The sequence below is a fragment of the Hevea brasiliensis genome, chromosome 1, assembly GCF_030052815.1.
Source record: "Hevea brasiliensis isolate MT/VB/25A 57/8 chromosome 1, ASM3005281v1, whole genome shotgun sequence".
Taxonomy (NCBI): Eukaryota; Viridiplantae; Streptophyta; class Magnoliopsida; order Malpighiales; family Euphorbiaceae; genus Hevea; species Hevea brasiliensis.
The window spans coordinates 76,803,354-76,947,532 of NC_079493.1; the positions used below are offsets into that span (position 1 = coordinate 76,803,354).

Below are 144,179 nucleotides of genomic sequence, written 5' to 3' on the forward strand. Positions count from 1 at the left end.
TTTGAATCACTCCATTTAGAGTTTTGTAGAATAGGGCTGGCCATATTTGGTGTTACCCAAAATTTTGGGCATTTTTTGGATACTGGTAGTTTTGGTGTGCTAATTGTAAGTTACTTTTTGGATAGGTTATGGTCAAAATTTGGGTTTATTTTCTTCATGAAAGTTGTAGGGCTATGTCTCAGCTTTCCATCGGTATAAGACTCGGGTCATTTGGACCTTCCTAGACCAAGTTATGGTCATTTAAGTGACCACTATTCATTTGGTCATTTTTGTACAGGGTAATATGCCCAAATCCAGATTTGGCCTAATTTTTCACTATCCTAATGTCATTTTCAGGGCATGATTCCTGAATAAAAAATGGTCGATTTTGTGTCTAGTTTCATTCTCAATTAACCTCACACCAATTGGGTAAGTAAATTTTCAGTTTTGGTCCCTAAAAGGGACCTAGGTCAAGCTGTCAGCATACTGACCCTAACCAATCCGAATTGAAACTTGGTTCTAGCAATTCACACACACCACAAATGGTCCTAATTGACCATTTCTCAACTCAATTAAGGTCAATTGCATCAATTGACCAATTCTTAACTTTTTCTCCAATTTTTCAAAATGCTAAAAACCCTAATTACATATTTGTGTAATTTAATGCAATCAAAGTGTATATCTAATGTCTATACACCTAATTTACCTTAAACAATCATTTAATTGTACCAATTTCATACACTTCAAACCCTACCTAAGGCTGGCTGAAATTCTTCTTTGATCCCCCATAAAAATTTTCTTTTGTTTTTAAGTGAAAATCTAAGTTAATTGAGTCATAAACACAACAAATAAACTTTAATTTCCAAGTAAAAGTGCTTACCTCCACTAAAATTTTCAATTCTTCCCTTCCTTCAATTTCTCCCTTTCTTTCCTTCTTCAATCACTTTCTCAAGTGAGGTTAACAAGGTTTAATGGAATAATTTAGGGCAAAGTAAAGTTAAATAAGGATTTTAAAGCTTGAACTCAAGCTTTCATGGAGGTGAAGCTATTGAGAAGAAGGAGGAGAGGGGCGGCCGAATTCCTTGAAGAAGAAAGGAAATGATTTTCATTTTAATTGTTTTATGTAATTATGTTTTATTTGAATAAGAATTGACTTGGTCAATTATGTAGGGAAAAATCAAAATGTCATTTATGATGTCACAATAGTAATGTAAGCATGATGTAAATAAAGTTTTCTTTTCTTTTTTAATTATTTTTCCTTATTTCTTTAATTTAATTTTCGATTCTGAAATTTTCTTTTCTCCGATTTTATTGAATAATTAGGTCAGGAGTTAACTCTGGGGGTGAATTGACCAAATCGCTCCTCACCGGTTCAATCTGGTTTGCAAGTTATTCGGTATTTCTTCCCTATCCCTGACCTAATTATTTGACCCGCTTAACAATTTTTTTTCTGTGATATTCTCTTTTTCACTGTGTTCACAATAGTCCTAAGGACTACGGCATCACATTTTTCGGTTCAGAATTCAAGTTACGATGGCCTTCGCGATCACTTCCCGGGAAGGCCACCCATCATTGTGACTCCTGACTCATTTAACTTTTTATGTTCTGTTTTTCTTATTTATACTTAACTATCTAGCAATTACTAATCATTTGTATTCAAGGCTTATCTAGGTGTCTTAGATGTGATTCTAATCTCCTTAATTGTCCAGACCAACACCGGTTATCGGAACAGTAAAATGTACCAGGCTATGCAAATAGGAGTGTTATAAAATCAATCATAATGGCAAATATAGTGGCTCTGATATCAATTAAAGGCATGAAAGCATGGATTTGAGGGCATTAGAACATTGAATTTTAAAATTTTCTCTAAGGTTACATGTAACATGCAAGTGTGTTATGGTCCTATATAACTTCTAATGCCCTATTGCATGCCAAAACACACTTTTGGCATACATTAAAAGTTTATTTGCCATTTAAGATTGTAAATTAACAAATTAATTCATTAAACCCTAATTAAAAGAGGAATTTTGATTTCCAATCTCAAAGGCGCAGAATCAATCAATTTTACTCCCTTAGGGTGCTCCTAGGGCTCTAAGAGTTACCTCTCTAGCTTGTCCACTAAGAGCTTCACCAAGTCTCACCAAAAATTGCCCAAACCCTCTCTTTTGAAAATTACCAACCACTAATGCTTAGGGTTTATTCTTTGGTGAAGGTAATTGGATGTGGGTGCACTAGAAACCCTTTTTTGTAAAATTAATTCAAAGAAAATCAACAATTTCCTTTTGAATTGATGAAAAGAAATTTGAGAAGGGAGAAGAACCCAATCTTGCCGTCCAAATGGGAGAGGAGGAAGAAGATGGCTTTTTCTTCTTCTTTCCTTATTTATATGCATAAGACAAAATTGACTTAAAGAAGTGCCACATGTCATCATAGGATTCAATCTTGCTTTCTTTGACTTAATCCTATCAAGCCAAGTGTCAAGTTTTAATCAAATCACAAAAAGGTGGTCTTCCATCATGGGAAGACAAATGGCATACTCACATAGGTGCTACTTGTCACAATCTTATGGTGCCATGTGTCACCATGTGAAAAGACCATTTTACCCTTTATTTGTAATTTTGAGTTCTCAACCCAAAATTATAATTTCTCTCTTAAATTAATTTATATGAAATATTAATTAATTAATTAATTAATCTCCATTAATTAATTTCTTCAGTCTATTTATATTTAAACTCTTTAAATATAAATATAATTTATATTATACATCCAACAACCTAGATTTGGTTTCAAGTCATGCTAGAGATTTTGCAATCTTATTGCAAACCAAATCTATTTAATTAATCAATTAATCTCTTTGATTAATTAATTAAATCATAATATACTTGGTGAATTACTTATATAAATGTGTGACTTACTAGGCTCATTACTAATTGACAATGAGAAATGATATTAACTCTTAATATCATTAAAACTATTTCTTACCGTAAATAATTTCTCTAAATTATTTTAGGTATCTCATAGACCATGGTTGACACCTAGCATAGCATGCCATGGCCACTTAATCAGTAATAAGGAATACCTTAAATAAACCTTTTAATCATATGCTACCATGCACTAAAATCTCTCCGTTACAAAATCCCAATTCTAGCTGGAGTCATGGTTAATGTCAGACTCCATATGCTATGAATATTATGTTCTCTTTTAATTCTAATTCTTGATTAATCAGACTTTCTTATCAGAAACTATTTTCTGACTGAGTCTATCTGTCCTGGCCAGGAACTTGAATCATCAAGAATAATTAAACGAATATAGGATTTTATCCCTTTTTACTTAGGGTAACGGATCCCATTTTGATCAACACTTATCTCCATATATAATTAGTAAGAGCCAACACATGCCCATATACTCACACATAGTATGAGTATGAAAGTAGTATTAAACTCAAATCACCTATATATAAGATAACTGTGTTATCTCAGGTCTAAAGATTATATGCACTGATATGATATATATAATATATGACAAGAGTAAACTCCACGTGTTTGTCATAAGTGTCACTGGTTCGACCTACTTATCATATATAAGTGCCTATCACATTTGTTATGTGGCATGAGACTCACTACTCCAACTTATTTATATCTCATATTAATGCTTTGGAAACAAACATGATTCCAATCTTTCTAGATAAGTTATGTCCTTTTTGTGAAGTATCCTCGATTGTGAATCAATTTATAATACTTTATGCTAGAAATACTGTCACTCATATTCTTAACAACTTAAGAATAGAATTTCTAACAAAATATTAATGGACCTTTTCAATTACACATAAATAGATTATGTAAACAGAAAAGTGTAATTGCCTTTTATTAATGAAATATATACAAGATACATACAAAATGATATGCTCTAGGGTATACTACTAATAATTATAGCATTAGAGGAACAGGCGAAGTCTTTTGGAGAGATAACAACTCGATTACGAAAAGCATTCGAGGATGCCCAGGCCAGCTAACCTGATTAAGTTTGCTGAGGAGATAAAAATGAAGGAGAATGAAGCCTTGGAGAGGGAAACAGGTGCCTATGTGCAGGCGCATGGCTATCTCCTAGCCAAGCTCATCAAGCACTATCCTGAAGAGTACTTTACCTAGCTGAAGAAGCTTGCTCTAAGTGTTGAGGCTGAGAGCGAGAATGAACCAGAGGGAGAGGACATAAATAATGTAACTGATGAGCGGTTGGGGAGGACCTGCCCGCGGACTGATGTAATCAAATGTTTCATGAAATAAAGGATTTCTTTAAGATCAGTCTTTCTCACTTATTAAGATTAGATAACCACATGATTGGCATTAGATTATACGTTCAATTATATGCAATGACTTTTAGAGATCGAACTAACAACATAGAAATTAGAAACCAAGCGTGATATTGAACTTGAATCGGTAATGAAATTAAAAGTAACAAAGTATAAAAATTGAACTTTATTGCAATCGAATGGTTTGAGGACCAGACTAGAATAGACAAGCAATTGAGATTGGGCTGTTTGTAGACAAATTGGATCTAAACCCGGATCAAACTTCAATTAAAACTAAAACAAGAATGAGTTTGGAGATCGAATAATCAGCACTTGGATAAAAAATGAGGCACAAAAATTTCAAAAAAAAATTCAAAAAACTCGAAAAAAATTTTAGAGTCCAAATATATTTTTATTTTTTCCATGTGGTCTTTAAATTAATTTTTATAAATCAATGAAATTTATTAGTTTAAGAAAATCGAAACCGATTTTTAAAATCCAGAAAATTTTAAATAAATTCTCATAATTTTAATACAATAAAATATTAATATATATGTATAAAACAATTATTTTTAAAAATTAGGGGTGTTACAGAATTGATTTCTAAATTTATTCATTTTTCACCATTAGCCTTCAAATACCATGAATAAGACTCTTCCAAGCCCATTTTGTCATTAGCTAAGTCCTCATCAAAATCTCACTTTCATATGCCTTAAAATTCTGAATATGTGCTTTGCTTATTTTTGTACTCAATTCACCCCTTTATGCTTCCTAAGCTCTTTTATGTTCTTTTAAACACCTAATAACATAAAAACAAATATTAACAAGCTAATTAGACTAGAAACAAATTCAAAAGACTAAGTATGCAATGATAAAGATATAATATTTTAAACAACTATCAACCAATACAGCTAAATTAAAACCATGAAAATCTCGAAAACCCACTCCACCGCTACACTTTGGTTCATACATTTTCCTCCAAGCACACTAATGAATCTTCCTCTCTTCATTCTGCTGACCCCACCAGAATCTCGCCATTTGGCTTTCAATATACTTATAAAGCTCAATAGGAAGCAAGAAACAACTCACTGTGTGAATAGGAATTGACTGAATAACTGCCTTGAAAAGGACCTTTTTGCCAGCTATTGAAAGGAATTTCTCTTTCCAACTTTTCAGTTTTTTCCCCACCCTGTTGGGTAGAGTATTAAAAATATGTTGCTTCTTCCTACCAACAATAGCTAGGAGACCTAAATATTTGCTATGCCGATCAATCCTACGGACAAAAGCTGAGAACGTAACCTTTCCTGAAGGTCAACATGAACATTCTTGCTAAAAGAAATCCCTGATTTTCCAAGTTAATTTTCTGGCCTAACATCGCCTTATGACTCAGAATCCAGCAAGTGTTTGTATCCAGTTATAGATTTTCTACAAAATATTATGCTGTCATTTGCAAAGAACAGGTGAGAAATAAGAGGGGCTTCCCTACAAATCTTAATACCATTAATCCTCTTGTTCAACTCCACATGCCTAATAAGCCTTGAAAAAACTTCAACTGAAAATAAAAAAAAAAGATATAGGGACAAAGGGTCACCTTGCTTGAGACCTCATTGGAGACAAAAAGTCTCTTAAGGTTCCCCTATCAACAAAGAATAGGATACAAAAGTAATATAGCACATGATCAAATTAACCCAACACACATCAAAGCCCATCCTTACCATAATTCTCTCCAGAAGACTTTATTCCACCATATCACAAGCTTTAGACATATCTAATTTGAGGGCAAACGGACCATATTTACTCCTCTTTTTTTTTTTTCCTCTTTTTGTGATTTCTTGACTACTTGTGTTTTCAGCTGTATAAAATCCAAATCCTGTTGTTAGATCGGTTCATATTTAGCACATTATGATTCTTCAACTCATTTTTCTCTCAATGACTTCATTTGAAATAAATAATTTACAAAATTTAATTAAATTCTCATACAATCATACTTATTTCTATTTTTAATAAAAATTTTATATTTTTAAAATAAAATTTCTGTAAGTTAAAAAAATTGAATTCTTTCATTTCAAAACTAAAATTAACAAATTAAAATTAATTAAATTATTATGAAAATTTAATTTTCAAACAAGGAAAATAATTAGTGAGTTAGGCTCCGTTTGTTTCAAAGAAAATGACTTATGTATGAAAAATATTTTCAAAAAATATATTTTCTATGAAAATTTTTTTTCATTGTTTGGTTACAATGTTAAATTAATAATATTTATTTATTTCATATATGTATAAGTGTGTTCATAGATTTTCAAAGTTTAGAAAATGAAAAATGACTTCCCTTTTAAAAAAATAGAAATCATTTTCCTTAAAAATGACTTAATTTTTCTTTGACTAAGAAAATATTTTCTGTTGATCAATTTTTTTGAGTGCTACCCAGCCCCAAAAAATATGAAAATAGTAAAACCAATCCTTGTCCCATTTGTTATCTCTATACTTCATTAAAATTCAACCACATTAAAATGAAGATCTTAACATAGTATATAAAAATTAACACGTGATATCACCATATTGTAATTTTTTAAAATTATTTTTTTGAAAATTTCGTTAATTATTATAAATTCAAATATTGCTTTAATTTATGTAAAAATAAATTTTTTAATTACTCTCAAATGATTATTAATTCCAATAGCTATAATATGTGCAATATGTATTATCATCTATTAATACAATTAAATGAAAATCTAAAATAATTTGATATTATAATAGAAAAATACATTTAATAATATAATATAATATAATATAAATATTAAGCACTTGAAAAAGCACGTGTATTTTTAACTAGTATTATATTATAGATAAAAAAGCGAGGCAAGTGACAATAAAAGTTTATTTTATAATTTAGTTTCACGATAAAAATTATAATTTAGTAATTATTGATAAAATAGTAATTTTATTAAAATTTACTTTTAATAACAGTAATTAAATTAAATTATTATAAATATTAAAATTATATGTACTAAATTTTTATAAATATAGAAATATAATGGGCTAAATTATTATAATTTTTAACTTTATTAGTGATCATTTTTAATAGAAAAAATATTTTATTAATAAAAATATCTTAAGGTTTAACTTGTTTTTCATTAAAAAAAAAAAAAAGGTAAGAGGCTTATTTTGGCCCTATGATTTAATAGTTATATAAGTTTTTAAAATATTTTGAATTTAAATAAGCTCTTTAAATTTTAAAAAAAATTAAATAAGTACTTCAAATTTTAAAATAGTTTAAATATACCTTTTTACTATTTTGGGATAAATAAGCCCTTTAACTTTTAAAAATAGATAAAAAAAACTTAATTATAATTTGTTTTTAATACAAATACAGTCAACTTTAAATTTTAAAAAAGATTAAATAAGCATTTTAATTTTTAAAATAGTTCAAATAAGCCCTTTTTACAATTTTGAGACAAATAAGCTCTTTAACTTTTAAAAATAGATAAAAAAATTAAAATTTAATTTATCTTTAACATAAATCCAGTCAAGGCTATGCACAAAGATATTTTATTGTGCAAATCCTCATCAACAATCTTGCATATCTGATTTGTAATATTTCGGTGAATATCTGTTGCGTCATTGAGCAGATTGATAAGTTGTTCTTCGTGAAGATTCTTGAGCTGTTAGATTAAAAAAAACCTACTAATCTGCTACATGATGTAACAAATATCTACTGAGATATTGAAGATTAAATACCCAAAATTACTAATGAGAATTCTGTGCACTAGAAGGTTTTCGTGCAGAGTCTTGTTTGGATTTATATTAGAGATAAATTATAATTCAATCTATTTTATCTAATTTTAAAATTTAAAGCATTTGTCCTCAAGGGCTTATATGATCTATTTTAAAAATTTTGAAAGACTTATTTAATTTTTTTAAAAGTCGAAAGACTTTAATTGGGCCATGGAATACTTTAAAGACTTATTTGACTATTTAGCATAACTTAAAGGGACTAAACAGGCCTTTTGTCAAAAATTGAATTCTGATTTTTATCTAGAAGTGAAAGGTCTATTTTGGCCCTGAAAATATGGATCAATAGTCATATAACTCTTTAAAGTGTTTTGGCATTTAAACAAGCCCTTCAAAATTTAAAAAAAATATTAAATAAATCTCTTTACTATTTTGAGGATAAACAAACTCTTTAACTTTTAAAAATAGATAAAAAAATTAAAATATAATTTATTTTTAATATAAATCAAACCAAGTTAATGCACAAAAATCTTCTAGTACATAGAGTCCTCATCAAAAATTCTGCATATTTTATTTGTAATATTTTGGCAAGTATCTACTGTATTCTGGAGTAAATTGATAAGTTGTTCTTTGTAAAATGATTAAAAAAATTTCTTTATGGATTCATCATTTTTGTCATAGCTTTTATAGATAAATTTTTTGAATCATTCATAAAAAAAAACTTACTAATCTACTCCATGATGTAACAGATATCTGCTTGGATGTTGAAAATTAAATACATAAAATTAATGAAAAGAATCCGTGTACTAAAAAATTTTCGTACACAGCCTTAATTGGATTTATATTAGAGAAATTATATGTTAATTTTTTTAATCTATTTTTAAAATTTAAAAGGCTTATTTATTTTAAATGACTTATTTAATCTATTTTTAAATATTTAAAATATTTATTTGATATTTTTTTTAAAACTTTAAGTACTTAATTGGAGTCTAAAATATTTTAAGGATTTATGTAATCATTTGGTATAATTTAAAAGGTATAAATCGACTTTTTGCTAATATAGAAATATGACATTGTTTAGTTAGGAAACTTGGTTAGGAACTTGAAAATGGAAGTATAAAAATCAAGCATATTTTGTCACCGTATTATCATCTTTTTAGGAGCTCATTTCCCTTCTATGGAGGAAGTAAGCATAAATTATATTACTCTTATTTTTTTTTTTCTATCATAAAGTAAACACACTCCTATTTTAATTTTTTTTAAATATTATACTTTCATTTGAAGTAAGAATATCTATATAATTTTTATTGTTACTTTTTACTGATACACTTTTTACTTTATGGGAATTTAATATATCAAGTGTAAGCCTATGTTGTAAATTAGAACGAGTAGAGAGAGTAAAAACGTCTTTGACATCACTCCAAAGTCCAGGCTTAATTCAAGTTAGCAACTTACGCGAAATAAAAAAGAGACATGTCATATGAGAGCACATTTCCATTCAAATTAAAAAAAAAAAAAGAAAATGCAAAATAGAATAAATATTTCTTCCTTTCTTTTTTGAAAAAGTGAATATATCTGTGAAGCAAGGAAAAACCTGCTCCCCCTCTATTTTCTACCAAATCTTTCTTCTCTCTCCATTTTCTCGCTAACCTAATAATACTCTCTGTCTTTCACCGCCTGCTATAATGGTGCCCTACTTAGCTGCTTAGCTGCTTCCTTTGAGGTTTGCTTTTCTTTTCCTTTTTTTTTTTTTTAAAATATTTTACATGTTTTGAATCTTTGAAAGAAAAACCTCCATTTTCTCTTTTACATCTATGCAATTTCTAATTCTCAGTTGTCAGCTCTTAGCATCATTTAGCGTTTGAGATCGATCTGAACCTCTAAGTTGTTCACTGAGAATTTGATTTTTCTTTTTAGAATTTGTCAAAGTGAATGTACTTCTTTTTCTTTTTCTTTTTGTGATTTCTGGGACGTGTCGTGTTTCGTCTGTGTAAAATCCAAATTCTGTTGTTAGATCGGTTCAGATTTAGCACATTCTGTTGCTTTTAGTGTTAGTGATTTGGTTTATTGCTAAGAAAATTGGAGGAGAAGATAAGGCATTTGGTTATTGTCTCTTTCTCAATCTCTAACATTTTCTTAGCCTGACCTTTTTCTGCACGAGTATACTCAAATTAAGTGTCATAGATATCTTTTGTTAAGTAATTTTGGAGGTTTCCTGAGTTTTTGATGTTGATTACTTTGCTTTTTGTTAACAGCTGCCACTAAGAGTTTTGAATGATTTGAAGCGCAAAGGCTGGGATTTGCTTTCATAGGATTTTGAAGATCAGATTGGGATCAAGAATTTGGTGAATTGATTCAATTGCTGCCATTTTAGTTTGGGATTATAAAATTGATAAATATCTACTGTTGAAGTCTTCTGTGGATTTGGGTACTTGAAAGCTCTTTTATATCTTTGCCAAGTTGTCAATGGTGACTAAATATTGAACAGCACTTGGGTCAATTTCTACAATTATGGTCCCCTCTATTATGCTAATCTAATAAGTTGCCAAGTGGGGTCTTGTGATAATGCTTGGTAGGGGACTTTCTTTGTGAAAACGGAAAACTCAGCTTTTTTGCTTTACTTTATATAATAGCATCTGTGGGAACTCAATCCTCAGAATCTGGGAAAATGTCACAGAAGTCCCAGGCCCTGCCTTCCTTTGAATTGATCAAGTCATTGCCTGTTGATTTTAGGTTCACTGGTTCTCTGACATCTGATCGGTTGGAAAAATCAGATGATGTGAATGCAGAGAATAGTGATGCAGTCTGTTCAAGTATTCCTGAAAATGATAGTTTAGGCAATGGGATGGTTGATGGAGTCCTAGATATCATTGGGAATGACGTCAATGAGGATTCACCATACAGTGGGAATATCATCACAGTTGGAGGTAGGCCCTCTTCTGGTAACGGGGACTTGGATACTGTCACTTCAGTTTTACCTTCACCTTCACCTTCAATCTCCAGATCTCATACAGAACACAGGTGGGGTGATACCGCCTCCTACACTGGAAAAAAGGTATTATGTATGATCAAAATTAGTTCTTCATTTGATCATGGCTAGTCTCTGTGGTTGCACATCTATAGGCATGTTGTATTTTGGTGAAGCGAGGAGTATTTAAGTTATGCTATTGACATTCAATTTATTGATCTGGTTACTTACTTGTTTAAGTTTACTATTTCAGAAACTCCAGTCTTGGTTTCAACTTCCAAATGGCGACTGGGAGATAGGAAAAATTATATCAACTTCAGGGACTGAATCTGTTATTTCGCTGCCTGATGGGAAAGTAAGTGTACTTTTTTGAGTAGTTTGAAGACATTTTTATTTTGCATTTGGTTATTTAATTAATTTTTTTTTTTCAATTATAGGTTTTAAAGGTGAAATCTGAAAGTCTAGTACCTGCAAATCCTGATATCCTTGATGGTGTAGATGATCTCATGCAACTTAGCTACTTAAATGAGCCATCAGTGTTGTACAATCTTCAGTATAGATACAATCAAGACATGATTTATGTAAGTATTCACATTACTATAATGCTCTTCCAAATCAGCTACTAAAATATGAATTTTCGATAATGCCTTTTGTGTTGTAATGTGTACAATCTAGACAAAAGCAGGGCCTGTGTTGGTTGCCATCAATCCTTTCAAGGAAGTTCCTTTATATGGCAATGATTATATTCAAGCATATAAGAATAAATCTATTGAGAGCCCTCATGTGTATGCCATTACAGACACAGCCATCAGGGAAATGATACGAGGTGCTTTGGTTTTTCATTACTTTGTGAGAGTATCTTTTGATGTTTTATGACCTTTGAAAAGGTGGTATATGTATAGGATTCTTATTTGGGTTCCTGTTTTCTCTCCAGATGAAGTAAACCAATCTATCATTATAAGGTTAGTAGATTCAAGCCTTTCTTCTGTGATTTTGTTATCCTTGTTATGTTTTTGTTGAATGTATACTCAAGTGAACCTTAATTGCTATATCTTTAGGCATGGTGCTAATTTTTTTGTTTCAACGGTGTTTTTGGGTTGGCCTAATAACCAAAAGGAAAGACAAACTGCTTCGCATTTTTTCAATTATATCTAAGCTTTTAGTTTTGGCTATTTTATCCTAACTAGTTGGAGCATGCAAGGTCTAACTAATGTATTTTTTAAAGCTTTAATTTGTATTAAAAATAAAAATATGTTTTTTTTTTAAAATTTTTTAAATTACGTACCACTCTTATTAATGAAAACTTATACCTCTAAATTATAAAATATTAAGACTTATTTGAAAATTACAATCTTTTCATTTTATTTTGTAGTTTTCTATATCCTTATGGCTTACTATGCTTATTATTTGTTATTTACAATATGGAATTTATTAATAGATGCCATCACAAATATAATAAGTTAACACATCTAATTAAGAAATTTAAGTATAATACTATATCAACCATTTAAATATATATGATTTCTTAATTATATTTGGGCAGTACAATCTATATAAGATTTACATGTTCATTATTTGAAGTATTAGTTTTTGGCCTAATCATAAAATGATCCAAATGTTTTTGGCACAATTGACTAGATTTTCAAAATTCATGAAAATCTTATCTGAATATTTTAAAATTGCAAAAGATTGTTGCAATTTGATCCTTTTTTTTTTCAATCGATTCTTTCACTTCATTTTCTGGTTGATCCAACTTTACTACTACCATCAATTATTTCCAAATTTCATTTTGAGGTGCATCAAAAATCTTAGCTCTTTGATCAAATTGGATAGTTTTAGTCACGTGCTTTCCCTCGTCACTACTAACAAATCTCATCACTATTTGATGCCCAATGTGTATCAAAATAAAATTGTAGACGAGTTGGTGATTGTGGTAAAGTTGGATTTTCAATGGCAGCTATAGAGAAGTGGCAAAATGGAGTTTAGGATTTGGTTGATGAAAATTGATAAAATTTTAACAACTTTTAGAAATTTGACTAGTTTTGCAAAGATCTAATTGTTTTGATTAAATTGTCAAAATGCAAAAAATGCTAGGATTATTTTTATAATTAGGCCTTTTTCTTGGAGAAATATTATTCCTCTTTGCCAATGAATGTTAATTCATTGCATTTTAAGAATTGTAATCATGAAAGAGGGCAAAAATAAGGACATTTAAAGTAAATAACCGAATATACAATGGGCTTAATTGTCACACTAGTGTCAACAAACTTTTTTCTATTTAATTAAGGGATATAGAAAATCCATTGACAAGGAAAATATGAGAAAATCAATCAAATCATCCACTATAAATTTAATAGCACCCTATACAATATCTAAAGTGAAGGAATTCTTTGTTGGAGAGAGAGAAAACAAATAACACACACATGCATTTATATCATCAAATGGAATTGAAAAATGGGAAATCTTTCCTGATCTCTTGCTTTTGCTACCTAGGACTAAAAATAAGAAATTCGGTGCTCATTAAGAGAGAATACTTGATCTTGAGTTCTTAAGGAACTAATACTTTTGATTGAAAATGCAATTTGTTTTCCCCATTTACTTCATGTCTTTAAATATCACAACAACAACCTTCAAAAAAAAAAAAAAAAAAAACTACTTGAATAATGCTACCTAACAGCAAGGAACCAACTCTCCATTTTCAACTACACATGGCAAGTGACATAAACTCAAAAACTAAAATCATAACTTCCATTCCATACTAATCCCTCGTGGATTGGTAATATGCTATTGCTGTAGCTAGTAGCTAGTTCTCTCTCTCTCTCTCTCTCTCTCTCACACACACACACACACACACACACACACACACACACACACACACATTCTATTGGTATTCTATTGAGCTTATACTCAATGTATTCATACAATTAAAGAGTGACTCAGTGCATTCACACTTGTGGACTCTGAGGAGGGTTGATGTATGGAGCCTTACCTTTGTTTTGCTAAGAGGTTGTTTCATTTGCTTGAATCTGTGACCTCCAGGGCACAAGTGGAGTATCTTTACTATTACACTGACTCCACCCTCTATATTCATACAATTATAACAAAATAAATTAAATATACAATTTGAGTAGCCTTTGAAAAGTCTCAAACATTCTACCATTCAACATTATCAAGCTATTGCTATTATGTCTTAGGTTTTGAATGGGTGAATGACAAAATAAGGGAAGGGAGAATAGAAGTTTAAGAGTTGGACGTAGTTGTCTTTTAGGTATTTTATGAAGAATTTTATCTGAATTTGAAAAGTTAGTTTCAATTGTATCCATTGGTCAATATTGAAATAATTTACTTTTACTAAATAAAATAATTTTTTTAAATAGTTCTCTCTTCCTCTCCCTTCTCCCTATTCTCTCTTATCACATAGAATCCTAATTTAGAAGCAAAAACCTAATCTCTCTCTCTCTCTCTCTCTCTCTCTCTCTCTCTTTTTGTGACATGAATTGATGTTGGTAAAGCAATGCAACCTTACAACAAAAACATGCTAGGAATATGTCAGTAGAAACCCTAATTCAGTGGTTTCTATCTCTCGGAAGAAGAAAGAGAGAGAGAGAGAGAGAGAATAGAGAGAAGAGAATTTAGGGAAGAAGAAGATCAATATCTGTATTAGATTTAGAATGAGAACCTGCAAGCATGAGTCAGCTATTTATCCACAGCTGTAGACTTCTCTACGGTTCTATAACTGACTCTAACAACCTTCTCTACGGCTCTATAACCGACTCTAACAGCATTAACAACTACACAACAGCATAACTACCCAACTTCTTTTCCCTCCTAAGCGTTCTCTTTCCTTCTATTCCTAAACTTCCTTCCCTTATATGTTACAATTTCCCCCCCTTGAGGACCTTCTTGTCCCCAAGAAGGTTGAAAAGTAGGAAATTGAGTCTGCAGAAAGGAGGAGTCCCCCCAATTTGCATCTTCTTCGGTGAAGCGTGATCATTTAATAAGGCCTCGAAGCGCTCGAATACTGTTCCTCAGGACTATTCTTGTCTGCAGCAACTTTTCTGGAACCACTTCTACTGTCTGTTCATCTTTCAAGGCAGGAAGATCCAGGATTGGTGTCATATTAGTGCCTACTTTCCTCTTTAATAGTGAAACATGAAACACTGGATGCACAGAAGAAGAAGGCGGCAATATAAGTCTGTATGGCACAGTACCAACCTTTGCTGCAAGTTGAAATGGCCCATAAAACCTAGCCGAGAGTTTGAGGGACTTCCTAATTGCAAGAGAATTCTGCCAACTTCAAGTAAACCCAATCTCCCACTTGAAATTCCTTCTCAGTTCTCTTCTTATCAGCTAGCTGCTTAATTCTATTCTATGCCAGCACCAAATCGTCTCTCTACTACTCAGTCATCTGCTGCCTCTGCTGTAAAAGATCAGCGACTGCCTGAACAGTAGTAGAATCAGGCAAGGGGCAATAAACCTCAGGTGGCTTATACACATATAAAGCCTCAAAGGGACTCATCTTCAAGCTGCTGTGATTGCTACTGTTGTACTTCCATTCAGCTAAAGCTAACCATTTATACCAAGCTGCTGGCTGATGATGTGTCATGCATCTCAAGTAACATTCCAAGCACTGATTTAATCTCTCAGTCTAGCCATCAGACTGAGGATCATATGCAGTGGAAAATTTGAAAGAAGTCCCCATCAATTTAAAGAATCCCTTCCAAAAAAGACTTGTAAAAACTTTATCCTTGTCAGAAACAATTGAAAGAGGCATATCATGCAATCTAAAAATATTATCTAAGAATACTTTTGCCACTGATGTAGCTGTATAAGGATGAGAAAGGGCCAAGAAATGGCCATACTTTGTAAATCTACACAGAACCACCAATATGACCTCCTTCCCTTCAGATTTAGGCAGCTGTTCAATGAAATCCATTGAAATATGTTGCCAAGCTTGGTTGGGAATGGCCAATGGCTGCAATAACCCAGCAGGCAAAGAATGATCAATCTTACATCTAGTGCACACATCACACTGCTTCACCCACTTAATTCCATCATAAGAGTCCTCGCTAGTAGAAATGCCTTTTAATTCTAGTGTATGTTGGCTGGATACCAGAATGTCCTCCACTAGGTGAGTCATGATTGACAGCCAACAATTGTTGCCTCAAATTAGTAGCAGGTCCCACATAAATTCTACCTTTGTAATACAAAACCCATGCTTAAATTCATACCCTTGATGAGCCTCAGTATCAATTGCTAACTGAGCAATTAAATCATGTAATTGAGATTCACCTACATAAGTATCAGTCAACTTTGTCATCCAAGTAGGTGTAATGGCTGTAACAATAGCACAAGAAGTCCCTTCCACCTCCATTGGTCTCCTGGAAAAAGCATCAGCCACTTCATTTTCCACTCCCCTCCTATATAAAATCTTATACTTCAGCCCCAAGAGCTTAGAAATGCCCCTCTGCTGCAAGTTGGCGTGCAGCCTCTGCTCCAACAAATATTTGATACTCTCATGATCTGTTTTTATATAAAACAGACCCGGCTCTAAATAGTGTCTCCACTTTGTAAATCCAAATGTGACAGCCAGCAGTTCCTTTTCATAACTGACAATCTCTTACTGCTAGGTCCAAATGCCTTAGAAATAAAAGCAATTGGATGGCCTTCTTGTTGCAAAACTGCACCCATCTGTTAGGTAGAAACCCTAACAAAAGTTATTTCAGAGTTGAAATTAAAAGAACAGAAAATCAGAAGAGAGAGAGAGAGAGAGAGAGAGAGAGAGAGAGAAGAGAATTGTGAGGAAGAAGATAATATTTCATTGAGAATTAGAATGAATCTTCACAATATCTAACAGCCCTATTTATTGCCACTTTCCCTCCAAAAACAACTGCCTAACTCTTGCTACAATTTCTCCAACAACCTCTAACAGAAAGCTACAACAATTTCAACTACCATCACAACTAATTAATCAATTCACTTATTCTTATACTTCCTTCTTCTGTACGTGACAATACCCCCATTTCGAGAACATTCTTGTCGCCAAGAATGTATGAAAGTGGGAAATTGGGCTTGGATGAATGACTGATCCTCCCAAGTAGCATCCTCTAATGGAAGATTAAACCATTTGACCAGTCCTTGAATTACAGCCTGACCATTCCTTGTAATGGTTCTGGTTTGCAAAATCTTCTCACGGGCCACTATTATTTCATTCTCCAACATTTCGGGTAATTGTAATTGTGGCACAACATTGTCTCCAAGTTTTCTCTTGAGAAGCGAGACATGGAAGACAGGGTGAATAGCAGCACTAGGAGGAAGCTGTAACTTGTATGCTACGTTGCCAATCTTTTGCAGAATTTGAAATGGTCCATAATACCTAGCAGCTAGCTTTAAATTCCTTCTTAAGGCAACAGATGTTTGTCTATAAGGTTGAAGCTTTAGATATACCATATCCCCTACCTCAAATTCTTTCTCAACTCTACCCTTATCAGCTTGCTGTTTCATCCTGTTCCTAGCTTGCTCCAAATTACTCTTGAGAACATCATTCAACTGCTGCCTCTCCTGAAAAAATTGGTCAACAGCCTGAACTGGTGATGCAAAAGAAGGAATAGCAGGTAATGATGGAGGGTAATAGCCATATAAGGCTTCAAATGGAGTCATTTTTATAGCAGAATGGTATGAGGAATTGTACCACCACTCTGCAAGTGACAACCACTGAAACCAGGCTTTGGGATGCTGATGAGTCATGCATCTCAAGTAGGTTTCCAAACACTGATTCAAACGTTCTGTTTGGCCATCACTTTGAGGGTGGTAAGCACTACTATAAGAAAGAGTAGTGCCCAGCTGCTTGAAAAATTCTTTCCAAAACACACTTGTAAATACTTTATCTCGATCTGAAACAATTGTGACAGGGGCACCATGAAGCTTATAAATGTGTTCTATAAAGACCCTTGCTACAGAAGATGCAGTAAAGGGATGAGCCAATCCAATGAAATGGCCATATTTTGTATACCTATCAACCACCACTAGGACAGTATCCTTACCTCCAGACTTAGGAAGCTGCTCAATAAAATCCATAGTGATGTGCTGCCATGCTTGAGAAGGTATTGGTAAAGGCTGTAATAACCCAGGGGTAGCGGAAGTCATTCCCTTACATTTAGCACATTCTGCACATTGTTGCACCCATTGCAAGACTTCAGTATACATGCCAGGCCAATAAAAATGTCTCTGCAGCCTACTATAAGAATTGTGAATGCCGGAGTGCCCTCCCATAGCACTGTCATGATACAATGCTATTAATTGCTTCCTCAAATTACCATGACAACCCACATACAATCTATTGTTGTAATACAACAGCCCTTGCTTCAAATGAAACTTCAAATGAGCCTTGCTATCCAAAGAAAGTTGAGTAATTAAATCCGCAGCCTTAGAATCATTAACATAGCTATTAAGGACATTAGCCATCCAAGTAGGAATGATTTCAGAATGAGCAACAGATAATTGAGTCACAGCAGAATGTGGCCTTCTAGATAAAGCATCAGCCACTCTATTCTCTACCCCTCTTTTATACAAAATTTTATAATCTAAACCCAAGAGTTTAGAAATACCTTTCTGTTGTAGGTTAGTGTGAAGTCTTTGCTCTAAAAGGTGCTTGATACTTTCATGATCAGTTTTAATGAAGAAGGGACCTTGCTCAAGGTAATGCCTCCATTTAGTGATAGCAAAAGTGATTGCCAGCAACTCTTTGTCGTATACAGAAAGGCTTTGATTCCTAACCCCAAAAGCCTTAGAAATATAGGCAATAGGGTGTCCATTTTGCTGTAATACAGCTCCCATACCATAGCTGCTAGCATCAGTTTCAATGATAAATGGCTGAGTAAAATTTGGTAATGCCAGAACAGGAGCAGAAGACATAGCTACTTTTAATGAGTCAAATGCTTGTCTAGTAACTTCAGTCCATTGAAAGTTGTCCCTCTTTAATAAATCTGTAAGAGGCTTACTAATCACCCCATAATTTCTAACAAACTTCCTGTAATACCCTGTCAATCCCAAGAAACTCCTCAATTCCTTGACAGAAGTTGGATAAGGCCAAGCTACCATAGCCTCAATTTTGTCTGGATCTGTAGATACTCCTTTTTCTGAAATAATATGCCCTAAATAATCAACAGAATTCTGACCAAAAGAGCACTTAGACATTTTAGCAAAAAGCTGCTGCTCTTCCAACACCTTAAAAACAGACTAAAACCCATAGCTTTGAGACTCAAACCCTGAAGAAAGAAAATAGCTTTTGGGACTCAAACCCATAGCTTTGTGAAGGAGGAGGAGGACAAGAAAGAAAGAAAGCCTAGAAATTTTTGCGGACTCTAATACCATGTTGTGTTTTTAGAAAGAAAGAAAAAAGGGAGAGAAAGGGAGAGAATTGGACTGAACTTGAAAGAATTATATTTTCATTTAATTGTATTTGGCATAATACATAAGAGTCCATATTTATAATGGAAAATACAAGATATATGGCATTCCTTAAATCAATCGTTAATATAAGCACTAATTAAGCTAATCAATCACATGATTTTCTGGCAAGCATATCCCATAAATTAAAGTAAAATCTCTTTAATTTCAACAGTCTGGTCATTTAATTTTCTATAATCAATACAAAATCTCCAAGTAAAATCCTTCTTAACTAATAGGACAGGAGAGGAGTATGGACTAGAACTAGGCTGTATCACTCCATTAGCTAGCATCTCAGTGACCAATTTTTCAATTTCAGCCTTTTGAAAGTGGGGATATCTATAGGGTTCTGACATTAATAATTGGGGTATTATCTTGGAGGGGTATCGAATGGATCTAGGTTCTAAATGGAGGCAAAGACTTAGGTTCTTCAAATAAGTCCTTATATTTATCTAGTAGCAATTTCATTACCTGATTCCTCAACAACAAAAGAATGAGCTGCAGGTGCAACAGAATGACCCACAAGCTGCTTCTGATGTTCTGGAACTTCAATACAAAACAATGGACTCTGAAAATCCTTCCCCTGCACATGCAATAACTCCTGTACATCCTCACAAGGCAGCAACTGAAAATTCTCACTATGTTCCAGCATACCACACAAAGTAACCTGCTTCCCATCCTGCATAAAAGGCACCTTAGAAGCCTCAAAATCAAATAAAATTAGATTAAATGTCTTCATCCAATCTACTCCAAGAATTATGTCAAAACTCCCCAAATCCAATACTTGCAAATAAAAAAAAAAAATTATTCTTTCCCCCACCTTCCATGGAAACTTAAAACAAGTACTAGATGAAATTAATTTCCTACCATCAGCTACTGAAATAGGAACAGCAGCAGTACTTACCAAAGGCAACTTCAATTCCTTATCAACTCTAGTATCTATAAAACTCTGAGTGCTGCACCATCAACTAGGATCAATAACTTCCTATTTTTATGCTGCCCAATCACCTTATTTGTCTCCACACCCTGACTGCCCTCAATAGCATGCGCAGAAAGTGTTACTTCCTCCATACTATTCAACACATCTTCCCCTTTCTCCTGTCCAACAGCTGTACACTCCACTTCCTCACATTCAACAGGATGCTCAACCCAACAATCCCCTTCTTGATCATCTACAGATAATGCCATCACAGTCTTCTGTTTACACACATACCCAGGAAAATTGGTTTCAAACAGAGTTGAATGGCAAAAAGAGATCCGTATACTTGACCTTAACTAGTTTGAGATTAAGACTTAGTTATTGACTTCTTCTTGTTGTGTAATCACCATCTGAGTACATTTATTCATCATTATCTCGATTTCTTGACCATAAATTTTTTTGGTTATCTTGAAAACTGGGGGTAAATTGTACAAATGGTCACGAAACTAGCCCCTGAATTTTATTATGGTCACAAAATATCAATTTATTGCAATTTTATCGCTAAACTTTAATTTGTGTTCTAATAAAGCAATATTGACAGAATTCCAGTTGTAAGAGCAATGGAGAGCTGATGTGGTATTTACATATTATTTTAATGTAAAATTCTTGTATTGGGAGCTGCTAAACTAATTTCCAGTGTTTCTCTCTCTTATTGAACCAAAATATGAAAAAAGTGGGAAATTCTAGGGTTTGAAAAAGGCAGAGTTTTTGGGTGGAACCTGGGTTCTGTTGCTGCAAGGAGAGAGCGGAAAATCATCTCCAGCCAACCATCACACCTCCCCTTATTGTTGGCGATGCCATTTTCTTTACCCTTGGTTGAAAAACGATTGCCAACAAAAGATATTTTGATGCAGTGTGAAAATTAAAGATAACACACATCCACACAAGAGTGAAAATTAGAGAGGAAAATCTCTTTAGAATTATATTAATCTAATCTCCAAAACTGAAATTACATAGATGAGGCTATTTATAGAGTTTTAAGTCTCCTAAACTAACTAGGAACATGTACTAACTATCGAGGAAATTTAGATAAACTAAAATACAATAAGAAGATATAAATAAAATAGGAATTAACCTAATCCTAGATAGTATAGGAAAGCATAATTAAATCCTAAATAGAGTTGGAGAGTGACTAAATTAATTCTAATCAATTTCCATAGCTGCTGGGAGTCTTTCCATGAAGTCCCAAGTAAAATAGGACAGCTTAAGATTAAAAAAAATTAAAAAAAACCCAAAAAACGTGGCTGCTCTTGCTGGGACTGAAAACTGAAGGAACGGAAGCGTGAAAAACACAAGATTATACCATTGACTTCAAAAATTTTCACCTAGGGTCATATGCACCATGCAAGATTTATTTTTATCTATTTGATTTCAATGATAAACAACATATTAAAACTCTTTTAATATGTTTTTGGATCTGCATTTGCCATTGAAGATTTTAAAATTAATCAGATTAATTTTAGAACCCTAAATTAAATCAAGAACGATTACACTAACCTCTTGATGCACTGCAGCGTGTCTGCGCCTTTGAGATTCGTCTTCAGGACACCAAATGTTGTCCCTCTAGCTTGTCCACACCAAGAACACCTATGACAGCCCTTGAACAGCCTCTAAAGCTTTTTCTATTAATTAGAAATTCAAGTTCTGCCTTTTAAGAGATTAGAGATGTAAACAGGACATTAGAAACAATTTCTAGTGTTCTTAATTCAAGAGATTGATGGCTAATCTCTTTGAATTGATGAGAAATGAAGAGAAATAGCTGGAGAGGCTCAAAGTGGCGTGACAAATGAGAGGAGAGGCTGCTGGTTATTTTTTCTTTTCATAACCACACTTAAATAGCTAGGTTAACACATTAAACCCTAGGCACATGTCACCTTTTGATTAGCTCTAGGTTTAAGTGACCCAATCACATTGTGCCAAGTGTCAAACCTATACTTAATCTTGATTTTAATCATCTTACATGATTAAAAAAAAAAACATTTGGCAAGCTTATGTGTAATCCCATGTGTCACCATCTCATGGTGCCACGTGTCACACTGTGAAATGACCAAAATGCCCTTGTGTCTTAATTTTGAGTTCTTAATCCAAAATAATTATTTTCTTCTTCTAATTAATTTATATCAAATATAAATTAATTAATTAATCTCTATTAATTAATTTCTCATCAATTAAATTCATATTTAAACACTTTAAATATAAATTTAATTTATACTACACATCCAATAATCTAGATTTGGTTTCAAGTCATACTAGGGACTTTGCAATTTAATTGCAAACCAAACCTATTTAATTAATCAATTAAACTCTTTAATTAATTAATGAAATCATATTTAAATAGGTGATAACTTGTGTATGTGTGTGACTTACTAGGCTCATCACTAATTGGCAATGAGACATGATATCAACTCTTAATATCATCAGAACTCTTTCTTACCATAAATGATTTCTCTAAATCATTTTATGAACCTCATAGACCATGGTTAACACCTAGCATAGCATGCCATGGCCACCCAATTAGTAATAAGATTTACCTTAAATGAACTTATAATCATATGTTACCATGCACTAGAATCTCTCTGTTACAAAATCCCAACTCAAGCTGGAGTCATGGTTTATGTCCAACTCCATTTGCTATGAATATTATGTTCTCTTTTAATTCCAGTTCTTGATTAAAAAGATTTTTTTTCTCATCAGAAACTCTTTTCTAAATAAATCTATCTGTCCTGGTCAGGAACTTGAAACATCAAGAACAATTAAATGAACATAGGATTTTATCTCTATTTACTTAGAGGAACAGATTCCATCTTGATCAACACCTATCTCCATATATAACTAGTAGGAGCCAACACATGCCCATATACCCATACATAGTACAAGTATGAAAGCAGTATCAAACTCAAACTACCTATATACAAGATAACTGTGCTATCTCAGGTCTAAAGATTATATGCACTGATATGATTTATGACAAAACATTGACAAGAGTAAACTCCATGTGCTTGTCATAAGTGTCACTGGTTCGGCCTACTTATCATTTATAAGTGCCTATCATGTTTGTTATATGGCATGAGACTCACCATTCCATCTTATTTATATCTCATATAAATAACCTGGGAACAAACATGAATACAATATTTCTGGATAAGTCATGTCCTTATTATGAAGTATCCTCGATTGTGAACCTATTTATGATACTTTGTGCTAGAAATATTGTCACTCATATTCTTAACAACTTAAGAATAATATTTCTAACAAAATATCAATGGACCTTTTCTATTACACATAAATATATTATGTAAACGGAAAAGTGGAAATGCCTTTTATTAATAAAATTATGTACAAGATACATACTAAATGATATGCTCTAGGGCATACTACTAACAAAAACACATCTCCACAAGCTGCCATAGAGGGAAACATGAGTTTATGACTCTGTTGTGCCCTGTGGAACATACGCTGGGTGTGTTTGGACTGCTGGAACACACCAGGGGTGTGTTCTTTGCTGTTTGGCCCCATGTCCTACTCCCCACTTGGAAAAAACTCATCCTCGAGTTGCAATAGTTTGCAACAAACACAAACAAGACCATAACAACTGCCACACCATTCTCCCGCATTTGGAATAAATCCTCCCTTGAATTTTGAAGTGGAATACAATGAAAATCTTCATTGGAGAAGCACACCTCTTTGCCGTCTTTGATGAGGTAGTCCATGAAGAATTGTGCAAGATTGAGCTAATCAATTTTACCTTCATTTTTGTCTCCGTAAAACACCTGGACAAACAAAATCAATAAAAAAAATAAAGGGTAGAGAGTTAGAAAATTCTTTAATCTCCATCATCTTCAAGACTTGACTTTCTACAATTTCTAATACTATCTCCCATGGATTATTTTTCCTCTACTTTTATTGAATCCTCCGTGATATGATTATTTTCATTCCTTAGCGCACATTCTTCAAGCTCTTCATCTTCGATAATAGCAAAGGGAAATTCAATAAAAGCTTCTAGTTTCGATCCTTCAACATTACTCTCCTTAACTTCGAGTTGAGTTTTGAATTCAAGTTGCTCTTGCGTTTCTTCCCTTTCCACTAATAGATGTTTGGGTTGGGTGTCTTTGCACTCATCTATAAATCTAGATTGGGCTTGAGTTATGGTTGGAAAAACCTTCCCATCATATCCATACGCATCTCTTTTTCAATAGTTTCTATTCTTTTGATGCCTGTGGTACCTGATCGGTTCCAAGTTGTCCTCCTCCTCCTCTGAATCTTCTTTGTAAACATATTGTTGGCGTACAAGAAATGATTGATATGCACATCTTCTTCTTTATCTTTCGTTGTGTAGATGTCTATAGAACATGTTTGGTTCATAGTCATCTTCCTCCTCTGAGTCTTCCTTGTAGATATATAGCCCATGTGCAGAAAAATATTTGTTGATAGGGTCACCGCGAGCTAACTTTACCCTTGGCCTTCTATCATCATATTGGTCCCTGTTTGTATTGATTATCAAAGCATCAAGACGATTTACAATTTTTTTGAAGCGTCTCTCAATACACTCGAATATAAGATCCATCCATTGCTTCGAACTTCGCTCCCATTGTTGCAACTTTTCGTCCTTATGGTAAAGGGCTCTAGTTCCTCGATTACCATCCTGGAATCACTATAATCACCACCTCGATCAAGATAAGCCATCTCGATTGGGGCAATTTCTTCTCTTTGATACCACCTGACGTAGTGTGAAGCTTAAAGATAACACACACCCACGCAAGATTGAGGAAAATCTCTTTAGCATTATTAATCTAATCTTCAAAACTGAAATTACATAGAATAATGGAGCTATTTATAGAGTTATTAATTTTCCTAAGCTAACTAGGAATATATGCCTACTATATGGGAAATTTAGATAAACTAAAATACAATAGGGAGATATAAATAAAATATGAATTAACCTAATCCTAGATAGAACAGGAAAACATAATTAAATCCTTAATAGAGTTGGAGAGTTACTAAAGTAATTCTAATCGATTTCCATAGCTGGTGGGAGTCTTTCCATGAAGTCCTAACTCCCAAGTAAAATAGGACTGCTTGAGATTAAAAAAAATAACCAAAAAACGTGGCTGCTCTTGCTGGAACAGAAAACACATCTCCACAAGCTGCCACAGAGGGAAACATGAATTTCTTTCTGACTCTGTTGTGCCCTGTGGAACACACCCTGGGTGTGTTCTGGACTGCTGGAACACACCAGGGGTGTGTTCTTTGCTGTTTGGCCCCACTTCATATCCTTACTTGAAAATTGTGAGAAGGGATTGAGACACAAAGAACCAAAGCTCACGGTTCATTCTTTGTCAATCTCATCATTGATAGTGCTCATTTTGTTGATAGGTTTTCACTAGACTTTCTCCTCTTTATTAGGAGATTTTTTTTTCTTGGAGTTTCGAGCTTGTTTTTCTTTGTCATAACATCTTGTATGACTTTTGTAATACATGGTTATGGACTTGTGCTCTCTTATGCTCTATTTAGTTTTTCTTATGTCTTTTTGGATTTGGATGTATTAAGTTGTACGTTTTAGATTGTTTTTAGTGTATTATTGTATGCTTCTGCTACAATCTGCCACCTTTTGGTGTTTGTAATGAATTTATTACCAAGTGAAAAATAAAAAAGTTATGATGTATATACATGATATATGGTATAATAACATGTTGGAACAAAGAATCACATCTTTTTTTAGATATACTAAGAAACTCAGTTCTTTGGTGACAATTTCATACAATACAAGTTTATCCTTTTTAATTGATTTTCACTTACGATGTTAAGTTTTCCTCACAGTGGTGAAAGTGGGGCAGGAAAAACAGAGACGGCAAAGATAGCAATGCAATATTTGGCTGCCCTCGGTGGTGGTAGTGGGATAGAATATGAAATATTGAAAACTAATCCGATTTTAGAAGCCTTTGGGAATGCAAAGACATTGAGGAATGACAACTCAAGTCGCTTTGTAAGCTCTTCTTCTTTGTTGAAAATCACTAAGTCTTAAGGATCATCTATTTATCACAAGGGTTGAAAATTCTGATATCATCCAGAAATCAGAATGTAGGTTTTGAAGTTTTGCCATTCTCATATTGAATTTTGATTGAACATGTCACAGGGTAAACTAATTGAAATCCATTTCAGTGAAACTGGAAAAATATCTGGTGCCAAAATTCAAACTTGTAAGATAACTTGAATTCCTGAGATGGCATTTTTACCTACTTTTTTATTCAATTTTTGAAACTTACCTTTGGTTTGAACTATGTTTTGCTCCTGTTTGGTACACAGTTTTACTTGAAAAGGTAACTGTCCATTCCTGTTGTGTTTGATCACTGATATCTTGTCATTTTCTATTTTGAGTTTCTTATTTCGTCTTATGATATAAACAGTCTAGAGTGGTCCAATGCATGGAGGGAGAAAGGTCGTATCACATATTTTATCAGCTTTGTGCTGGGGCTCCACGTACACTTAAAGGTATCTATTGCCATGTATCTTGAACAACCTTTTTGAATTTTGCTGCATATTTTGAGAATGGATTTAGTTGATATCCTTACATAGGCTTTGGTGTAATAATGCTAATTCCATTAATAATTATTATAATGATGATAAGTTTCTGGGCTTTCTTAAAAATTACGACTTTTGGTTGTTTCTGTCCCTTGTGATATTACCTTATACAAAACTTACATGATAATTTTAGTCGCTCATTACCATGACGTTTCAAGTTCCATATCTTCATGGGTGTGCTATTGCTGCTTGCCTGGGCTCAATGGGATTGTATGATATGTATAGTTTGCTTTTTGAGGTTGGTTGATAGTTTAAATTTTGGATTATTTGTTGGTATGCCACCTAAATAGAAGTATAATAGCAATAGCAAGCATTTTGGAGTAGCTAATGGAAGACAGAGGTTAAATTGGAACTTCTTTCTCTTGTGATATTTTTATTATGGGGAAAAGTACACAAAACTACCTTGAATTTCATGCTTTCACCTCAGTTTTTTTTTTCTTTTTTTTTTTAAATACACTTTAATACCTTGTGTTTTTTGGTATTAGTACTTTAGGACCAAAACCACTAACATCATTAAATTATGATGATGTGGCACATACATGGGATATAACCCTAATCAAAAAAATTTTCTCGATGATGTGGCATCTAATTAGGTATCGAGGGACCCACAATTCAGTAAAATTTTAAATTTAATAAAATTGAAATGAATTTCTAATTTTTTACTCAATATGAAAATAAAAAAATAAAAAAAAGAAAAACTTGAAAAAAGATAAATTGAAAAATTAAGTTTTCCCCCTAAATTTATTTTTCATTTTAACTAAAAATTTAAAATCTAAACCTACTTCCTTTTCTGAATAAAAATTTTAATTGTATATTTTAATCTATTTTGAGTCCCATTATGCTTAGTTGGATGCCACTTCAATGGGAAGATATTTTTTTTTTTTTATTGCTATTCCACCCATGTTGATGCCATGCGATCACAAGCTAACAATGTTAATGGTTTTCTTTCTAAAACATTAATGCCGAAAAACACAAGGTTTTGATGTGCACAAGACTTGAAATGTCAAGGTAGTTTTTGGTACTTATCCCTTTACTACATCATAATTCATTTGCTTGGTAAGCTGATGAGTAGCTATTAAAAATTTAGTAACTTAGTCACTTAAATGTGTGTTTATCTGCTGTTTGAAGAGGACGCTTTTGTATTACATCTAAAAGGTTAAAATAAGACCAAATGCATCCAAATGTGTACTATTGCTATAATGCACAGTTGAGCTCCTTTTTTTTTTTTTCTACATTGTTCAATCAAAATCATAAGTTTTAACTTTATGCCTAACTTAAATTTCCTATTTAAAAATAGATGAGCATTTGTTAAAAATACAGAGTCAACTAAGTACATATGGCCTTAAAATAATTTTGGGGGTTCTTATTTCTCTTTAATCCAATGTACTAGCAGAGACCAAAAGTAATATATGTGTATCCCATGAATAGTAGAGGGAGAATAGAAATTTCTTTTCTAGTTTTACATGTGTGTGCATGTATGTGTTATGTGATTTTAGCAATTGTGATCCATTTGTAAATCATCATCCTTGATCAGTTGTCTGAAATGTATCTATGAATGTGTTGGAATTGATTTTATATCTTCTGTAGGGACTGTGGAACATAGAACATAGTCTTAATATGCAAATGATATTATAAATAAATCTTCCACTTATAATACAAGTATAAAAGTGTCATATAATTTTTTTTGCACTAGTTTTTTCCTTGAATATTTTGTGGAAATTGCTGTTTCACATGTCACTTTTCTTGTCCAATATCTGCTCATTCTTTTATGAAACACAGAAAAGATAAATTTGAAGAGTGTAAGTGAGTATAAATATTTGGGGCAGAGTAATTGCTACTCAATTAATGGGGTTGATGATGCTGAGCGCTTTCATGTTGTTACGGTACAATATTCTCTTCTCATTTTCATGCTTCTGTTATTAATTTGTTTTTCATTACCTCTATATTGAGAAATGAGAATGGGAGTTTTGTTATGCATGTTAACTTCATTATGCCTGTGACCAATTTTCAGGAAGCTTTGGATATTGTTCATGTCAGCAAGGAAGACCAAGAGAGTGTGTTTGCAATGCTTGCAGCTGTATTATGGTTGGGAAACATCTCATTTACTGTTGTTGATAATGAAAATCATGTTGAACCTTTGACTGATGAAGGTAAGATACAAGTTATATGTGAATCATGATGTGAATATTGGACATTTTCATGTTTTGAAATTTTCATTTTCTTGCTATCTGATATTGTTGTGCCTACGTCGTAAATTTTGCAAAAAATAATTTTTTTATTAGAGAATTTGAGTAAAAAAAGACAGCTGCAAAATTTGTGACTAGAGTTGGGAGATATTAGTGAATAGCCCACAGCAATACATCCACAAGAAATGTGTTAGGGTTAAGGAAACCCTAACAGAGAAGAATAGAGAATAGAGAACAATGTAGGTAGAAAGAGAATTAGAATAGAAGAAGAGTACAGAGTGAGGAATTGTATTTCTTGTAAATTCTGGAATGAATCCAAGAAAGGTATAGCTGAGGTATTTATACAATAACTATCACGTAACTGCCTCAGCTAGCTAACTACAGAACAGTTAGCTCTCTGACAAACTCATCTACATTTCCCTCCAACTCCTAACATCCCAATCTTCTAGAATATCTAATCATATTCTATTCTTATATTTCTTCCTATAATACGTAACAAAATGTTGAAACCATCCAGCAAAATAGTTCATGTATCTATTGATGTGGCATGTAAAGCCATTTTTGTCTTGCTCCAATCCATTATGGAACTTTTGGTCATTGGAAAGGTGCAAAGGTAGTTTATGTAATTTATTTTTCTTCATTTTTTTTTTGTTTGGTTTCAAGCTCTCAATTGAACAAAAATAAAGTCCAAGAACTAAAAGTTAAAATGAATAATCCATTAGAAGCCCTTGAACTTTAAACTTTAATGAAGAACTCTGTTAAGCAGTGGCAAAGCTAGGTTATCTATTTATTTATTTACTTATTTTTTTAGGGAGGGGGATTAAATTTCATCATATATATATATAACCAAAAAAAAAAAGAAAAGTAAAGGTTTTTATTAGCGTGATAATATTTTCTGATTAATTTATCTTATAAGGACATTGTCAAAATTCAATTCAATTCTATATTGTTTAGTGCTAGAGCTGGCATCAAATACTTGATCCTAATGATTCTCATTAGAAAAACTATGCTAGTTTCTTCACATAAAATTGTTGTAGCATCTGTTATTTATATAAATTTTATTCTCACTCTTCCCTCTGAATAAAAGAACAAGTTGAACATTGGTTTATAATCATGTCAAATTGTTCCTCCTTCTTTGTAAGTAAGATTTTTTTACCCCTTCTTATTCTATGGGAAAGGGGAGGGTGGTGGTGAATGGAAGGATGTATGTTGGGTGCATGATCAATGATTGTGCTGAAATCTGTGTTTTCATGTTTCAGGTCTAACCACTGTTGCCAACTTGATTGGATGTGATGTTGGGGAGCTTAAGTTAGCTTTATCAACTCGCAAAATGAAAGCTGGCAATGATAATATCATCCAAAAGCTAACTTTATCACAGGTAAGAAAGCATTTGAGAATACATTGCCTTTTCCTTTCTTTGCGCTGTCCAACCCTAAATACATATGGCCTTGTGATATGATTGGTGTAGATGCAACTGTCAAAGGGAGCATGAAGTTAAACATTGGCCGTTACTATTTCACAGTACTGTTACATGATAAAATCTTTGGCCTTTTGTAACTAGTACCCATGTTATTTAATTGAAGTCTTGAAAATGGATGGGTAATAGACATTATATAAAGTTTAGCAGTTGTCAACAACAACTGTGGTTGTTGCATAATAGCAATTGTCTTGACACAACTTTTGTGCTTCTATCCTACATTTTATGCTAAAAAGCAATCTGTAAGACTGTAACATATCCAAAAGTTCAACTACTAGTTCTTACGTAAAACTAATTAGTTTACTAGATATATTCAAGCTTCACTTTTTATTTTTATATTTATTTTTTTTGGTGTGTTTTCTGTGCAAAGCCAAAGTTAAAGCTACTGTTGTTTGGTGTGTGTGTGTCCGTGCTGCAAATTTTCATTGGCATCTATGTTACTCCTTTTGATGGTCAAATGGCGACATTGGACTTGCCTGAATTTGATTTATAAATAATGAAAATAAAATATGATATGAATAGTTTTTTAATTATGTATTTATGTTCACACACAGACGTGTATTGAACTTTTAACTAAACTACTTACAAATATGCGTTTAATATAATTTTCTATTCCTCCAAAAAAGTTATATCCTGACTTTTGTAATGCATTCTCAATGGCTCTGATACATGATAATGACTATGATTGTTGTTGTGTTTGCAACTTAAATGATTGTGAGGGAGCAGTGAGGCTACATATCAATATATCATGAATATCTTGAAACTTGAAATCTAATTTTTCAATAAGATAACATGGAACTAATTTTTTACTTTCTTTTCCGTATGTTTTTCTTTCAACTGGACTTTCAGAAGTTAGACCAACTCCCTTGTGCCGTGTAAAAATATTACTGGGATAGTCTAGCAACCTAGTTAAATAAGTGAAATGGATGATTATATGTGGCATGTAACTCAAACTCGTACCTATGTGGCAATGCAATAAAATTTGTGGTTGGATAATGCTTATAAAACATATGTGCCTCAATGGTGGGGCAGTAAACCTTGAATTGTTCACCATAGTCTTTCAGGATCATGTTCTTTATTGTTGATGTACTGATCCAATTGAGATTCTTTGAAGCTTACATGATATGTTATATTTTAAGGATTGTGCACTTTAAGGCCATGTTTTTCTCAGTTCCCTCCTCCCCTTCTCTTTATCTTTCATGCAGCATGCATGTTGTATGGGTTGTTTGAAGGAAATTATTCTAACATTTGCTTCATCACCACTTTAATGCTAAAGAAATTCTAGCAACTTAACATGGATTGATTTAGCTTTTGTTTGATTCTTTAATTGTGCTATGGAAATGAAAAGAAAATAAATAGAGGAAAAGGAAAGAATATATTTTTCTTGATGTTGTTTAACCATCTGATTTAACCTAAAATCGTTTAGAGTGGAGAAAGCGAATTCATATAGCTGACCTCAAATTTTTGGGATAAAGGTTGAGTTGAGTTGTTGTTTAACCATCTTATGTGAAGAAGTGGATAGCAAAGAAAAGAAAAAAGTTTATAAAATCTATTTTTACTGTTATAACCTAATCATGTAGCCTTTACTATTTATATGGTGTCAAGGGTATATTTGTATCTTCAGCCTCCATAGCTTTTTTACTTTCTCATTTCACTCTCTTTCACTCCAAATTGGTGGAAAATTTTTTGGAGGCTTGGAGGGAAATTAGTAAAGCTAGTTTCCATTGTTCTCTCCTTTTCTCCCTTTCTCTAATTGCTGTCCAGACAAAAGAAAGTAGGGAAATAATATTTCTTTTACTTTCTTTCTATCCGCTTCCCTCAAAACAAAGTGTTAGTTCCTGAATGTGCTGATATATGTTTGGTCAATGCATTTAAACAGGCTTTATTATTCTATGTTTTGTGCAATTGTGTTACATTCAGGTTAAATGGTGATTATATTGTATTTTTAAACAATTTTCTTTTCCAGTACCTCCTTTTTTTTTTTTTTCCTCCTGTTTCGTATATTTGGCTCTTCCCAAACTGGAAATTCTAGATTTTTTAATTTAGCTTTGGATATTTGACATATGATTCTTCTGTTCTATTAAGATTGGCAACCTCTCAGTTCATGTTAATGATATTATTCTCCTATTTTGCTTGTCTAGAAGGAAGAAAGACTATGATAGACTGTCCTTGAGATTAGATTACAATAATATGTATGGCTTTTAAATTAGATATTAAATACATGACAGAAATTTCCATTTGATATAAAATACGTAAGAAAAAATTTTGATCATGATGCACATTTTTTTTTTGTTTGTACTTTTCAGGCCATTGATACAAGAGATGCATTGGCAAAGTCAATCTATGCTTGTTTATTTGAGTGGTTGGTTGAACAAATTAACAAATCTCTTGCAGTTGGCAAAAGGCGAACTGGAAGATCCATTAGCATTCTTGATATTTATGGATTTGAATCATTTGAAGTACGTTTCAACTGTAATTTTTCTATGATGGTCTCTCTTGCGCTCTCATTATTTTGCTTAATAATTTTGTGCTATGTAATATGTTTTTGCAGAGGAATAGTTTTGAGCAATTTTGCATAAACTATGCGAATGAGAGATTGCAGCAACACTTTAACCGCCATCTATTCAAGTTAGAGCAGGAGGTAACTATTAAATGTTTTGAAATTCAAGGGACAACTACAAAATAGACTTGTAGTATGGGGTAGGTTTCTAGTAAGTTTCTGCACTCTAAAACACAGTAATTTAAACCTTAAAGGCTTGAACAATTTAAGAATTTCTATCTGGATCCTTGTAGAATCTTTCTCATCAAATTCTCACTAATTGGTCCATGAAGTCTTCCAAATGAGGTGTTTAAATGAAAAATTCTCCTCAAGCATAACAAGTTTTTTGGTTAAGTTTTTATAAATTATAATTCTGCCTTAGGTCTGAAACTTTACTCTCAAATATTCTCTCATGATAGTCAACTATTTCATGGAAGCCTTGTGTCAAGTTAAAGCATGTTGTATAGACATTGAAAATCCCAAATTAATTCTTTTAAATACATATTAGAAGACTTTGTCCATGTTCAAATTGATAATATTAACTTGTTTAGGGTTTGATTTTAATGTTGTAAACATCAGCACTTCAATTGAAATTGATCCCATACTACATGCCTGTTTTTGCCCCTTAAATTTGTTTTCCCTGATTTCATTATTGACACATACAAAATCATTGGTTTTAGTGAGATTTTCCTCACTTTATACGGATAAAGGGTTAGTAACAATTTAATATGAACCAAAGTGCAATACTTTTTGTGAGATTGGCTTGATTTATTAGCAATAAAGCTTATCCTTTATTAGTTAAATGCTTTTTGGGTTTTGCTTGGTAAGAGAAGGAAATAAGGAAATAAAACAGATGATCTTCACATTCCAAAAGTATAGTATAGGAATTTTTGTGCTAGTAGGATACTAATATCTGATGCACATCAAAAATAACTTTCTCATGTTAGTTAGATCGTTTGTGTGACACTATACTTGTTACTTGCATTTACATGTGATCGATTGATGTTCTCTTCGATTTTTTTGAAAGAACAATATTTTTGACACTTGCAAAGAAATTCTTAAGATGTGATTATTAGCTTAAAATGAACCGAGTCTTATATTGTGGGTCTCTTATGCAGGAAAGGATAATAAGTGCCAAATATAATGTGAGGAGATTTTTTGAGGGAAAACATACTAGTGTTTGCTACGGTACTAAATAGCATAAAATTGAATTGGTTAGAAAGCATGAAAACATGATTTTATTTATGATTGAAAACTTGTTGAACCTTAAATTTTGTGCCATTGTTTGTGGAAAATACCCACACAGAGAATAGAAAATAGAGAGAGAGAGAGAGAGTTTTACGTGGTTTGACAATTGTATTTACGTCCATGGATAGTTGCTTGCTTTTTAATTATCCCCCTTTTTGGAAATTAGAAGTTTACAAGAATTTAATTCAATTGATTTCTTTTTGGTCAGTTATCATGTTTAGAATGAAGAATTTAATTCTTTTTAACTTAAAAAAAATTATTTTAAAAGAAATAGAAATCAAATATGATTATATGAGAGTTCAATTGAATTCTTTTCTTGCAAATGATTTATTCCAAAAGAAGCTTATATGAGAATGGGAATATTACAACCACATTTATGTTGACCTAATTCTTGTACAATGAGGATTTCTAATATTAATAGAATTTACATACACCCTTAGTAATAAAAAATGCCACATACCATCAAAATCTTACCATACCAATTGCATGGTAGGTTGAAGTTGGTAGTAGAAAAGAATATTAATCTAATTGCATTTATCCATTTAAATTCTTGTTATCAATTTGAATTTGTACTCTTCCTATTACGAGAGCCAAAATCAATCCATTAATTAATTATCTTGGTGGCCTTTGTAAATCATTAGTAACATCTAGCAACATGCTATAATTATGTGAATTTTGTTTGTCAAACTTTCCATTCCATGTATTTCAATCTCTCTATCACAAAGTCCCAATTGAGCACCGAGTAAATATATATGGTCAAATTCAGCATAATTGAATTGTATCCTTTTAATCTTATGATGAAATACTTGTAATTGTTTACAAATAATGCCGAATGGTATGAAAAATCTTAATACTTTGTTTGTGATTTCAATTGTATCCTATGCTATTTGTGAAATAATAAATAAAAGAAGGAAAGAGAAAGATTCGGGAGGAAAATTCTGTGTTTCTGTTATATTCTTGTGACCAGGATCTTGTCATGGGCTTGTTAAAAGTAAAATCTGATTCAAAGATTGAAGTTTTTGTTTTATCTCGATTTTTCCCTCGACATATTATTATTGAAATGAGAGCTCGTTAAAAGGGAACTCTGACCTTAGACTTGTTGAGAGAGTCCAAATCTCTAATAGAGTTGAAAAAAATTCTGCTTGATTTTTATTCATGATATGTTCCCCTTTTCTAGAGATTACAACAATAGTTTTTTATCTTCTAAATAGGAACATACAATCAAGATGTTTTATTGAAATAAGAAGACTGCTAAATTAAAACTTCTTAATTAAGAAAAATGCTATAATTTAGCTGCTACCACGTTTGTATTTGGAGGAACACGTCTCTCATAAGCTTGGCCCACGATTGGATATTTAACATTACTCCCTAGAGAAAGAGCTTGTCTTCAAACTCGAAATCAAGATAAGCTTCTCGAAAATGAGGAATAGCTTCCCAAGTTGCATTGGATTGAGAAATACCACGCTAGTGAATCAAGACCTCCCAATTACCCTTATTTAGGTGGGAACGAAGGATCTTGTTGGGTAAGAGAAGCAAATGCCTGTCCTCCATTAGCAGCAAAGTTGGTTTGGTGTCAGATGTTGCACCTTAAAACTCTTTAAGCAATGACACATGAAAATCACCTTGAATTTTACTATCCAAGGGAAGTTGCAATTGATAGGCCACCTGCTCAATTTTTTGCAAAACCTTAAAAGGTCCATAAAACCTTGGGATGAGCTTGTGGCGTAACTTTCCAGCCAAAGATTTTTGTTTATATGGATGTAAACACAATTAAATCACTGACCCTGGAGTAAATTCGAGCTCATGGTGGCCTTTATCGTACTGCTCTTTGATATGCTATTGAGCCTATTGAAGGTGGCTCTGAATCTCCTTTAAAAGCACATCACGGTTGTTAGAATCTCTCAATTAGTATAAATCCCTTAATCAGTGTCAATTAGCTATGAATTAGAATATAATTAGGAATCATTGTATTTATTGGCTATTATTAATTTTCTAGTTAGTCCTAGCCTTTGCATATAAATTAGAATGCTTGTAAATCATTTTAGTATGAAGAAATATAAAAAAAATTTTACCAAATTCTCTGTTTTCTACATGGTATCAGAGCAGTGCCAAAATTTATTGGCGTGAACAATGTAGTTTTGGGTAATTTTTTTTTTGGTCAAGCTTTTACGTCGTTCTAGGAAGGGAGGTGACTGTAACCATCCACTTAAGGAGGAAGGACACTAGCCGATCAGCCTACGCCCGGAGTCTCGCCGCCGTCTAGTGAAGCGCGAGCTCATGCGCCTCCTGAAGTCTCGCGTCATTCTTCACGCGCCGGTGCGTGCACCCTTTTTTTCGGTGATTTCTCCGGTCGCACCTCTTGCCGACGACCTTCCCTGTCCGGCGTGCGTCTGACCAACGTGTTTTCACACTTGGTTTGCACATTTTTTTTTTGGGTACCTTCCGTTGCTCAGTTTCTTGCTTTCTGTCTCAGTACCTATTTTTTTAATTGAAAAATGACTGATGAAAAGAAGAAAGTCTCTGAAACAAAGGCTGGATTTGTTGGTGATAATTCCTCTTTACAAATTAGTCTTGTAAAGTTGGATGTAACTAATTATTTGGCATGGTCTAGATTTTGTCTACTGTTAATTCAAGCTAGAGAACTGCAGGGGTATATCACTGGAGATAGAAAAAAGCTAGAAAGTACTAGTTCTATCTGCAGCCAGTGGGAGTCGGAGAACTCTCTTGTTATGTCATGGCTCATCAATTTTATGCAACCTCATACAGCTTGTTGGTGTTTACTGTTGGACAGTGCCGCTACCATTTGGAGTGCTGTTTCTCAGACTTATTCTCAAGTTGGAAATGATGCACAAGTTTATGAGCTTAGGAACAAGGTTCATGGAATGAAACAAGGTGAGTTGACTGTTGCTCAGTATTATGCAAAACTGAGTGGTCTATGGCAAGAGTTGGATTTCTATCAAGACTTTCAGGCTTCATGTCCGGATGATGCAGTTAAGTTCTAGAAATTGGTTGAGAAGGAGCGCATATATGATTTTCTTGCAGGGCTAAATGTGGAGTATGATTAGATTCGGGTCCAAGTGCTTGGTAAGGATTCTTTGCCCACCTTAAGGCAGACATACTCTTATGTTCAGCAGGAGGAGAGCAGAAGAAGTGTCATGATCAATTCTACAACTGTTGATAAGGCTGGGCTGGCTACTAACTCCTTACGAGAACAGTCATATGGTCCTTCAAATAAGGATCACTTGCCTTGTGACTACTGTGGGAAATCTCGGCACATCAAAGAATAATGTTGGAATATGCACGGTCGCCCAACTAAAGGGCGTGGAGGAAAAAGGATGAGCTCTGCTAGATCACAAGCAAATGTATCTGAGGCTGTGAGTGTTTCTGAAGATACTACTATCACTGGGATGTTTTCCAATGAAGGGGTACATACTCTGAGACGATTCCTATCACAGCTTGAATCACAATTCACTACAGTTGCCTCTTCTAACTTCGTCAATTCAGGTAATGCTTTTCTTGCCAATCATAATAATTCATTTTGGGTTATAGATTCTGGAACAAACAAACATATGACAGGCTCTTCGAATAAATTTATATACTATTCTCCATGTTCAGGCAAAGAAAATGTCCGCATTGCGGATGGATTCTTATCTAATGTTTCTGGAACAAGTTCTATTAAATGCACTCCTACTATAAGTCTTAGTTCTGCCTTACATGTGCCTAGCTTTTCTATTAACCTTTTGTTCGTCAGTTCTATCACAAAAGCTCTCAACTGCAAAATTGAATTTTTTCCCTCTCACTGTGTGTTTCAGGAGTTGATAACAGGGAGAACGATTGGCAGTGGTAGATTGCAAGATGGTCTATATTTATTAAATGATTGTGTTGATTAGGCCATGTTGGGACAATCTATGGATGCTGAGAAAGAAATTATTCAGTAGCATAGGAGACTTGGACATCCTTCATTTACTGTTTTAGAGAAACTTTATCCTCTTTTGTTTAAGCAATGTAAAACTGAATTGTTAGTATATGATGCTTGTGAGTTTATCAAACATACTAGACAATTGTATCATGCAATAAATAATAAGACTTCAGTTCTTTTTATGACTATTCATTCTAATGTGTGAGGGCCTACTCAAGCTGTGTCTTTGTCAGGTTATAGATGGTTTGTGACCTTTATTAATTGTTGCAGTAGGTTAACTTGGGTATATCTGATAAAAGGGATAAATGAAGTATTTTCATGTTTTCAGCAGTTTCACAAAATGATTAGCACTCAGTTTGATGCTCATGTTAGAATATTGAGAACTGATAATGGCACAGAGTATATGAATGGAGTTTTTCAGGAATATTTGAAGTCATACGGAATTTTGCAGCAGGCTAGTTGTGTTAACACTAGTGCTCAAAATGGAATGTCTGAAAGAAAAAATAGACATTTACTTGAGGTTGCTAGGTCTCTTATGTTTACAATGAATATTCCCAAACCTTACTAGGGGGATGCAATTCTTTCTGTTGTATATGTTATTAACAGGATGCCACTCTGGACTTTGGAGTTTAAGAGTCCTTTAGAGGTTTTGCAAGGTAAAATTTCATATACTATTCCTCCAAAGGTCTTTGGTTGTGTTTGCTTTGTTCATCAGCTTAATAGGGGGAAGTTAGAACCTAGAGCCCTCAAGTGTGTCTTTGTTGGTTATTCTAGTACTCAGAAGGGGTATAGGTGTTACCACCCTCATACACGGAAATGTTTTGTGAGCATGGGTGTTACTTTTAGGGAATTTGAATCTTATTTTCATCCACCTCTTTAGGGGGAGCATAGGAAGAAAGAAGAGGTGTTTTTCCCTTATTCTTTGTGCTCTCCCAACTTTCAACTTCAAAGGGAAAATCTAGGTCTAAAGTCTATATTGAATAATGATACTCAGGGGAGTCACCTAAATCTCGAGGGAGACTGAATGGACAAGATTTGAGAATCTATACTCGGCGGAACAAGACAGATATAGCCATCGAGCAGGATACTGCTGATCAACCGGAATCTCTGGATTCAATTCCTGAACATCCTATGGTAAGTGACGAGTCTCCTTTGGTTCCTGAAGAGTCTAATTTTAATTCTCAGTCTACTCTTCCTTCTTCTAATAATGATCTTGATATTCTTATTGCTCTTAGAAAAGGTATTAGAACCTGTACTAAACATCCCATCTCTAACTTTATTTTCTATGATTCTTTGTCTCTATCCTATAGAGTCTTTCTATTTTCTGTTTCTATCTCACAGGATTGGAAGAAAGCATGTCTTGATCCAAAATGGAAGGCGGCCATGGTGGAGGAGATAAAAGCTCTAGCAAAGAATGAGACATGGGAACTTGTTACTCTTCCAATGGGGAAAAAATCAGTTGGATGCAAGTGGGTGTTCACTGTGAAACATAGAGCAGATGGTTCAATTGAAAGGTATAAGGCTAGGCTGGTAGCAAAAGGCTTCACACAGACGTATGGGATAGATTACCAGGAAACGTTTGCTCCTGTTACTAAAATGAATACCATTATAATTTTACTATCATGTGCGGTAAATCTTGAGTGGGATTTGCAGTAGTTTGATGTAAAAAATGTCTTTTTACATGGTGATTTGGAAGAAGAAGTATATATGAAAATCCCTCCAGGGTTTGAGAATGGGAAGACCAAAGGAAAAGTTTGCAGATTGAAGAAAGCACTGTATGGTTTAAAATAGTCACCTAGGGCATGGTTTGACAGGTTTAGTAAGGCTATGGTTTCTTTCGGATATTGCTAAAGCAATGCTGATCACACCTTGTTTATAAAACACTATAGGAATAAGATCACTCTGCTTGTTGTCTATGTGGATGATATTGTTGTAACTGGTGATGATAGGGAAGCAATGATTCATCTAAAGGAACAACTAGCACAGGAGTTTGAAATCAAAGATTTGAGAAGGCTAAAGTACTTTCTTGGAATAGAGGTTGCCAGATCAGATAAAGGAATTTTTATTTCTCAAAGGAAGTACATACGAGATCTATTGGAGGAAACAGGAATACTAGGTTGTAAACCAGTAAAGTCTCCCATTGAGGCAAATCACAAATTGCAAGCTGGAGTTGGGGAATCCGTGGATATTGGGAGATATTGGACGTTGGTTGGCAGACTGATTTACCTTTCGCATGCCAGACCAGATATAACATATGCAGTCGGTTTAGTGAGTCAGTATATGCATAATTCTCGTGAACCTCATTTGGAGGCTATTTTTCGCATCTTGCGATACTTAAAATCTGCACTTGGAAAAGGATTTCTTTTCTCAAAGTATGGCCATCTTCAGATTAAGGCCTTTACAGATGCAGATTGGGGTGGATCTCTTGATGATAGGAGATTGACATCTGGTTAGTGTATTTTTATTAGTGGTGATCTAGTCACTTGGAGAAGCAAGAAGCAATGTGACAGCTAAATCCAGTGCAGAGGCTGAGTTTAGAGCAATGACTCTAGGTATTTGTGAACTATTGCGGTTACGAAAGATTATGGAGGAATTAAAATTGCTGGAAACTAGTGGGTTGTCCCTGTTTTGTGATAACAAAGCTGCCATTAGTATAGTTCACAATCCAGTTCAACATGATTGGACTAAACATATAGAGATTGACAGACACTTCATAAAAGAAAAAGTTGTCAATGGTTCCTTGAGTATCTCTCACGTAGGGTCGAAAGATCAGTTAGCTGATGTGTTCATTAAGGGATTAAGTTGTAAGGGGTTTCATACCCTAGTTTGCAAGTTGGGCATGTGCAACATACATGAACCAACTTGAGGGGGAGTGTTAGAATCCTTCAATTAGTGTAAATCCCTTAATCAGCGTAAATTAGCTGTAAATTAGAATATAATTAGGAATCATTGTATTTATTGGCTATTATTAGTTTCCTAGTTAGTCCTAGCCTTTGTATATAAATTAGAATGCCTGTAAATTATTTTAGTATGAAGAAATATAAAAGAAAAATTTTCAAATTCTCTGTTTTCTACAACGGTCTAGCAAGGCTTGATCTACAACATCTACTTAGGAGGAACTAGCCACATAAGATAACAAACGAGGTGGATCACGACCATAGACGACCTTAAAAGGGGAAGTATGCAAAACTGTGTGAAAAATATTCCGCCCATGGAAACCATGCCATCCATTTACTTGGTCTATCCCCAACATAACAATGCAAGTACATCTCAATTATTCTGTTTACTACTTTAGTTTGGCTGTCTGTCTATGGGTGGTATATGCAGATGAAAAGGCCAACTATGTACCACATAATTGAAAAAGCTCTTTCCAAAAATTGCTTGTAAAAGCAGCATCCCGATCACATACAATGGATTATAGTAATCCACTTAAGTGCACAATGTGCTCAGAGAGTGTAGTGGCAGCACTAGTAGCCATGTATGGATGAGATAGAGATAGAAAATGGCCGTACTTGGAGAAGTGATCAATCACAACAAATAGAATAGATTTTTCCCATGATTTTGGTAGCTCATCGATGAAGCCCATATAGATATCTGCCCATATTTGTGTAGGAATGACCAATGGTTGTAGTAAGCTGGTTGGCTGTAAGTGCTCGGCTTTATTTTGCTGACAAACTGGACAGGCCGTTACATATTCTTGGACTGCTGTTTTTATGCCTTGCTTATAAAAATCATTGCGCACTCGCTGCAATGTTTTCTGGACGCCCTCGTTTTCTATCATTAATACTCGAAAGTACTGAAGATATTAAGGAAGAGGAGGTAAGCAAATAAATTCAATCCTTGTAGAGGAGAAGGCCATCCTGGATGGACCAAGCAGCGTCCGTAGTTCCATGCCCCACCTTTGTTATCATTTCTTTCAACACATCAGATCTCGTAGTTTCTTCTCTTATAGCATCAAACAACAATGTTTGAGGTTGAGAGATGGCATACGATAATTTTTGTTCTTCACATATGCGGGAGAGAGCATCTGCAGCTTTGTTTAAATGGCCTGCCTTTTATTCCACTTTAAAATAAAAACCCATGAGCTTGCTTATCTAGTGTTGTCGAGGGGAAGTTAGCCGTTGTTCCAAGAGGTATTTTAGTTTGTAGTGATCTGTTTGAATAAGAAAAGGGCACCCCCATAAATAAGGTCGCCAATGCTACACTGCTTTTGTTAACCCAATTAGTTCTTTAATACGCTTGTGGCTTGAACTGTCTTGCGGCCAATTTCCTGCTAAAGAAAACAATGGGATGCTCATTTTGTTGGAGAATTGCCCCAATTCCTTCACTTGTTGCATCACATTCAACTACAAATTCCACATTAAAATTGGATAGTTGTAGCACTGGCGCGGCAGCAAGTGTTTGTTTTAACTTTGTAAAGGCTGTCACAGCATATTTATTCCAATTGAAGGAGCTCCGTTTGAGCATGCTTGTTAAAGAAGCTGTTATCTGACCATAATTTTTTTGTTTAAATTTACTGTAGTACCTTGACAGGCCTAGGAACCTGCATAAAGCTGTTGTGGATTGCGGTATGGGCCATTTAATAACTGCTTGAATTTTACTTGCATCTGTAGACACCCTTGAAGCTGAAATAATCTGTCCCAAATGTGTGATAAATTTGAACAACTGTCCTTGAACTTAAGTGATTGTAATATCATAGTCCTTTTAACTTAAAACTGTAACATAAAACTCTCTCAATTTTTAAATTTTGCATAGTGAAATCCCTTTGACCCCCATTCATTGGTTTCCTGGTTAAACACTGATATGGATAAATTCAATGTGGTGCTTAGTCAGCATTCCTCTCTCCTCTCTTATGCCATGTGTAACAAGATCATCTTTTACCTTTACTAGCCATAGCACTGTTGTCCTTCTGCTTTATCATTTGTAATACAATTGTCTTTCAATTTTGTTATTTGTAAAACCATTGTCTCACAATTTTATATCAATATAATACAATTATCAATGTAACACCATTATGGTTTAAAACCACATTCTCATGATCCCATTCAATATCGATATACAATATAATTTTTAATCTTAATTTATCTATTGAGTATAATTTTTTTAACATTTTTTTAAAACTTAATAGTTTTAGCTTTTTTTACGTTTTCTTATAAATAGCATATTGTTAAAAAAAAAGTAATTAACAATATATCATTTTTTTTTAATTTGATTCATTTCTCTCTCTCGCCCTCTCTATCTGTTCTGAGCAATCAAGCTCACAATATGTTCATTTTTGCACAAAAATTGGGCTCTTTTTGCATCCTTCAACACAAAATTTACCTAAACAAAATTTTTTTAACCTTACTAACAAGATGAATTTAATTTGATCTTCAAAAACTAGCATTTGATATTAGTCATTGTAATGATTATATTTTAAAAATATCAGAATGGTGGGTAGCAATCAAAACGCTCATCAATCTTTCCGCTGGATACGCCATGTCATATTTTTGTGAAAAAAGGAGTTTGAGCAGATCATAAGATTTCATGTAATTTTTAAAATGAAAATAATTATAAGATAATATGTGTATATTTTTGCTGAATCAGGATTTTGTTATTTTTAAAATGACAACAAATTTACTTTGTTGACTATGCTTATAGAATATAATCAATTAGTTTCACTTTTTCAAGCCCTTAAATTTGTTAAAAATAAGAATTGATTTTGAAATTTTAAGTGGCCAAGAAGTAGGCGAGAACTAGTTGGTAATAATTTAATAATTTTATATTTATTTTTTTAGAAAAATAATTAAATATTTATTTATAATATATGAAAATCATAAATTTTGCTAAGGTGAATTTTGTGTTGTAGGTTGCAAAAAAAGCCCTGTTTTCATGGAACAATGAACATATTGTAATCTTGATTGCTCAGCATAGAGAGAGAGAGAGAGAGAGAGAGAGAGAGAGATGAATTTTAACATACAAAATTTAAAAGTTGAGGGAGTTTTAGATTACATATTGAAGTTGAGTGAGAGGGAGAGAGAGAACGAAGGAAACGGAGGGAGGGAGAGAGAGAGAGAGAGAGAAAGGAAGAAAGATGAATTTTAACGTACAAAATTTAAAAGCTGAGTGAGTTTTATATTACATATTAAAGTTGAGTGACTGTGGGGGGTTACAGCCACCTGTTTCTCCCTAAAACAACGCTTGGATTTTTTTAAATAAAGATGGTGTGCTCAAAGTAATTCAAAACTATTTTGGTGTGCCTCAAATGGTCTTCGCATGTTTTCCTATAAATTAAGATGTCATAAAAAAATAAGAACAATTGACGTAAGTATTAAAGGAATACATTATTCATAAGAGCTTGAAATGTGGATGGTGCATTAGTTTGGCCAAAGGGCATTACCTAGAACTCAAAATGGCCATGGTGGGTTTTGAAAGCAGTTTTCTCAATGTTTGAGGGATCCATTCAAACCTGATGGTAGCCCGATCGAAGATCTAATTTATGAAATAAGTTGGCCCATGGAGTTCATCTACTAATTTGTCCAACATCGGAATTGGAAATTTATCTTTTACAGTGCGAGCATTGAGTTCTCTTGGTCCACACAAAATTGCCATGTATTGTATTGCTTGCGAACCATTGAAACAAGTGAAGAAAAAGGGGATTTGCCAGGGCGGATGATGTCTTGCTACAACATTGTGGAATGCGGTATGGTCGAACCACTGTCGGGCCCGAGCCTAGTTGTAAGCAGACATGATAATTTGTTTACCTTCTATCCCAAAATTCATAGTGAGTGAAGTGAAATCCCGTAAAATGGGTCCCAATGTTGTAAGTCATTGGACACCTAAAACAATATCAAATCCATCCAAAAGAAATAAAGAAGTCAACAACGAAATGGTCATGATCAACTACCGCCTTGCATAGACACTGTGAATTCTCTCCATTGGCAACTGAATCACTCATTCCTGTTTGAGGTTGGGCAAATAGGCCAAGCTGTTATGTTGCTGTGTAACTAACAAAGTTTTGTGTGCAATCGAACACCTGTAATGAATGATCTTTAATAATATCTTTCAATTGCATAGTGCAAGCATGATGTTTTCTTGTTATTGCATGCAAGGAAATTTCGGGTTCCCTTGTTTCAGGTGAGTCTAAATTATTGGCATCTTCTCCCGAATCAGCAACTGCATTGATGCCCAAAGGAATAAGGCTCATCGCAGTTGTAGCACAACCCGTTGGATTGATGTTCCTCCATTTTAGCTCGATTAAGTCGTTTCACAAAAGGGTTGGAGACACCCCCCACGCTACTGGTCATTATCACGATGGATCCCCATGTACTTTCCCTCGGAGGCTCCAACTGTTGCTACTTTTCAAAGGCTCGAGCTAGATTCGTAGCCATTTACAAATTGGGTGGATTCTGCAATTTCACGTGCCTGTTTAGCATTGAGGTTTCTAGACTAAAACTGCTTTTCAGAAAAAAGCCACATTTTAGATGCTATTAAAAAAGTCAGTTTGAAAAAATGAATTTTTTTAATGCTTATCAAATTAATTTTAAATTATTTTTTAATATATTTTTAAAAATTATTTTTTCTTAATAGTAGTTTTAACATCAATGCAAAACAGACTCTACATCCATTCAAATACCGTCAATTAATCCAACGGTAAAAAGATCTACCTATTGATTCGGGCGGACAGATAAGGTTCTAGGTAATAGTGATTTGAATTGGCGTTGATACTTGTTTACTGTGTTGGTTTGTTTCAAATTTACCAATTCTCCTAACGAATTATTTAGTACAGGTGGTCTGAAGCGCAGGTTACAGTAATTCTTGAAGGTGTTCCAATTTATTCTCAATTCTTCTTGCTCCAGCCTATAGAACCATAGCTGAGCTTCACCTAACATGTGGAATAGAACTAAACCAATCTTGTCAGCCTTCTGCGTTCATTATTGTGGAAAAATTATTCACACCGATTTAGCCACCTTAGAGGGTCTTCTGAACCATTGAAGGAAGGGAAGTCTAATTTTGTATAGCGAGGCGCAATGGTGAAAACTTATCATCTCTCGGGTCTCTTTTCTATGTGTTGAGGGGAAACAATTTGGTTGATGTTGCTTGTCCCTTCATCCCTTCCTTGGCTTGACCTTGTTCTCGAGCTTTTGAAGAACTCTCTTAATTGTCGAGACAAATCTTCAATCTAGGACTCGACCTTGACGTGTGACTCTTGCATTTTCTAAACATGCGTTTGTTTCTTGCATGAAAGCTTCGACCTTGTTAGGCCAATTGGAATTGCCCATGATGCTTGGCTCTGATACCAAGTTATATTCTTGTGACTAGGATCTTGAACAGGCCAGTTAATAGTAAAATTTGATTCAAAGGCTGAAACTTTTGCTTTACCTCAATTCTTACCTTAACCTGTTGTTGCTGAAATGAGAGCTCGTTAAAAGGGAATTTCAATTGTAGACTCGTTGAGAGAGAGAGTTCACATCTCAATAGAGTTGAAAATAATTCTGTTTGATTTTATTCATGATATGTTCCCTTTTTAAAGAGATGACAACAATAGTTTCTTGTCCTCTAAATAGGAACATACGATCAAGATGTTTTATTGAAATAAGAAGACTATTAAATTAGAACTTCCTAATTAGGAAAAATGCTGTAATTAAGTTGCTGCCTCTGTAATTCCTTTGCTGCTGAAACTAGTTGTTACCATCCTGGCTTAGATTGACTTTTGTATTTGGAGGAGCACGTGTCTCAGAAGCTTGGCCCATGAATGCATCTCTAACAGTATCATTCAAACCATTACACACGTTACATTGGAGTCATAAGCTTTATAGGAGTCCTATGGCTAACTTAAATGCTACTCTTCTATTGTGCTACTAAAATACGATGACTATTAAGAGGATAAAAGGATAATCTCAACACTCCCTCTCAAGTTGGAGTGTATGTGTCATATGCTTTAGGCTTGTTATAAATGTATTCAACGGAGAACCCTAGGAGACTTAGTGAAGACATTTGCTAGCCGGTCATTTGAACTAAGATGGTGTTTGGCTTATCTTATGAAAACTAGTTAATTTGAACTTATAAGTATTTAAAATTTTAAGCAGTTATGTGTTTGGTTAAAGTGCTTATGAGTGACTGATAAGCTGTTGATATGTTTGGTAAAAAATAGCTTATAAGCACAATTATCTTTAAAATGACTAAAAATGATATTAAATGAGATTAATAATGAAATTATAAAAATTAAATAAGAATAATATATTAAAATACTTGGTGAAACTAGCTTATAAGTACCAAAATAAAAAGTTGGGTCTCCTAATTTATTTTTTTTAGCTTATAAGCTAAACTTATAAGCCCAAGAATTATTATAAACAAACAAGTCAGCTTATTTTTAGGCTTATTAGCTGGTTTAACTAGCTTAAAAGTTAAAATAAATACCATCTAACAAAACTGGTGGCAATAGACCTGATTCTTTCTTTTGCCTAATAAAATGACAATCCATCTCTATGTATTTTATTCTTTTATGAAAGACTAGATTTGAGGTAGCATGAAGGGCAGCTTGATTATCATATATTAGCTTCATTTGTTTAACTTCTCTAGACCTTAACTCTTAGAGAAGCTATTGTAACTAGATAAGCTCACATGTTGCTGGAGTCATGGTTCTGTATTTTGCTTCTGCACTTGATTTAGTGATTGCATCTTGCTCTTTTTTGTTTTTCTAGGATATTAGATTCCCTCCAATCATGATACAATATTCTAAAGTAGATCACCTATTTGCGGGAGAACTTGCCCAATCTGCATCGGAGCACCCAACAATTTGTGAATGACCCTTTTCTTCATGCAACATACTTGTTTAGGAGATCCTTTTATATACCCGAGACATTTGAATGATCACTGCATGGAGCCTGTAGAAATTGACTCACCACACTAATAGCAAATGAGATATCTAGTCGTGTTCTTGTAAGATAATTCAGCTTGCCCACCAGCCTTTGATATTTATCAAAATCTTCTAATGGCTTCCCTCATCTGGGAACAAGTTTGACATTTGGATCCATGGGAGTTTCTACAGGTTTGCAATATATCATGCTAGTCTTTTTGAGTATATCCAAAGCATATTTCCTTTGAGAAATAGCAATACCCCTTGTTGATTGTGCTAAATCAATTCACAAAAGGTACTATAGTTTTCCCAGATAAATAGTTTGAAAGTGACTGAACAAATATTGTTTTGAACTAAATGATCCCGTCATGGTCATTTCTTGTTATGACTATGCATAAACTAGACTACCAGATAAATGCATTGGCCATGATTGGCAAAAAAATTCTGGATGATTAGCTCCACTTTTGTTCATTCCAAACTGTTGGACCATGGTACTGAATTATCCAAGCCATGTCCTTGGAGACTGTGTTAGACCATATAGTGCATGTCGTAGATGACATACCAAGCCAGACTCTCCCTTAGCAACAAACCTCGTGATGCTCCATATATACTATTAGGGTTTGAGAACTCTAACAGAAAAGAATAGAAGAGTAGAGAGAAAAGAGATAGAGAGAGAAGAGAATAGAGAGTAGTTATTGTATTTCTTGTAAATTCTGGAATGAATACAAGAAAGATATAGCTGAGTTATTTATACAACAACTATCTCATAACTGCCTCAATTGTCTCATCTTGCCAACTGTAGAACAGCTCACTTGCCAACTACAGAACAACTCACTTGCCAACTACAGAACAGCTAGCTCCCTAACAACTCATCCACATTTCCCTCCAATTCCTTACTTACCCAACTTCTAGAATATCTAATCATATTCTCTTATATTTCTTTCTATAGTACGTAACAATACTCCCTCCTTTAGCACTTTCTTGTCCCCAAGAAAGGGAGACTTCAGGAAATTGCACTTCAATAAAGCTTCTATCTTCCCAAGTGGCGTCCTCTGTTGACAGATTAAGCCACTTAACAAGTCCCTGTTCCACTCTCTGGTGTCCTCTTTCAATTATCCTGGTCTGCAAAACCTGCTCAAGAACAACTTTAATCTGGTCATCTTGCATAACAGGTAAATCAGTAGCAACCACCACACCATCCCCAACCTTTTTCTTACGCATGGATACATGGAAAACAGGGTGAATAGTAGCTGTTGGAGGCAAGTCTAATTGATAAGCAACTTTCCCAATCTTAGCAAGAATTCTGAATGGCCCATAAAACTTAGCAGAAAGTTTAAGAGTTTGTCTGACAGATACTGAAGTCTGCCTATAAGGCTGAAGTTTCAAATACACCCAATCCCCAACAACAAATTCCCTCTCAGTTCTCATCGTCAGCTTGTTGCTTCATCCTATGCTGGGCCACTTGTAAATTTTCCTTTAAGAGATTATTAAGATGCTATCTCTCTTGTAACAATCTCCCTACAGCCCCAACTGATGAATCAAGAGTAAAATTTTCATGAAACAGAGGTGGAGCATACCCATACAGTGCTTCAAATGGAGTCATCTGAATAGCACTTTGATAAGAGGAATTGTACCACCATTCTGCCATAGGTAACCAAGAGCTCCAATTAGTAGGCTTCAAATGAACCATGCACCTCAAATAATTCGCCACACACTGATTAACTCTTTCAGTCTGTCCATCAGACTGAGGGTGATAGGCAGAACTAAAATTAAGTTTAATTCCCATACTTCGAAACAATTCTTGCCAAAATAAGCTAGTAAACACCTTATCTCTGTCAGAAACAATAACTTGAGGAGCTCCATGCAACTTAAAAATGTGATCAATGAAAAGTTTGGCTACAGTAACAGCAGAAAATGGATGTGCTAGTGAAATAAAATGGCCAAATTTAGTAAATCTGCAAACAACTACCAAAATGGTGTCTTTCCCCTTTGACTTGGGCAATCTTTCAATAAAATCCATAGACACCTGCTGCCAAGCTTGAGTAGGAATTGGTAGAGGTTGTAATAACCCTAGATAAGCACAGTGCTCTCCCTAACATCTAGCACAAGTATCACAGGTGCGAACCCACTGCATGACATCATTAAGCATAGCAGGCCAAAAGAACAGGATTATGATCTTTTAACCAATCAACTCCCAAAATCATGTCAAATCCACCTAACTGCAATATTTTGAAGTCAAACATAAAGTCATTATGCTGCATTTTCCATTTAAATTGTTGACATAGATGGTTACAACCCAATTTTCTTCCATCAGCAACAGTAACTACTTTAAATGGAATCTGCACTAAGTCTAATTTCAGTTCCTGTGCTATCCTCTTGTCCATAAAACTAGTGGTACTACCACTATCAATGAGGATCACCAATTGCCTATTTTTGTGAATCCCTAACATTCTTATAGTGTCAGCCCCATGACTGCCCTCTAAAGCATGAAGAGATAAGGTGGGACTAGCCTCTCCCAATTCTTCTATATCAACCCCCACATCATGCCACTCCTCATCCAATTCCTCATCTTTCCCATCCATACACAAAGCATTAAATGTCTTTGACTTACATTGATGGCCCGGAAAATACTTTTCACTACATCTAAAACATGGTTTAGGAAGTTTCTTGTTGGTTGAGTCTGACTGGTATTAGGTTTTGAGGCTACTGTGGAAGTATTAGTAACTGTAGTAGTACTATCTACGGATTGTTGCTTCGTAACAAGGGGGTTGAGTTTATTTTGAGAATCAAAATTTGGTGGTCTAGGAGGGTATTGATAGGTTTGATAAAGTCTGGAATACTGAAAAGAAGAATTGGAATAAGTTGTCGGACTATTAGTCATGGCTTTGAATTTGGAAGAATTAGTTGCAGATCCAGGTTTCTTGGTGTTTTCTAACAATTGTTCTTGCAATCTAGCTATTTCCACAGCTTGGGAAAGAGTGAAAGGTTTCATCATCTTTACCATTAATCTGATTTCATCTTTTAAATCTCCTATAAATCCTAACAAAAAGTAAGATTCCCCCAAATTAGGTAATAGCCTCTCCATCCTTATTCTTAAATCCTCAAACTCATCTTGATACTCCCCCACTATCCCTTGTTGTCTCATTTTCATAAATTCCTCCACTATATCTTCTAATCCGTTCTCCCCAAACCTACTACAAATTTCCTTCTCAAATTCCTCCAAAGAATGTCTCTCCTTTTTCCCAATTGTGAAACCAAGCATTAGCCCTATCAAGCAAGAAAAGACTGGCTAATTGCACTCTTTGATCATGAGGGACCCTATACACCTCAAAATACTTAACACATTTTCTCAATCAAGCCCTAGGTTCTTTACCTTCAAAAGTAACTAATTCAATTTTAGGCAATAATGGAGACATACCATCCATGTTAGGAATAGGTAATAATCCCCTATTATCTGCAGGAATTGATTGGATTATAGGGACTGAATGTACCACAGGAACTGGCTGCACTATAGGGTTAGATTGCATTCCCCTGTTTTCGACTCTGCTTCTACCCTCATTTGAACTGCTGCTGCCCTTATTCCTTTCCACCACATGAGTGATCATCATTTGTCGCAAGTCCTTCAAAATGGCATTATTGGTTAAAGAAGTCTTGTTTAATTCCTCTTTCATCTCCTTCTTGAAATCATTCAGTTCCTCAGCATTCCTCTGAGTTACTTCCTGCAAATTTCTCATTTGCTCCTCCAATTCTGCAATCCGTACCATTTCTGGGCCAACCACAACAGACCTAGTCATGGCTGCGACCTTTAAGAAAGAATTACCCACTAGTTTCTTGGATGCAAAGCTCTGATACCAATGTTAGGGTTTGAGAACTCTTAACAGAAAAGAATAGAAGAGTAGAGAGAAAAGAGAGAGAGAGAGAAGAGAATAGAGACTAGTTATTGTATTTCTTGTAAATTCTAAAATGAATACAAGAAAGATATAGTTGAGTTATTTATACAACAACTATCTCATAATTGCCTTAGCTCTCTCATCTTGCCAACTGTAGAACAGCTCACTTGCCAACTGTAGAACAGCTCACTTGCCAACTATAGAACAGCTAGCTCCCTAACAAGTCATCCACATTTCCCTCCAATTCCTTACTTACCCAACTTCTAGAATATCTAATCATATTCTCTTATATTTCTTTCTATAGTACGTAACATATGCCTCCTCAGCTAGTTCCTCGTGGAAAAAAGTAGTCTTAATATCTAGTCGTTGAAGTGTCCAGAGATGTATTGTTACCGAAGAGATAAGTAGATAAATTGATGCAATTTTAGCAAGTGAAGAGGTGTCATATTGTCACCATAATCAAACCCATAGATTTTACCTGGCAACAAGATGAGCCTTCAATCGATCAACCTTTCCATCAAAACCTACCTTCACAGTAAAAACCCAGCGACACCCAACAAGAGATTTATCCTGTGCTAGTGGAACCAACTCCCAAGTACCATTGTTATGAAGAGTAGTCATTTCCTCTATCATTGCATCGCGCCACCTTGAATGTTCCAATGCCTCTCTAACATTCTTCGGTGTGGAAACATCAGATAAGGTGGAAACAAAGACATAAATAGGAAGGTAATAAATGATGATAACTGAGAAAATTATAAATGAGATGGAGGTTTTGAGAGGAACAAATACCTTTGGGAAGGGTAGTTGGAGGAGATGTTGCATCTGTTGAAAGCATGATTGGAATAGGTGAAGAAGGAACAGGTGATGAGTCATCAGGAGCAGTCGGTGTCCTGTATCATATTTTTTAGTGTTTGCCGTGGGCCTGGGGGGGGGCTGTTGAGGATGACAGAGTAGAATTGGAGAGGAGGACTAGGAATATGGGCTTGAAATGGAGAAAGAAAAGGAACAGGTAAAACTTCAGACAAGTCTTTTTGTTTCGGTGTTTGGTGAAAAATATAGGATGTTTTAAAGAAGGTTATATATACTCAACTCAACTCAACTAAGCCTTTATCCCAAAAATTTGGGGTTGGCTATATGGATTCGCTTTCTCCACTCTAAACGATTTTGGATTAAATCCTCAGAAATTTGTAATGCTTCTAGGTCATGTTGTACTACTATCTTCCAAGTCAATTTAGATCTATCCCTTTTTTTCTTTCTATCCTCTAACCTAATGTGCTCTACTTGTCTAACTTGAGCCTCCGTATGTCTACGCTTCACATGACCAAACTACCTCAATCTCCCTTCTCTCAACTTATCCTCAATTGGTACCACTCCTACCTTTTCTCTAATACTCTCATTACGGACTTTATCTAATCTAGTATGGCCACTCATCCACCTTAACATTCTCATCTCTGCAACTCTTATCTTAGACACCCACGACTCATTCAATGCCCAACACTCACTACCATATAACATAGCCGGTCGTATGGCTGCACGGTAAAATTTTCCTTTCAACTTATTGGGAATCTTGCGATCACATAAAACTCCCGTGACGCATCTCCACTTCAACCATCTGGCTTTAATCCTATGACTAACATCCTCCTCATATCCCCCATCTACTTGAAGGACTGAGCCAAGATATTTAAAGTGATGACTTTGGGACAGTACCACTCCATCTAAACTAACTCCTTCACTATCACCAGTTTGGCCTTCACTGAACTTTTAAAGAAGGTTACATATGCTAAGATAAAATATTCGTTTGTTGCCGTAACCTTTTTGAAGGTGGGAGTATCCTAGAAAAACACATTTAACAGTTTTAGGCTAGAGTTTGTCTTTCCCATGAGTGTGATTATGAAGAAAACAGGTATAGCCAAACACATGCAATGATAGATAATGGGGATCTGGATTTGGAAATAGGATTGAGTGAGGACTTTGATGCTTCAACATAGAAGAAGGCATTCAGTTAATTAGATAATAAGCAGTGAGAACAACTTTTCCCCAAAAACGAAGAGGAACATTATGGTGTATGACAACATAAGTGTAAAAAGAGAGGATTCTCCTTAATTTCAATTAATCTATATATGGGTGTATATATATATATATATATATATATATATATATATATATATATATATATATATATATATATACACAATTGATTCCTATAATTGTATTCTACTAATAAGAAGAAATCCTAAATAGGAATACAGAATATACAGATAAATAATATAGTGATTGACTTTCCATAACACTCCCCCTCAAGTTGGAGCATAGATGTTAATCATGCCCAACTTGTTACAAATGTAGTTAATCCTAGCTCCATTCAGAGCTTTGGTGAAAATATCTTCTAACTGCTCTCCAGTTTTGATGTGTCCTGTTGAGATGATCTGTTGTTGAATATTTTTCATGAACAAAGTGGCAATCAATCTCAATATGTTTGGTCCGCTCATGAAACACTGGATTAGAAGCAATATGGAGAGCTTCTTGATTATCACACCACAATTTTGTGGGCAGGGAGGTCTTAAAACTTGTCTCATCTAGTAGTTTAAGTATCCACATTACCTCACATACTGATTGTGCTATGGCTCTGTATTCCGATTCAGTACTAGATCAAGAAACTACGCTCTGCTTCTTGCTTCTCCAAGACACCAAATTCCCTCCAACAAAAATGCAATATCTAGTGGCTGACCTCCTGTCAACCTTAAATCCAGCCCAGTCAGCATCTGAAAAATATTCAACATTCAAATGCCCATGATTACCATATAACAAATCTTTTTCTGGAGCATCATTCAGATAACACAAGATTTGTCCCAAGGCTTTCTAATGAGCAACAGTTGGGGAAGACATAAACTGACTTACTACACTAATGGCATAAGTAATGTCAGGACGAATGACTGTAAGGTAGTTTAATTTTCCTACCAATCTCTTATATTTCTCTGGATCTTCAAACAACTCACTATCCCATGCTAACAATTGTAAATTTGGAGTTATTGGTGCACTGCAAGGCTTAGCACATAATTTTCCTATCTCTGTCAATAGATCGAGGACATTTTCTTTGAGACAAGAAAATACCCTTCTTACTTCTCATAACTTCAATACCCAAGAAATACTTTAACAAGCCCAAGTCTTTGGTCTGAAACTGGGTTTGGAGGAAGGTTTTAAGAGATAAAATACCTACAGAGTCACTCCCAGTGATGGCAATGTCATACACATAGACTACCAGGAGAATTAGGCCAGCCTCAGATTGCCAATTGGTGCAAGGGCCAATCATATATAGCTGCTAAAGAGATAAACAAGCGAACAGAAGTAAGTTTAGCTACAGAAAAAAAAGTGTCAGAGTAATCAACTCTATATGTCTAAGCATATCCTTTTGCCACAAGGCGTGCTTTTAACTTAGTCACAGAACCATCAGGATTCACCTTTACTATAAATAACCATTTGCAACCAATAGCTTTCTTACCAGTGGGCAAAGGCAACAATTCCCATGTACTATTAGCATCTAAAACCTCAATTTCCTCTTTCATAGTAGCATACCTGCCAGGATGAGACAGTGCCTAACCAATAGTATTAGGGATAGGAACAGAGTCTAAAGAAGTAACAAAACACCGAGAACAAGAAGACAATTGATTATAAGAAACAAAAGAAGAGATAGGGTAAGTGCATGAACGCTTACCTTTACGAAGAGCAATGGGTAAGTCTGGGTCAGAATCATGATTAGTATAAGGTGCATGATCTCCCAACGAAGTAGCTGGTGGAGGATAAGCATGAACGACAGGAGGTCGACTAGGTCTAGGGATAGAAGGATAGGCTGTGAGAGATGACTAGAGATTGGTTGGGCAGTATATATTAAGAGATCATCCTCTTTCCCCTGACTTTCATACACAGATAATTGAGGAAAGAATGGAGTGGACTAAAAAAATGTGACATCTGCAGAAACAAGATAACGATTAAGAGTAGGGGAGAAACAGTAGTACCCTTTTTGTAGCCGGGAGTACCCAAGAAAGACAAATTTTAGAGACTTCGGATCCAATTTAGTAACCTGTGGACGAACATCACGTACAAAACAGATACAACAAAAAATACGAGATTCAACAGGGAACAAAGATTTTGTAGGAAACAAAGCAGTATAAAGAATATTCCCATTAAGGATAAAAGACGGCATACGATTGATAAAAAAATATGCCGCAGAAACTGTATCCGCCCAAAAGTGTTTAGGAACTTTCATATGAAAAAGTAGAGCACGAGCTACCTCAAGAAGATGCTAATTTTTTCTTTTGGCCACGGCATTTTGGGATGGAGTATCAACACAGGAAGATTGATGAAGAATGCCATTTTGTGTCGTATGAGACTGAAATTGTGCTGAAAAATATTTTTTGGCATTGTCACTTCTTAATATGAGCATAGAAATATTAAATTGAGTTTTGATTTCATTACAAAAGGCATAAAAGATAGAAAATAACTCAGAACGATTTTTCATTAAATATAATCATTTAACACGAGAGTAATTATCAACAAAAATAACAAAATAACGAAATCTAGTTTTAGAAGTAACAGAACAAGGACTCCAAATATCAGAATGAACTAACTCAAAAGGGGATGAAGCCCGTTTGTTGACTCTAGACACAGAAAGCAAACGATGATGTTTTACAAACTGACACGACTCACATTCTAGTACTGATAAAGACTGAAACTAAGGACACAGCTTCTTTATGGTAAACAAAGAAGGATGGCCCAATCTACAATGAGCTTCAAAAGGTGTTAAGGTATTGGAGCAAACAAGCGATCGCGGTACATGATTTTTAGAATGTAGAGACCATCTGACTCACGTCCTCTATCAATAATCTGTTTCGTCGTAAGATCTTGAAATAAACACTGATCAGGAAAAAAGGAAACAGAACAATTTAAGGTACGAGTAAGTTTACTAACAGAAGATAGATTAAAAGAGAATTTTGATAGACACGAAACAGATGACAAAGAAATTGACGAAGTCGGGTTCGCAGTTCCATGACACAAGAAGTAGAACCATCAGCTAAAGTAACAGTAGAGGAAGTGAGATTAGACTGAAAAGCAGATAGAAGACTAGAATTACCTGTCATGTGATTTGTCGCATTAGAATTAATAACCATTTGGATGAAGAAGACATAAGGCATGTAGTGGATTTACCTGACTCTGCTATGGTAGTGACAGAGGAACTGGTAGGCTTTAGAGATGCTTGATACTGGGAAAACTGTGCAAAATCCTTTGCAGATATCAAAACAGTTTTCTCATAGGAAGATATTGTAGAATCCTCTGTAGCCATATTTGCCATCTGTGATCGCTGATTTTTCCTCTGCAGTTGCGGACAATTATATTTTGTATGACCAGGCTCATAGCAATAATAACAAATGACTCCTCTTGAGTCCTGATTAGAACTAGCCTCCCCATTACGCTGAATACCTCTGTTGCTTGTAATTCCTCTTCTACTTCCTCTTCTATTACCCTGTTGTCCATTTGGATTAAAGCTAATAAGAGCACTACTGGCAGGCTGTGAAGATTGAGTACTATTTGTACGAAGGACCCGTGTGAACGATCATGCAAAGAGGAAATCTCATAACTGGAGAGAATCTGAGATTTAGCAGTCTCATACTCTGAAGGAAGGCCTGCAAGAAAACTCATAACAGCCGGTTGCTCCCGTTGAGCCTGCTGAACTTTCACATCAGGATTAAAAGGCAATAATATATTAAGTTTCTCATATACTCGTTTAAAATCCATAAAATAAGCCGTGAGAGACTTATCTTCTTTCTCAGCACGGTATAATGCCTTACAAACATCATAAATACGGGAGATGTTCTCTTTACCAGAATACAAAAAATTTAAGTAATCTATCAATTCTTTAACAAATTCACAGTGATTAATTAAACTAATTATCTCACTGTGAATCGAGTTCTGAAGCTGCAAAAACAAACGAGCATCCTCCCTTTGCCAAGTTTGCCGTGTATCATCAGAAGGTGGGTCTTTAGTAAGGTGATTATCCTTATCAATGCTACGCAAATAGATCCTAACAGTCTGACTCCACTCCAGGTAATTCGTACAATTAAGTTTGTATTTCGTGATCTTAGTCATCACCGAAATCACATCAGAAATAACATTCTTATTGTCTGTTATTTGTTGAGACAAAGAAAACTAACCGAAACGCTAATCCAAAGTGCTTACAGTTGCAAAATAACCTCAAAATCACAAATCAAGCAAATACCGAAAGAGGATATGAGAGCCAAACCTCAGAAGTCCTTTAATGGTGTACTGGATTAGGCAACAGCACAAAGTGTGGAATGAGGGGGTTGAGGCGACACCGGCGATGCTGATCGAAGTCGAAACGGTCGGCAGACGTGCCTCCATGCGTTAGCGAGTGAAGAAAAGGCGAGAACCTGAGTTGGGCGCGTGAGCCTCACGTGCTTGGATTCCGGCGACCGGATCAGAGGGGACGGCCGTTCGGTGGCCAAGGACTTTTCTGAGCTGGGTGTTGAGAACAAATAGTTACCCTAGATAGATGACCTAAGGTAACAGTGGGTTTCAGTCCAGAAACAGACGGGAAAGAAATTCTATATTTAGATTCTTTAATGAACCAGCTCTGATACCATGTAGAAAGAGATGATTCTCCTTAATTTCAATTAATCTGTACATGGGCATATATATACAATTGATTCCTATAATTGTGTTCTACTAATAGGAAGAAATCCTAAATAGGAATACAGAATATACAGAGAAATAATATAGTGATTGACTTTCCATAACAATAAGTAAAGTATGGGCGGTTTAAATAAGACAGTCGATTTTACGTTTGACAGTTCCATTTTTGCTGTCGAATATATGCATAAGAGGTTTGATGGGTTATTCCCTAGGAAGATATGAAATTGGTGAAGGGAGAAGATAAATTTTCTTTTGCATTATTGCCATGTAACACCTTAATTCTAATGTCAAATTGATTATGAATTTCAACACAAATTTTTGAAAAATAGAGAATAATTCAGAACGATTTTTTTATTAAAAATACTCAAGTGCAAAGGGAATAATCATTAGTAAAATTAATAATATAATGAAATCCCAAAGTTGAATTTTAATTTTATCAATTTGACTAATAGATTATTGATTCTATGACAGTTATATCAAATGGATTTGAGGTTTATTCCCATGTTGATGTGGTGATGACTCCAAACACAGAAAAAGAAAAAAGTCGACTTAGATTACATAGGTCCCTATTGAGTGTTAAGGGCCATCAAAAGGTGGCATTTTAGAAAATATGGATCTCAAAAAGCATTTTAAGCTACTTTATGAAGGGGGATAATTTTGCAAAACATCACTGTTCATTAGCTCTTCGGATTTATGAAGGGCCACTTCCTCCAAATGAACATATTCATGTTTTCCTTCCATCTAGGGGCCACTTTAACGTGGGCACACAATCTGCACCTATTGGATATAATTGAAACAATGTCAATGATCTGTGAACACTGTTGTTAAGGAGCACCAAATTAGAAGAGTTGCTTTTCTTTTATTATTATTTTTTTTAATTTGTAATTCAATGACTGTTGCAAGCTTTTGGTTTTTTTTTTCTTTTTAATTTATTTTAACATTGAAAAAGAAATTGCTGTGCTATTTATTTCTTAATTTAGAAGCCTGTTGTTATTGTTGTTTTGTTATGTTTTTTTTTTCTATTTTTTATTTTTTTATTTTTAATTTTTTATTAGATCTTACTTTTACAACAACTTTTAGTGCAATGCTTGTTGAAACTAGATTGGGGTTTGAACCCAGCATTTGTATATGCGGAAGTTAAAGCCAATGTGGAATACCTTGTTTTCCATTTTGGCATAAATTGTCTTGCTTTGAAGAATGAATGGAGAACATCTTTAAGTTGTTTTCCAAAACATAATGTTGATTAGGAAAATTTATTTCTAATTTTCCATTTGGAAAATTTTTACAACCAAACATCATATTCTATTTTTTAGTTTTCTTAGAATAATTTTTTTGAAAATAAGTCTTGTTTTCTACAACTGAACGAGGCACTAGGGACCATAAGCGCATTTCATACATTTAAGAAAACAAAAGCTAAATTAATAAAGAACCTAAATTTATGTGAAATTAATTATGACTATTATTACAATCATAAAATTATTCTGATTCACTATGTCAAAAGTACTTATAATTGACTGTAAAATTTAAATGACAGTTTTACTAATTGGTTAAGTTCAGGTTATTTACTTCCTAACTGTTCTAATTTGTCTGCACAAGTGACTTGAGGCTAGCAGCTACCTTCATAGGTCAGTGTATGTTAGTCTATTTGAATAATTAATGTCAACTGAAATGTTTGTCTAAGAGCCCTTGGGTCAGTAGACTCAGTACTAAGCACGGTTTCAAATAACAGCCGTTATTTGCAGGTTTTGAAGGGTGTCGTTACCTGTGAGGCCGTTATTTACAGGCAAACAGGGAGTTGCAGATGTAATGAGCATTACACCGTTGCATAACGGTAACGGTAACGGTAACGGCCGTTAAATAACGGTAACGGCCGTTACTTAGAATATTCTTTTGCCACTTTTGGTGCCTTTTTCTTGTCTCTGCATGCAGCACTTCAGCAGCTGCATTTTAGCTTCAATTTCTCTGAAATTTTCACTCAAAGTTTCCTCTTTGCTTCATACAACATCTCTCCTTTCATTGTTTTTTAAGAATCTTAGCTAGGATTAGTAGATTACTCTATTTTCCAAAGCTAATTCTTGGAAAAAGACTTACAGAGTTGAGTTATTTGCCGTTTTATATAATTTATTTTCATCATGTGCTTTTTTTTTTTCTTTTCTTTGTTGTTTTTCATATTTGTTAAATAAAACTAATGTTGATGTTAGATTTGTTGTTAAGTTAGTAGTTTGAAGGGTTAATTTGCCCGATCTATAGGTTTGTGTTTTTTTTTTTTTTATTATTTTGAATTATTTTCAGAATTAATTTTGGGGTTTACGTGGTCAATTAGAAAATAACACAAAATGAAATTTAGGCTTCATTAATATTTGCTAAAGCTATGTTTAAGTTTAGAGTTGGGAATAGAAAATTGAGACTTCATTAGAACTTAAGGTTAAATTAAATACTTATCTTAGTTATTATAGGTAATATTTAATGGATATGTATGTGTAAATTTCATAAAAAAATATATGCTGTAATTTAAAAAAAAAAAAACTGTTTTAAAATTGAAAATTTTATTTTTTAACTTATTAATTAATTTCATTTCATATATTCAAATTTGATGTGAGTTAGTACTTAGTAATAGTATTTTATATTGTTAATATGATATAAGTGACTTATGAAACGATATTTATTCAAATTAACTCTATCTCATTTGTTGAACAGTGAGATTTCTCCTATAATTTTAAAATACCTCGAGGAGGTTCTAGTGTTGGTAAACCAAGTGATGATATTGGATGGAAGGTTGCCACTCAAACAGGAAAAAAAGGAGAAATGACTTGCAATTGCTGTGGAAAAAAAATAACTGGAGGAATAACTATCTACATGTCTATATCTAGTACTCTAGATTCTAATTTCGTACTATCTATATAATTATTTTAGCCTATAAATTGTTTAAAGCTAATGATGTCTAAAAATAATAGATTTAATGTATTTATGCTTACTATATAGTTGTGTATCTTAGTTTTACTTATATCTATCAATATATAGTTATTTTACGAACTTTACAAATTTTTCAAAAAAATTTGTGCAACGCCAGGCTGTTACCGTTACGTTACAGTCATTATAGGCCTGTTTCCGTTACTCGCGATCGCGACCACGATTTGAAACCATGATACTAAGAAATATTTTGTATGATGATCACATCTGTTTTTAAATTTAGATTTTGTGGACAGTTTATGTAAAATTAGGAAATTTTAGAGTTTTATTATTTAGAAATTTTATTCTTGTTAGGTCTATTATTTAAGAATTTTATTATTTCCTAGTTTGTTTTGTTTTAATTTAGTATTTTTAATTAGGATTGAATTAGGATTCTAAGATCTAGGGTTTCTATTGTTATTAGACAAGTTTTGTTATGATATTTATTTGAGATGAATATGATTTCTGAGAATTAGTTCTCTTTCTCAAGGATTGGTCTTTGTTCTTTATTTGATCTACATCAATTTTGGTATCAGAGCCTAAATTCAATCCAAATTCCATAGCTTTCGCGAAATTCCCAAACATCCCACCTGTGTTTTAACTTTTCCTTAGAAATTCCCCATGTAAAGCCTTAACCGTCGAAACTTTTATTGCCTTAGTTTACTGTTTATTATTTAAAAAAAAAACAGAAAAGCCAGAAGCCAACACCACTGTCCCTTCATACCCACCACCTTCGGTATTCTAAAACTCCCGTCTTCCAAAACTCCCCGCTGCCATTGCAAATCTTCTCGTTGGCCTAAGGTGATGCCGTAGCAACCATTTCGATCGTCAGACGTCGCCCAGAACTCAAGATCCATTCGGGTCAGATCTTGACTCAAATCTCAACCCGTTAGAATTTTAGATTTTTCAGCCATCTGACCCTCCTCAGCCCTTCTCTGGCCACCTATCTTTTGTGTCATGTTGTCGGAACTGCCATTAGACGCTCTTGCTGCAAGTTTCTATCGGGTTGGATCATTGACCCGTTTCTGCAATACGTAAGATCACACCTGCTTCCTGCGTGCTCTATTACATCTGATCTCTTGTTGCTTTTGCCACACCATTGTGCCAACTTGCCACGTTATCAATCGCCACGAAACCTCTCCAACAATAGATTGTGCCACAACCAAAAGGAGACATTTGAGTTATCTTTGGATAAGGTATTCTTCTTTAATTTGAATACCATGTGGTGGAGTAATAATGAAGGGCTACAGTATGAAATTACTTATTTTAATATACAATTAGATGAGTTATGGTATACAATTCAAAGAATACAAACTGAAATTGATGACAATTATGAATAGCTTGATGAGATATGTTATTTGATGAATTTATATGGTGGTCCTAATTATGCTCCTCCTTTATTTGATGAATATAAAGATATACAAATAATCTTACAATAGAGGGAGAAAACACTTGAAGAATGTAAGAATAAATATCATGTTTAACAAACTAATCAGCAAGTTAAAGATAAAGAAGTTGAAGAGTTTTGAAGCGTGGAAAGAAGCGCATATGTTTCAATTGAGAGAGCAGTTGGATACAAGAAAAGTATTGAAAATATGAAAGCACAAAGCTTGAAAATGCAAGGAAACTACAAGAAGAGCAAGAAAAGCAACTTGAAATTAAAGAACAAAAGGATCAAGTTCAAGGTGAAATTTAAGGAGAGCAACTTGAAATTGAAAACGATCAAGCTACAGAGCCGATAATGGAAATTGAAGAATCCAAAGTTGTGGTTGTTGAGCCTTCATTTGTTGAAGAGTTTATTTTAGAGGAAAAAGTCATTCAAGTCTCAATTGTTGTTCTAATTGATTTTATTTGCCTAGATGTTTCCAGGAATACAAAAGAGAGCACAAACTTCTTCAAGTCATTCTTGTTGCTATCGTCCATGTAGAAAGAGATGATTCTCATTGATTTCAATTAATCTGTACATGGGTATATATATACAATTGATTCCTATAATTGTGTTCTACTAATTAGGAATAAATCCTAAATAAGAAATCCTAAATAGGAATACAGAATACAGAATATACAGAGAAATAATATAGTGATTGACTTTCCATAACACTCCCCCTCAAGTTAGAGCATAGATGTTAATCATGCCCAACTTGTTACAAATGTAGTCAATCCTAACTCCATTTAGAGCTTTTGTGAAAATATCTCCTAACTGCTCTCCAGTTTTGATGTGTCCTGTTGAGATGATCCGTTGTTGAATCTTTTCACGAATAAAATGACAATCAATCTCAATATGTTTGGTCCGCTCATGAAACGCCGGATTAGAAGCAATATGAAGAGCAGCTTGATTATCACACCACAATTTCGCAGGCAGGGAGGTCTTAAAACCTGTCTCATCTAGTAATTGAAGTATCCACATTACCTCGCATACTGATTGTGCCATGGCTCTGTATTCGGATTCAGCACTAGATCGAGAAACTACACTCTGCTTCTTGCTTCTCCAAGACACTAAATTTCCTCCAATAAAAATGCAATATCCAGTAGTTGACCTTCTGTCAACCTTAGATCCAGCCCAGTCGGCATCTGAAAAACATTCATTATTCAAATGCCCATGATTACCATATAGCAAACCTCTTCCTGGAGCACCCTTCAGATAACATAAGATTTGTTCCAAGGCTTCCCAATGAGCAACAGTTGGGGAAGACATAAACTGACTTACCACACTAACGGCATAAACAATGTCAGGACGAGTGACTGTAAGGTAGTTCAATTTTCCTACCAATCTCCTGTATCTCTCTGGATCTTCAAACAAATCACTATCCCCTGCTAACAGTTGTAATGTTGGAGTCATTGGTGCACTACAAGGCTTAGCACCTAATTTTCCTGTCTCTATCAATAGATCGAGGACATATTTTCTTTGAGACAAGAAAATACCCTTCTTACTTCTCATAACTTCGATACCCAAGAAATACTTTAACAATCCCAAGTCTTTGGTGCAAATCGAGTTTAGAGGAAGGTTTTAAGAGATGAAATACCTGCAGAGTCACTCCCAGTGATGACAATGTCATCCACATAGACTACCAAGAGAATTAGACCAGCCTCAGATTGCCTATAAAATACTGAGTGATCACACTTGCTCTTTTGCATACCAAATTCCTGTATTGCTTCACTGAATCTCCCAAACCATGCCCTAGGACTTTGTTTTAAGCCATAAAGAGACTTCCGAAGCCTACAAACTTTACCCAACTCCCCCTGAGCAACAAACCCAGGTGGTTGCTCCATATACACCTCCTCCTGAAGATCACCATGAAGGAAAGCATTCTTGATATCCAATTGATGCAGGAGCCAATCATATGTAGCTGCTAAAGAGATAAATAAGTGAATAGAAGTAAGTTTAGCTACAGGAGAAAAAGTATCAGAGTAATCAACCCCATATGTCTGAGCATATCCTTTTGCTACAAGGCGTGCTTTTAACCTAGCCACAGAACCATCAGGATTTACCTTTACTGTAAATACCCATTTGCAACCAATAGCTTTCTTACCAGTGGGCAAAGGCAATAGTTCCCATATACCATTAGCATCTAAAGCCTCCATTTCCTCTTTCATAGCATTACACCAGCCAGGATGAGACAGTGCCTCACCAACAGTATTAGGGATAGGAACAGAGTCTAAAGAAGTAACAAAACACTGAGAACAAGAAGACAATTGATTATAAGAAACAAAAGAAGAGATAGGGTAAGTACATGAATGTTTACCTTTACGAAGAGCAATGGGTAAGTTTATATTAGAATCATGATCAGTATGAGGTACAGGATCTCCCAACGAAGTAGCTGGCGGAGGATTTGAGTCAGGATCTCCAATCTCCTAGAATAAACATGAACAACGGGAGGTCGAGTAGGTCTAGAGACAGAAAGAACAGGCTGTGGGAGAGGACTAGACATTGGTTGGACAGTATATATTAAGAGATAATCCTCCTCCCCCTGACTCTTATACACAGATGATGGAGGAAAAAATGGAGTGGACTCAAAAAATGTGACATCTGCAGAAACAAGATAACGATTAAGAGTAGGAGGAAACAACGGTACCCTTTTTGAAGCCGGGAGTACCCAAGGAAGACACATTTGAGAGATTTTGGATCCAATTTAGTAACTTGTGGACGAACATCACGCACAAAACATGTACAACCAAAAATACGGGATTCAATAGGGAACAAAGATTTTGTAGGAAACAAAGCAGTATAAGGAATATCCCCATTAAGGACAGAAGACGGCATACGATTGATAAAAAAATATGCCGTAGAAACTGCATCCGCCCAAAAGTGTTTAGGTACTTTCATCTGAAAAAGAAGAGCGCGAGTTACCTCAAGAAGATGCCGATTTTTTCTTTCGGCCACACCATTTTGGGATGGGGTATCCACACAGGAAGACTGATGAAGAATGCCATTTTGTGTCATATAAGACTGAAATTGTGCTGAAAAGTATTCTTTGGCATTGTCACTTTTTAATATGCGCACAGAAATATCAAATTGAGTTTTGATTTCATTACAAAAGGCACAAAAGATAGAAAACAACTCAGAACGATTCTTCATTAAATATAACCAGGTAACACGAGAGTAATCATCAACAAAAGTAACGAAATAACGAAATCCAGTTTTAGAAGTAACAGAACAAGGACCCCAAATATCAGAATGACTAACTCAAAAGGGGATGAAGCCCGTTTATTGACTCTAGACACAAAAGGCAAACGATGATGTTTTGCAAACTGACACGACTCACATTCTAGTACTGATAAAGACTGAAATTGAGGACACAGCTTCTTCATGGTAGACAAAGAAGGATGACCCAATCTACAATGAGCTTCAAGAGGTGTTAAGGTACTGGAGCAAACAAGCGACCGCGGTACATGATTTTCCAGAATGTAGAGACCACCTGACTCGCGTCCTCTATCAATAATTTGCTTCGTCGTAAGATCCTGAAACAAACACTGGTCAGGAAAAAAGGGAACAGAACAATTTAAGGTACGAGTAAGTTTACTAACAGAAAGTAGATTAAAAGAGAATTTGGTAGACACAAAACAGAAGACAAAGAAATTGACGAAGTCGGGTTCGCAGTTCCAGAACCCATGACACAAGAAGTAGAACCATCAGCTAAAGTAATAGTGTTGGAAGTGAGATTAGACTGAAAAGCAGATAGAAGACTAGAATTACCTGTCATGTGATCTGTCACACCAGAATCAATAACCCATTTGGATGAGGAAGACACAAGGCATGTAGTGGATTTACCTGACTCAACGATCGCAGTGACAGGGGAACTGGTAGGCTTTAGAGATGCCTGATACTGGGAAAATTGTGCAAAATCATCTGCAGATACCAAAATAGTTTTCTCAGAGGAAGATACTGTAGAATTCTCTGCTGCCATATTTGCCATCTGTGATCGCTGATTTTTCTTTTGAAGTTGCGGACAATTATATTTTGTATGGCCAGGCTCGTGACAATAATAACAAATGACTCCTCTTGGGTCCTGATTAGAACTAGCCTCTCCATTCGCGATTACTTACATTGCTGTAATTCCTCCTCTACTTCCTCTTCTATTACCCTGTTATCCATTTGGATTACGGCTAATAAAAGCACTACTGGCAGGCTGTGAAGATTGAGTACTCTCTGTACGAAGGACCCGTGTGAACGTTTCATGCAAAGAGGAAATCTCAGAACTGGAGAGAATCTGAGATTTAGCAGTTTCATGCTCTGAAGGAAGGCCTGCAAGAAAACTCATAACAGCCAGTTGCTCCCGTTGGGCCTACTGAACTTTCACATCAGGACTAAAAGGAACAATACATTAAGTTCCTCATATATCCGTTTAAAATCCATAAAATAAGCCGTGAGAGACTTATCCTCTTTCTCAGTACGGTAGAATGCCTTACAAACATCATAAATACGGGAGATATTCCCTTTACCAGAATACAGAAAATCTAAGTAATCCATCAATTTCTTAACAAATTCACAGTGATTAATTAAACTAATTACCTCACTATGAATCGAGTTTCGAAGCTGCAAAAACAACCGAGCATCCTCCCTTAGCTAAGTTTGTCGTGTATCATCAGTGGGTGGATCTTTAGTAAGGTGATCATCCTTATCAATGCTACGCAAATAGACCCTAACAGTCTTACTCCACTCCAGGTAATTCGAACCATTAAGTTTGTGTTCCGTGATCTTAGTCATCACCGGAATCACATCAGAAATAACATTCTTATTGTCTGCCATTTGTTGAGACAAAGAAAACTAACCGAAACGCTAATCCAAAGTGCTTATAGCAGCAAAATAATCCAAAATCACAAATCAAGCAAATACCGAAATAGGATCTGAGAGCCAAACCTCAGAAGTCCTTTAATGGTGTACTGGATCAGGCAACAGCACACAGTGGTGGAATGAGAGGGTTGAGACGACGCCGGCGATGTTGATCGGGGTTGAAACGGCCGATCGGCGGCCAAGGTCTCTTCTGAGCTGGGTAGTGAGAACAAATAGTCACCCTAGATTGATGACCTGCTCTGATACCATGTAGAAAGAGATGATTCTCATTGATTTCAATTAATCTGTACATGGATATATATATACAATTGATTCCTATAATTGTGTTCTACTAATTAGGAAGAAATCCTAAATAAGAAATCCTAAATAGGAATACAGAATACAGAATATACAGAGAAATAATATAGTGATTGACTTTCCATAACAGTCCAAGATGATCGTACTATCTATTCTCCTTAGTTTTTCATCCTTCAACACTTCGGAACTCGAGGAGGACGAGTTTTTTTTCCAACTTGGGGAGAATAATGCAATATGGGAAGATAATATTTAGGAATTATTGTCATTGTAAAATTAGGAAATTTAAGAGTTTTGTTATTTAGGAATTTTATTCTTATTAGGTCTATTTATTAGGAATTTTTTTTATTTACTAGTTTATTTTGGTTTAATTTAGTATTTCTAATTAGGATTTGGGATTCCTAATTCTGTAAATAAGACCTAGGTTTCTATTGTTATTAGACAAGCTTTGTTATGAAATTTATTTGATATTAATATGATTTTTGTGCTTTAGTTCTCTTTCTCAAGGATGGTCCTTGTTCTTTATTTGTTCTACATCAATTACTCTTGTATTCTACATGGCAGAAATAACGGACATAATAACACAATTCTATTGCATATGCTTATTGGGTGTTCCTGTCTTTTCTAGGAATACATTCAGGATGGAATTGACTGGGCAAAAGTTGATTTTGAAGACAACCAAGACTGTCTCAATCTCTTTGAAAAGGTACAGTGCTTGCTGCTGGAAATTCTCATGCATGCTTTATTTATTTATTTTTTTGATGTGTTTAAGGAAAAAGAAACATACTTCTATTATATTATGACTTATGGTAGGCCTGTAGAAATCTGTCTTGCTGTGATTTTAAAATTGATGTTCTGATCCTCTATGGCTCATAAAAATTATAGTAGTTATTTCTTTATGCTATATTCTTTCAGATGTGATGTAAGAGATACAAATTCCATCAATTTTAAATTATAGGATCAATACTTTATGATCGTGCAATAGGAACTCAAAATCATGTTGTTTTTAAAGGTCACAATCTGCAGGCAAGATGTGTCATATGAAGTTGATGCCTTCATCTGTATGGCTATATATTTGTGATTTTAGGTTGACCGGTTCTTTGGCATGTTATTGTGCCAACTCTACAACCATTTCCATGTCTCCTTGTCCTCCATTGCTTATGCTTTGGCTCATTGATGTGCCAAAATTGCTTGATTGGCCTTGTATGCTTTTATTGATTTTTGTTATGACATTTTTGTTGCCACTTGGTAAAAGGGCCTAACATATTTGCTAATCTAGTTTTAACACATGTTAATAGTGCCTACCTTGTGGCATGGGTGTGTGGCATCAAAATTATTTTCTTGATTGCGGGTGTGCATAAATTATAAAGAGAACAAAAGAAACTACACTATGTTTACTTTGTTCTCACTCAGGGCTATATCCTAGGATTATTTTCAGTTAAATCATATAAAAACTTGTACATCAATAAGCTCCAAACCCTATCACTATCCAATACCCATCGACTGAATGACATTGAAGAGTACTTTCACTTCTACACATGATCAATACTATTAATAATAATTGTAATAGCTTGTCTAGCTAATTGTCATACAAATATGACTAAGAGTCTGTTGAAGCTGCTATTGAGAAAAACACTTTTTTAAATATACTAGTTAGAGAATATTAAAAAATAATTTAAAATTAAGTTTGATAAGTTATAGTTACAAGAAAAACTAAAATAACAAAACAATTTTCTCCAAATTGTTTTTTTTCAAAATCACATAAGATGTTTTTTTTTTTCTTCTTTTAAAAGCAATTTTAACCCTCCAATCTTAATGCCAAACCAGCACTAAGTTATTTACTATTTGAACATCAAATATACCATGTTGAGGATTTTCTCAATGCGGGCAAGAGAACCTCCTACATCTACCCTTTCCATCTGTGGACCAAAACCAAATATTCTATTCCATAACACTACTATTTATAAAGTTAGCCAATTTTAGTCCTACCTCAATAAGAATTCTACTAAATAAGAATAACTCTAAAATAGGACCATAGAGGAAATAATCCTCCATATTGAGGAATATTTACCATACAAAATGAGAAAGCATTCTCTTAAAGGCTGATTAGGATTTTAAGTCATCTTTCAATAATGGGGGCATTAGGGATCCTGAATTAAATAAACATAAACAGGATAAATGATTTATATGATGTTTGGGTCTAATCACCTAATATTTTAAGCTTTTGAGTTGATTCGAGTGTTCTAATGTGATATATGGAGGCCTTTGACGAAGTGGTCTATGCCTTCTATTCTACATTTTATGCAGAAACCTTTGGGGTTGTTATCTTTGTTAGATGAGGAGTCCACTTTTCCAAATGGAACTGATTTGACATTTGCCAACAAGCTGAAGCAGCATTTACATTGGAATTCATGTTTCAGAGGGGACCGAGGCAAAGCCTTCAAGGTTTGCCATTATGCAGGGGAGGTATGCAACTTGATGAATTGAATAGTCCAGAATCATTGGATTAAGCAAGGTTTTGAGAGTCATTTCAGTGTTTCGATCTCTCTTGGTGTTGGGTTTAATTTGACATCTACTCTTCAACCAGGCTGCTAGATACCATACCTTCTTAAAGAAAAGGAGTATAGTGGGGGAGGGATAAGTTTTGGGTGCTGTAAAATTTTTGTTATGTTAAAGCTACCTGATAGTATAATAGTTCTACTTTGTCCAATTTTTAGGTTATATATGATACAACTGGATTTTTGGAGAAGAATAGGGACTTATTACACTTGGATTCTATTCAACTTTTGTCTTCATGCTCATGCCATCTTCCTCAGATATTTGCTTCCACTATGCTTACTCAGTCTGCGAAGCCTGTGGTTGGTCCTTTATATAAAGCTGGTGGGGCAGATTCTCAAAAGCTGAGTGTTGCTACAAAATTCAAGGTATATTGTTCAATGTTTCTCACTGAACCTGACTTTGAAATTACATTGCACAATCATGATGGATACACTTGTTTGAATCCCTGCATCTCTATTTTAATAGCGTTGCTGCAAACTTGATAGTCTTTTGTATAATTTATTTATTGCTGTGTTGCTTCTGATTTTGGTTTTGTGAAATGCACTACTCTTTACTTATCAGGCCATTGCTTTCTTATTTTGTTTCAACATGCTAATAATAATTGTGAGCAATTTGTGCTCAAGAATATAGGGAGTTACAAATATGCTTGTTGCAACTACCTTTTTGTTTCTTCCAAGTGTTTGCCCCAACCCATCATTGTAGTCCATACACACTTTTTCTACGACTTTTTGTGGGCCACATTAGGTTACTATTCTAGTGGTTAAGTACCTACCTCATAGTGCAGAAGTTTCGGATTCAAACCTTAGCATCCTTGTCCTCCCTTTTAAAAATTTTCCAATGCACCCAAAAGCAAAAAAAAAAAGAAAAAGAAAAATAAAGATTTCCTCTGGACAAGGGTTTATTCCCTATTATTCATTTGATATTGTTTTGTTATGCTCCAATGTAATGGAATTTTTTATCCAACTACAAGAAAGCTTTTGCATATTTTATTCTTTATCTCAAGGTTTTATATTTTTGGATCAACATTTTGTCCTTAAGCATATGAGAGCATGATCTTGTGCACATGAAAGGTTTGACTTGATCCATGGGTTTTTTATTTTTTTATTTTTATTTTTATTTTTTTCTCACTTTTGGGGGGTGGGGGGTTGGGACAGGTGTTGAACCTCCAACTTCTTGCACTTGAAGCATATATAAATAAAATTCATCTTGCTTTTGAAGGAAAGGATTGTCAAGAATTTTGCTTTTTTCTGTGGATCTCTGAATTTTGACTCACAAATATTGTTGTTTTTGCATAGTTATTAAAAAGGCGCATCTCAGGCTCAAGGTTCACCACGCTCGAACCCTAGCGCCTTATGTGCCAAGGTGTGTGCCTTTGTTCTAGGCACAAGGTTCTAGAAATTCATGCCTTTTTAATTTCCGCCTTTAGTGAGGACTTTCATTGGTAAAAAGCAGTACCACTTAACCTTGATATTTGTCGATCTAGAAGAATCCTATATTGATGCACTAGGAAGTTTTTGGAATTAGTATTACTGGTGATAACTAGTCATCCAATTAGCACACCCAAGATCACAAACCTCTCATATTTTCATTTTCAACACTACTCTATTGTTATCTTTTTTTTTAAAAAAATGTTATATCTACACCCATTTCAAGATATATGCCAAAAGAAAAAGGAAAAGCATCACATTTATTTGACTTTTATGGATTTTTTTTATTTTTATTTTTTACTTTTGCGCCTTGCCTTCCTCAGGTGCGCGCCTGTGCCTTGCACTTAGGCTCCAGGACCTCTTTGTGCCTTAGTGCGCCTTGAGCCTTTAATAACTATGTATTTTTGATGTAGATGTCAATGCAACTCAGCAACATGGTAGATCACATCCAAAATTTTGTCTGTTGTATTGCTCTTACTAACCAGATATTTTGGTGTTTAGGGTCAACTTTTTCAATTGATGCAGCGCCTAGAGAATACCAGTCCACATTTCATACGTTGTATCAAGGCCAACAACTCTCAGTCTCCTAGGTCATATGAGCAAGGGCTAGTATTGCAGCAGTTGCGATGTTGTGGAGTCCTAGAGGTTGTTCGTATATCAAGGTCTGGATTTCCTACTAGAATGTCACACCAAAAGTTCGCCAAAAGGTAAAGAAGTTTACTATTACAATCTCTGACAGCTTTTGAAATTCTTGTATACTTCTTCAGTGTTTGCGAAAAGGTCTGTATTTATTTTGCTAAAGCTGTTTGACATGTGATTTTTATTTTACAATCTAGATATGGTTTTCTTCTGCTGGAAAGTGTTGCATCTCAAGATCCACTCAGTGTTTCAGTTGCAATTCTTCACCAGTTCAATATATTGCCTGAGATGTATCAAGTTGGCTACACAAAATTGTTTTTCCGAACCGGACAGGTGAAATTATTAATCTAAATGTGTATGCACATGGATACATGTACATACATTATGTGGTCATAATCTATGAATAATTAGGATGGTTTGCACTCTCTCAAGCATATGTATGTTCATATGTTTATACACATATTTGCCTATATGCTTTTAGGTTGTTCATCCAATATGTAATACCAAAAGATCATTTAAGGCACGAGGAGAAACTATGGATAGAAGGTGCATGAAATTTAGATGATAACGTTGATACCACATGGAGGGTGATGACAAGTTGCATTAAGAAAGTAGTAGTGGGTATATTGGGCGTATTGACAGGTAGATGACTAATGAGAAAGGTAGAGGACTAATGAAAAATGATGGAGAGGCTTTTGAGAAATATAAGTTGGAAAGGAGAGAAGCAGTGAAAACAGTAATGTTCATGGTAAATCTTTATCCAATTTATATCAAAAGTTGGGGACACGAGAGGGGCAGAAGGATATGGACAAGCTAGCACGGCTGAAGGAAAAGAGGGTAAAGATCTAATTTAGGTCAAGTGCGTTAAAAATGATAATCAACAAGTTTTGTCTAGAAATAATGATATCAAAGAGAGATGAACATGCTACTTTGATCAGTTGTCATGAGGGTGACTTCACAAATCTTAACTTTCCTTTTATAAGATCCTTAACTATAGTCGTAGAATCAGATTTGTTGAAGTTAAAGGGGTGATGAAGAATATGAAAATAAGGAGAGCTTGTGGCTTAGATGATATCCTTATAGAAGTACGGAAATGCCTTTGGGAGGTTGGAGTAGCTTGACTAACCAAGCAATTCGTTGGCATACTAGAATTTTGAAAGAGGCCAAATAAGTGGAGGAAGAACACTTTGATTCTTATCTTTAAAAACAAAAGAAATATCCAAAGTTATACAAACTATAAATAGCATTAAATTGATGAGTTAAACGATGAAACTATGGGAAAGAATGATTAAATGCTTAATTAGGGACACGACTAATATTTCAAAGAATTAGTTTGGCTTTATGCTTGGTAAATTTACAAATGAGTTTATTTTTGTATTAAGAAGATTAATGGATATTTATAGGGAGAGAAAGAAGGATCACTACATGGTATTCATTGACCTAGAAAAGAGATATTATTGAGTTCCGAGTGAAGTTCTTTGGTGGGTGATGGAGAAGAAAGGAGTTCACATCAAATATGTAAGTGTCACTAAGGAAATGTATGAGAGGGCAGTCACAAGCGTAAGAACAATAGCAAGGGATACAAACAAGTTTCTGACAATAATAGGCTTACATTAAGGATTATCTTTATGTCATAGTGGATGAAACTAGTGTAGGAGTTAACTAAAAGTTGGAGTTGTGGAGGACTCTCAAGAGAAAGGGTTTAGGCTAAGTAGAAGTAAGACAAAATATATGCATTGCGGGTTTAGCTTTTGTAGGAGTGGAGGGGATGTTCGGTTGGATGGTGTTTTGGTACCAAAATGAACCAATTTAAGAATTTAGGTTTATCATCTAGAAGAACAGAGTAATGCTTAGGATAAAAACAAGATGGATAAAATGGAGGAGTGTGACGGCCATACTATGTGACAATAGGATCTCTGACAAAGTGAATGTAATCTATAGAACTGTAGTTTGGCCAACTATATTATATGGGAGTGAATGTTGAGCATCTAAGACATAACAAACAAACCAACAAGATAAGGGCGATAGAATGTAGATTTTCAAATGTTGTCTGGTAACATTATAATAAATAAGATTATGAATGACCAAATTTGTTAGAGAGTGCACGCAATGGAGACAATTTTTGATGAAGTTGGTTTGCTAATGTCCAACATATAATATCAAATGACTCAGTACGAAGGTGTGATAAGTTAGTGATGGAAAGAGAGAGAGTAAATAGGCAGACCTAAAATGATGTGAAAGGAAGTATTATCAAAAGATTTACAATTTTTTGGATATCGCTGTAGAATTGACATCAAAAGAGCTAAATGGAGAAGAAGAATCTATATAGCCGACTTCAACTAGTTTAGTTGTTATTGTAGTTTTATTTTAGTTATACACAACAGGCAAAATTGAAAATAATAAAAAGTTATTAAATTATATATATATATATATATATATATATATATATATATATATATATTGGACAAAATACTAATACTATTTTCGAACTTAGTACTTATTTTTGAAACCAACGCACGCTTTTTGACTAATTTGGGAGAGGAGGTGAGGAGAGAAAATGTAAAACATTAAAAGATATTCTTTTATATAGATTAATAATATTATTTTATTTCAATTGTGACCAATTTGGGTCTATTGAAGAAGAGAAAAACAGAAAAAAAGAAGACAATTGGAGAATCGTAGAGCTTGATTATTCCCTTCAAGCTGATTGGGGTATATATACTTGTGTACAAGGAACTAAAAAGGAAAAAATAAAGATTACAGCCCTTGATTAAAGCCATAATTATTGTACAAGATTCTAACCCTGATTATGCACATAATCACTACAAAATCTGGTCTATAATCACTACAAAATCTGGTCTATAATCACTACAAATCTGGCAAGTATCTCAACATTCCCCCTCAAGCTGGAGCGTACATATCATATGCTTCAAGCTTGCTACAAATGTATTCAATTCTAGGACCTCTAAGAGATTTAGTTAGGACATTTGCCAACTGATCATTTGAATTGACAAAATTGATGACAATACATCTAGACTCGATCTTCTGTCTGATAAAGTGGCAATCCACCTCTATATGTTTAGTTCTTTCATAGAAAACTGGATTAGAGGCGATATGTAGGGCAGTTTGATTATCACATATCAATTTCATTTCTTTAACCTCCCCATACTTCAATTCTCAAAGGAGTTGCTTCAACTAGATAAGTTCACATTTAGCTTCTGCACTTGACCTGGCAACTACATCCCGTGTTTTATTTTTTTAGGATACTGAATTTTGGCCAATCATTATAGAATATCCCGAAGTAAGTCGTCTATCTGATGGGAAACCTGCTCAATCTGCATCTGAATATCCAACAATTTGTGAGTGACCTTTATCTTCATATAACAAAGCTTGTCTTGTAACTCGTTTGATTACCTGAGAATACAAATAACTGCATTCCAATGGCTACTACATGGTGCTTGGAGAAGCTGACTAACCACACTCATAGCAAAAGAAATGTCTGGTCATGTGATTGTAAGATAGTTAAGTTTACCAACTAGTCTTTTATATCTTTCAAGATTTTCTAATGGCTCCCCCTGTCCAGGAACAAGTTTGACATTTGGGGTCCATGGGAGTGTCTACCTGTCTACAGTTTAACATTCCAGTCTCCTCCAATATATCCAAAGCATATTTTCTTTGAGAAATAGCAATACCCGACTTTGATTATGCCACTTCTATTCCCAAAATATATTTCAACTTCCTTAAGTCTTTAGTCTGAAAGTAATTGAACAAATGCTGTTTGAGTTGGGAAATTCCATCATGATCATTTCCTCTCATGACATTATCATCAATATAGACCACCAAATAAATGCATTTGCCATGACCATCATGTTGGAAAAATACTAAATGATCGGTTTCACTCCAAGTCATTCCAAACCTTTTAACCACAGCACTAAACTGACCAAACTATGCTCTCGGAGACTTTTTAAGACCATATAAAGACTGTTTAAGACGATATACCAATTCAAACTCTTCTTGAGCAACAAATCCTGGTGGTTGCTTCATGTATACTTCTTCGGCTAGTTCTCCATGTAAGAAAGCATTCTTAATGTCTAGCTAAGGGTCTAGTGTTGGATGGCAACTAAGGAAATGAGAAGACGAACAGATTCAATCTTGGTTACTGGAGAGAAGGTATCACTGTAATCAAGCCCATATATCTGTGTGTACCCTTTAGCAACTAACCGAACTTTTAGCCTATCAATTTTGCCATCAGGTCCTACCTTAACTGTATAAACCTATCTACATCCAACGGTAGATTTTCCCTATGGTAGTGGCACCAAATCCCAAGTTCCATTATTATGGAGAGTAGTCTTCTCCTCAACCATTGCAACACACCACCCTGGATGGTCTAATGCTTTTCTAACAGTCTTTGGGATAGGTACATTAGACACATTGGAGATAAAAGCATAGTATCAACAAATTATAAATTGTATGAGGATTACGAGATGATCTAATACCTTTTTGAATGGCAATAGGAGTGCATGACCGGTGTTGGTAATGGTGGAACGGGAGATGAATCACCAGGAACTGCTTCTATACCTGTATCATATGGAAGAATATTAGGGATATCAGCAGGAGGATGCAGACGACGAGAATAGACTTGGAGAGGAGGTAGGTTGACTCGAGGTGGTGGAATAGTAGGAACTGGGAAGGCATCAGGAAATAAATTTTTATCTGTTGTGTTGGATAAAAAGTAAGGAGACATTTCAAAGAAGGTTAAATCTGCTGAGACAAAATATCTTTTTGTAGTTGGATCATAGCATTTGTATCTTTTTTGAAGACGAGAATATCCTAAAAAGACACACTTTGTTGATTTAGGTTGGAGTTTTCCTTTGCCAGGAGTGTGATCATTGAACAAAACATACACCTCCAAACACAGGCAGAGTCAATTAATGGGTTTTCTGGTTTGGAAATAAGACTGAATGAGGACTCTGATGCTGCAAAATGGAAGAGGGCATTCTATTAATCAAATAATAAGCAGTAAGAACAGCATCCCCCCAAAACATAGAGGAACATTATGGTGTATGAGTAAGGTTCAGGCAGCTTCAATCAGATGCTTATTTTTCCGCTCGATGGCCCCATTTTGTTAAGGCATATAAGCACAGGAAGTTTGATGAGAAATGTCCTGAGAAGATAAGAAATGAGTAAAGGGAGAAGAGAGATATTCTCTTGCATACTACGTAAATCTTTTATTGAAACACTAAACTGATTACGAATTTTAGCACAAAAATTTTGAAAGATAGAGAATAATTCAGAATGATTTTTCATTAAAATAACAAAGTGCAACGAGAATAATCATCAATAAATGTAACAAAATAATGAAATCTCAAAGTTGAACTGACACGACTTGGACCCCAAGTGTCTGAATGAACAATGTCAAACATAGAGGTAGCCCTATTATTGACTCACTTGGGAAAGGAAGCACGAGTTTGTTTCTTAGGTTGACATGATTCACATTCTAAAGAAAAAGTAGAAAAAGTAGGAAGTATTTTCTATAACTTGCCAAGACTTGGATGGCCCAAACGACCATGAATAAGTTTAGGGGAAGTAGTGGAAGCAAAAGCAGCTAGAGGATTTTGAGTAGAGAGATGGTATAGTCCTTGTGACTCGTGTCCTGCTCCAATCATCTTCCCTGAATTCCGGTCCTGCACAACAACAGAGTTAGCGGTAAATGTGACAGAACAATTAAGGTTTTAAGTCAACTTACTAATGGAGATTAAGTTATATGGACATTCAGGGGTGAATAAAATTGTAGTTAAGAGAATAGAAGGAAGAAGATATACTTCTCCTGTTCCTTTAATTACTGTTTGTGAGCCATTAGCTAAGGTGACTTTGGGTACTATGGAAGGAGAAACAAGAGTGGAGAAAAGATTGTTATTACCAGATATATGATTAGAGGCACCGGAGTCTAGGATCCATGGACTAGTGGAAGAAGACTTGATTAGATAAGCAAAGGAATTACCGGAGTGAGTGATGTTGGCTGAAGGAGGCTGTTGTTTAGCTGTTTGATATTGTAGATATTTCTCATAGTCTGCTCCAGTTAAGGTGACTGAATTAGTTGCACCATCCTTTGCATCAGGTAATGAAAGCAAACCATCACCACTAGATTGGACTATATGTGCAGTTGATTGAACACCATTGTTAGACTGATTGGCATATGGTGGTCGACTATGGAGTGCCTGACAGGTATCACGAGTGTGACCACCTTTATCACAGTAGGTGCAATGAGGTCTCCTCCCTTTGCCTTTTCGATAGCCTCCCTGTCCTTGTTGATTTTCATGTTGTACTGCCAATACTGAAGATTCAATTTCTATTGGGTTATTCTTACTTAGAGATGCAAAGAAGTCTAGCAGATACATACTCCAAAGTAGGAATAACTGAACTAGTCAATATTTGGTCTCTCACAGAACCAAGATCAGAATGAAGTCCAATCAATGCCAAAACCATAAAAAATTTGTCTTGCTGTTGTTTAGTAACGCTATCAGTAAAGGGCATGAGAGAATTAAATTTATTTTTCAGTATTTCAACCTGTCCCAAATAACTAATCATATCCTAATGATTTTGTTGTACATGACCTATATCTGCCACAACCTTATATTTTTTTTTCACATTATATAATGTTTTGGCCTTAGTCCAAACCTTGCAACAGGTTTTACAGGATTGAAAAAGAGTGAGTAATTTAGGGTCTAATGAGTGCCATAAGGGACTACATAATTGAGCATCAATTTTATTCCAACTTGTTTGTTCTGTTAGAGCAATATCAGTGGCATTTTTACTTAGATGGTCATCATATCCCTGCCCTATGAACCATAACTCTACTGATGCAGCCCAACTGCCCAAGACACAATTACTGCTTTCTTGTAACTTAATAGTTGTTATAGTTGGAGAGCTAGAAATAGAAGAGAAGAAAGGTTTGAATGCACTTGTGTTTGATGACTCTGCTTTGTCAGACATGTTGAATAGACCACAGAGATAAAAAAAGGGATGAGTCGCTGGCTTCTGGTGAGGTGGCCGGAGTTGATTCTGGCGAGAAAGGTGGTTGGAGCAGTTGTCACGCATCGGCACGTGTAGTGAGCTTAGAGAAATTGTGACGGCGCGTGAGTCACCGGCAGGTATTCCAGCAATGAAACTCTGGTGGAAGGCTGATCGGGTGGAAGGCCCATCGGGGGATGGCAAGACCTTCTAGAGGGGCAGTGAGGCTCACTGCTTCCAAGAACTTGATACACTTGAATAACAGTTTCTGTTTCTTCTAGGGACTGAGCACAAGAAAGAAGAGCAAGCCTTTTTCCTTTTTTAAGGCTCTGATACCATATTGAAGAAGAAGAGAAGAACAAAAAAAAAAGGAAGAAAAGATAATTGGAGAATTGTAGAGCTTGATTATTCTCTTGAAGCTGATTGGGGTAGATATACTTGTGTACAAAAAACTAAAGAGGAAGAAATAAAGATTACAGCCCTTAGCCATAATTATTGTACAAGATTCTAATCCTGATTATGCACATAATCACTGCAAATCTGGTCTATAATCACTACAAATCTGGCAAGTATCTCAACAGCACTTGGGTGCCAAACCATCTAGTTTGGGATTAAGGCTTAATTATTGTTGTTGGGTGGTCAATCGGTTAGAATTGAAACTAATTTTGCAAACTTGGGTAAAATTATCCAAATTAAAAAGATTCTGGTGAAGTTGAAAAACATGAAAAGTTTGTTTTTTCATTTTTTTATTTTTTTTTTGGGTTAGACCTATTCCATTCCATTTGGTTCACTTGCATATTGAATTTATATCACACTAATCTCAAAAAAAAATATTTATTCTATATAATAATTATTGCATATTTTAAAGTTTAATAAAAATGCTAAAATTGTAAAAAAGGTTATATTATTTAAAATTTCAACCAAATATCTATTCCATGTTGAGTAGCTATTCTATTCCCATCTTATTCCGTGTGCCATTCTGTGAACAAACAAAACCTAAGTGTATTTTGAATACTTGTCCTGTGGATTTACTTTATTATTTATTCATAAATGCGTGTCAAGCAAATCTATGCAGATTGGTGTGCTTGAAGATACAAGGAACCGTACCCTTCATAGTATTTTACGTGTTCAAAGCTGTTTCAGAGGGCACCAAGCTCGCCGTTACCTTAGTGAGCTTAGGAGAGGAATTGCCACTCTTCAGTCATGTACTTTCCTTTGTAATTTGAACTTATAATTTGTTTTGAATAATCATTATGCTTTTCTATAAGGAGACAACATATTATGAAAAATTTTGTGATGACTCTTTTATTAATGTACAGTTGTTCGGGGAGAGAAAATCAGAATGGAATATGCGGTCTTGCTACAGAGACATAGAGCTGCTGTTGTTATGCAAAGGCAAATAAAAAGCACTCTGTCTATGAAAAGATACAAGGAAATCCATGCGGCGTCGATTATAATACAATCAGGTACATTTCAATCTTCTTCCTGATATACGAGAATAGTAAGACAATTTTCTAGGTTGGGATTCCAAATGTTGTAGTCTAGTGGGTTTCAGTCCATAGCCTCTACATTTTATTTATATGAAAAGAAATTCAGGAAATAGTAGGATATGCATTATGTGTGGAAATGATATGAAGTTGAGGCAAATAGCGTTTGGAGGACCAAATAAAGAACCAGTTAAAACTAGGCAGGTTTGGTTTAGATTTTGAGCCACTGCCAACTTAATGTCACTAAAATATACGATTTGTTTACTGGAAATTATTCATGATTTTCCTTTGCTATCATGCAGTTGTTCGTGGATTGTTGGTTAGAAGATGTTCAGGCAATATAGGATTATTGACAGCTGGGGGCACAAAGGTATTTATTTGTATTCTGGGTTTACTTCATAACTTATTTACTGGCAATTTTGTTCATACTTCCTTTTATGTTTAAATTAATGTCCATTTGATGTTTTTGGCTACTTAATATCTTTTTCTTTTTAAACTTTAAATGTTATTTTTCTTTTATTTTGAAATATTGAAATTTTTATTAAGCAAATATATATCCACACACAATTATGCACAATTATCATAATTTGAACTTTTTAGTTGTGAAGCATTTGCCGGTAGGCTTCAGGTTTTGTTTCCTCACCATTTATATTTTTCTCTGGGTGATTTTCATTAAAATTGTCTTTGTGATGTCGTTCTTCTTTCAAGGCACTTGTTTTAAATCATATTGTGTCCATTTAATCCATCACTTGGAATGTTGGATCACTTATAGAAAAATTAATGGAGTTTGTGGATACCTTGGAAAGGAGAAGGGTGAATATTGCTTGCATTCAGGAGACTAAATGGGTAGGAGAGAAAAGTAAGGAAGTGGGTAATTCATGGTACAAACTGTGGTTTACCGGAAAGGAGAGAAACAAAAACGGAGTGGGCATAATCATAGATAGGACATTGAAAGACGCAGTAATAGCTGTGAAAAGAATAGGAGATAGAGTTATACTAGTAAAGCTAGTACTAGAAGGAGAAACAATAAATATAGTTAGTGCTTATGCCCCACAAATAGGACTAGACAGTGAGAGTAAGCAAAGGTTTTGGGAAGATATGGATGATTTAATGCAAAGCATATCGAATGAAGAGAATGTTTTCATTGCTGGAGATTTGAATGGACATATAAGAAGTGATAGACAAGGTTATGAGAATGTTCATGGAGGTTTTGGTTTTGGCAGTCGAAATGAGGAGGGAAAAAACATCCTGGATTTTGCTATGGCATACGACCTAATACTAGCAAATACCTGCTTTATAAAAAGAGTCACATTTAGTGACTTTCAAAAGTGGGCAACATAGAAGCCAAATTGACTTCCTCTTAACCAGGAAGACAAATAGAGCTCTATGCAAGAATTGCAAGGTCATTCCAGTAGAGGCTTTAACAAGTCAACATCGGTTGGTGATCTTGGATGTCAAGTTTAGAAACAATTCAAGTAAGGTCAGAAGAAATAGTGTAGCTCGAACAAAGTGGTGAGAGTTCAAAGGAGTAAAACAAGTGAAGTTTAAAAATGAGCTTCTCGAGTCCAAAGTATGGAAGCTAGATATGGAGGCCAATGATATGTGGACACAGATGGCATCAAAGATTAAAGAAGTAGCTAGAAAAGTACTTGGAGAGTCTAAAGGATATGGACCACCCTCAAAAGAGAGATGGTGGTGGAATGAGGAATTACAAAAGGCAGTGAAGAGAAAAAGGGAATATTATAAGAAATTACCTAAATGTGATAATAATGAGGCATATGAACAGTACAAGATAGCAAAGAATGAGGCAAAAAAGGCAGTTAGTCAAACAAGAGCACAGGCTTTTGAAAAGTTATATGAGAAACTTGGAACTAAAGAAGGGGAGAAAGATATTTATAGATTAGCAAGGAGGAGAGAAAGGAAATGTCAAGATCTCAATCAAGTTAGGTGCATTAAGGATAAAGAAGGAAAAGTGTTGGTGAATGATGAGGACATTAAAGAAAGATGGAGAAATTATTTTTAATGATCTCTTTAATAATAGTCAAAAGGTAATAGCGTGAATATAGATTATAGAACAATAGAAAAGAATGTGAATTATATTAGAAGGATTAAATCTTTAGAAGTAAAGGAAGCACTTAAGAGAATGAAAGTGGGTAAAGCCTGTGGACCCGATGAAATACCAATTGAAGTGTGGAAGTATTTGGGAGATATGGGAGTGGCATGGTTAACTAAATTATTTAATAGGATTCTAAACTCAAAGAAAATGCCTGATGAATGGAGGAAGAGTATTTTAGTACCTATTTTTAAAAATAAGGGAGACATACAGAGTTGCTCAAACTATAGGGGAATTAAACTCATGAGCCATACTATGAAGTTGTGGGAGAGAGTTGTGGAGCATCGACTACGTCATGATACTTTTATCTCTCTCAATCAATTTGGTTTCATGCCTAGTCGTTCAATTATGGAAGCGGTCTTTCTCATTAGAAGCTTGATGGAGAAATATAGAGATGTGAAGAAAGATCTACACATTGTTTTTATTGATTTGGAGAAGGCTTATGATAGTGTTCCAAGAGAGGTCTTATGGAATGTGTTAGAACAAAAGAGGGTATTTATTATGTACATACAAGTATTGAAAGATATGTATGAAGGAGCAACTACTATTGTGCGCATAGTGGGAGGGGACACGAGATTTTCCGATCTCAATTGGATTACACCAAGGATCAGCCATAAGCCCTTGCCTTTTTACATTAGTTTTAGATGAACTGACGAAACATATACAAGAGAGTATTCCTTGGTGCATGATGTTTGCGAATGATATTGTTCTGATAGATGAGACACGAGAAGGAGTCAATAGAAAGCTAGAACTTTGGAGAAGTACTCTAGAGTCAAAGGGTTTTAAGTTAAGTAGAACGAAGACAGAATACATGCATTGCAAGTTCAGTGCCAAACTGGTGATAGGGAAGGAGTTAGTTTGAATGGAGTAGTACTGTCCCAAAGTAATCACTTTAAATATCTAGGCTCAGTCTTTCAAGTAGATGGGGGATGTGAGGAGGATGTTAGTCATAGGATTAAAGCTGGATGGTTGAAGTGGAGACGTGCCACGGGAGTTTTATGTAATCGTAAGATTCCCAATAAGTTGAAAGGAAAATTTTACCGTACAGTCATACGACCGGCTATGTTATATGGTAGTGAGTGTTGGGCACTAAAAGAGTCGTATGCATCTAAGATAAGAGTTGCAGAGATGAGAATTGTAGAAAGAGATGATTCTCATTGATTTCAATTAATCTGTACATGGGTATATATATACAATTGATTCCTATAATTGTGTTCTACTAATTAGGAAGAAATCCTAAATAAGAAATCCTAAATAGGAATACAGAATACAAAATATACAGAGAAATAATATAGTGATTGACTTTCCATAACATAGTGATTGACTTTCCATAACACTCCCCCTCAAGTTGGAGCATAGATGTTAATCATGCCCAACTTGTTACAAATGTAGTCAATCCTAGCTCCATTCAGAGCTTTTGTGAAAATATCTCCTAACTGCTCTCCAGTTTTGATGTGTCCTATTGAGATGATCTGTTGTTGAATCTTTTCACGAATAAAGTGACAATCAATCTCAATATGTTTGGTCCGCTCATGAAACACCGGATTAGAAGCAATATGAAGAGCAGCTTGATTATCACACCACAATTTCGCAGGCAGGAAGGTCTTAAAACCTGTCTCATCTAGTAATTGAAGTATCCACATTACCTCACATACTGATTGTGCCATGGCTCTGTATTCGGATTCAGCACTAGATCGAGAAACTATACTCTGCTTCTGGCTTCTCCAAGACACCAAATTTCCTCCAATAAAAACGCAATATCCAGTAGTTGACTTCCTGTCAACCTTAGATCCAATTCTACCAAGATCTCAAAAACATTCTACATTCAAATGGCCATGTTTACCTTATAGCAAACCTCTTCTGGAGCGCCTTGGATAACACAAGATTTGTTCCAAGGCTTTCCAATGAGCAACAGTTGGGGAAGACATAAACTGACTTACCACACTAACGGCATAAGCAATGTCAGGACGAGTGACTGTAAGGTAGTTCAATTTTCCTACCAATCTCCTATATCTCTCTGGATCTTCAAACAACTCACTATCCCCTGCTAACGTTAAATTGTAAAGTTGGAGTCATTGGTGCGCTACAAGGCTTAGCACCTAATTTTCCTGTCTCTATCAATAGATCGAGGACATATTTTCTTTGAGACAAGAAAATACCCTTCTTACTTCTCATAACTTCGATACCCAAGAAATACTTTAACAATCCCAAGTCTTTGGTCTGAAACTGAGTTTGGAGGAAGGTTTTAAGAGATGAAATACCTGCAGAGTCACTCCCAGTGATGACAATGTCATCCACATAGACTACCAAGAGAATTGGACTAGCCTCAGATTGCCTATAAAATACTGAGTGATCACACTTACTCTTTTGCATACCAAATTCCTGTACTGCTTCACTGAATCTCTCAAACCATGCCCTAGGACTTTGTTTCAAGCCATAAAGAGATTTCCGAAGCCTACAAACTTTACCCAACTCCCCCTGAGCAACAAACCCAGGTGGTTGCTCCATATACACCTCCTCCTGAAGATCACCATGAAGGAAAGCATTCTTGATATCCAATTGATGCAGGGGCCAATCATATGTAGCTGCTAAAGAGATAAACAAGCGAATAGAAGTAAGTTTAGCTACAGGAGAAAAAGTATCAGAGTAATCAACCCCATATGTCTGAGCATATCCTTTTGCTATAAGGCATGCTTTTAACCTAGCTACAGAACCATCAGGATTTACCTTTACTGTATATACCCATTTGCAACCAATAGCTTTCTTACCAGTGGGCAAAGGCAATAATTCCCATGTACCATTAGCATCTAAAGCCTCCATTTCCTCTTTCATAGCATCACACTACCGGGATGATGAGACAAAGGCCTCATCAACAGTATTAGGGATAGGAACAGAGTCTAAAGAAGTAACAAAACACCGAGAACAAGAAGACAATTGATTATAAGAAACAAAAGAAGAGATAGGGTAAGTACATGAACGTTTACCTTTACGAAGAGCAATGGGTAAGTCTAGATCAGAATCATGATCAGTATGAGGTACAGGATCTCCCAACGAAGTAGCTGGTGGAGGATCTGAGTCGGGAATCTCCAATCTCCTGGAATAAACATGAACAACGGGAGGTCGAGAGACAGAAGAAACAGCCTGTGGGAGAGGACTAGACATTGATTGGACAATATATATTAAGAGATCATCCTCCTCCCCCTGACTCTCATACACAGATGATGGAGGAAAAAATGGAGTGGACTCAAAAAATGTGACATCTGCAGAAACAAGATAACGATTAAGAGTAGGAGAGAAACAACGGTACCCTTTTTGGAGCCGGGAGTACCAAGGAAGACACATTTGAGAGATTTTGGATCCAATTTAGTAACCTGTGGATGAACATCACGCACAAAACAGGTACAACAAAAAATACGGGGTTCAATAGGGAACAAAGATTTTGTAGGAAATAAAGTAGTATAAGGAATATCCCCATTAAGGACAGAAGACGGCATACGATTGATTAAAAAACATGTCGCAGAAACTGCATCCTTCCAAAAGTGTTTAGGTACTTTCATCTGAAAAAGAAGAGCACGAGTTACCTCAAGAAGATGGCGATTTTTTCTTTCGGCCATGCCATTTTGGGATGGGGTATCCACACAGGAAGACTGATGAAGAATGCCATTTTGTGTTATATAAGGCTGAAATTGTGCTGAAAAGGATTCTTTGGCATTGTCACTTCTTAATATGCGCACAGAAATATTAAATTGAGTTTTGATTTCATTACAAAAGGTACAAAAGATAGAAAACAACTCAGAACGATTCTTCATTAAATATAACCAGGTAACACGAGAGTAATCATCAACAAAAGTAACAAAATAACGAAATCCAGTTTTAGATGTAACAGAACAAGGACCCCAAACATCAGAATGAACTAATTCAAAAGGAGATGAAGCCCGTTTATCGACTCTAGACACAGAAGGCAAACGATGATGTTTTGCAAACTGACACGACTCACATTCTAGTACTGATAAAGACTGAAATTGAGGACACAGCTTCTTCATGGTAGACGAAGGATGACCCAATCTACAATGAGCTTCAAGAGGTGTTAAGGTACTGGAGCAAACAAGCGACCGCGGTACATGATTTTCCAGAATGTAGAGACCACCTGACTCGCGTCCTCTACCAATAATCTGCTTCGTCGTAAGATCCTGAAACAAACACTGGTCAGGAAAAAAGGAAACAGAACAATTTAAGGTATGAGTAAGTTTACTAACAGAAAGTAGATTAAAAGAGAATTTTGGTAGACACAAAACAGAAGACAAAGAAATTGACGAAGTCGGGTTCGCAGTTCCAGAACCCATGACACAAGAAGTAGAACCATCAGCTAAAGTAACAGTAGAGGAAGTGAGATTAGACTGAAAAGCAGATAGAAGACTAGAATTATCTGTCATGTGATCTGTCGCACCAGAATCAATAACCCATTTGGATGAAGAAGACACAAGGCATGTAGTGGATTTACCTGACTCAGCGATCGCAGTGACAGGGGAACTGGTAGGCTTTAGAGATGCCTGATACTGGGAAAATTGTGCACCAAAATAGTTTTCTCAGAGGAAGATACTGTAGAATTCTCTACTGCCATATTTGCCATCTGTGATCGCTGATTTTTTCTCTGAAGTTGCGGACAATTATATTTTGTATGGCCAGACTCATGGCAATAATAACAAATGACTCCTCTTGAGTCCTGATTAGAACTAGCCTCTCCATTACGCTGATTACTTCTGTTGCCTGTAATTCCTCCTCTACTTCCTCTTCTATTACCTTGTTGTCCATTTGGATTACGGCTAATAAGAGCACTACTGGCAGGCTGTGAAGATTGAGTACTCTCTGTATGAAGGACCCGTGTGAACGTTTCATGCAAAGAGGAAATCTCAGAACTGGAGAGGATCTGAGATTTAGCAGTCTCATACTCTAAAGGAAGGTCTGCAAGGAAACTCATAACAGCCAGTTGCTCCCGTTGGGCCTGCTGAACTTTCACATTAGGACTAAAAGGCAACAATAGATTAAGTTCTTCATATACCCGTTTAAAATCCATAAAATAAGCCGTGAGAGACTTATCCTCTTTCTCAGCACGGTAGAATGCCTTACAAACATCATAAATACGGGAGATATTCCCTTTACCATAATACAGAAAATCTAAGTAATCCATCAATTCTTTAACAAATTCACAGTGATTAATTAAACTAATTACCTCACTATGAATCGAGTTTCGAAGCTACAAAAACAACCGAGCATCCTCCCTTAGCCAAATTTGTCGTGTATCATCAGTTGGTGGATCTTTAGTAAGGTGATCATCCTTATCAATGCTACGCAAATAGACCCTAACAGTCTTACTCCATTTCAGGTAATTCGAACCATTAAGTTTGTGTTCCGTGATCTTAGTCATCACCGGAATCACATCAGAAATAACATTCTTATTGTCTGCCATTTGTTGAGACAAAGAAAACTAACCGAAACGCTAATCCAAAGTACTTATAGCAGCAAAATAACCCAAAATCACTAATCAAGCAAATATCAAAATAGGATCTGAGAGCCAAACCTCAGAAGTCCTTTAATGGTTATACTGGATCAGACAACAGCACACAGTGGTGGAATGAGGGGGTTGAGACGATGCCGGCGATGTTGATCGGGGTTGAAAAGGCCGGTCGGCGGCCAAGGTCTCTCCTGAGCTGGGTAGTAAAAACAAATAGTCACCCTAGATTGATGACCTGCTCTGATACCATGTAGAAAGAGATGATTCTCATTGATTTCAATTAATCTGTACATGGGTATATATATACAATTGATTCCTATAATTGTGTTCTACTAATTAGGAAGAAATCCTAAATAAGAAATCCTAAATAGGAATACAGAATACAAAATATACAGAGAAATAATATAGTGATTGACTTCCATAACATAGTGATTGACTTTCCATAACAAGAATGTTAAGGTGGATGAGTGGCCATACTAGACTAGATAAAGTCTGTAATGAGAGTATTAGGGAAAAGGTAGGAGTGGTGCCAATTGAAGATAAGTTGAGAGAAGGGATATTGAGGTGGTTTGGTCATGTGAAGTGTAGACATACAGAGGCTCCAGTTAGACAAGTAGAGCATATTAGGTTAGAGGATAGAAAGAAAAAAAGGGGTAGACCTAAATTGACTTGGAGGAGAGTAGTACAATATGACCTAGAAGCATTATACATTTCTGAGGATTTAACCCAAAATCGAATAGAGTGGAGAAAGCGAATCCATATAGCTGACCCCAAATTTTTTGGATAAATGCTTAGTTGAGTTGAGTTGAGTTACTTTCATCATTTTACATTTGATGTGGGTCCCATGTTAAAAGAAATTAGTGTTCAGCTCATTTTGAATTCCTTATTTGAAGAATTGTGCTTTTTTCACTAAACCGAAGAGTTCAATTTTGGACTATATTGATAAGGAACCAGTTCCAAGGATCATACAGATAAGAGCAGTAAAAACACTTTTTTGTGATTATTTATTTTCTTCATTTTCTACCTCTTTTGTTGTTGTCCAAAGTCTGAGTTTTATTGCTCAATTGGGAGATTATCTAATATTGTTAAAATTTTGGCCTATTTTTTTTAGTTTGCTTTGTTTTTGTTGTTCATATTCTTCCATAGAAGATTTCAAACAAATGTGGCATGCTAACAGGGGAATGAGTCGGATGAGGTGCTGGTGAAAGCATCATTTCTTGCTGAATTACAGCGACGAATTCTGAAAGCTGAGGCTGCTTTTCGAGAGAAAGAAGAGGAGAATGACATCCTCCACCAACGCCTCCAACAATATGAGAGCCGTTGGTCTGAATATGAGTTGAAAATGAAGTCCATGGAAGAAGTGTGGCAGAAACAGATGAGATCTCTGCAATCCAGTCTCTCCATTGCAAAGAAGAGCCTTGCAATTGATGATTCTGAGAGAAATTCAGATGCATCTGTCAATGCAAGCGATGAAAGGGACTTCAGCTGGGATACAGGAAGTAACTACAGGGGTCAAGAAACTAATGGTCATAGTGCAAGACCAATGAGTGCAGGCTTGAGTGTTATAAGCAGGTTGGCTGAAGAATTTGAGCAGAGGACTCAAGTGTTTGGTGATGATGCCAAGTTCTTGGTGGAGGTAAAATCGGGTCAGGTAGAAGCAAGTTTGAATCCAGACCGAGAGCTCCGAAGGTTGAAGCAGATGTTTGAATCTTGGAAGAAGGATTATGGAGCGAGATTAAGAGAAACAAAGGTGATTTTGAATAAACTTGGAAATGAAGAAGGTGCTCTTGACAGGGTGAAAAAGAAGTGGTGGGGAAGGAGGAACAGTTCAAGGATTAATTAAACTATTTTGTAATAGATTTAGAGTTGCTGCTTTGTTTGGTTGGTTGTTAGCCCTTGCTGTTTGAAATCAGAAAATTATATTGCAGAGAAAACTTGCGAGTTTTGTTATACAAGCCATGGGCAATTGGTAAAGCATGGTGATTCATATTTAAACCTTATTTTAAATGTATATCAATAGTTTTTTTTTATCTGACCTTTTTTATTTTTTTAATTGAGAAGAGAATTCAGATTGAAGAAAAGATGCATGTACAGAGCTCAACTGGCAAATGGAGCTCTTCTAACAAAAAAAAACAGACTCGCCCAAAGAAAATTAAGCCCAAGGCCTAGTCACAGAAAACCCCAGGACTAGAAACATTTAACATCCTGGAATTTTCTGTAACATTGTCTCTGCTGAATTATTTGTGTTAAGACCGGGTGATAGATCTAAAGTGATCAATTACTAATGGATACGGTTAAATCCTGCCTTTTTTATTCCATTGATGTTAGGAGTTACTAGTAAATATAGAACAAAAAAAAAAAAACAAAAAAGGTTTTCGGACAAAGATTTGAATTATGTATCGTGAAGTCTTTATGAAATAGTTTCCTTCACCATCGTAATGAAGGCACACGACCTTTTTATCTTCACAAGTTTAGATATTTTTTGGAAGAAAGGGAGAAGGAAGCCGAAAGGGGAAAAGAGAAGGAATACTTCCCCTTCTTACTCCTCTTTTATTATGCGGTTGGGGAGAATATCACATGCTTCAACTCTTCTCAAATTTTCTATCAATCGCCACTCATCTTTCGTTCATTTCACCATTCCAAAAGGGTGGACTTGTTTGAAAAAAAAAAAAAGAAAAAAAAGACGACCTATCGACAAGGGAAGAATGAAGAACTTGAGCCAAAATTTGTCTATTGGCGGGGAGACCTGTGGGATTGTATGAATGTATGTGATTGTTCAAGAAATCTTGAGTTTTAGAGTATAAAGATGCTTAGTCAAATGGTTGGGGAATGTGATTATGATTTGGAATGATTAAGAAATTTCTACATATGTGTCTGTTGTAGAAAGGAAGAGTAATTAATTATGGGTTGGAGAATAATGATATAATTAATTGGATTGAGACCAAGATAGTTTTCAACTTTTATATATTTGGTTGAATGAATTGTATTAAATGCTTGGTCCTCTCGGTGAACCATATTGGGTGTGTTAAATTGTTTAATTAATGGGTTATATATTTATTTATGTTTGTGAAATTAGGTCATGCATATGTGCATCATATAAATGTGTTTTCAAATAATATAATAACTTTGGATCTAGGTGATTGGGTGAGAATAAAGTAGGTTGATAATGGTCTCAAATGAAGTGAAAGTGAATAAATTGTGATGGGTTATTAAATATGGGAATTCTCATGATGATAAGGGTTGGGCCGGAAGGTTTTATGAGCCTTGGGTCTTAAGTATGAAATTTTTATGAACTATGGTTGGAAATAATTAATTAATAGAGATTTGAATGGGATTAACTACGGGCAATACCTACAATTTTCTGTTGAGTACGAGTAAGGAAGAATTTACAAATTATATCGACTCATGAGCTTAGGACATTTGCTACCATTGATCGTTGAATATGATATGCATGTATGAATCAAGAAATTATGGTTAGAATTTGTAAATTTTTAAATGGCTTCAATTAGAGAAATAAATTTTTACAGGACTGCTGTCTAAGTAGGAAATTCTATTTTTGAGACTGCTATGTTTTAATAAAAATAAATAGCTAGTGTCCAAAAAATTACTATTTCTCGCGGACAAGATCTTTAGTTGCATATTTGCTATGGTAAACACGTTGAGTGATGTGAAATAAGAGATTTTCACAGAAAGCAACTTTGAATCATGAATCTTAACCATAAAATTTGAACTAATGGCGTTATGACAATGTAAAACTTCCTAAGTGATTGCCTTGGAGAGCCATGATGCAATTTCCAAAATTATACTATTATCAACTTAATCATTTAATTGAAAGATTTCTTGGCCAACATAGTTACTATTAGGTCTCATTTTGCACATTAACCATTTTCATGTATATCTCATATAAATTAATAAACATGCACACACACACATAAAAGAATTGTAACATCCTTACTGTAGACAGTTCTGTACGTTTTACTGTTCCGGTGACTAAGGTCTGTTCGAACATCTAGAATATATAGAACCACATTTAAATCAGAGTAAAGAATCATAATTAAATCAAATAAAGATCAATTAAGGGTGTAAAAAAATAAAGGAGTGAAGTAGGAATCGGTTAAATGAGCACAAGTCCCTGTGATGGGTGACCTCACTGGGAAATGACAATGAGTTCGATGTGACTCTAGGTTTCACACATGATTTCTTTAGGAAATCAATAGAAACCACTAAACTTAGCCTTGAATTGAAGAGAGCACTCAAGAAAACCAAAAGAAATTGAGAGTTTAGAAATCAAGAATTTTAGCCAAGGAGGGTTCCATAGGGGGGAGTGAAGTTTGGTTGGATTGAAGGTTGTTTGAAGCTAAGTAGAGCTTGAAGACAAGGTTAGTGCTATCAAATCCCTTGGATTTTGAAGTTGTACCAAATTGATTTAGGGTTTACTAAATTTGGGAATTTTGATTGTTGTGTTCTAATTGATATAATTATGCCTAAATTAAGTTAATTTGGCACCCAATTGTTGATATGAATTGATGAGATGACCAAACTATTGAATGGGTGTGATGTTGTGTGTTGAGATAGATTCTGGACCCTTGAGTCCAATAGGTTTGAATGGCTATAAGTAGAGTTACATAACTCTAATTGATGTGAGGCCAATTAGAGATTAAACCCTAGACATAATGCTAGAAATTTCATGAAGAAAGCTTGCCCAAAAATTGAAAGAGCGGAAGCATGGTGATTAGTTCATTGGAGCATTGAATTTAAAAAATTTTCTTCTAGGGTTTCATGTATCATGCCATATCTCTTATGTGCCTAATTAATTTCAATGCTCAATTGCATATTAAAACACTTTTAATATGTATTAGGATCTATGTTTGCCATTCAAGATTGTGAATTAACAAATTAATTCAATTAAACCCTAGTTTAAAAGAGGAGTTCGAGCACTTAATCTTTTTGATGCACTATGGATGCAATTGACACATTTAGGAAGCACCTAGGACCCCAAGTGTTGTCCCTCTAGCTTGTCCACACCAAGATCACCAATGGGCAGCCCCCAAATTAGCTTCTCAAGCCTTGCCAACCAATTATAATTTGGGTTTTTGCTTTTAGAGAGATTATATGTGTGTATATGACACTACAAATAATTTCTAGCAATTTTAATTAAAAAGGGAATGGAGTGATTCTCTTTGAATTGATGAGAAAGCAAGAAGAGGAGAAGAGGGAAAAGTGTGCCGCCACCTTGAGGAAGAGAGAGTGTTATGCTTTATTCTTCTTTCTTTTCCCTTTTATAATTAGGTCAAGTAATCACTTAAACCCTTTGCCGCATGTCATCACCACATTGCATCTTATTTTTAATTGACTTAATCACATTAAGCCAAGTGTCAAAGCTAGACTTAATCTTGACTTTGATCACCTTGCATGATAGGAAGACAAATGGCAAACTTATATGATGCCATGTGGTACCATCTCATGGTGCCATATGTTATCATGTAAAATGACCAAATTACCCTTATGTTGTAATTTTGAGTTCTCAACCCAAAATCATTATTTCTCCTCTTCTAATCAATTTATATCAAATATAAATTAATTAATTAATCTCCATTAATTAATTTCTCACAATTAAATTCATATTTAACTACTTTAAATATAAATTTAACTTATACTATACATCTAATAATCTAGATTTGGTTTCAAGCTATACTAAGGACTTTGCAATCTCATTGCAAACCAAACCTATTTAATTAATTGATTAAACTCTTTAATTAATCAATTAAATCACATTTTACTTAGTGATTATCTTGTATATGTGTGTGACTCACTAGGCTCATCACTAATTGGCAATGAGATATGATATTAACTCTTAATCTTATAAGAACTCTTTCTAACCATAAATGATTTATCTAAATCAACTTAGGCATCTCATATACCATGGTTGACACCTAGCATAGTGTGCCATGGCCACCCAATCAGTAATAAGGAATACCTTAAATGAACCTTTAATCATATGTTACCATGCACTAGAATTTCTCTATTACAAAATCCCAATTCGAGCTGGAGTCATGCTTTATGTCAAACCCCATTTGCTATGAACATTATGTTCTCTTTTAATTTCAATTCTTAATTAATTAGATTTTCCTGTCAGAAACTCTTTTTTGACTAAATCTGTCTGTCCTGGCTAGGAACTTGAAACATCAAGAATAATTAAATGAATATAGGATTTTATCCCCATTTACTTATGGTAACAGATTCCATCTTGATCAACACCCATCTCCATATATAACTAGTAGGAGCCAACACATGCTCATATACCCATACATAGTACAAGTATGAAAGTAGTATCAAACTCAAACCACCTATATATAAGATAACTGTATTATCTCAGGTCTAAAGATTATATGCACTGATATGATTATGACAACGCATTGACAAGAGTAAACTCCATGTACTTGTCATATGTTGAGGGAGTGGAAGCATGAAAAACACAAGTTTAGATCATTGAATTCAAATTTTTTTTATCTAAGTTCACAAGCATCATGCAAGATTCATTTTTATCTATTTGATTTTAATGATAAACCGCATATTAAAGCTCTTTTAATATATTTTTGGATCTATATTTGCCATTTAAGATTTTAGAATTAACAGATTAATTCATTAGAACCCTAAATTAGATCAAGAACAAGTGCACTAACCTTTTTGATGCACTGTAGTGTGTTTGGCACCTTTGGGATAAACCTAGGACACCAGATGTTGCCCCTCTAGCTTGTCCACACCAAGATCACCAATGGCAGCCCCTTGAATAGCTTCTAAAGCTTTTCCAATCAATTAGAAAATCAGGTTTTGCCTTTTGAGAGATTACAGATGTAAACAGGACATTAGAAATAATTTCTAGTATTTTTAATTCAAGAGATTATTGGCAAATCTCTTTGAATTGATAAGAGATGAAGAAGATGAGAGGGAGAGGCAACCAAGGGTGGCGGCACCTTTGTAAGAATGAGCAGATTGTATTTTTCTTTTTCATTCTTTCCCTTATATAGCTAGGTCACCACTTAAAACCCTTGCCACATGTGACCTTCTGATTGGCTTTAGGTTTAATTGACCCAATCACATTGTGCCAAGTGTCAAACCTATATTTAATCTTGACTTTGATCATCTTACACGATTAAAAGATATATGGCAAGCTTATATGTAGTGACATGTGGCACTATGAGCATGTGTCACCATCTCATGGTGCCACATGTCACCCTGTGAAATGACCAAAATATCCCTGTGTCTTAATTTTGAGTTCTCAACCCAAAATAATTATTTCTCTTCTTCTAATCAATTTATATCAAATATAAATAAATTAATTAATCTCTATTAATTAATTTCTCATAATTAAATTCATATTTAAACACTTTTAAATATAAATTTAACTTATACTATACAACTAATAACCTAGATTTGGTTTCAAGCCATGCTAGGGACTTTGCAATCTAATTGCAAATCAAACCTATTTAATTAATTAATTAAACTCTTTAATTAATTAATTAAATCATATTTAATTTGGTGATTATTTGTGTATGTGTGTGACTTACTAGGCTCATCACTAATTGGCAATGATACATGATATCAACTCTTAATATCATCAGAACTCTTTCTTACCATAAATGATTTCTCTAAATCATTTTATGCAGCTCATAGATAATGGTTAACACCTAGTATAGCATGCCATAGCCCACCCAATTATTAATAAGGTTTACGTTAAATGAACCTATAATCATATGTTACCATGCACTAGAATTTCTCTGTTATAAAATCCCAATTCGAGCTGGAGTCATGGTTTATGTCAAACCCCATTGGCTATGAATATTATGTTCTCTTTTAATTCCAGTTCTTGATTAAAAAAATTTTCTCATCAGAAACTCTTTTCTGATTAAATCTATCTGTAACGATCGGGCTCCAATCATTAGAGGAATTGTCCGCTTTGGCCATAAGCATCACGGTTTTGTCCCATAGGTGGAATGGAGAACTTCCCAGGAGGTCATCCATCCTAAGATTTCTCTTAAGCGAGCACGCTTAACCCTAGGGTTCTTCTAACTCTTCAGGCCATTCCACCAAAAGGCGCCTCTAGTGATTTGTTCCCCCATTTTATATATCATTACTTTTTGAATCCATGACCATCTCCGTGCTTTGCCGATGTGGGATTTGCCTAAGGGACCTTTCTCCCCCCATTTCGGGACTCAGCGTCCTCGCTAAGGTTTGCCCCACCATCGCCCAAGAGGACACGCGAGCAGCTCTAATACCAATTGTAATGATCGGGCTCCAACCACTAGAGGAATTGTCCGCTTTGGCCATAAGCCTCACAGTTTTGTCCCATAGGTGGAATGGAGAACTTTCCAGGAGGTCACCCATCCTAGGATTTCTCTCAAGCGAGCACACTTAGCCCTGGAGTTCTTCCAACTCTCCAGGCCATTCCACCAAAAGGCGCCTCTAGTGATTTGTTACCCCATTTTATATTTCATTACTTTTTGAACCCAAGACCATCTCCGTACTTTGCTGATGTGGGGTTTGCCTAAGGGACCTTATGTTTGGTAGTGTGTTTTACTGTTCCATGGACCAGTGTCTATCCAGACAGCTAGGATGCCTAGAACTACATTTAAATGTTAGTGAAGAGACATAAAATAATGAAATACAAGAAAGGAAAATACAAGAAAAACAAAGGAAAAATAATAGCAATAAAATGTAACCAAGTTAAACGAGCCGAAAACCGTAGCGATTGGTGACCGCATAGGGAAGTTGCGGCGTGGACCGTTGACTAGCTTAGGACCGCGGGGAACCCTGGAAAATATTTTAAGACTTAATTAAACATATATTGAAGTATAAATGTCATTAGAAATATCAAAGAAAAATTAATTAATTTGTACAAAAAAAAAAGAGAAATTGAGAAAACGATAAAACTCGGTGTTACCGAAAAATTGGGAATGCAACCCGAATAGGGGCATTGTGGTCATTTGACACCCCGAGTTGACTTTTGACCTAAATGTCCATTAAAAATAAATAATATTAAATTTTGAAAATGCCATGAGAAATGAAATTTTAGGTGTTGTATAAATAAGGCAAAATATGGGGTATAATGTTGAATAAATGAAAGCTTAACATTAGTTTAAATTTTCTAATAACTTAGTGGACCACTAAGGAGTATCTAAAGCATTAAAAAAAAACCAAAATTGTCCCACTAACATTCTGCAACACCATTTCTTCCTCAAGTCTTCTCCTTACCGAATTCAAACTCCATTCCAAATCACCATTGCCGGCCATGGAAGGACCTCCATGCAATCTTGATCAAGTCATCTTTTTCACTAAGTTCCTTTACTAAACCTTGTCTACACACCTTGGGCAGCATACTTGGAGTAAAAAGAAGGAAGTTTAGAGAGGTTTGAGCAAGCTAAAAAAATAAGTAAGTGTCCAATTCTCTTCCTTCCTTTAGTAAAAGTGATGCTTGAGTTAAGGGATGTTGTTTGGTGAAGAAAATTTGATGAATGGTTGAGTATTGGAATTGAGCCATTTTCGGCAGCCATGAAGGTTTGTAGTGTTTGAGTTTTCTTACCTCTAATGGATGGAAATTAAGGTTGATTAACTCAAATGGAAGATGTAGTAAGTTAATATCCAAGGATGTGCATGTTAGTTCTTGAATTAAAGGTTTTGAAAATGGGTCTTGATACTTTGGTAAATTGCCATGTTTGGCAGCCTATAATACTATGAAATTGTATGTGAGTTTATGTGAATTATTGATGAAATGTGATGGTGTTAAATAGTGGACAGCATGTGTAGTTTTCATGGATGTGTATGTGAAATATTGGTGTTGAAGTATGTTGTATTTCGGCGGAATTGAATGTTGGACTTTAATGGTGAATTGTGTGCATTGAGTACTTAAGTGTTCTGCCCAATATGCTTGCTGGAATTGTGTTTAGTATTTGTAGAAGTTCTATGAATGAATAATGAAGTCATGAGGAGGAGAAGGAATGTCATATTGGAAGTGTGATTGTCTTGTGCAGGTTGTGTGTTGTTGGCAGTACCTAAATTAGGTTATAAGTGCGAAACTGTGAATCCAATTGGTATGAGGCCAATGGGAGGTGAAACTAGACACCAAATAGGCCAACTTTCATAGAGAAATATTGCTAAAATTCTGCCTAGAAACTGACCTTAAAAATGACCAAATCCGAAATGGCAACCCTGCAAACCCAGATTTTTGACCATATGAACAGTAGTTATTGGGATGACCATAACTCACTCAAAACAGGTCCAAATGACCTGAAATTTTTACCATGAATAGATTAGACATAGAGCTACAACTCTTATGAAGACACCAAAACCCAGAAATGACCATAAGAAAGTCAAATAGCTTCACAAGTTCGGGTACTAAAATTATCAGAACTAAAAGTGACCTAAAATTGACCAAATTTTGCAAAATTTAAGCAAAAACCATACAATTTGTCATAGTAGTGTGTTCTACTATTCTAGTGACCAGTGTTTGTCCGGATAGCTAGGATGCCTAGAACTACATTTAAATGTTAGTAAGGAGACATAAAATAATGAAATACAAGAAAGGAAAAAAACAAGAAAAATAAAGGAAAAATAATAGCAATGAAATGTAACAAAGTTAAACGAGCCGAAAACTATAGCGATGGGTGACTGTACCAGAAAGTTGTGGTGTGGACCGTTGATTAGCCTTGGACCGCGGGAAACCCTAGAAAATATTTTAAGACTTAAATAAACATCTATTGAAGTATAAATGACATTAGAAATATCAAAAAAAAAATTAATTAATTAGTACAAAGAAAAATGAGAAATTGAGAAAACGACAAAACTCGGTGTTACCGAAAAATCGGGAATGTAACCGGAATAGGGGCATTGTGGTCATTTGACACCCTGAGTTGACTTTTGACCTCAATTTCCATTAAAAATAAATAATATTAAACTTTAAAAATGTTATAAAAAAAATTAAATTGTGGTACATAATGTAAATAGTGGAAGAATGGTGAAAAAATTGCAAAATTAAAAACTTTGGATTATTAAATCATTAACCAAACTTTGTAACACCCCCATTTGCATAGCCTGGTAGATTTCACTGTTCTGGTGACCGGTGTCGGCCCGGACAATTAAGGGGATTAGAACCACACTTAAGTCAATTAGAGAAGCTATAAACACAAATAATTAGTAATGTTCAATTAGTTGAGTATAAATAAGAAAAACAGAACTGAAGAAGTTAAACGAGCCGAGAGTCACAGCGATGAGTGACCTCCTCGGGAATGACTGTGAAGTTATTTTAAACTCAAATTTCGAACCGTAAAATGTGACGCCGCGGTCCTTAGGACCCTTATGGACACAGTGGAAAAGAGAAAATCACGAAAAAGAACTGTTAAGTCAGTCAAATAATTAGGTCAGGGAGCCGGAAGAAATATTGGATTATTTGCAAACCGGGATGAATCGGCGAGGGGCAATTTGGTCAATTGACCCCGAGAGCTGACTCCTGACCTAACTGTCAAATAAAATCGGAGAAAAGAAAATTTCGGAATCGAGAATTAAATTAAAGAACTAATAGAAAAAAAAAGAAGAAGAAGATGGAAAAGTCAAGGGTGATGACATCATGCATGACCTCATGCATGATGCCATAAATAAATTAATTAAATTATTTATTAAATTAGCTTTTGTGGTCTTCCATAAGACTAAAGATATAAAAGAAAAAGAAAAGAAAAAAAAAATAGAAAACACTCATCTTCCATACGTTTCTCTCTCTTCCAAGCTCTCCTCTCCCTTTCTTTTTATTTTTCCACCATTAAAGCTTATATTTAAGCTTTTAAAACCATAAATTACACCATAAATTTTCCTAGTTCCTCATGTTAAACCTTGTCTTTGAGTCTTGAAAAGAAGATTGGAGCAAGAAAGAAAAGGAAAAATTGAAGAAATAAAGACTTGGAAATTCTACATAAAAGGTTAGTAATCAAATTTGATAATTTGAGTTTGATTCTTACATTTCTAACTTATTGAGCTTGTAAATAAACTTAAAATGAAAAGAAATTAATTGTTGGAGGATTAAAGCAAAACTCATCTAGCTAGGGTTTTGATGTGTGTGCATGAATTTGATGGACTTAAAGGTGTATATGAGCTTGATAGAGTTAAAGAAGCATGTATATAGGCATTGAATTGGTTAAATGAAACAACTTAGTGAGTTAGGGTTTTGGGACTTAGGGTTTGTGAACCAAAAATGTAAGAAATGAGTAAATGGCATGTTTGACCTATTGTGAAATGAAAAATGGTCAATAATGACCAAAAGAGATGTGTGGGAATTGTTGGAATGAAAACCAAATTCGTAGGTCAAATGGTCATGCTGCTGGCAGCATGACGAAACCCACTTTGAAGGACCAAAACGGAAATTTTACAAACCCAATTGATATGCCACCAATTGGGGATGAAAATAGACATAAAAGGGCACAATTTTCATTGAGGAACCATGCCCAAAAACTGACCATAACTTAGTGAAACAATTGACCAAAGTGAAATGAGAGCAGGCTGCCACTACACCAAACTGACCAAATGAACAGTAACTGTTCATCTGGTCATAACTCGAGTTAGGTAGGTCAAAATGACCTGAAATTTTACCAGCAATTAGATATGATATAGATATAAAACTTTTATGAAGAACACCAACTCAAATTATGCCATTAACCCATTCAAATTATTGAGCAAAGTTGAGTTACTGTACCTGAGATTCTGCAGAATTCCATTTGAGCAGTAATGTTTGAAGGGCTATAACTCTCTCTAGGAAACTCGGATTTAGTTGATTCTTGAACCGATGGAAACCTAAGACATATTAGAACATTTCATATGAAGAAAGTTAGACCAAATTATGAACTTAACTTGATCAAATTACTGAACAAAGTTGGACCAAAAATCTGCTAGAACCAAAATCTCAGCATAAACAGTGCACGTGAATAGTAATTGTATTTTAGCTATAACTTGAGCCACAAAACTTCGATTGAGGTGATCCAAAAATGAGAATACACTTAGGACAATAAGGAACATTTTCTATGAAGGAAGTTTTGCCAAATTCTAACAGTAGATTGACCAATGGAATAGTGCAACTTCGTAGCACCAAAACCGAAAATTGGCAATTTTGCTAAAATGACTTAAGCTTTGAGAAAATGACCAAAACCAACAAGTTTAATGGCCAAAATATGGTATGTGGGTGAAGTTGGAGTTCCCATACCTATTAAGCCTTAAAAAGTCAACAATTTGACTTGAATAGTGCAGTGAATAGTAACCCGAAACACAAAATTTCAAGAACGTCAAATTTAGCACGTTAGAGTTAGGTAAAAGTCAAGTTAAATTTATTTTTGGATTTATGTTAAATTATGATACTGAAACACTATAAAATTGCGTGTTTCAGTGGAAAAGAATACCGGGACAGAACCCGAGGAGTCGAGTCAAGGCCAACAGGCGACTCATTTGAGGTTTGTGCACAACTAACTCTTTTGTTGTTTTTCAATTCCAAATTGATTTGAAATAAATTATTATATGATTCATGATTTTTGTTGTGTTGAGAATTTTAACTTATTGAATAAAATTGTATAATTTGAATATAAATTTTCTTATGCATTTAAGGATTTATTGCATTGCTTTGATGATTGTAAATATTAAGTTTGATGTGTTGTCAACCTTGAACATGAATTTATGATGATTAAATATGCTGATGATTTGTAAACACTTTGTAAATAAAAATTGTTTTGAATATGATTTGAAACCACAGTTGACATGACAAAATATGTTGTGAATTCTCATTAGCTTGTCTACTGAGATAACTCCTCCACTTGATGGGGTGAGTTTCTTCCTCTCTGGCTTGCCAGTTGGGGAATGATGTGAATGAGTATTCATATATACTAGCTAGTCTTTGTTTCTCCCTTTTAGCCTCGGTTATTGGGAGAATGTGAAATGTCGTGGTGTACAACACGGCATCTATTCGAATTTTGGGTCATGGGTTCGACTGTGTGTATTGTTGGCAACGCCCTTTAAATTATGCATGATTTGATAAATTGTGATTGAAATAAATAATTTCTCAGTGATTCAAAAGATTTTGTACTGTTTCGGAATCTAAAAGAAATGTAAATTAATCGTTATTATTTGATCAAAATGTTATTCAAATGAATAATTTGCATGAATGAAAATGTTGATTTCAGAAGGTCAGGGATTTTGAAGAAGTTAGAAATTTTAAAATTCTACTTGTTATGAATTGTCAAGCACAAATTGCATTAAATTTTAAATTATTAGTTGTGCACCACTGAGTTCACCACTCAGCGATAGCTTTGTATGCTGTCGCAGATATAGAGTGTAACACCCCCGTTGCATAGCCTGGTATATTTCACTGTTCCGGTGACCGGTGTCGGTCCGGACAATTAATGGGATTAGGGCCACACTTAAGACAATTTGAGAAGCCATAAACACAAATAATTAGTAATGTTTAATTAGTTAACTATAAATAAGAAAAACGGAACATAAGAGGTTAAACGAGCCGAGAGTCACAGCGATGAGTGACCTCCTGAACGCATCGCTAAGTCGTTTTAAACTCAAATTCGAACCGTAAAAGTGACGCTGCGGTCCTTAGGACCCTTATGAACACAATGGAAAAGAAAATCACGAAAAGAACTGTTAAGTCGGTCAAATAATTAGGTCGAGGAGCGGAAGAAATATTGGATTATTTGCAAACCAGGATGAGCAGTGAGGGCAATTTGGTCAATTGACCCAGAGTCGACTCTGACCTAATCGTTTAATAAAATTGAAGAAAAAAAAAATTTCGGAATCGAGAATTAAATTAAAAAACTAATAGAAAAATAAATGAAAAAAAAAGAAAGAAGATGGAAAAGTCAAAGTGATGACATCATGCATGATGTCATAAAGGCTTAATTGATTTATTTTATTAATTTGGGAATTTTGGTCTTCCTAAGACATAAAAGAAAAGAAAAGAAAAGAAAAAAAAAATATAATAAAGTCATCTTCTTCATCAAAAACGTGATTCTCTCTCCCTCACCCTCTCCCTCACCCAAAACCTCCATTAAAGCTCATTTTGAGCTTGATCAAATCCCTAATTCCACCATAGAAAAATTAGCCACCATAGTTAAAGCTTATCTAGGCAACTTGAGAAGAGGATTGAGCAAGAAAGAAAGAAGGAAAATTTGAAGAAAAGGAGGAAGAAAATTCTGCTCAAGGTTGGTAATACAAGCCTTAATTTTTCTTTGTTTAATTAGTGTTTATATGGCATTAAGAGCTTGTAAATAACCTTAAAATGAAAAAAAAAATTTTGGGAAGAACAAACTGAATTTTGGGGCAGCTTGAGAGGAGTATGGTTTGCATGAATATGATGAAATTGAATGAGTTTAGAAACCTTACTTAGTTAAATGATTAACATTAAAATCATTAGAAGTAGTTAAATGCAAGAGTTAGTGAGATTAGGGTTTCAATGCTAGGGTTTATGAACCAAAATTTGGAGAAATGCATAAATGACATGTTGGACCTATTTTGAAGTGAAATAATGGTCAATTATGACCAAATAACTTGTGTGGGAATGATAGGAATGAAAACTAAATTCGGAGGTAAATGGTCATGCTGTTGGCAGCATGACCAAACCCACTTTGAAGGACCAAAACTCAAATTTTACAAGTCCCATTGATATGCCACCAATTGGAGATGAAAATAGACATAAAAGAGCACAATTTTCATGAAGGAACCATGGCCAAAAACTGACCAAAACTTGGTGAAACAATTGACCAAAGTGAATTGATTGTTGGCTGCCATCACCAAATCGACCAAATGAGCGATGAATCGTTCATTTGGTCATAACTTGAGCTAGGTAGATCAAATTGACCTGAAATTTACCAGCAATTAGATATGATATAGACCTAAAACTTTCATGAAGAACACCAACCCAAATTAGGCCATTAACTCATTCAAATCATTGAGCAAAATTAAATTTACTGTACTGAGATTCTGCAGAATTTTCATTGAGCAGCAATATTTGGATGGTTATAACTCTCTCTAGAAAACTCGGATTTAGGCGATTCTTGAACCGATGGAAACCTAAGACATAGTACAACATTTCATATGAAGAAAGTGAGACCAAATTATGAACTTAACTTGGTTAAATTATTAACCAAAGTTGGACAAAAAATCTGCCAGCACTAAAATCTCAGTATGAACAGTACATGTGAACAGTAAACTTATTTTGGCCATAACTTGAGCTACAAAACTCCGATTGGGGTGATCCAAAAATGAGAATACACTTAAGACAATAAGGAACATTTTCTATGAAGGAAGTTTTGTCAAATTCCAACAGTATATCGACCAATGAAACAGTACAACTTCGGAGAACCAAAACCGAAAATTGGCAATTTTGCCAAAATGACCTAAGCTTTAAACAAATGACCAAAACCAACAAGTTTGGTGACCAAAATGTGGTATGTGGGTGAAGTTGGAGTTCCCATACTCATTAAGCCTTAGAAAGTCAATAATTTGACTTGAATAGTGCAGTGAATAGTAACCCGAAACACAAAATTTTGAGAACGTCGAAATTAACACGTTAGAGCTAGCTAAATGTGAAGTTAAGTTTATTTTGGATTTATTTTAAGTTTTAGTACTGAAACATTGGAAAATTTCGTGTCTCAGTGTAAAAGAATACCGGGACAGAACCCGAGGAGTCGAGTCAAGGCCAACAGGCGACTCGTTTGAGGTTTGTGCACAACATATACTTTTATAATCATCTTTTGCATATCGTTTTGAATAATATGAAATGTTGGATTATGGCATTCTTATGATGTTTGATCTAAATTGTTGAAAATTATTGTGTATATTTGAAATGACAATGTTTAGCAAATTGTTAAGATAAGTTTTGAAACCACAGTGTCATGACCATATATTTGAACACCTCACTAGCACGACTAGTGGAGGTAATTAGTTTTGAATTTTGATTCCTTCTCTGGAGAAGTGTTGAGGTGTGCCAGTAGAAGAGGATGTGAATGGATATCCATATATTTGAGCTAGCTTCTTTGTGATATGATTTCTCTTTAGCCTCCGGCTATTGAGATTCATGTGATTTCTCTTTAGCCTGGCTATTGAGATTCTATTTGTTTCGAATGGCGTGATCTAACTGTGGGTTTTATGAAATGTGTTTTGATACTTTGAAATGAACTTGGTTTACATGTAAAATCTTACAATGCATGATTGTATTTAATTTTCATGTTTAGCCAAATTTTTGAATGAATGTGCTTTAAGTTTTGCATAAAGATTATTTTAGTATATTGTGCACCACTGAGTCCTAGTACTCGTGATAGCTTTATTCTTTGTCAGATCTGAGACTAGAGGAGCAGCGTGATTTCTTGAGGTGTGAGAAGCTACTGACCTAAAGTTTTCGGGTATAATTTATACCCTAGCGTAAATATTTCTTTTGATGTATATATTGCACGTAAATGTATGGACATGTACATGGGTCTTGAGCGGCTTGTACAAAGTTTGTATAAAAGTTGTAATAAATTTTAATTTGGACTTTTGAATGTAAATTTTAGTATGATGAATATTTAAATTGTTTTTCTTGAATTGAATACTAATAAATGTTTTTGATGGACATTATTTTGAGAATTTTTGAACTTGTGAATTTTGAGAAATTGAGTTGAGATTGAGTATGAATTTGAAGCAGTGGTTAGATAATTATTGGAAGTGCTTTTATTTTAGGTATTTGAAGAATTTTTTCAAAATACAAAAAACTCACAAAAAATTTTTTTAAGATTTGCGGAAAACTAAAATGCAAAAATATTTAATTAGTTTTAATTTCAACTAATTGTTTTAAAATCCTTGTAGGGTACTTAATGAGTTATCGGTAGGTGAAGTGAGTTCATTAGGTATTCATGTTATCATGTTATGAGGGGAGAGGGTAAGGTGACATAGAGAGAGAGGAGCAGCATGAGAGATTGAGAGGATAGGAAGCTACTTGCTGGAAGTTATCGGGTATAATTTATACCCTGATTGTAAATATTTCTTTTGATGTATATATTGCACGTAATTGTATGGACATGTAAAATCGATCATGAGCAGCTTGTATAAAGTTTGTATAAAGTTGTAATAAATTTTAGTTTGGATTTTCTTAATGTAAATTTCTTGTAATGATGTATCAAAATTGTTTTGTTTCTAAGGAAATATGAATGATATTGATTGACAGTATTTTGAGAATTATTGAACTTGTGAATTTGAGAAATTGGTTGAGATTGAGTATGAATTTGAAGCAGTGGTTAGAAAATTATTAAAAGTGCTTTTATTTCAGGTATTTGAAGAACTGGTTTCTCAAAATACAGAGGGAACTCTGTCAAAATTTTTATAATGCATAAAAACAAAATGGACCAAAAATATTAATTTGATTTACTTTTAATCATATGTTTTAAATACCTATTGGAAAATGCTCACCACTTATCAAAAATAAGAAAATTGTTTTAAAATCCCTTGTAGGGTACTTAATGAGTTATCAGTAGGTGAAGTTCGGTAGTTCATTAGGTATTCTACGGGATCATGTTATACCTTACAGAGGGGTAAGGTGTGACAAACTTAGTGCTCCACTAAGTTAAGTTAGTGGACATTAAAATATCTCAAATGTGGGCTGAAACTTCATCTTCAACCTCTCATTTCTAAAACAGCCGAATTCATCCTCCATGGGACTCCATGGCCAAAGCTTAACCAAGCTCCATGCATCCATGATTTAGCCATAAAAACCTTAAGTCTCTTCATTAAACTTAGCCTACACACTTTGGGCAGCAATTAGGGAGTAAGAAAGATAAGTTTTGGCGAGTTTTTAAGAAGCTTCGAAGGAGGTAAGCGGGTGTTTTCATTTCTTGTTTCATTAATATTGTAACTAAGGTTGTGGTTGTTTGATTTATGGAAGAAGTTTTGAGTTTTGATGAGTTAAGGTGCTACTTCATTTCGGCAGCCATGGGAGTTCGCCATGTACAGCTTATTTTTGCATGTAACTAGTAATTTGGGATTTTAAATTAAGTGCTTATATGTATTGAAGTTGATTTCCATGTGTAAAGTTTGAATGGTGAGCTTGAAAAGTAAAAATGGAAGTTGATATGTAGGGATGTTACTTGGGCAGCCTCATGGTGAAGGTTGATAATGTTTAAATTCATGAATTGTTGTTGAAGTATTGTACAAAAAAATAGCAGCATATGTGTATGGAATAGTAGTGATAAGATATGTAAATTGATAATAGAAGTATGTGTAATAGTTAGAAAGTTTATGTGTATATATTATTGGGTTTGGATTTTGTGAATTATGGCTGCATTTAGTGCATTGTGAAATTGTTATATTCTGTCCAAATTGACCTATAATATAAGGTAATGAATGGCTATGGTTAGTGCCAAATGCAGAATGATGTGGGGAAGTGAAGATATAGTTGGTAATTATGTGTTTGGTCGGGTGTTTGAAAGGCATGTAGAGGGCAGTGTGCAAATGAGCCTATAACCCTAAGTGTGTGGCTCCAATTGGTATGAGGCCAATTGGAGGTGAAACTAGGCACAAAATGTGCCAACTTTCATGAAGAAAGCCTACCTAAATTCTATCCAGAAAGTGACTTGAGAAATGACCAAATCCGGATTAGTGACTTGAAAACCTGAAAATTGACCATTTGGATAGCAGTTAGTGTTTTGGCCATAACTTACTCAAAACAGCTCCAAATGACCTGAAATTTTTACCATGAATAGATTAGACATAGAGCTATAATTCTTATGAAGACACTAAAACCCAAAAATGACCATAAGGAAGTCCAATAGCTTGCACAAGTTCAGGTACTAAAACTGCTAGAACTAAAAGTGACCTAAAATTGACCAAATTTTACACTAAAGGTGCAATCTGTCTAGCTTTAGTAAATTGATCATATCTTGGTCTATACAACTCAGAATGACCTAAAATTTTCCCCAAAGTGCAATAAGACATAGAGCTACAATTTTGCTTCTTTGACCAGAAGCTAAAAACCAAGAGAAATAGGGCTTTAAGCTAAACAAATCTAGCACACAAAAATTGAGAACTTGACATTTACATACAATGATGCTTGAAATAATTTGACAATGAATGCCAACTTATAAAAATGATAAATTGCACTATATTGGAAGCATATTGAAATGCAAAATGTGATATATTAGTAACATTAAACCTAATTCAGCTAGAGTACATCAAGGGTCAACATTATAGGTGACTAAGGAAAATAATAGAATTAAATAAATTAATTATTGAACCTTTTTGTTAGAGATAGTTTAAATGAGTATTGAAACACTTTAAATTATGTGTTTTAATTAGCAAAGACTTAGGGAAGGGGAGGAAACACTGAGTTAGGGCTAAGAGATTACTCTTCAGAGGTTTGTGCACTACAATATTTCTTTTGAATTTTTAATTGAAATAAATATTGATAATTTATATGTTATTGCCTTAATTGTAGAAAACTTATTTGAATGGAATTTGATGGATACTTATTGTTTGAAAAATATTGTAAATGGTTTGAAACCACAACTATCATGTATATTTGATTGAATTCCTCGCTAGCTTATCTAGTGGGACGAATTGGCTTTGAATTGTCACACCCTACTCTCCCATAAGATGTAACATGATCCCATAGTACACCTAATGAATTACCGTACTTCGCTTATCGATAACCCATTAGATATACTACAAGGGATTTTAAATCAATTTTCGTGAAATTTAAATCATCGATTAAAATTTGGTGTTATAAATTTTTTTTCAAAATTTCGGCAAAGTGCCAGCTGTGTTTTGAGAAAACAGTTCTTCAAACCTGAAAAGGAAAAACACTCCCAATATGTTTTCTCAAATACAACTCCAAGAAACTTCATTTCATCTCACAATTCAATCTCAATAATCAATCATTTCATTTTCAAACCAACCTCATCATAAAAGAAACATTTCATTGATTACAAGACTCAAAAATTAATATTACAAAACTATTCAGGTAAATGAAACCTCAAGTTTACATTTACAATAATTTACATTTAATTACATACCAAAATATTTTACAAGAGTTTTTATACAACTGCTCAAATAATTTACATACATACTATTACATGCATACATTAAAACCTGTGTACATGGGTATACCAGGAGCTGATCTGAATGTCTCTTCAAAGAAGCTTACTCAATTGCTCTATGCTCTTTTCACTTGCGATAGCATACAAAGCTATCGCTGAGTGGTGAACTCATTGGTGCACAACTATAATTTAAAACATAGTACAATATACCTTAACAAAAATTACAGTAATTAATTTGGAAATCTGGATACTCATTAAATTCCAAAACTCAAAATATTCATTGCCAATAATATAAATAATTTGTATAAAATGACTTTGATCACAAAATTCAATTTATTAAATCATAACTAACCATTTAAGGTAATTCCAACAAAATCAATTATACATAAATCATAATTGAAATCACAATTCTTTACTATTTAAAAACATTATTTATCTCGAAAACCATTCTTTATCTCACTAACTATGCAAGACTAATCTGAAAGGGCCATCTTCGGGGTGATTCTAACTCCCTATGGTCGGGGAGGTCGAATCAGATTCTAACTCCCTATGGTCGGGGATGTCGAATCATCGTGCACAGTACACACCACAATAATGAATCTTCCGAAAGGGCCATAACATAAAAAACTTAGATCTAATCTCTAATAAGAGGAGAATCTAAGCCTGTTCACGTACCATGGTAATCAAAACACAACTAACTCCATTATCTTCTCAACAAATGAGAGAGACGGGTAATAACCTAGCCAACCTAGTCAAGCATCTATAGTGAGATATAAAATAATATTACAATCCTTTTAGTGAGCATAAATCACAATACAATTCGATTCAAAGTCAATTCCAACATATAATAATTTTTATGTTCATCACAATTCAAATCATAAATTTGTATTTTTTGATGCAAATTGCCCATCACAATTCAAAACATGTTCTATCACTATTTTCCAAAACATAATTTATTCAATTCACAACAATGCTTAATACTTGTGGAAATACCATTTCACAAAGCTAAATTCATACATACTATAACAATTTCAATAATCATTGAATTAGATCCAATACTTGATAAACATAATATATAAGAAAAATATATCATTTAATCATATGAAATATTCAGAATAAAATCAGTTAAAAACTAGTTGTGCACAAACCTCTGATAAATGCCTCTTGGCTCTGACTCAGTGTTTCCTTCCCCTTCCCTGAGTCTTTGCTAACTGAAACACATAATTTGAAGTGTTTCAGTACTCATTTAAACCGTCTCTAATAATAAGGCTTAATAATTAATTTATTGAATTCTATTATTTCCTTAGTCAACCTAAGATGTTGACCCTCGATGCATTCTAGGTGAATTAGGTTTAATGTTATCAATATGTCACATTTTATAGCCCTTTAGTGTTGGTATATGTTACCAATTTCATTTTTAAGTATATTGCATTTTATTACAATTTGCTGGATTTCGATATACTAATTTGACCTAGCCAGATGACCTAGTTCCCTCAGTTTTCGGGTTTTGGTCCAAACTACAAACTTGTAAGTCTATGTCTTATTGCACGCGGGGCAAAATTTCAGGTCATTCTGAGTTGTGTAGACCAAGTTATGGTCAATTTACTAATGCTGGACAGAAAGCATCAAAATGGTAACTTTAGGTCATTTTTAGGTCACTTTTGGTTCGGCCAGTTTTGGTACCTACACTTGTGCAAGCTATTTGGCTTAATTCTAGCCATTTCTGAGCTTTGGTGTCTTCATAAGAATTGTAGATCTATGTCTAAACTATTCATGGTAAAAATTTCAGGTCATTTGGACCTGCTTTGAGTGAGTTATGGCCAAAATACTAACTACTACCTAAATGGTCAATTTTCAGGCTTTCAAGTCACTAATCCGGATTTGGTCATTTTTCCAGTCACCTTCTAGGCTGAATTTTGGTAGGCTTCCTTCATGAAAGTTGGCACATTTTGTTCCTAGTTTCACTTCCAATTGGTTTCATATCAATTGGAGTCACACACTTAAGGTTATAAGCCAAAATATACACTGCCCTACTACACACTTCTCATCACTTACCAATTACATATTCAACACTTACCAAATTACTTCTTGCCAATTCTGGTTTGTACCTTACCATTAACACCTTTAGAAACACATTTTTTGTCATTTTGGATAGCTTGTAACCATTCTCAATATGCACACTATAATACAGAATTTTTTAAAGTCCATTTACATCATTTAACCATATGAACAAACCCCATTTACATACCCAATTCCAAATCATTATACACATATCCATGCTGCCATCAATAAAAACATCTTAAACAACCATAAATAAGTAAAAACAAGCTACATATACTGAATTTCCATGACTGTCAAAATGTACATCTCTATTAAAACATCAAACTTGAAAAATTCTTCCATAAATCAACTACCCACAACCTTGGTTACACTTTTAATGAAACAAGAATTGAAAACACTCACTTACCACTTTTGAAGTTCTTCAAAACCTCACCCAAACTTCTTCTTTTTGCTGCCAATGTTTTCTCCAAGCTGAGTATGCAAGGTTTAATGAAGGATTTATGGTGAAAGGAAGCTTGAATCATGGATGCATGGGTGTGGATGTGAGTTTGGCCATGGAGTTCATTTCGGCCACTCTTCCAAAGGTTGAAGATGACAAAATTTTCTGTCCAAAGGTTGATTAAAGGTCCATTTAAGTGATGTTAGTGGCGCACTAATTGATTAAAAATCTATTTTAATGTTAAACTTTCCAATTTTTGCAATTTGGCCACCACACTTTCACTATTTATATAATATATCTCATTTTAATTTTTCATGGTATTTTCAAAGTTTAATATCATTTATTTTTAATGGACATTTAGGTCAAAAGACAACTCGGGATGTCAAATGACCACAATGCCCCTATTCGGGTTGTATTCCCGATTTTTCGGTAACACTGAGTTTTGTCATTTTCTCGATTTCTCGTTTTTCTTTGTATTAATTAATTAATTTTTCTTTGATATTTTTAATGACATTTATACTTCAATAGATGTTTATTTAAGTCTTAAAAATATTTTCTATACTTCAATAGATGTTTATTTAAGTCTTAAAAATATTTTCTTTTCTTGTATTTCATTATTTTATGTCTCCTCACCCATATCTAAGTATAGTTCTAGGCATCCTAGCTGTCCGGACAGACACTGTCACCAGAACAGTAGAACGCACTATCGAACATAGGAGTGTTACATGAATTCCCTCTCTGGCTGAAGTGTTGAGGTGTGTGCCTGTTGAGGACGAATAGGATGAGTACTCATTTATTTGCTAGGTAGCTATGTTATTCCTCATTAGCCATCGGCTTTTGGGATGAATTGGACTATGGAATCATGATTAAGCTGTGTGTGTGATTTATTGATATTTATTGTGATATTGTGAAATGGAGTTTAATTCTTTATGACATTCACTGTCTTTTGAATTCAACTATGATTTTAAGTATTCATAGTTCATATGATTTATGGTTCATGGTTTTAAATTGCATTTTTTTAATATTGTGCACCACTGAGACATTGGCTCAACAATAGCTTTTGCATTGCTGTCGCAGGTAGACAGACGGACAAAGCAGCAGAGTAGGCTGCTTGTGCTACATTTTGAGATTTTCGTTGGGTATATTGAGTATACCATATTTTGTAATTATTGTTGTAATGTATGTGCACTGTATGTATATATTGTACTTGGTCTTGAGCAGTTGTAAACTAAAATTATAAATTATTTTGGATTGTAAAAATATTGCAACATATTTCTTTTATCTCAGCTTTTGGAAACACTAAAAAATTGATGTTGAATTGAGTTGAGAAATTTATTGTGTTGAACTATTATTAGAGTCTGTGATTGAAGAGATATATATTGGAAGTGCTTTTTTACAGGATTTAGAAGAACTGTTTTATTCAAAATACAGATGGCACTCTGCTAAAATTTTTATAGAAATTGTTGGTACTCAGATTTGTTATTTGGTTTCACTCCAGTAAAAAATTTTTTAACACCTGTCAAAAGTGCTCACCACTGTCAAAAGAAACAAGAAAAGGTTTAAAATCCCTTGTAGTGTATTTAATGGGTTATCAGTAGGTGAAGTTTGGTAATTCATTAGGTATACTACGGGATCATATTATACCTTACAGAGGGGTAGGGTGTGACACTATCTATCCTGGCTAGGAACTTGAAACATCAAGAACAATTAAATGAACATAGGATTTTATCCCTATTTACTTATGGTAACAGATTCTATCTTGATCAACACCTACCTCCATATATAACTAGTAGGAGCCAACACATGCCCATATACCTATACACAGTACAAATATGAAACCAATATCAAACTCAAACCACCTATATACAAGATAACTGTGTTATCTTAGGTCTAAAGATTATATGCACTGATATGATTTATAACAATACATTGACAAGAGTAAACTCCATGTGCTTGTCATAAGTGTCACTGGTTCGGCCTACTTATCATGTATAAGTGCCTATCATGTTTGTCATATGGCATGAGACTCACCATTCCATCTTATTTATATCTCATATAAATAACTTGGGAACAAACATGATTATAATATTTCTGGACAAGTCATGTCCTTATTGTGAAGTATCCTCGATTGTGAACTAATTTATGATACTTTGTGCTAGAAATACTGTCACTCATATTCTTAACAACTTAAGAATAGAATTTCTAACAAAATATCAATGGACCTTTTCTATTACACATAAACATATTATGTAAGCAAAAAAGTGAAAATTCCTTTTATTAATAAAATATGTACAAGATACATACTAAATGATATGCTCTAGGGCATACTATTAACAATCTCCCGCTAGCACTAGAGCCATTCATTACAATACCTTAGACCTATCTTCTCAAGATGTCGGTCTAACTGTGCTTATGACAAAGGCTTAGTGAATGGATCAGCTGGATTTTCAGCTGATACTATTTTTTGCATGGCTACATCGCCTTGCCTAACTATCTCTCTGATAATGTGGTAGCGCCTTTCTATGTGTTTAGATTTCTAGTGAGACCGGGGTTCCTTAGCCTGTATGACTGCTCCATTTTTGTCACAGTGAAGTGGAACTACTGACTCAATCGATGGAACTACTGCAAGTTCTATCATGAACTTCTTTTTCCAAATAGCTTCCTTTGCAGCATCTGATGCAGTAATATACTAAGCCTCTATGATGAAATCTGCAGTCGTACTCTGTTTGGAACTCTTCCAACTGACTGCACCTCCATTACAAATGAGCACATACCCAGATGTAGACTTTCTATCATCGATATCTGATTGGAAATCAGAATCAGTATAACCATCTAATTGCAAGTCTCCACCTTCATAAATCAAGAATAAATCCTTAGTTCTTCTCAAGTACTTAAGGATATTCTTGACAGCTATCCAGTATTTCAAACCTGGATTGGATTGATACCTGCTAGTCAAACTAACAGCATATGCGATATCCGGCCTAGTACACAACATTGCATACATCAAACTTCCAATAGCCGAAACATATGGAATCCTGGCCATTTTATCTCTTTCTTCAGGTGTCTTTGGAGATATCTCTTTAGAAAGGTGGATACCATGTCTCACTGGTAACAATCCTCTCTTGGAATCAAGTAAGTTAAACCTCTTTAACACCTTTTCCAAGTATAGACTTTGGGATAAACCAATTATTCTTTTCGCTCTATCTCTGTAGATGCGAATCTCAATAATATAGGTTGCCTCCCCTAAGTCTTTCATGGAGAATGTATTTGACAATCATACCTTTACAGTAGTCAACATACCTATGTCATTATCCATCAATAGAATATCATCCACATATAAGACAAGGAATGTGATAGCACTGTCACTAACCTTCTTATATACGCATGGCTCATCCTCATTTTTGATAAAACCAAATCACTTAATGGCTTCATCAAAACGGATGTTCCAACTCCTCGAAGTTTGTTTCAACCCATAATTGGATCGATTTAGCTTGCACACTTTGGAACCATCTTGGGATTCAAAACCCCTAGGTTGTTCCATGAAAATGCTTTCTTCAATGTATCCATTGAGAAAAGCTATTTTGACATCCATCAGCCAAATCTCATAATCATAGTATGCATCTATTGCTAAAAGAATCCTAATTGATTTAAACATGGCAACAGGAGAGAAAGTCTCCTCATAGTCGATTCCTTGCCTTTAGCGAAACCCTTTTGCTACTAGCCTTGCCTTATAGGTCTCTACCTTTCCATCAGAACCAATTTTCTTCTTGAAAACCCATTTTTTCCCTATAGGTACAATACCTTCAGGTGGGTTAACAAGATTCCAAACTTGATTTTTATACATGGAATCAATCTCGGATTTCATAGCATCAATTCATTTTGAAGAGTCTATATCTGATATAGCTTCTTCATAGGTAAGTGGATCATCTCCATGATCTACTTCTTCTTGAGTAGACAATTCTTGTTCTTCTTCATAAAGGAAACCATATCTCACTGGTGGGTGAGATACCCTAGTTGATCTACGAGGAACAACTGTAGATGTTTCATCAATAGGTGCAGGTTAACTTGATGGATCTATATCCATATGAACTGTTGGTTAGTCAGAATTCTCCAATTCTAACTCTATTTGCCTTCCTTTGCCTCCTTCTTGAACAAACTATTGTTCAAGAAATGTGGCATCTCTACTTATCACAACCTTTTGTGATGTAGGCAAATAACCAAAACTATCTTTTGGATATCCAACAAATCGACCCTTTTTTGATCTAGTTTCCAATTTATCAGTGTTTAGCTTTTTGATATAAGCTGGATAACCCCAAATCTTAACATGCTTAAGACTTGATTTTCTTCCATGCCATATCTCATAAGGTGTGGAAGATACTGAATTTGATGGAATCCTATTCAGAATATACAAAGCTGATTCTAATGCAAATCCCCAAAAGGAGATTGCTATATCAGTATAGCTCATCATACTACGTACCATATCCAATAAGGTACAATTTGTCCTTTTAGATACACTATTCAACTGTGGTGTTCCTGGATGAGTCAGCTGGAAACAATGCTATGCTCTTTCAAGTATTCATCAAATTCAGTACTTAAGTATTCACTTCCACGATCTGATCGAAGAGCTTTAATACTTTTTCTTGTTTGATTTATTACTTCAGATTTAAATTCTTTGAACTTTTCAAAGGATTCATGTTTGTGTTTCATCAAATAAAAATACCAAAACCTTGATTTATCATCAGTAAAGGTAATAAAGTAATGAAAACTGCCTCTAACCATTTCCTTAAATGGACCACATACATCACTATGTATTAGCTCTAAAATATTTTCAGCTATTAGCCCTTGTCCAATAAAGGGTGATCTATTCATTTTGCCTTGAAGGCAGGAGTCACAGGTTGAAGTAGGTTCAGAACCCAATGAGGATAGAATCCTCATTTTCTCCAGTTTTGTAATCCTATCTTTTGCAACATGACCTAACCTTAAGTGCCAAATATATTTTGAACTTGAGTTGATTTTCACCATGGCATTGCATTCATTTAGATCACTTGCATTCATTTTGTGTTTGTCATTATTATCCAAATAATAAAGACTATTATCCATATAACCCGAACCAACATATTTATTTCCAAAATAAATATTGTAAACATCATTTATGAACTGAAATTCATAGCCATTTCTAATCAAACTAGATATAGAAACGATGTTTTTAAAAGCATCAGGTACATATAAAATATTATCCAAACACAAAACATGTCCAGACGTGTAAAAGGATTTAGATCCCATGGCTAAAGCTTCAACAGTTGAGCCATCGCTAATCCGGAGTCTAACATCTTGAGAACTCAAGCTGCTACTATTTGCTAGTTCCTGCATATCATAAGAAATGTGAGAACTGGCACCAGTATCTAAAACCCAAGCTGTAGATGAACTATGAGTATCATCAGAATCTAAATAACAAGATATGGACATACCTTCCGAAGGTGTATCCTTCTTGTCCTTCAGAGAAGTAAGATAGCCTAGGCAGTTCCTTTTCCAGTGCCCATCCTGTTGGCAGTGGAAACACTTTCCTTTGCCTCCATCAGCTTTAGTCTTCCCTTTCTGTTTAGCTATTTTCTTGGAAGATCCTAGAAGTCGAGGTTTCTTTTTCTAATTGCCCTTCTTCTTGTTGGACTTTCCAGCAGAAGAAGATGCAATCAAAGCTACTTCTTTTCCTTTATTGCCCGGCATATTCTTTTGGGCAATAACCAGCATGTTGAGTAAACCAGCCAAGGTGCATTCCTGTTTAGTCATATGGAAATTTATCACATGGAAATTTGTCACAAAATTCCCAAATGACCCAGGAAGGGACTGAAGGATCAAATCCGTCTGCAGTTGGAAATCCATGTTAAAGTCAAGATGTTCCAACTGCTCAATCAGCCGTATCATTTTGCGAACATGATACCCAACATTCTGTCCCTCAGACATCCTCATGCAGAATAGTTGTCTAGATATCTCATACCTAGCATTCCTGCTGTGCTCACCATACAACTCTTATAGGTGAAGGAGGATCTCACTCACACTCTGCATGTTCTCATGCTGCTTCTGTAACTCATTACTCATAGAAGCAAGCATGTAACACTTGGCTCTCATATCATGCTCCTTCCACTTGTCCAAAGTTTTATGTTCCTCTTGAGTGGCCTCTGGAGGTAAGGGACCAAGAACATTTGAGTCTAAAACATATCCTATATGTTCAAGGTTCAGGATTAAAAATGTTTTAGCCAATCAGATAGATTAGGTTCTGTCAAACTATTGCGATCAAGTATGCTTACAAGGATATTGGATGGTGGTGGTTGTTCTGTGCTCATTATTATCAGAAAATTAACTGCAGAAAATAACCAGATTAATTAGTAAATGTATCATGTATTTAACCAAAATGATTATGGTCTTTTAATCAAATTGGTCCTCCCACTAACTTAGCGAATCCTACACTTCCAAAGTAGAAAACGGAAATCCTAGTTGGATGGATTTCTAGTGGGTGATTGAATTCTTATAATTCTATTGATCATCCTCAGGTACATCCATTATTGGAATTACAATAAACTATAAGTGAGCAACTCCTTACCCATCACATCTCATGTGAGGTTCAATCATTTACTTAGCCCCTAATGCTCAAAATCTTAAGTACATCCATTATTAACTTATCTTGCATTAGTTAAGTTGATCCCATTGAGCCAGTAATTATGCAAATAATTTTAATGTCCTCAGGTACATCCAATATTGGCTACCAAACTATTTGCATATTTACAACATCTCATGCTTAATCATTATTCTTAAGAAAATCTCTTAAATTAATTGCATCTTATGCAAGTATCTAAAATTTCTTAAAATAATTGCCTCAATGGAGGGCCCATGTTATAATTACTTTAATTATACTATTTCCAACTTAATCATTTGTTCGGAAGATTTTGTGGTCGTCCCAATTACTATTAATGTCTCACTTTGCACATTATCCAATTAGCATGCATATATCATATACTTGCATACATTCCCATACATCTCATGCATTCATGGATAATAAATATGGTATGATCATGGACTTTCTAAGGGATTCAATTTTGAGCCACCAAGAATTGAATCATGCATTCATGGATAATAAATATGGTATGATCATGGACTTTCTAAGGGATTCAATTCTGAGCCACCAAGAATTGAATCAAGGCATTCTTAGGTGCATTTCATTCATTCATATTACAAGAGTTGCTGAAGGAGTACATAATCAACATTTGATCTTGAATTCCTCCCACTGGTCCCACCAATGCTCTTGACCTCCTTGATCTTCTTGCAATCCAATTACATTTTAATCCTTGGCATACCAAGGAGAATTTACAAGAACTAAATAAATGAAATTACAACCCAAAAAATATTACAACCTTTATAATACACGCCCAAAATAAATTAAAATAAATTAATTAATTTATAACCCAAAGAAAACATAAAAAAAATAAATCCAATCACATTGGCCTTTTATAGTCCATGATCATCCATCATACTTATCACTATTTAACAATTAAATAAAACATATATACTTAAAATAAATTGAATATCTCATATTCAGCTTAAAAATCCAGATTTGAATATGATTCAAACAAATTTAAAAATTCAGATTTGAATCACATTCAAACAAATTTAATTGTGTGATTATATTTCCAATTAAACAATTTAATTAGACATAAAATGGGCCTTAGATTATACAACACTTGCACATACAACACCCATCAATTACCATGCGTACCATGGTGGTGCACATACCATGTGCACCATGGTGCAACCAAGCATGCCGCCACTTTTTCTTTTGCAACTAGCAATGAATCAATCATCTCATGATCAAATCACACAATTAAATCATATATTAAACAATCTAAATGACAAATATAGTGGCTCTGATACCAATTAAGGGAGCAGAAGTATGAAAAATACAAGTTTAGATCATTGAATTCAAAAATTTTTCATTTAGGGTTACAAGCATCATGCAAGGTTCATTTTTATCTATTTGATTTCAATAATAAACAACATATTAAAACTCTTTTAATATATTTTTGGATCTACATTTTCCATTTAAGATTTTAGAATTAACATATTAATTTATTAGAACCCTAGATTAGATCAAGAACAAGTGCACTAACTTTTTTGATGCACTACAGTGTGTTTGGCCCCTTTAGGATGCACCTAGGACACTAGATGTTGCCCCTCTAGCTTGTCCACACCAAGATCACCAATGGCAGCCCCTTGAATAGCTTCTAAAGCTTTTCCAATCAATTAGAAAATCAGGTTTTGCCTTTTGAGAGATTACAGATGTAAACATGACACTAGAAACAATTTCTAGTATTTTTAATTCAAGAAATTGTTGGCAAATCTCTTTGAATTGATGAGAGATGAAGAAGATGAGAGGGAGAGGCAACCAAGGGTGGTGGCACCTTTGTAAGAATGAGTAGATTGTATCCTTTCCCTTATATAGCTAGGTCACCACTTAAACCCTTGCCACATGTCACCTTCTGATTGGCTCTAGGTTTAATTGACCCAATCACATGGTGCCAAGTGTTAAACCTATATTTAATCTTGACTTTGATCATCTTACATGATTAAAAGACATATGGCATGCTTATGTGTTGTGCCATGTGTCACACTTTACCCCTCTGTAAGGCATAACAAGATCCCGTAGAATACCTAATGAACTACCGAGCTTCAACTGCCGATAACTCATTAAGTACCCTACAAGGGATTTTAAAACTATTTTCTTACTTCTTGGAAGTGGTGAGCATTTTAGTAGGAATTAAAAACATTTAATTGAAGTTTCAAAATTAGTAAAAATTTTTGTCTATTTTTATTTGTCCGCAAATTTTGAAAAATTTTTGGTAGAGTGCCGTCTGTATTTTGAGAAAATAGTTTTTCAAAAACCTGTAAAAACACTTCCAATACTTGTTTCCACAACTCCCAACCACCAAATTTCCCCAATTCAACATAACTCGAATCAATTCCATAATTCAATCAAAGTTTGTCATCTCAAAATATTTCATAATTTCATTCACATTGCATTTAAAATTTAATTTACATAGACATATACAGATCTTAATTTACAAAAGAAAATCCAAATAATAATATTACAATTTACTGTACAACTGCTCAACTTCACATTAATACACATGACATTACAATATTTACATCAAATAACTACAAGGGTATAAATAAATACCCATACAAAAAGATCAGTAAAGTCCCAACAATCAGTAGCTCACTCTACTACTTTTTCTTTGTCTCTATCTGTGACAGCAAAGAAAGCTATCGCTGAGTATAAAAATACTTAGTGGTGCACAATAAAATATAAATGCGTAATATAAAATATTTATGAACAATTCATAATTCAAAAATCTCACAACCACATTTCACAATTTTTCAAATCACATTTATAGCAAATCATAATTTTCAAAGCTTAATATAACACAAATTTGATCAAATAATTTAATAATCCTAGTGTTGCCAATCAATAACACAACTTAGGCCATGACACAAAATTTTCAAACATGCCGTATTATACACCACAACAAGACAAACTCACCCCACTAATCGAAATCGATGAGGGAGGTGGCTAGCTAGCTAATAAGTACTCATCCAAACTCAACTCTTGACTGGAAAGCCAAAGAGGGAGGAATATAGTCAAACTCGCCCCATAAATGGAGGAGGAACATAGTGATATTGCCATGCCAAGTGTGAATAAAAAATAATTTAAATTAAGTTATTCAAACATTTCATACAATTCACAAATCATATTTCATTCCAAACTTTTTATTTACAAAGTAGGCAACACACTATTTTTCAAATAATATTTTCAAAGCCATAATAATCAAAATTATTCATAACATTTATTTCGAGAATTGTCAAGTAGAAACAAAGAATTTTAAGTTTGTTGTGCACAAACCTAATGTGAGTCACCTCTAGGCCTTGACGCAGTTTACCCTATCCTTTTCCAAGTCATTTTCAGCTAAAACACGAAATTTATAATGTTTCAGTATCTTATCTCACAATAATTCCAAAAATTAATTTATATATGTTCAATTCTAGCTCCAATATGCTTAAACTTACATTCTTGAAAATTTTCATATTGAGGTTACTATTCATGGTACTATTCAAGTCAAAATATTGACTTTCTTATGCTTAATAGGTATGGGAAATCCAATTATACCCACATACCACATTTTGGTTACCTAACTTGTTGGTTTTGGTCATTTTCTCAAAACTTAAGTCTTTTAGGCAAACTTTCAAATTTTTAGTTTTGGTGACCTATTTTGCATTGTTCCATTGGTCATGTTGCTGTTAGAATTTGGCTAAGTTTTCTTCATAGAAGTTGTTCCTTATTGTCTTAAATTTATTTTCCTTTTTGAATCACTCTATTTGGAGTTTTGTAGCTCAAGTTATAGCCATTTGAACATGGCTGGCCGGATTGGCCTAACCCAAATTTTCTGGGCACCAAAACTGGTTCTGGTAGTTTTAGGTCACTAATTTTGGGTGGCTAAATGACTTAGTTAAGGACATAATTTGGATTTGTGTTCTTCATGAAAGTTGTAGGGCTATATCTCGGCTTTCTACTGGTAAAATTTCAGGTCATTTAGACCTGGCTAGCCCAAGTTATGGCAAAATGAACAAACACTGTTCATTTAGTCATTTTTGTACAGGGCAGAACACTCAATTCCGGATTTGGTCAATTTGTTCACTATCCTATGGTTACTTTTTGGGCATGATTCCTACATGAAAAATGTGTCATTTTGTGTCTAGTTTCATTTCCAATTGGCCTCACACCAATTGGGTTGGTAAATTTTCAGTTTTTGTCCCTAAAAGGGACCTTGGTCCTGCTTCCTGCAGAATACCTATAACCAATCCGAATTTCCACTTGATTCCCACACTTCCAACATACCATAATTGGTCACATATGACCATTTTTCAGCTCAAACTAGGTGAAACACACCATTTGACCAATTCTCAAAATTTTGTCTCTCAAAACCCTAGATCCAAAACCCTAACTCACTAATTTTGCTACATTTTACTAAATCAAAACATATAAACATAATTTCTCAACTCATTCAAGCTCATGTACACTTTTAATTCAATCAAACTCATGCAAATCATACCCCCACCTAGAATGGCTGAATTTCCTTTTGGTCCTCCAAAGATGTTTCCTTTTGATTGTAAGTTAATTTCTAGGTTACTCAAACCACAAACACAACTAATAAACTAAAATTTCAATTAAAAGAACTAACCTAACCTTGATGTTCAATCTTCAATTTTCCTCTTCTTTTCTTCTTTTTTTTTCTTGATCAATCTTCTTCTCAAGTGAGGTTAACAAGGTTTAACTAAAGAGGTTACACTTCTATGGCTGAATTTGTGGTTTTTTTCAAGCTCAAAAATGAGCTTTCATAGAGGACTAGTAAGGGAACTTTGAGAGAGAGAGAGATGGTTTGGGTGAGGGAAGATGACAACATAAAACCTTTTTTTTTCTTTTCTTTTTATGTGTTTTTAATCTAATTTAATTCACAATTATCCAACAAATTTCAAATTTTTAATTATTAAGTTTATTGCATCATGCATGATGTAATAAACTTTTTCACTTTTTCAACTTTTTTTCTTTTTTCCTTTTTCATTTATTTTTCTTTAGTTCTTTAATTTAATTCTTGATCCCAAAATTTTCTTTTCTCTAATTTTATTGGATAGTTAGGTCAGGAGTTAGCTCTAACGGTGAATTGACCAAATTGCCCCTCGTTGATTCGATCTGGTTTGCTAGTTATTTGATATTTCTTCTGGATCCTTGATCTAATTATTTGACCGGCTTAACAATTCTTTTTCATGATTTTCTCTTTTCCACTGTGTTCGCAATAGTCCTAAGGACAGTGGCCTCACATTTTACGGTTCGAAATTTGAGTTTAAATAGACCTCGCAGTCCTTCCCGAGAAGGTCACCCATTGCTGTGACTCCCGGCTCATTTAACTTTTTACGCTTTGTTTTTCTTCTTTATACTTAACTATTTGGAAATTACTAATTATTTGTGTTCAGGGCTTATCTAGTTGTCTTAGACGTGGTTCTAATCTCCTTAATTTTTTGGACCGACACTGGTCACCGGAATAGTGAAATATACTAGGCTATACAAATAGGGGTGTTACACCATGTGTAACCAGCACATGTGAAATGACTAAAATACCCCTGTATCTTAATTTTGAGTTCTCAACCCAAAATAATTATTCCTTTTCTTCTAATCAATTTATATCAAATATAAATTAATTAATTAATCTCTATTAATTAATTTCTCATAATTAAATTCATATTTAAACACTTTAAATATAAATTTAACTTATACTATACATCCATTAACCTAGATTTGATTTCAAGCCATGCTAGAGACTTTGCAATCTAATTGCAAACCAAACCTATTTAATTAATCAATTAAACTCTTTAATTAATTAATTAAATCATATTTAATTTGGTGATTACTTGTGTATGTGTGTGACTTACTAGGCTCATCACTAATTGGCAATGAGACATGATATCAACTCTTAATATCATCAGAACTCTTTCTTACCATAAATGATTTCTCTAAATCATTTTATGCAGCTCATAGACCATGGTTAACACCTAGCATAGCATGCCATAGCCACCCAATTAGTAATAAGATTTACCTTAAATGAACTTACAATCATATGTTACCATGCACTAGAATCTCTCTATTACAAAATCCCAATTCGAGTTGGAGTCATGGTTTATGTCAAACCCCATTTGCTATGAATATTATGTTCTCTTTTAATTATTCTTGATTAAAAAGATTTTCTCATCAGAAACTCTTTTTTGATTAAATCTATCTGTCCTAGCCAGGAACTTGAAACATCAAGAACAATTAAATGAACATAGGATTTTATCCCTATTTACTTAGGGTAACAGATTCCATCTTGATCTACACCTACCTCCATATATAACTAGTAAGAGCCAACACATGCCCATATACCCATACACAGTACAAGTATGAAAGCAGTATCAAACTCAAACCACCTATATACAAGATAACTGTGCTATTTCAGGTCTAAAGATTATATGCACTAATATGATTTATGACAATACATTAATAAGAGTAAACTCCATGTGCTTATCATAAATGTCATTGGTTCGACCTATTTATCATTTATAAGTGCTTATCATGTTTGTTATATGGCATGAGACTCACCATTCCATCTTATTTACATCTCATATAAATAACTTGGGAACAAACATGATTACAATCTTTCTAGATAAGTCACGTCTTTATTGTGAAATATCCTCGATTGTGAATCAATTTATGATACTTTGTGGTAGAAATACTGTCACTCATATTCTTAACAACTTAAGAATAGAATTTCTAACAAAATATCAATGGACCTTTTCCATTACGCATAAATATATTATATAAACAGAAAAGTGAAAATACCTTTTATTAATAAAACATGCATAAGATACATACCAAATGATATGCTATAGGGTATACTACTAACATATGCGTCATGTGTTAGCTCCTACTACTTATATATGGAGGCAGGTGTTGATCAAGATGGAATCTGTTACCCTAAGTAAATAGGGATAAAATCCTATGTTCATTTAATTGTTCTTGATGTTTCAAGTTCCTAGCCAGGACAGATAGATTTAATCAGAAAATAGTTTCTGATGAGAAAATCTTTTTAATCAAGAACTGGAATTAAAAGAGAACATAATATTCATAGCAAATGGGGTTTGACATAAACCATGACTCTAGCTCGAATTGGGATTTTATAACAGAGAGATTCTAGTGCATGGTAGCATATGATTATAGGTTCATTTAAGGTAAATCTTATTATTGATTGGGTGGCCATGGCATGCTATGCTAGATGTTAACCATGGTCTATGAGCTGCATAAAATGATTTAGAGAAATCATTTATGGTAAGAAAGAGTTCTGATGATATTAAGAGTTGATATCATGTCTCATTGCCAATTAGTGATGAGCCTAGTAAGTCACATACATACACAAGTAATCACCAAATTAAATATGATTTAATTAATTAATTAAAGAGTTTAATTGATTAATTAAATAGGTTTGGTTTGCAATTAGATTGCAAAGTCTCTAGCATGGCTTGAAATCAAATCTAGGTTAATGGATGTATAGTATAAGTTAAATTTATTTAAAGTGTTTAAATATGAATTTAATAATGAGAAATTAATTAATAGAGATTAATTAATTAATTTATATTTGATATAAATTGATTAGAAGAAGAGAAATAATTATTTTGGGTTGAGAACTCAAAATTAAGACACAGGGGTATTTTAGTCATTTCATAGGGTAACATGTGGCACCATGAGATGGTGACACATGGCACTACACATAAGCTTGCCATTTGTTTTTTAATCATGTAAGATGATCAAAGTCAAGATTAAATCTAAGTTTGACACTTGGCACAATGTGATTGGGTCAATTAAACTAAGAGCCAATCAAAAGGTGACATGTGGTAGACCTAGCTATATTATGTGTTGTTATGAAAGTGTAAAATAACAAGGCTGCTATTCTTCTTTGGTGCCGCCACCCAAAGGTGCCTTTCCCTCTCTTCTTCTTCATCTCTCATCAATTCAAAGAGATTTGCCAACATTCTCTTGAATTAAAATTACAAGAAATCGTTTCTAGTGTCCTATATACATCTTTAATCTCTCAAAAGGTAAAACCTGAATTTCTAATTAATTGGAAAGGCTTAAGAAGCTATTCAAGGGGCTGTCATTGGTGATCTTGGTGTGAGAAGCTAGAGGGACAATACCTGGTGTCCTAGGCGCATCCCAAAAGTGCCAAACACACTGCAGTGCATCAAACAGGTTAGTGCACTTGTTCTTGATCTAATCTAGGGTTCTAATAAATTAATCTGTTAATTTTAAAATCTTAAATGGCAAATATAGATTCAAAAACATATTAAAAGAGGTTTAATATGTTGTTTAACATTGAAATCAAATAGATAAATAATGAATCTTGCATGATGCATAACACCCTAGAAGAAAAATTTTGAATTCAATGATTTAAACTTATGTTTTTCATGCTTCCGCTCCTACATTTCATGGAGAATGTATTTGACAACCATACCTTGACAGTTGTCAACATACCTATTGAAAGAACGGAAGCGTGAAAAACACAAGTTTATACCATTGAATTCAAAAATTTCACCTAGGGTCACATGCATCATGCAAGATTTGTTTTTATCTATTTGATTTCAATGATAAATAACATATTAAAACTCTTTTAATATGTTTTTTGGATTTGTATTTGCCATTTAAGATTTTAAAATTAATCAGATTAATTTTAGAACCCTAGATTAAATTAAGAACGATTACACTAACCTCTTGATGCACTACAGCGTATTTGCGGCTTTGAGATTCGTCTTCAGGACACCAAATGTTGTCCCTCTAGCTTGTCCACACCAAGAATACCTATGGCAGCCCTTGAACAGCTTCTAAAGCTTTTTCTATTAATTAGAAAATCAAGTTCTACCTTTTAAGAGATTAAAGATGTAAACAGGACACTAGAAATGATTTCTAGTATTTTTAATTCAAGAGATTGATGGCTAATCTCTTTGAATTGATGAGAGATGAAGAGGAAGAGAGGGAGAGCTTCAAAATGGTGTGACAAAGGAGTGTGGCTACTGGTTGTCTTTATTTTTCTCGTAACAATACTTATATAGCTAGGTTAACACATTAAACCCTTGTCACATGTCACCCTTTGATTAGCTCTAGGTTTAAGTTACCCTATCACATTGTGCCAAGTGTCAAACCTATACTTAATCTTAATTTTAATCATCTTACATGATTAAAAGACATTTGGCAAGCTTATGTGTAATGCTATGTGTCACCATCTCATGGTGACACGTGTCACACTGCGAAATGACCAAAATTCCCCTGTGCCTTAATTTTGAGTTCTTAACCCAAAATAATTATTTCTCTTCTTCTAATTAATTTATATCAAACATAAATTAATTAATTAATTTCTCATTAATTAAATTCATATTTAAACACTTTAAATGTAAATTTAACTTATACTATACATCCAATAATCTAGATTTGATTTCAAGTCATGCTAGGGACTTTGCAATCTAATTGCAAACCAAACCTATTTAATTAATCAATTAAACTCTTTAATTAATTAATTAAATCATATTTAATTAGGTGATAACTTGTGTATGTATGTGACTTACTAGGCTCATCACTAATTGGCAATGAGATATGATATCAACTCTTAATATCATCAGAACTTTTTCTTACCATAAATGATTTCTCTAAATCATTTTATGCACCTCATAGACCATGGTTAACACCTAGCATAGCATGCCATGGCCACCCAATTAGTAATAAGGTTTACCTTAAATGAACCTATAATCATATGTTACCATGCACTGGAATCTCTCTGTTACAAAATCCCAACTCAAGCTGGAGTCATGGTTTATGTCAAACTCCATTTCCTATGAATATTATGTTCTCTTTTAATTCCAGTTCTTGATTAAAAATATTTTCTCATCAAAAACTCTTTTCTGATTAAATCTATCTGTCCTGGCCAGGAACTTGAAACATCAAGAACAATTAAATGAACATCGGATTTTATCTCTATTTACTTAGAGGAACAGATTCCATCTTGATCAACACCTACCTCCATATATAACTAGTAAGACCCAACACATGCCCATATATCCATACACAGTACAAGTATGAAAGCAGTATCAAACTCAAACTACCTATATATAAGATAACTGTGCTATCTCAGGTTTAAAGATTATATGCACTGATATAATTTATGACAAAACATTGACAAGAGTAAACTCCATGTGCTTGCCATAAGTGTCACTGGTTTGGCCTACTTATCATTTATAAGTGCCTATCATGTTTGTCATATGGCATGAGACTCACCATTCCATCTTATTTATATCTCATATAAATAACTTGGTAACAAACATGAATACAATCTTTCTAGATAAGTCATGTCCTTATTATAAAGTATCCTCGATTGTGAACCTATTTATAATACTTTGTACTAGAAATACTGTCACTCATATTCTTAACAACTTAAGAATAGAATTTCTAACAAAATATCAATGGACCTTTTCTATTACACATAAATATATTATGTAAACGGAAAAGTGGAAATGCCTTTTATTAATAAAAATATGTACAAGATACATACTAAATGATATGCTCTAGGGCATACTACTAACACCTATGTCATTACCTATCAACAGAATGTCATCCACATATAAGATAAGGAACATGATAGCATTATCACTAGCCTTCTTATATGCACATGGTTCATCCACATTTTTGATAAAACCAAATGACTTAATGGCTTCATCAAAACGGATGTTCCAACTCCTTGAAGCTTATTTTAACCCATAAATGGATCGCTTTAGCTTGCATACCTTGGAACCATCTTGGCATTCAAAATCCCTAGGTTGTTCCATGAAAATATTTTCTTCAATGTATCCATTGAGAAAAGGTATTTTGACATCCATCTTTCAAATCTCATAATCATAGTATGCAGCTATTGCTAATAGAATTCTAATTGATTTAAGCATGGTAACAGGCGAGAAAGTCTCCTCATAGTCGAATCCTTGCCTTTGGCGAAACCCTTTTGCTACTTGCCTTGCTTTATAGGTCTCTACCTTTCCATCAGAACCAATTTCCTTCTTGAAAACCCATTTATTCCCTATAGGTACAATACCTTCAGGTGAGTCAACAAGGTCCCAAACTTAGTTCTTATACAAGGAATTAATTTGGGATTTCATAGCTTCAATCCATTTTGAAGAGTCTATATTTAATATAGCTTTTTCATAAGTAAGTGGATCATCTCCATGATCTACTTCTTCATGAGTAAACAACTCTTGTTTATCTTCATGAAGAAAACCATATCTCACTGGTGGGTGAGATATCCTGGTTGATCTGTAAGGAATTACTGTAGATATTTCATCAATAGGTGTAGGTTGACTAGATAAATCTATATGCATTTAATTTTTTGGTTGGTCAGAATTCTCCAATTCTAACTCTATTTGCCTTCCTTTGCCACCTTCTTGAATAAACTGTTGTTCAAGAAATATGGCATCTCTACTTACCACAACCTTTTGTGATGTAGGCAAATAAAAATAATATCCAAAACTTTCTTTTGGATATCCAACAAATCGACCATTTTCTGATCTGGTTTCCAATTTATTAGTGTTCAGCTTTTTAATGTAAGATGGACAACCCCAATTCTTAACATGCTTAAGACTCGATTTTCTTCCATGCCATATCTCATAAGGTGTGGAAGAAACTGATTTTAATGGAATCCTATTTAGAATATGCAAAGCTGATTCTAATGCAAATCCCCAAAAGGATATTGGCATATCAGTATAGCTCATCATACTGCATACCATATCTAATAGAGTACGATTTCTCCTTCAGATACACCATTCAGCTGTGGCGTTCCTGAAGGAGTCAGCTGGGAAGTAATGCCATGCTCTTTCAAACATTCATCAAATTCAGCACTTAATTATTCACCTCCATAATCTGATCGAAGAGTTTTAATACTTTTTCCTGTTTGATTTTCTACTTCAGATTTAAATTCTTTAAACTTTTTAAAGAATTGATGTTTGTATTTCATAAAATACAAATACCCAAACCTTGATTTATCATCAGTAAAGGTAATAAAGTAATGAAAACCGCCTCTAGCCATTTCCTTAAATGGACCACATACATCACTATGTGTTAGCTCCAAAATATTTTAAGCTCTTAGTCCTTATCCAATAAAGGGTGATCTAGTCATTTTACCTTGAAGGCAAGATTTACAAGTTGGAGTAGGTTCAGAACCCAATGAGGATAAAATCTCCATTTTCTCCAGTTTTGCAATCCTATCTTCTGTAACATGACCTAATCTTAAGTGCCAAATATATTTTGAACTTGAGTTGATTTTCATCATGGCATTGCATTCATTTAAATTGCTATACTCTGGGTAGTTCCTTTTCCAGTGCCCATCCTTCTGGCAGTGGAAACACTTTCCTTTGCCTCCATCAGCTTTGGTCTTCACTTTCTGTTTGGCTATCTTCTTTGGAAGGTCTTGGAACTTGAGGTTTCTTTTTCTTATTGCCCTTCTTCTTGTTGGACTTTCCATCAGAAGAAGATGCAATCAAAGCTACCTCTTTTCTTTTATTGCCTAGCATATTCTTTTGGGCAATAACAAACATGTTAAGTAAACCAGCCAAGGTGTATTCCTGCTTAGTCATATGGAAATTTGTCACAAAATTCCCAAATGACTTAGGTAGGGACTGAAGGATCAAGTCCGTCTACAGTTGGAAATCCATGTTAAAGTTAAGATGTTCCAACTGCTCCATAAGCTGAATCATCTTGTGGACATGATCCCCAACTTTCTATCCCTCAGACACCCTCATTCGAAATAGCTGCCTAGATATCTCATACCTAGCATTCCTGCTATGCTCACCATACAACTCTTGTAGGTGAAGAAGGATCTCACTTGCACTTTGCTTATTTTCATGCTGCTTTTGTAATTCATTACTCATAGAAGCAAGCATGTGACATTTAGCTCTCATGCTCCTTCCACTTGTCCAAAGTATCATGTTCCTCTTGAGTGGCCTTTGGAAGTAAGGGACCAGGAACCTTTGAGTCTAGAACATATCCAATACATTCTAGGTTCAGGACAAGTTTTAAATTTCTTAGCCAATCAGAAAGATTAGGTCCCGTCAACCTATTATGATCAAGTATGCTCGTAAGGATATTGGATAGTGGTGGTTGTTGTGTGCTCATTATTATTAGAAAATTAGCTGTAGAAAATAACTAGATTAATTAGTAAATATATCAAGTAAATAACCAAAATGATTATGGTCTTTTAATCAAATTGGTCCTCCCACTAACTTGACGAATCCTACACTTCCAAAGTAGGAAACGAAAATCCTAGTTGGATGGATTTTTAGTGGGTGATTGAATTCTTATAGTCTTATTGATCATCCTCAGGCACATCCATTATTGGAATTACAATAAACTATAAGTGAGCAACTCCTTGCCCATCACATCTCATGTGAGGTTCAATCATTTATCTAGCCCCTAATGCTCAAAATCTTAGGCACATCCATTATTGATTTATCTTGCATTAGTTAAGTTAATCCTATTAAGCCAGTAAACATGCAAATAATTTTAATGTCCTCAGGCACATCCATTATTGGCCATCAACTTATTTACATATTTACAACATCTCATGCTTAACTGTCACACCTTACCTCTCTGTAAGGCATAACATGATCCCGTAGAATACCTAATGAACTACCGAACTTCACCTACCGATAACTCATTAAGTACCCTACAAGGGATTTTAAAACAATTTTCTTATTTTTGACAAGTGGTGAGTATTTTCTAATAAGTACTTAAAACATTTAGTTAAAATTAAAACTAGTTAATATTTTTGGTCCATTTTATTTTTACGCAAATTTTATAAAAATTTTGACAGAGTTCCCTCTGTGTTTTGAGAAACCAATTCTTCAAATACCTGTAAAAAGCACTTCTAAAAATTTTTCTCAACAACTGCTTCAATTTCATACTCAATCTCAATCAATTTATCAACACATTTATCAACTTTCAAATTTCAAATCCACTATCCAATGATCATCAAAATACTAGCAATCCATTTCATTCAAATTAAATAAAATAGTTCCATTCATATTTCATTAGAAACAAAGCAATTTAGATACATCATTACAAAATTTACATTAAGAGAATTTCAAACTACAATATATATTACAACTTTATACAAATTTTATACAAACTGCTCAAGACCCATTTTTACATGTCCATACATTTATGTGCAATATATATACATCAAAAGAAATATTTACAATTAGGGTATAAATTGTACCCGATAGCTTCAAAACAGGAAGATCCTCAATCCTTAGCAGCTCAGTCTGCTGCTCTTCTAGTCTCTGTATCTGTGACAGCAATAGAAGCTATTGCTGAGTACTAGAACTCAATGGTGCACAACATACTAAAATAGTCTTTATGCAGAATATAAATCACATTTATTCAAAAATTTAACTAAACATGAGCATTAAACACAAAACACGAATTATGAAATTTTAATGCAAACTAAGTTCATTTCGAAGAATCAAAACACATTTCATAAAACCCACAGTTAAATCATGCCATTCGAAACAAATAGAATCTCAATAGCCAGAGGCTAAAGAGAAATCACATCACAAGGCTAGCTAGCTCAAATATATGGATATCCATTCACATCCTCTTATACTGGCACACCTCAACACTTTTCCAGAGAAGAAATCAAAATTCGAAACTAATTACCCCCACTAGTCGTGCTAGTGAGGTGTTCAAATATATGGTCATGACACTGTGGTTTCAAAACTTATCTTAACAATTTGCTAAACATTATCATTTCAAATATACACAATAACTTTCACAGTTTAAATCAAAACATCATAAATAATGTCACAATTGAACTTTCAACAATTCCAAAGCACAAGAAAAATACATATTTCATTCACTTTATCAATGAATTTTAAAGCATGGAGATGTTGTGCATAAACCTCAAGCGAGTCGTCCCTTAGCCTCGACTCGGTTCCTCGGGTTCCTTCCCGATATTCTTTTCAACTGAAACACACAATTTTATAATGTTTAGTACTAGAACTTAACATAAATCCAAAATAAATTTAGCCTCATTTTTACCTAGCTCTAACGTGCTAAACTCGACGTTCTTGAAATTTTGTGCTTCGGGTTACTATTCACTACACTATTCAAGTCAATTTGTTAACTTTCTAAGGCTTAATAGGTATGGGAACTCTAACTTCACCCACATACCACATTTTGGTCATTCAATTTGTTGGTTTTGGTCATTTTCTCAAAACTTAGGTCTTTTAGGCAAAATTGCCAATTTTCGGTTTTGGAGTCTTAAGTTGCACTATTTCATTGGCCCTTTTACTGTTGGAATTTGGCAAAACTTCCTTCATAGAAAATGTTCCTTATTGTCTTAAGTGTATTCTCATTTTTGGATCACCCCAATTGCAGTTTTGTAGCTCAAGTTATAGCCAAAATATAATTACTGTTCACGTGCACTGTTTATGCTGCAATTTAGGTTCTGGCAGATTTTTTATCCAACTTCATTCAATAATTTGATCAAGTTAAGTCCATAATTTGGTCTAATTTCCTTCATATGAAATGTTCTACTATGTATTAGGTTTCCATTGGTTCAAGAATCGCCTAAATCAGAGTTTTCTAGAGAGAGTTATAGCCATTGGAACTTTACTGTTCAAATGGAAATCTGCAGTTTTGCAGGTTCAGTAACTCAACTTTGCTCAATCATTTGATTAGGTTAATGGCATAATTTGGGTTGGTGTTCTTCATGAAAGTTTTAGATCTATATCTTATCTAATTACTGGTAAAATTTCAGGTCATTTTGACCTTCCTAGCTCGAGTTATGACCAAATGAACAATTACTGTTCATTTGGTCAGTTTGTGCAGTGGCAGCCTGCTCTCATTTCACTTTGGTCAATTGGTTCACTAAGTTTTGGTCAGTTTTTGGCCATGGTTCCTTAATGAAAATTGTGCTATTTTATGTCTATTTTCATCCCCAATTGGTGGCATATCAATTGGACTTGTAAAATTTCCGTTTTGGTCCTTCAAAGTTGACTTGGTCATGCTGCCAGCAGCATGACCATTCAACCTACGAATTTGACTTCCATTCTAATAATTCCCACACATCTCCTTTGGTCATTATTGACCATTTTTCACTTCACAATAGGTCAAAGTCATCATTTATGCATTTCTCCAAAATTTGCCTCAAAACCCTAGGCCTCCAAACCCTAATCTCACTTAATTGTTACAATTAATCACATTTATGCATTTCCACCTTACTACCATACTCATGCAAGTTTACTAACACCTTTAATTCATTTAAAATACATCCACTCTCATACATCCATGGCTGGCCGAAAATTCCCTCTCTTCCTAATCATGCAATATTTTTCAATTTCTTCATATAATCTCATTCATTTCTACCCTAAATCCATCATATATACTAAAAGAAAAGTTGGATTAGCTTACCTTAAGTGAGCAGAATTTGTCTATCCAATTCTTCAAACTTTGCTTGATTTATTTACTCCCAACCTTCTTATCAAAGTTCAAACACAAGTTTTAGTTATGGGATGTAAAGATTTCATGGCAAGATTTAGGGTTTAAAGGAAGCTTTAGGTGGCTTCAATGGAGGTTTTCATGAAGTAAATGGAAGGGATGGGAGAGAGAGTGGACGGCTTGAAGTTAAAGAAGAAGACAAATTTTTTTTCTTTTCTCTTTTTTCTTTTTAATTGTTAGTAATTATCCCTTTTAGAAGACCAAAAATCCTAATTACTAAATAAATTAATTAATTTCTTGATGACATCATACATGATGTCATCACCTTTGACTTTTCCATCTTCTTCTTCTCTTTTCTTTTTTTTTTATTTTTCTATTAGTTCTTTAATTTCATTCTTGATTCCGAAATTTTCTTTTCTCCGATTTTATTTGACAGTTAGGTCAGGAGTCAGCTCTCGGGGTCAATTGACCAAATTGCTCCTCGCCGGTTCATCTCGGTTTGCAAATAATTCCATATTTCTTTCGGTTCCTTAACCTAATTATTTGACTGACTTAACAGTTCTTTTTCGTGATTTTCTCTTTTCCATTGTGTCCATAAGGGTCCTAAGGACCGCAGCGTCACTTTTTACGGTTCGAAATTTGAGTTTAAAATGACTTCGCAGTCGTTCCCGAGGAGGTTACCCATCGCTGTGACTCTCGGCTCGTTTAACTTCTTATGTTCTGTTTTTCTTGTTTATACTTAACTAATTGAACATTACTAATTATTTGTGTTTATGGCTTCTCTAATTGTCTTAAGTGTGGTTCTAATCCCCTTAATTATCCGGACCGACACCGGTCACCGGAACAGTGAAATCTATCAGGCTATGCAAACGGGGTGTTACATTAACAATTATTTTTAAGAAAATCTCTTAAATTAAATGCATCACATGCAAGTATTTAAAATTTCTTAAAATAATTGCCTCAATGGAGGGCCCATGATGTAATTACTTTAATTATACCATTTTCAACTTAATCATTTGTTTGGAAGATTTAATGGTCAGCTTAATTATTATTATGGTCTCACTTTGCACATTATCCAATTAGCATGCATATATCATATACTTGCATACATTCCCATACATCTCATGCATACATGGATAAACAATTAATATGGTATGATCATGGACTTCCTAAGGGATTCAATTCTGAGCCACCAAGAATTGAATCAACGCATTCCTAGGTGTATTTCATTCAATCATTTTATAAGAGTTGCTGAAGGAGTACATAATCAACACTTGATCTTGATTTCCTCCCACTGGTCCCACCAATGCTCTTAACCTCCTTGATCTTCTTGCAATCCAATTACATTGTAATCCTTAGCATACCAAGGCGAATTTACAAGATCATGGACTTTAAAATCCTCAAATAAATGAAATTATAATCCAAATTATTTCAACACTTATAATACATGCCACTAAAATAAAATTAAATATTTTACAACCAAAAGAAAAACAAAAGAGATAAATCCAATCACATTGGTCTTTTATTGTCCATGATCATCCATCATGCATATTAAAATTTAACAATTAAATAAAACATACATACTCAAAAAATTAAATTGAATATCACATATTCAACAAAAAAATTTAGATTTGAATCTCATTCAAACAAATTTAAATTCAGGAACCCTTTCCAAATTTAATACCTTGAAAATAATTTTCAAAATTAATTGTGTGATTAAAATTTCTAATTAAACAATTTAATTAGGTATGGGTCTAATTATGGGCCTTAAGATATACAACAATTACATAAAGAAGCCCAAAACCCAAGCCCAAAACCAAAACACACCATTACGGTGTGATTCACAACTAAGCCGCCACACATATGAGCACAATCTAATTGATGCCGCCACCATGGTGAATCCAAATAGCTTTGAATCAATCATAATTTAATCAAATCACACAATTAAATCTCATATTCAATCCTAATGGCAAATATAGTGGCTCTGATACCAATTGAAAGAGTAGAAGCACGGTGATTAGTTCATAGGAGCATTGAATTTAAAAAATTTTCTTCTAGGGTTTCATGCATCAAGCCACATCTCTTATATGCTTAATTAATTTCAATGCTCAATTGTATATTAAAACACTTTTAATATGTATTAGGATCTATGTTTGCCATTCAAGATTATGAATTAACAAATTAATTCAATTAAACCCTAGTTTAAAAGAGGAGTTTGAGCACTTAACCTCTTTGATGCACTATGGATGCAATTGGCACCTTTAGGAAGCACCTAGGACCCCAAGTATTGTCCCTCTAGCTTGTCCACACAAAGATCACCAATGGGTAGCCCCTAAATTAGTTTCTCAAACCTTGCCAACCAATTATAATTTGGGTTTTTGCTTTTAGAGAGGTTGTATGTATGTATGGGACACTAGAAATAATTTCTAACAATTTTAATTCAAAGGGAATGGAGTGATTCCCTTTGAATTGATGAGAAAGCAAGAAGAGGAAAAGAAGGAAAAGTGTGCCGCCACCTTGAGGAAGAGAGAATGTTATGTTTTACTCTTCTTTCTTTTTCCTTTTATAATTAGGTCAAGTAATCACTTAAACCCTTTGTCACATGTCACCACCACATTGCATTTTATTTTTAATTGACTTAATCACATTAAGCCAAGTGTCAAAGCTAGACTTAATCTTGACTTTGATCACCTTGCATGATAGGAAGACAAATGGCAAACTTATATGATGCCATGTGTCACCATCTCATGGTGCCACATGTCACCATCTCATGGTGCCACATGTCACCATGTGAAATGACCAAATTGCCCTTATGTTGTAATTTTGAGTTCTCAACCCAAAATCATTATTTCTCCTCTTCTAATCAATTTAAATCAAATATTAATTAATTAATTAATTAATCTCCATTAATTAATTTCTCACGATTAAATTTATATTTAAACACTTTAAATATAAATTTAACTTATACTATACATCCAATAACCTAGATTTGGTTCAAGCCACGCTAGGGACATTGTAATCTCATTGCAAACCAAACCTATTTAATTAAATAATTAAACTCTTTAATTAATCAATTAAATTACATTTTACTTGGTGATTATCTTGTGTGTGTGTGTGACTCACTAGGTGATACACTTGAATTGTGTCACACCCTACCCCTCTGTAAGGCATAACATGATCCCGTAGTATACCTAATGAATTACCAACTCCGTCTACTGATAATCCATTAAATACACTAAAAGGGATTTTAAAAACTTTTCTTACTTCTTTTACAGTGGTGAGCACTATTTACAGGTGTGAAAGACTTTGGTGAACTGAAGTGAAACAACTAACTCATTTGATTTATTTGGAATATCTGTAAAAATTTTGGCAAGGTGCCATTTGTATTTTGAACAAAACAGTTCTTCAGAAAACCTGTAAAAAGCACTTCAATATATTTTCAAATCTCAACTCCAACATTTTTATCAACACAACACATTTCTCAAGTCAAATCCACAGTGATTTTCAAAGACTAAGATACAAAGATATAACACAATTTTTACAAGCCAAATAACTCATAATTATTTTACAACTTTACTGTATAACTTAAATTTACAACTGCTCAAAACCAAGAACAAAATATACATACAGTGAATATACATTACAGTACAAAATGCCACATATGGTATACTCACTATACCCAAAATCTCTCGCTGGCGATACTAGCAGCCTAGCCTGCTGCCCTGTCTGTCTCTCTACCTGCGACAGCAATAAAAAGCTATCGCTGAGACAATGTCTCAGTGGTGCACAACATTTACCAAATACAATTTTTAAATCACAATTCATAAATCATATCAATAGTGGATACTTAAAACCATAGTTAAATTCAAGACAATAAATGTCAACAAGAATTTAAACTCCATTTGTTAATATCACAATAATTTTCAATAAGTCAGATCATGGTTGAATTCAATAGACAGTATATGTCAATAAGAGTTTAAATCAATTTCACAATCTCACAATACATAATAACACAATTCGATCAAATAATCAAGAATACAAGGTCGCCAATCTATAACACAATTTAGGCCATGACACAAATTTTTCCATATATGCCGTGTTGTACACCACGACAAGACATACTCACCCCAATAATCGAAATCAATGAGGGAGGAAGCTAGCTATCTAATGAGTACTCATCCACACTCACCTCTGACTGACAAGTCAAAGAGGGAGGAACATAATCATACTCACCCCAGACTGATAAGTCAAAGAGGGAGGAATAATCACACTCACCCCATTAATGGAGGAGGAACATATTATCAGTGTCATGCCAATTGTGAGTCAAAACAATTCCAAACATTTTATTCAAATGATCCGTAAGAATCCAATAAATTTCCAAAGTTATAATTTCATTCACAAAATGGCAACACAATTCGTAATTCACTTCAATTTCCACAAAAACCATTTCTGATGCTTTTCAATCAATAAGTATCCATCAATATCATTCAAACAATATAATTTTCACATTTTCAAACCATTCACAAAGTTTTTCAATCAATAAGTTACCATCAAACAAATTTCCAAAATTTAAAACAATAATATACAAATAGTCAATATTTATTTCAATTGAAAATAATTCAAAATAAACAGATGTTGTTCACAAACATATGATATTTGTCTCCTGGTCCGACTCGATTTCTTTCCCTTTTCGAGTCCTTGTTAATCGAGAAACACAATTCAAGTGTTTCAGATCAAATTAAATTGTCTCTATCGATGGTGTTTGGTAAATAATGCACTGAACTCAATTATTCACTTAATCACCTAATATACCGACCCTCGTTGCGTTTTAGGTAAATTAGGTTTTAGTGTCGTTAATATGTCACATTCGATAGGGTTTTAGGTTTGGTACGTTTTGCCAAACTCGTTTCCTTGTTTAGTGCATTTTAATGCAACTTGCTGGATTCCGGGATACTGGTTTGACCTAGCCGGACGGCCTAGTTCCCTCAGTTTTTGGGCTTCGGTCAAAACTACAAAATTGTAGATCTATGTCTTATTGCACGCTGGTCAAAATTTTAGGTCAATCCGAGTTAAGTAGACCAAGTTATGGTCATTACACTATTGCTGGTCAAATGGTATCAATTTAGGTCAATTTTTGGTCAATTTGGTCAACTCTGGTTCGGCCAGTTTTTGGACCCGAACTTGTGCAAGCTTTTTGACTTGCTTATGGTCATTTCTGGGCTTTGGTGTCTTCATAAGACTTGTAGGTATGGGTCTTAAATATTCATGGTTAAAATTTCAGGTCAATTGGACCTGTTTTGAGTGAGTTATGGCCTAAACACTCACTGCTGCCCAAATGGTCAGATTTTAGGTCTCAAGTGTAACTAATCCGAATTGGTCATTTTCACATCACCTTGCAAGCAGAATTTTGGTATGTTCTCTCAATGAAAGTTGGCACATTTTGTGCCTAGTTTCACCTCAATTGGTCTCATACCAATTGAGGTTACACATTTAAAGTTATAGGTCTATTTGCACACTGTCCTCTATGTGTCTTTCAAACCCCAATTCAAACACACATTTAACTTGCTCTACCTTAAATCCCCATACCCAATTCTGATGTTATACCATTCCATATTCATTTATCACTTCTTACTATGGTCAATTTGGACAGAATACAACCATTCTCAATACATCAATTACAACCCTAAACCACCAAGTCCAAATTTAGCAATATATGTACATAAATACACCTAATCATTACATATAATCTCCACTACTAATTTACATATACATTCATCAATTCTTCTATGTCAACATTCTGCCAACACTTCCATCAATACATACAATTATTCAAGGGTTCCCAAGCTGCCGAAAATTGTTCTTCAACATCAAAGTGCCCTACAATTTACCAATTCCCATCCAAGTGCATAAATCACCATATATATGTGAAATAATCCTCTAGGATATTAAATCACCATGATCAACATTATTTCTCATCAATTATATGCATAAATATCTCATCAAAAACGTGACTCCATGGCTGTCCAAAATGAAAACAACAATAACTCTTCAAACTCAAAATTTTCCTTCACAAAACCAACACCCATAACATGCACACAAAACTTAACAAAGCTATCTTCAAAATTATGAACTTACCTTATGCTTGGAGCTTGTTAAACCTTGCTTAAACTTCTCAAATTTAGTATCAAACTCTTCCTTGTGATGAGTAGACAAAGTTTCATGAAGGAACCTAAGAGATTGGAGTTGAAAATGGAGAGTTAAGAGAGCTTGCATGAAAAATGGCCATGGTGTTTCCTCTCACCTTCATTCACGGCAATGTTGAGATAACTTTGAGGAAGATGAAATTCAGCTGGTTAGTGGACTTGCATCAGCACCTTTTTATGTTTAATTAAATCTTTAGTGGTCCACTAACAAAGATTAAATCATATAATAAGGTAATTGTTCATTTATTCCACATTTAACCCATAATTTCCACTATTTATTTTAGGTACCACCAATTTAATTTTCATTTTATTTTCTAAGTGTAATACTATTTATTTTTAATGGACATTTAGGTCAAAAGACACTTCGGGATGTCAAATGACCATAATGCCCTGCTCGATTCGTTCGATTTTTCTGTGTCTGGGTTTTGTCTGTTTTTCGATTTCTCACTTTTCTTTGTACTAATTATTTAATTTTTCTTTGATATTTCTAATGATATTTATTCTTCAACAAGGGTCTATTTATGTCCCAAAAATGTTTTCCAGGGTTCCATGATCCAGGCGATCAACGGTCCACGCCGTGACTTCCAAGTCTGATCACCCATCGTTAGGTTTCATTGCGTTTAACTTGATCACATTTCTTTGCAATCATTTTTCCTTTGTTTTTCTTGTACTTTCTTTTCTTTTATTTCATTATTTTATGTCTCCTCACTCTCATTGAAGTGTGGTTCTAGGCATCCTAGCTGTCCAGGACAACACCGGTCACCGGAGCAAATTAACGCACTACCGAACTTAGGGTGTTACAATTCTCCCCCTTAAATAAATTTCATCCACGAAATTTTACCCAGTAATCATCTTACAATAGTCATACGTTTATTTTCTCCTTTCTATATGATCGTAAGACTTATAACAATCTAATACAATGTTTACTTTGTTTGGATGACACCAATCTCCTCTTACTATTATGTTGTCTAATATTTCACTCACGTTCCTTCTTGAATGACCCTTGAGGTCATATTAGAATCATTCATCGTGCATTGGTCCTCGACCATTCTAGTCCATAGTCTTCCTCACATTGAATATTTCTTTGTTACATATGAATCAACTGCTCAAGTCTCTACTTCCATAACTCTTTTTATCTGTCAATGTTCTATAACTTACTTCCTTTTATCTGAACTATAACCTTTCGATATTTTAACTTTTGAGTTTTAGATCCTAAGTAGGATTTTCAAACTTATTTCTAACAATTAAATTCTGTCATGGCATAACTATACCAAAGCAGATGCCGTTGGCAACTATTCTTATCTAGGTGTACTATCGGGTGATGCGTAGCTCTACACAATAATCTCAAGTCAAGAATGTAATCTGCGACTACGATTATAAACATCAAGAACATTGCATAGTTACTACGATACATCCCAATAGATCAAACTTTGTTATCTTTTATTCTTTTGAATTCACGATATTCGAATCTTATTCGATTACAATATCCATTAGCAATTTCTAACATAACCTCCTTGCCCTCATCTAGAGCAATTCCATTCTTGCATCTTACATTTACGTCCTCTTGCCTTACATTAAGTAGGCTCGCCAATTAGCTTATAATTTTATGGTGTGTCACAAATACTTTTCACGATAAACTCTTCCAAAACTAATTTCACTTGTTATCACAATCCTTATCCTAAAGGACTAGTCACTAATGCATCAAAATTTATTTCCATGACCTTCTGTACAATAATACAAGGAGATTTCCTCACGTTAGTGCATATTTATAATGTAATGTAATGTATGTATCAAAAATTTGAGAAGTTGTAGTTACCGACAAAAAGATTTCAAATTCACGATTCAAATTCACTTTAAAACCATTGCTCGATACCACTAAAACATGTCACACCCTACCCCTGTAAGCCATAAAATGATCCCCTAGTATACCAAATAAAGTAACAACTCCGTCTCACGATAATCCATTAAATACACTACAAGGGATTTTAAAAACTTTTCTTACTTCTTTTACAGTGGTGAGCACTATTTACAGGTGTGAAAGACTTTGGTGAACTGAAGTGAAACAACTAACTCATTTGATTTATTTGGAATATCTGTAAAAATTTTGGCAAGGTGCCATTTGTATTTTGAACAAAATAGTTCTTCAGAAAACCTGTAAAAAGCACTTC

The 144,179-nt window shown here is 34.3% G+C and overlaps 1 protein-coding gene and 1 pseudogene across 1 annotated transcript; one reads left to right on the plus strand and one right to left on the minus strand.

The window, feature by feature from the left end:
- Positions 1-9,577: 9,577 nt before the first annotated feature.
- Positions 9,578-91,095, plus strand: LOC110637393 (myosin-1). The gene is made up of 24 exons (XM_021787479.2): positions 9,578-9,722; positions 10,255-11,054; positions 11,221-11,322; positions 11,405-11,548; positions 11,643-11,793; positions 11,902-11,929; positions 26,212-26,377; positions 26,528-26,591; positions 26,698-26,711; positions 26,799-26,883; positions 28,753-28,856; positions 28,985-29,123; positions 30,419-30,537; positions 32,943-33,095; positions 33,188-33,277; positions 68,939-69,016; positions 70,618-70,776; positions 71,028-71,234; positions 72,798-73,003; positions 73,133-73,268; positions 81,022-81,151; positions 81,266-81,412; positions 81,736-81,803; positions 90,236-91,095. Exons 2-24 carry the CDS (start codon positions 10,668-10,670, stop codon positions 90,899-90,901), a joined length of 3,543 nt encoding a protein of 1,180 aa, XP_021643171.2. The 5' UTR covers positions 9,578-9,722; positions 10,255-10,667; the 3' UTR covers positions 90,902-91,095.
- LOC131179287 (uncharacterized) lies at positions 67,279-68,441 on the minus strand (annotated as a pseudogene).
- Positions 91,096-144,179: the final 53,084 nt, after the last annotated feature.

What these genes read in the sequence shown, in the direction of transcription:
- LOC110637393 (XM_021787479.2), top strand. Translation starts at nt 10,668, where the DNA reads ATGTCACAGAAGTCCCAGGCCCTGCCTTCCTTTGAATTGATCAAGTCA. An exon ending in ATGGATTTGAATCATTTGAA is followed by an intron (nt 33,096 to 33,187) that starts GTACGTTTCAAC and finishes ATGTTTTTGCAG; the next exon opens with AGGAATAGTTTTGAGCAATT. An exon ending in TATTCAAGTTAGAGCAGGAG is followed by an intron (nt 33,278 to 68,938) that starts GTAACTATTAAA and finishes TGTCTTTTCTAG; the next exon opens with GAATACATTCAGGATGGAAT.